General features: G+C 38.9%; 6 protein-coding genes across 9 annotated transcripts; 2 read left to right on the top strand and 4 right to left on the bottom strand.

The window, feature by feature from the left end:
* Window positions 1–2,082: 2,082 nt before the first annotated feature.
* On the bottom strand, window positions 2,083–8,627 carry LOC107832141 (gamma-secretase subunit APH1-like). 2 transcript variants are annotated; one of them, XM_016659947.2, is made up of 7 exons: window positions 8,381–8,627; window positions 7,480–7,635; window positions 5,689–5,774; window positions 4,979–5,104; window positions 4,210–4,337; window positions 3,994–4,071; window positions 2,568–2,695 (listed from the first exon to the last, which is right to left on the bottom strand). In XM_016659947.2, exons 1-6 carry the CDS (start codon window positions 8,491–8,493, stop codon window positions 3,994–3,996), a joined length of 687 nt encoding a protein of 228 aa, XP_016515433.1. In that variant the 5' UTR covers window positions 8,494–8,627; the 3' UTR covers window positions 2,568–2,695. The 2 variants fall into 2 exon arrangements, with proteins under 2 accessions (XP_016515432.1, XP_016515433.1); XM_016659946.2 differs by lacking the exon at window positions 3,994–4,071 and having other exon boundaries at window positions 2,083–2,695; window positions 8,381–8,623.
* A 66,677-nt stretch (window positions 8,628–75,304) lies between these two features.
* On the top strand, window positions 75,305–82,765 carry LOC107814431 (endonuclease III homolog 1, chloroplastic). 2 transcript variants are annotated; one of them, XM_016639844.2, is made up of 11 exons: window positions 75,305–75,523; window positions 75,712–75,833; window positions 76,062–76,125; window positions 77,272–77,331; window positions 78,482–78,600; window positions 79,461–79,527; window positions 80,157–80,248; window positions 80,419–80,556; window positions 80,630–80,734; window positions 81,697–81,780; window positions 82,277–82,765. In XM_016639844.2, exons 1-11 carry the CDS (start codon window positions 75,388–75,390, stop codon window positions 82,397–82,399), a joined length of 1,110 nt encoding a protein of 369 aa, XP_016495330.1. In that variant the 5' UTR covers window positions 75,305–75,387; the 3' UTR covers window positions 82,400–82,765. The 2 variants fall into 2 exon arrangements, with proteins under 2 accessions (XP_016495330.1, XP_016495329.1); XM_016639843.2 differs by having other exon boundaries at window positions 78,452–78,600.
* An 875-nt stretch (window positions 82,766–83,640) lies between these two features.
* LOC107814428 (protein farnesyltransferase/geranylgeranyltransferase type-1 subunit alpha) lies at window positions 83,641–100,404 on the bottom strand. The gene is made up of 5 exons (XM_016639842.2): window positions 100,020–100,404; window positions 99,578–99,687; window positions 98,749–98,869; window positions 85,308–85,403; window positions 83,641–84,559 (listed from the first exon to the last, which is right to left on the bottom strand). Exons 1-5 carry the CDS (start codon window positions 100,254–100,256, stop codon window positions 84,077–84,079), a joined length of 1,047 nt encoding a protein of 348 aa, XP_016495328.1. The 5' UTR covers window positions 100,257–100,404; the 3' UTR covers window positions 83,641–84,076.
* Window positions 100,405–106,550: 6,146 nt separating this feature from the next.
* Window positions 106,551–114,256, top strand: LOC107814427 (uncharacterized). The gene is made up of 8 exons (XM_016639841.2): window positions 106,551–107,079; window positions 108,267–108,442; window positions 108,524–108,586; window positions 109,113–109,179; window positions 109,318–109,418; window positions 110,416–110,460; window positions 113,119–113,589; window positions 113,796–114,256. Exons 2-8 carry the CDS (start codon window positions 108,311–108,313, stop codon window positions 113,964–113,966), a joined length of 1,050 nt encoding a protein of 349 aa, XP_016495327.1. The 5' UTR covers window positions 106,551–107,079; window positions 108,267–108,310; the 3' UTR covers window positions 113,967–114,256.
* An 817-nt stretch (window positions 114,257–115,073) lies between these two features.
* LOC107814426 (small ribosomal subunit protein uS13z/uS13y/uS13x) lies at window positions 115,074–117,303 on the bottom strand. Its single transcript, XM_016639840.2, has 4 exons — window positions 117,175–117,303; window positions 116,939–117,099; window positions 115,527–115,715; window positions 115,074–115,387 (listed from the first exon to the last, which is right to left on the bottom strand). Exons 1-4 carry the CDS (start codon window positions 117,175–117,177, stop codon window positions 115,282–115,284), a joined length of 459 nt encoding a protein of 152 aa, XP_016495326.1. The 5' UTR covers window positions 117,178–117,303; the 3' UTR covers window positions 115,074–115,281.
* A 1,029-nt stretch (window positions 117,304–118,332) lies between these two features.
* LOC107814425 (succinate dehydrogenase subunit 7A, mitochondrial) lies at window positions 118,333–122,639 on the bottom strand. Of its 2 annotated transcripts, XM_016639838.2 has the most exons (5): window positions 122,481–122,639; window positions 122,303–122,371; window positions 120,473–120,493; window positions 120,028–120,130; window positions 118,333–118,859 (listed from the first exon to the last, which is right to left on the bottom strand). In XM_016639838.2, the coding sequence occupies exons 1-5, from the start codon at window positions 122,532–122,534 to the stop codon at window positions 118,786–118,788; spliced, it is 321 nt and encodes a 106-aa protein (XP_016495324.1). In that variant the 5' UTR covers window positions 122,535–122,639; the 3' UTR covers window positions 118,333–118,785. The 2 variants fall into 2 exon arrangements, with proteins under 2 accessions (XP_016495324.1, XP_016495325.1); XM_016639839.2 differs by lacking the exon at window positions 120,473–120,493.
* Window positions 122,640–144,179: the final 21,540 nt, after the last annotated feature.

The raw sequence follows: 144,179 nt of genomic DNA, 5'->3' as shown, positions 1-144,179 counted from the left end.
TACTAGTTATTAATTGTTGTCTCAAGTTACTCGTAAAGCGGTCAAGATCCGAATCTATTGTTTTGATTTGCTTTTTAAGTAAAGGCGTTTGATTTCTTCCATAAATCAAGACGTTGTTACTTTGATCTTGTCAAAGCGATAGAACTTGCTTTCTTGGAAGTTCTTGGAATTCTTTCCTTGAATTTTTCTCATATCCTTTATTTTCATCTCTTTAATTCTAGTTGTTCAATTCCTTGTTGTTATTGCTTCCGCATTTACTTCTCAAAGTCTTATTCTAATTTGGATTCCCGACCTAGTTGTTATCAGAACAAAAAGCACAACTAAGGAAAAAAAATAAAAATACATACGTGATTGAAGAAAAAGGAAATAAACACATTTCTAATGTCTTCGTCAACAACTTATACACTTATTTGCCGATAATATTTGTCGTTTAGCATCGGTCAATTCAAAATAGAACTCATGGGTAATGAAGCACACACCTTAATGCCTTGCCTACACTGAAACACAACTTAAATGAGGTGAAGCGCTTTCTCTAAGCTTTTTTGAGCATCAGTACTTAAGCGTAGATTATTTGAGTCTTTGACAACACTCGAAACATTACAATTTTAAATTGTAAACTCTAAATAATTGAGGTGTCTCTAGAGAGTGATTTGAATAGAATTTGCTTGAGATTGATTAGTAAGTAATTGTACCAGAGTTGAAAATGTCTTTTGTTATGACAAGCAAGTTATATACAAGTGAACAAGAGAAATAAGTAAAAGAGAAATGAAATCAAATTTGGAGAAATATTTGGATAAGTCCACCTTAAGAGGCAAAGTGTGATTTGTTCTTGGTTTTCTTTTCTTCTATATCTTGCTAAGAAACACCAGTAAAAAAGTATGTACCGGGCACTCGTCCTTTCCCAAAGAAAATAAAAAAGAACAAAGAAAAAGTAAAATCCGGAGTGTGTATATATATATGACGCTATTAATATAGTCAGAATTTTCTTCGACAGTGAGTTTCTTGAAACTTTTATAAACATTTTTAACTTTGAAAGACAGTGGTTTAAATTTTAAAATAATATTTAGTGGTAAATAATCCCTTTTAGAAGGAATAGAAATGATATGATAATTCTATAACGTCCAACATCCCATCAGATAAAACCATTTTGCCGTGTCTCAACATTTCAACAAAGAAATTTCAAATAAATAGTAATAAATTATGACAACATCCTCTTTAATATAGAAAATATTTGTGGACACCCTGTAAAAAGTTTGGTTGCCGTTTGTTGTTTTGCATGCATTACAGAAACTGCTTGTTTTCCAGCGAAAGTGGACAAAAAAGTGAAAACTGATGCAATCATATATATGCCACATTTATATAATAACACCTAAATTTATATTAGTGTTCCATCCAATATGGTATAATTTGGGTCCAACAACCTTACTATCTAAAAGAATACTTTGTAATAATATTTATTGAATGAATGAACTGGTGTTTATACATTTATAGGATCCTAGAGGTGATTGTACCAAAAAGGATGTAATTTAGCAACCAATGTGTGAGGCCTTACCCACGGTTTAATCATATGATCGTTAAACTATGATTATAAAAGTTTAAAATAAACAGTTGAAACAAATGTTTAATGTTATTTTCATCAAAATCAAAACAAATTGCAAATCTTATTTTCTACAAGGATGATAATTTGAACCTTCCAACGATTTATTCCCACGCGCCTAAAGTTTTAGTGGACAAAGTTATCAATACTTATACAGTTATACTGATAAGAACATGTATTCAGTAAAATAGCCAGGGTATAGTAAACTAATCCGAACACCATTGTTATTTTGAAAAGAAAAACAGTGTTATGCCTCCAGTAAAAGATTTGAAAGAGTTTTTGATTAAAAATTTGGTAGGACTTGTGGAAAGAGCGTAATGCCACAAAAATAGAAGAGAATGAAACTAAGAAAAATACGTGATAGTAAAAATAGGATTCTTAGTCTAGTTGCAGTTGATGATCAGCTTTTAAAGAGATAGGGTGTTGTTGTTTTTCAACTGAACAGAAGATACCTAAAATTATTGCTAAGATGTATCAGCAGAAAGGAGAAGTGGAAAGGCAGCCACCATTTCTGTATAATAACGGAGTAGATTAATAACTGAAGAGCCAACAACTAAGAAAAGCTGATTAAACACCTGCTGTTTTTTCTCGTACATATATAATTAACAAAATAGCTCAAGGAAGTTGTATTCTTGTTTGCTCTTCAACTTTCCCATTGTCCATCCTTCTATACCAGATTTTCTTTTTTCAACTCAAGGTTCTTGAAATGCAGCAGAGGAGCCTTTCTCAAAAGTTGCAATGACTTTTTTTTGTGGGGGTGGGGGGGGGGGGGTAGGGGGGGTGTTAACGTGCTAAGGGGAGAGATGAGGGGCGGTTCATGACTTCACAGTTGTGTACAAGAATACAGTTCCAGTGACACAATACACTACTAAAATGCTCCGTGCATTAGACAATATACTACTAATCTTTGTCACTCACCAAGCATAAGATAATGGTTATCCTTGCTTAGTGGCCATTGCTAAAGTTTCATTGCCTGCTTCGGCTTTCTATCAATTTCCTCCATGCCATCCTTCCGCAATGTACCAAGGTCACGATTGCTACACAATGGAGAAGTGGAATGCCAATCATGCAGCCTCCAAATGCAAGATTTGTCAGCGTCTGAAAACAAACCAAAGGTCAGCAACAGTGATCCTGAAATCGCCATTTAATCAAAATTCACTCAAATTCGCTTGAGTTTTTCTTCAAAATAGTAAGTCTATGAAGTTCGCTGTAATTACTAAACTTGAACAACAGTCCATTAATGAAATGAGCAACTGGCATTGAATTGTATGGTCAAGTCACTGATCTCAAACCAATAAGGAGAAATGAACCTCTTTTGGCAGATCTTACTGCCTGAGGAATCAGGATATGAAAAGTACGCCAATCAGGGTAGTTCCTTTTAGCTTATCTCTCCTTATCTTGTAGAATCTATTTCGAATTCTGTCTTGCTAAAAGATATGCATGCATGAAAAGTGTAAAAGCTACAACTCTCAGTAACCAAGAAATGTGAGTAACTTGTTATGATGGGACTTGGACATTTTTCTAAGAAAGAATTCAGAAGCTACACTAATTGCTGAAATTATCTGCTTCTATTTTGATCTTATGCTAGAGCCCTCCAAAAATAAGCAGATCCGACTTAGGAAAGTTTTGGTTACCAGATCCTTAATAAATTGAGCTCAGTAGTTGGTTGTCTGAACTAAAGGTTTGGTGTGTCTTTTTCTTGTAATAAAGCATGATGCACTCTTTAAGTATGCATATGAAAATCATGTTGTTCGCGAAGGGTAGCAGAAGTTCACTTTGTTTCATTAGGAAAGCACTAAGCTCCTTTTAAATAGCCCCGAACTTTCTTGGTTTCCTATGCCAGGAAGTTAAAGCTGTTAATCCCTTTAGCTTTACTTGGTTAGCTGTTTCTCTCCATTTCTAGATGGAGGCTACTATCATCTCTCAATTCTGCACCCAATCCATATAATCAGGGCAGACAGCTACTGCTATAGCTGATTCTTAAGCCTGAGTTCCAGCTGCACCTTATATCTGCTGGAGCGAAGGTGGTATTCAAGAATGTTCATAGACATTCGATGTCAGATTTTACTTCAGAGTCAAACTCCAAACAAAGGATATACATGAATTGGACAAATTGTGAGTTGAAAATATTGCACATATCATGCTCAACCTGAAAAAGGTTCTGGTATTTGAACTTCTCTAGTTTTCCTTTTGGGGAGGGTGGGTGCTATGAATTGGCATGGAAGGTTTTCCCACTCTCCAGTGGTTCGTCTAGGTCAAATGCTGTTTTCTAGTTTGTATTGGTCAGCAACTTATTAGATGCTACCTTATGCAAAGAAAAGTAATTCAAAAAGGTTTAAGAAACTCTTTGACTGCACATTATGGTAATTTTCAAGCACAGAGAAAAGATTTTGTACCTAAACATTCCTCTCCAATGTTTGAGTAGATAACTTAGTATGTTTAAATACTGAGTCCTTCTCCCAGAAAAGTAGAAACTAGATTGTCAAAACCAAGAGAACTCTTATTTTGGATACATCAAGTATTATTCACAGTTAACATACAGTACAACTAAGGAAAAAGTATTTCACATACACAAGTGAGACAAGGTGTGAATTCAATCTAGATATACTTACCAACATGCCAGCAATTAAGTGAACAACAGGAGCAAAACACTGGTCCACTTTGTTTCCTTCTTCATATCCACTGAACGCAATAACCATGGAGAAAGTATGGATGGTAGCAAATGCAAGGGCTATAGTTGCTGCAATTTAGAATACAAATAGTGTTTTAAGACTGCATAACCATATAGGTATTAAGCAACACTAAATCAACATGCCCTATTCCCTTCTTCACACTATTTTTTAAGTTAAACAGTATGGCAGCCCCAAGAAAAGGGAGCCGAAAATTATAGGAAAGCTCGTCGTCAGATGCACTTTCTCTCTACTTATTACATCGCTATATGCACTTCTATCTCAACTTAGCCCATCAACAAGCTCTAGGCTTCTCTCTCCGAATACAACCTATTGAGTCAATAGCTTTGCTCCAGGCTGACTCTTCAGCCTATTGAGCTTACTCTCTCTCTACTACAAGTTCCCCTCTTGAATCTTCTTTTAAAAGAAATTAAATAAATATGAAATATAAAAATAAAAAGTGTTCAAGTATTCTAGAACCGAGTTACACGTGTGGATGGGTGTTAAAGAATAAAACCTTATTAGTTGTGTATGGATATCCAAAGAGGTTTCTATAGTCCTAAGTTACTCTATTCACTGTCAATAAAGTTTTGGGTTGGTGCTAAAACGCTTTTACATATAGCAAGATCACTAAAGATCAACAATACAAGGTACTCGGAAGCTGTTTCCAAAAGAATAAAAGAGGAACTCAGAAATAACAGATTTCTCTTACCAGAAACAAGAAAAAAGGGTATCTTTGAGCATTTCTCTACATAATATGTCGCTGGTCCAAACGAAGGTGTCAAAAGGCCAAGGCAAAAAAACACAGCATGAGCCACACCATGTCCCAAACCTCCAGCTGCATGTAAACACATATCAGAAATTAACAGAAGATCAACGGAAAGAATATCAGTAACTACAACAGATATCTAATAGCAGAACGATAATTCACGTTATCAATTACCAGAAATGAAAAGATCAAAACAGTACTAGAAAATTGAAACAAATCGGAGCTGGAAAGTGGTAAAAACAGATAAAATCCCAGATTAAAGTGTTCCCACTAGCAAATAGCAACACTGCAGCAACACTATTTTGACTCAACGTGTCGCGGATTCAGAATCACAATGACCCTTAAAGATGTTTATTATAATTAACAGAATATCTATTGACAGTTTAAACTGTAAAAGAGGTTATTTATATCGAGCTAACTACCGTTAGTTTGTAAAGCAAATCCCTCTATCTTTTTATTTTCACACTCAACACTTGGGACCATCTAGTAGAAGTAGCTCATATAACAATCAATGACCAAACTGATTTTGGCTAGCCTGTAAGGTACTTTATTGAGAAAAGAAAACTATGACCAGTAAATTCTAGGGGAGATGGCAAAAGTATCAAAACCAAATACTAGAAACCAAAAAGACGTGAATATCTTCAGCATTCTACCAAGAGCAATTTGCATCTTGTCCGTTATAAAGAGACGAGGTTTAGAGACCCTGTCAGCAAATGCGTCCAATATATCCTCCAGCTTCCTGACATAACACAACATGGAATACAAAGTTAAGGGTAAATTCAACATATACAGTAGGATAAAGTAGTGGAAGCCATAAAAGCTCTTCCCAACAAATCATAACCAGTCTTTTGAGGTCACAGTTATAACCAAGCAAAAGCAGCAGGAAATTTTCAAATACAACAACACCTCAGTCCCAAAGGAAATTTTCAAATGAAAAAGAAAAACATGTCCCGCAATGATGTTTCGAGCTGAAAGTAGAGAAACATGGGGATGTGACGAAGGGAAAATGCGGATTGGACCACTCTCAGTATGGAATGAAGAAGAAAGCATTGTTTCATGGGGAACAAAGGTAGTACTTTTAGAGTCATTATGACTAGGAGTTCAAAAATTAGCTAAAGCTGGAAGTGTGGGTTAGACACACGTCACAAGTTTGAATCCGGCCACTGACTGAAGCCTAGTATTTAATGGGAGCGGGGTAGAGGGGCCTAGTTTCAGACCTGTGAGCATAATTGGGGTTAGGCCAGCTAACTCACATGAGATTTCTCAGTTACATAAAGAAAATATAGCTAAAGTGGATGTACCTTAGCAAATCATAAAATTGAAAAGACATCTCATGGATTAATATAATCAACCACATGTTTGTTAGGTTTATGGCACCAGAAGATTCTCTGCTTGGAGATAAAATCACAACCTAATTCTCCCAAAAGACCAACTATTACAACCTACGAGGAGATTGGGATAGACAAGCATGAATTTGACCAAAACATTCATGTCCGGCATGACACGACAAGGCTGTAGGATGATTCAAGTAAACAACAACACAACCCAATGGATTCCCACAAGTGGGGTGATGATTCAAGTAAGAAATAAGATATAATAACTTGGTTCAAGTTCTTTAACTTTTGCCAAATTGATTAACAACGACAAATAGAGGAGCTCTGCTGAAGTAAGAAAAGGCAAAACGAAGAGAGGGGATGAGGAGAAGGATAGATAATTTGTTGTGGTCTAGTCCAGTAAAATATAGGCAAAAGGATTTTGTACCAACTTTTTATTCACAAAAATAATTTTCCTGATCACATTTGCTAAATGAATTTAGATTCCTCATATTCGAGTTTCCATAACCACGCACCCATTCAAACATGGAAATCATGGCCACGCATCCTAGATAATTGCGGGCATGGGTATCAAACAAATAGCTATACACCAAGTCTGTTTAGCATAACAAGGAAAACATGGAGCATTCCCTGCTCATGAGAAGTATGCGGACGTCTTAATGAAACTATCTTTATTCCTTTCTGTATTTCATTTACTTTATTGGCTTCAACAAATTCTTTTCTCAAGCAATTCATGTGAAACTATGTAATTGAAATACAAGGATTAGCTCTATAGGTCAAAGGCTACTTCAGATGATTATCAGAGTGTGACATATCACATCTTACCTTGATCCACATAGCGAAACACTAGGTCCTTCACATTTTCATATCAAATCAATGATGCGTATAAAACTCCAAATGTTTTTGGGAAAGCTACAAGTAAATCAAATGGCATTAAGGTCAAGTTTTCTTCCTTCTATTTTGCATTTCTACTACTCTTCAAACAGATTTTCTGAAAAGAAACTAATTTAAGTGTGATCTAAATCACCTATGGCTTTCACTCAGTTACAACTAGTTTGACCAATACAGACAGAAAAGTATACACAAGACATTTGTTATATGCCGACTTACTTGTAAACTTTCCAGAAGAGAATACGAAGCCCTTCTTGAAAACAAACAGAAGTGAGTATGAGGATTGTATACGGCCACCATGCTGCTGTTTTCAGTGGAAGGAAAGCCCTCCAGAGTGCTGACAGTACTATCAGGCTCATAAGCCATACCAATGTACTACCAAAAAAGCGAAAGAAAGAACTAATTATTCACATTGAACAATCAGAAGTGGATAATACTAGCGTATGGAAATCTGCTAACCAGCAACACAGCCACATCACAAAATGACAAAACACAATTCTCTCACGGCTTAAGCTTTTAGATGAGATGGTCATACATGGTACCAAAGCCACCCTTAATCAAAAAGGTTTTCCACGTGCTTGGCCATGAAAAAGAATCAGGTCAGCACTAGAGGGGCATGTTGAAGACATAAAAGCAAATATAAATGTGCTACCTAATGGCTTCAATTTTAGATGAAATTGTCACACACTAAAATAAAAATATCATATATGGTGAAAATGTAACAGCGGCAGTTCATATAGTCATCCTTAGTACATATGAAAAGGAAAATGAAAAAGGGAATGAGCAACAAAGGGATTTGGTATTATAATGAAAAGAAGAAAAAATGACAACTATGTCAGCATTTACCATAAACCAATCACACCCAGTAATCAGGAAAACAATTTTAAGGAATAAACGACAACAATGGGTCTGCATTTACTTTGACCAAATCACACCCATGAAAGAAAAAGACCACCAAAATTTCCACAAAGACATGACAAGTATATGTCTGCATTTACCACACCCAGAAGAAGAAGAAATGGCACCCAATTTCTCAATTATATCATCACTGTAATCATATCATAAGATGAATAAACAAGCAACTCTGAATCAAAAGTGAACAGTAGAGACAAAAGATTACCTAGAAAGAACAGTGAGAATCAAGAAGGGCTTTTTGGAGATAACAGCGATGAAGAGGGAGAGAGAAGGGCCAAGTGCTAATAAAGCGTATCCAATTCCTGCTGCCACTGTCATCGCTGGCTTTCCTCTTCCTTAACGCTTTACGCACAGCTGCGTACTGTGGTGTTGAAATCAATACGAAGAAAATTACTTCCAAAGGGAATGGACACTTCCGAAAAGGAACTTTGGGGAATGAATGTTTCAAGTTTTTCTAAAAGAAGAATGATAGACTTGGTAGTATTAACTGGTAATTTGGTATTACTAATAGTAATTATGTGGAAATATATTACTGAAACTATTTATGCAATAATTAATAATAAAAAAAATATTAAGCGGTGAATAATGAAGAGATTGTTATTCATAAATTACTTACTTTAAAATGATATTTCTGTCTTTAAATAGTTAATTTCGTATTGAATTGTTCTGTATAAATAATATATATTTCACATAACTTAATACATATTTTATTTAATATTACTGACCAAATGTTGCATTGGTGACTAATTTGCTTCAGCGGAGCTTGCGGTCACTGATTCCTCGCCTATTCGGAAGAGTTTTAGATTGAATTCAACACTACATATTCTATTTTATTCTGTCCCTTGCTAGCGTACCAACTTTGCAATAGATATAATGTCAAGTCGTGATGGTAAAATACTCCACATAAGTTTTTCCATAAGCCCTGCATCAATTAAGGCTTCTTTTCTCTTTCTTTTCACCGTATGAGTTTCTTCTATTAGGCTAACCAAACACTTTATTATCTTGAATATGATGAGATTGATTGCTCTAATATCACTTTGTTTCGTCACTTACTAGTTATCTATGGGGTAATTAATAAAGAAAAAAATGTTATGCGATGATTGTTAATGATGCATTTATTGTACATAAATTACTCCACATTGCTAATACCTATATTTTTGTTCTACATTCTATCCTTCATAAACTAATATATAAATTCATGCATTACTTAATAATTTATTATTCTACATTTAACAAAAGAATTACCTATGTACAATTGTTCTTGTTTCATGTGGCTAACCAGGCACAATATTATCTTATGGATTTTATACTAAATTAATTGCTTCAATGTAACATATATAGTTATGCGATGTAATTGTAAATTTGTTACTTATCTGTACGTAATTTTCACAAATCAAATTTCATAATTGTTTTAAAGACTCGGGAATTATAATAAAAGAAATTATAAATAATTTTTTTTAGGAAAAGAATTGATAATCGAAAGAAGCAAAACAAACGAAAAGTCAAAAAAACGAATTTGAAAAGTTATACATGATTCATGTATCTAATATTTCAACCTTCCAGCCTAGAACTCTCTTCATTTTGTAGCCAATAAATCCAAGAGCCCAGTTTGGAACTGAACAATCTACTTTGTCATCATTTGCGTTCAATTACATTATAACATCAATATATATAAACTAGAAACAAAAAAGAAAAAAAATATTTTAATCAATAAGGAATAATTTGAAAAATATAAAATTATGGTGAGGATAGTTTTTGTAGGCAACTAAATTTGATTAAATTAAAATCCGTAAGAAATTTGAATTTAATCTTAAATTAAATATATTTTGGTCCAAGAAAAATATTATGGGCTAATGTAATTGGTTTAATTATTTAAATCCAATAAATATGGATTTAATGAATATGTCCAAATGGGTTGGGCTATGCCATTTAATTGGCCTATAAATTGGCCTATAAATGATGAGCCTACTTTATTTAGCCCAGGAAGTCATATTCTTAAAGGTCCAGTTTGTCGCCTCATGTCAAATGACGTGGCATGCTAAGTCAAACGGAAGAGCCAATAAAAACATGGCACGTGTTGAAATGACATAGCATGCCAAGTCAAATTAAAAGGCCAGTGAAATCGTGCCATATGTTCAAGTAACATGTTCTGGCCAATCAAATGCGCCCTTGTCATGCTTCAATCTGATTGGTCAAAAAGAGTTTGTTCTCATCGCAACTCTTTTATCTCACAACTATAAATAGGAGTCTTCATAACTTAGAAAAGACATATAACAAGAATCAAGAGAGAGCTCGTGGATCAAACGTGGCAGATCTCTCTAAAAGCTACAAACATTCAAGTGTTCTAAGGATTAAAAGATCAAGACGAAGATTCAAGAACAAGTTGTAAGCCCTTGGATTAAAAATATATCAAGATCAAAATCAAACCTCAAACACTTGGATTAAAAATAAAATAAAATTTAAGATTAAGCTCAAAGGCTCTTTTATTTACTATTGAAAAGAAGAATCGGAGAATTTATAGAGATTGTAATACTCATATTGCTTGAAATAAAATACTACAATTGTTGCAATATTTTTTTATCTCGAATATTTTCTTAACGTAATTTATTGTCTACAAATTCTGGCACGCCCAGTGGGCAATCTCTACCTCATTCAATTTTTCAATCACTAAAATTCAAGAACATCGAAATGGCTTCAAAGAAAGTTAACTTCAGATCAACTTCTACCAAGGCTGCTAATATCAGGTTTTATGCTGATGTGGAAAGTATCCTCGATGTTACCTTTGGAAGCTTTGGACCAACTACAAGGAGCAAAGCAAGCCCTTTAGGATAACAAGCACTCCAAGTATCATCCACATCAATCCTTGTTTTCGGATCTTCATCCTCAAAAAGGAGCAAGATCTTCTACAAATGCACCCGAAGGAGGAAGCGATGTTGCTGAAAAGATTAAGAAAACTTTTGCTCTGCTTGACCTCTCCGGATCAAAGAAATCTATTGTGAAGGAAGACGTTGATGCTTCAAGTAATGGATCCTCCGCGCTTACACCGCATAGCGTGAGCCAATCGAGGATCAATCCATGTGACAATACATGCTACTCTTAATGGTCCACAACAATTATGCAAGCAATGGTGACGAACGTTTTATCTGTGGAGGAGCAACTAGCAAACTTGGCAGAAGCAATTACTGGCTTGAACGAGTGCATGCAAAATCAAGATGCTAGAATTGACAAGTTAACAGATAGGGTGAGAATCTTGATGAAAGAAGAATCTATCCATGCACCTGGAAAGCTCCTAGAAGTTTCAAAGAGTGATTCTCCCCCAAGACAAGTAGCATTCACTAAGGCTATCCATGTCTCATCTAAAGGGATGATTCCAATCAATCAACTAAAAGAGTTCCTTGAAGAGACTATAAAAAATAAGTATGAAGTTTCTTCCAAGTCCTCCCTTACATATGCAAAGCCATACACTACAAGGATTGACATGTTGAAGATGCCTGCTGGCTATCAATCTCCAAAGTTCCAACAGTTTGATGATAAAGTAAATCCAAAGCAACATGTGGTGCACTTCGTTGAGACATGCAACAATGCTGGGCTTTATGGAGATTACATCATCAAGCAGTTTGTCCGCTCATTAAAAGAAAATGCTTTTGATTGGTATACGGTCCTCGAGGTGGGATCTATTGATAGCTGAGATCAACTAGAGCAAGAGTTTCTTAATCCCTTTTATAGCACAAGGCACACAATGAGCATGGTGGAACTTACAAGTACTTGTCAACGGAAGGGTGAACTAGTTATTGACTTTATCAATCGTTGGAGGAATGCAAGCCTCAAATGCAAAGACATGCTTAGTGAAACTTCTGGCATAGAGATGTACATCCAAGGCATGCATTGGGGACTGCACGACATCTTGCAAAGTATCAAGCCTAGCACATTTGAAGAACTTTAGACTCGTGCCCATGACATGGAGTTGAGCATGACCTCCGCTGAAAATAAAATGCTGCCCATCTATGAGCCACACAAAGGAAATGACAAGCAAGAAGTTAGAAAATGGACAAGTTGTAGGTGCCACAAAAGAAGCCCACGAAAAGAATCAATAGAACAACCAACAAGGAAAATGATGGTAAAAAGGCTAAGGAAATAGAATCCTGTCAAGCATTTGAAGAAAGCTAGAGTGGAGGTGCACCACCCTCAAAAGCCAAGAGATCCAGTGACTTTTGAGGAATTCTTACCAAGTTGGTTCCGCACAAAGATTTCCTATGATGGTATTAAGGCCTTTTGCTGCAATGCTGATGAAAGGGAAGAAAAGAGTGATGAACTACCACTAGCACCATCTTCGGAAAAGCTCATCGAGTCCATTTATCAAGAAGTTAATGCTTGCGAGGAAAAGGCTACATTCACCAATGATGAGCTTCTACTAGGTGACACTCCTCATAACTGCCCATTGTACCTAGTTGGCTATATGTGTGATAAAAGGGTAAACCGAATTTTGGTTGATGGAGGATCCCCAGTGAATATCTTACCAATTCGCACTGTGAAAGAACTTGGCATTCCTATGAACGAACTCTCGGAAATTCGTTTGATGATTCAAGGATTATACCAATGGGATAAAAGAGCCATAGGCGCGATCAGGTTGAGAATCACCATTGAAGATATGCAACCAAGTGCATGGCTACATGTGATCGATACAAAAACTTCGTACAACGTCTTGCTTGGAAGGCCTTGGATATATGAGAATAAAGTGGTTCCATCTACCTACCATCATTGTTTGAAGTACTATGAGGGTGAAGTTGAGAAGAAGATAGTTACTGATGATAATCCATTCACCGAGGTTGATCCACACTTTGCCGATAAAAAGTTCTACTTGAGGAACTACACTGTGACGAAGCTAAAAGCTGATGATGTCATGAAGAGCAAGAATGACGAGTCCACGACTAAAAAAGCTGAGGTAACTACTGGTAATGCCAAAGCTCTTGCTAAGGAGGTACACCCTAACTCAAATAAATCTTATAGATGGAATATGGTGTCTTACGGCAAGAAAGTGACTTCTACGCTCCACTATGTCCCTAAAAAGGAGAAAGAGAAAGGTGAATCATCCAATCTCCAAATGAACATGTAAAGGGGTTAACTCTTCTGATCTTTGAGGCAATAAAGTTGTCCTCGAAGCTACTTAGAAAGTCTGTGTCTCAAAATTCGCCACAAGATATAGCACTTCCTACGAAGCGTGCGGATGAAGGTTTGATCCTAATGCTTACAAGTTATTTGAAAAGGTTGGATACAATCCCAATGAGCCGTCAATGTTAGGGAAGCTCCCATCAATAGCTACTACGAGGCAACCACGTGAAGGTTTGGGATATAAACAACCCTCACCAGTGTGCATCACCAAAGAAGGGCAAGCAATAATTATATTACTGTAGAAGATGAATCTACCGCTTCTAACAGACCTTCTATCTTTGATCGACTTGGAAAATCAATTGTGAGGACTTACGTATTTGAGAGATTGGGTCCATTAAAGAAGGGGAACAAGTTGTGGAGAAATTATCAAAATACAAGAATACCCATTTTGCCTAGGATCCAGAAGATCTCTAAGGAGTTCCAAAGTCGGGTTCCTGCTAGAATGAAGCGACAAACAAAAGTCATGGTTTCATGTGATGAGGCAATAAAGGTAAAGCCATACACTGTGGTCTACACTAAAGAACGCGATGAAGATGAAGAAAGTGTGGGTTCTTCGTATCATGTTACTGCACAAGGCGAGCATGGTGTTTCATTTTTAATGGTAGATGACAAGAAATCGGAGGATAGTTCACCGTATTATCACATATTCTTCAAAGATGGGGACCCTCAAGAAGATGAAAATGTAAAGGATGCTCCGCCTGAACTTGAAGAAGGAGTTACTCAAGGAGGAACCAAGGCCCACTTATCTAAGTTCTTTACTAGCAGTTGATGAAGAAATCACTTATATTGAGTTACTCAAGGAGTATAGGGATGTCTTTGCTTGGAGTTATAAAGAGATGCCTGGCTTGGATCCCAAAGTAGCAGTCCATCACCTTGCAGTCAGGAATGGTGCTCGTACGGTTAAGCAAGCTCAAAGGCATTTTAGACCGAACTTGGTTCCCCTGATTGAGACTTAATTTAACAAACTCATCTAAGCTGGATTTATTGGTGAAGTTAAATTTCCAACATGGTTCTCAAGTATTGTCCCTGTAAGGAAGAAGAATGGCCAGATTCGTGTGTGTGTCGACTTTAGGGATCTCAACAATGCGTGTCCCAAAGATGAATTCCTATTGCAGAGCTTATGATCGATGCTACAACTAGTTATGAGGCAATGTCTTTCATGGGCAGTTCGTCGAGCTATAACCAAATTCACATGGTACAAAAGAAGAAAAGCTTACCGTATTCCACACTCCAAAGGGTATTTATTATTACAAGGTAATATCTTTTTGCTTGAAGAACTATTAGTTTGTATGAGTCCACCAAACAGTAAAGTACCTGGTCCTTTATGAGGTTGTACTGAGAATGCTAATAAAACAATAAGTAAATAAGACACGGGATTTTTACGTGAAAAAATCTCAACTCAAGGGGACAAAAAATCACGACCTACACTTGTAGGCTTTCAACTTCACTAACTTGTAAACACCTATTACAAGCCACTTTGTAATAACTCCATTACAAAGAATTCAACTCAACTAACTTGTGATACTCTTACCACAAACCACTTTGTCACTCTCTAGTTACAAAGACTTTAACTTATGACTAAACCTAATCAAAACATAAACTTGGAGAGTTTACGGATTTTACAAGAGGGTTCTTAATCAACGCTTCTGGCTAAGTAGTTTAAGAGATACAATAAGAACAATCACAAAGTTACAACTCAACTAAGGACAACAAAATACTAACTTTAGAAACTGGTCCGTAGTAGCGTTTAACTTTGTTCTTCAAGCTCGTGAGAATTACTTTCACAGTTTTGTAAAAGGCTTGAGTGAATATCATAAGTGTTCAAGTGATGTTTTGATATAAACTCCTTGTTAATACACCTTGATGACATTACTTGAATGATGTAAGCACTTTAGTTGGTCAAAAGATAAGTGGCCACTTGAAGCAGTGCAGTGCAGGCAAAAATAGTGCAGGCAGTCACGTCACTTCCAGTTGTGTCCAATTGACTTCGTACTGCTATGAGGGAACCACAAGGGTATCAGGTCCTTGTTTGGTTCTCTATCTCCTGAAGCTATAGCAATTCACATTTAGCTGGAATCCGTTAACTTGCAGTGTAGCCCAAGTGTGTCAGGTTCCCTATCTGGTCCTTGACAGTAAGTTTGTTAGATCATCAAAACATAAGGCAAAGACATTGAAAACCTATCAATTTCCCCCTTTTGATAATGACAAACTTAAGCATTGATAACGTGTATTTAGAGCAAGGAGAACCAGATAAAGTAACAAGAGATCACAAGTTCCCTCTGACTTTATGCCTTCCTTTTTGAATCATTTTATCTCCACTTACACTTATTTATTTATTCCCCCTTTTAGCATCATTAAAAAGACACCAGCAGTCAAACAACATAAAGAAGTCTAGCCGAGCTAACTCATGCCACATATGTGCACACAACATGATGGAGAAGAGATTCATAAAATTCAAGCAATGAGATAACAAAAGAGGATAGATTTTATATTGATAAAAATATATGCCTTTGCTTAAAAAGCAGAGGCAAAATTGGACTGTTAAAAACGGGAGTAGTACTGTTTCATCCCAACCACATCAAAAAAAAGAAAACAAAACATATTCCAGAAAAAACTTAAAAGAACATTCCAGAAACTGGTCACTGAAGGGGTACTCAGGGGGCACTAGAAGTAGAGGGCTTGGAGGCTGCAGCAAGTGTTTGGAGAACTAGGTCTATTCGGGCATTGGCCGACTTTTGCTCATTGAGTAGTTCTGCTTTCAGGTTATCTACTTGCACCCTGAGATCAACATTCTCTTTTGTCAAACGAGCTACTTCATCATTTGACGTCGGAACCCCTTGGGCTTGCTGACTTTCCAGGATAGCATTCCTAGACTTCAACCGGCGAATCTCCTCAGTTGCACTATTTTGAGCATTAATGAGCTGTGAGAAGGTTGATGTACTTCCTACCCCCCCTCCCCATTCTTTTCTATGCACTCGCATTCTTTCAATGTTGTCTATGAGAAAGTCTGCTTCTTAGTTCCTACCTTGCCTTGCCCCAGCGGCACCTTGAAGAACTTAAACACTCGCGTAAGTAGAAACCCGTAAGGAAGGGCATGATTACCATCCTTGAAGGTTGATACTTTTTGCATGTGTTCAATCATAATAGCAAGCAGGCTTACAGGAGTAAATCTATCCAGTTGCTCTATCAAAAATAGGTCAGACTTAGAAGTCATGGACCTCCTCTCATCACGAGGCAATAGAACTTTGTTTACCAATTCGAAAAGCAATTGATAAACAGGGAGTAATGCCTTCTTGTGGATCTGGTCCCCCTTTTGTTTTGCATTGTCCTTTACCATGGCATTTTGGAAATTATACTGACACACATCCTTCACACTGGACACATCAACTGTAGGGACTTTAAGAATTTCCCCAAGCAACTTTACATCGAACACGATATCTACTCCATTCACCAAAACACAAATGTGGTCGGTCTCAATGGGAAAGAGGCTAGCAAAGAAGCTTTGAACCTCATCCTCATATACCTTAGGTGCATCTATTTGGAATAGATGCCCCCATCGTTGAAACTCAACCATGCCTTCTTTACTGAAGCAGGCTTCTTCTTCTTTTGGGACCGTCTCACCAATGAACCAGGTTCCTCTGTTGTTTCCTCTTCCACTTCTACCATAGGAACCGCTTTATCACATATATGCACATTATCTTTTACCAACCTCGTCATTTGCTTCTTACTACCTTTTCTGCTCTTTTGAAGGGCAAAGTCGTAGTCCACCTTAGCTTGCAACCTGGTAGTAGGTCACTTGGTGGAAGACTCAGGAGTGGACACCACCATTCGCTTAATTATGAACGCATCAAGAGTGAGGTTGTCTAAATCCTCCTTATCGCTGGACCTCATCTTAGGAGCTTGAATGTCTAGAGGCACAACAGCAAATGCAGGAGCAGAACTGTCCTGGGAATGAGAACCCTGACCTGGGTCCTCCGGAGAGGGATCAGGTGCCTCATGTGAGGGCCCAGTAGTTTCTGCTAGTGCAACGTCCTCAATAGTCACTATGGCTCCTTCTTCCCCCATACCCTGCACCTCATTTCTCTGAGAAATTACCTCATAAAGGACACCGTCAGCAGATACCACAAAGATAGTTACAACATTTTCTTCCTCAATCGGCACCACTGCCACCACGAAATCTACAGCAACAATAGTGGAACCCTCTACAACCTCATGGCTTTGACCTTGTTCTCCACTTGTTCTTTGATTAGTGGGAACCTCAGAAGATAGAGAGAACGAATCAACAATTTTAGGGGTTTCTGAAATGAAGAGAGATGGGGAATCTAGGTGAGGGGTGATTTCAGTAGGGAGAGTAGGAGTGGTTATAAAAGACTCAGAGGGAACGGAGGACTCCATAGATTTTTCAGTACCAGGGATGACTGAGGCAGGGATATCGGAGTTTGTATCGGCCATTGAAAAGATGGAGTGAAAGTACTCTAGGAAGTTCTAATGGAAGACTTATGGTTTGTGGAGAAAAAAGAGGGTTTTATTAAGGATGGATAATTATGAAGAGAGAGATAGGGACCGGTTTTGAAACGACGGTTGTGCGTGGAGAAGTGCAACGTTTCAGAGGGAGATGGAATGATTTGAAGTGAAGAGACGTGACAACATGATCTGAAAAGGTAGATGACATAGCAGTTGTGTTTTGTACCTTTTTAAGACATGTATTAAAGAATGCACAGAACTACTCACCTTTGGTACAAGAACCAGGTTCTTGACCTGTTATTTGAAAGTATCAATCCTCTTTTCTCGTCCATGTACTGCATTTACAACTTCTATACTCATTATGTGTGTTTACCTGCGGTATTGAAGTGAGTTAGACTTGGCCAGAAAATATTTTAGCTAGTTTTATCTGAAGGTGAGTTTCATAGCCAAATGATAAGGAATCAGGTTCTCAATTGGGCTTTAGCATCCCAACTTCACTCTGTTTCTTTCAAAATGTTCCCTACTTAATGCTTTGGTGAAGATATCTACAATTTGGTTTTCTGTGCTATAGAACTTCATACAGATCAACCCTTTCTCCACATTGTCCCTCAGAAAGTGATGCCTTACATCAATATGCTTGGTCCTTTTGTGTTGAACTGGATTCTTGGCCATGTTGAGTGCACTGGTGTTGTCATATAGAAGGGGAACACTCTCAGTGAGTACTCCAAAATCTTCCAATTGCTGCTTAATCCATAGAAGTTGAGCATAGCAGGATGCTGCAGATACATATTCTGCTTCAACTGTTGAAAGAGCCACTGAATTTTGCTTCCTTGTTTCTCAGGAGATGAGACATGATCCTAGAAAGTGAGCCATTTTATAAGTGCTTTTCCTGTCCACAAGATAACCTGCATAGTCTGCATCAGCATATCCAATGAGATTAAAACTATCACCTGAGAGATAATAAAGAACCAGGTCCTGTGTTCCTTTAAGGTATCTCAGAATTCTTTTGGCAGCCTTCAAATTAGATTCCTTGGGATTTAATTGAAACCTTGCACATAGCCCCACACTGAAGACAATATCAGGTCTACTGGTAGTGAGATAGAGAAGAGACCCAATGATGCCTCTATACATGGTTTGATTCATAGGAGATCCAGTTTTATCCATGTCCAGTCGAGTGGCCGTCGCAATAGGATTATCTATCACCTTTGATGCTTCCATGTCAAACCTCTTCAAGAGCTCCCTGATGTATTTTTGCTGACAAATGAATGTACCCTTTGAGGACTGCTTTACTTGAAGACCCAAGAAGAAGTTTAGTTCCCCCATCATGCTTATTTAAAACTTACTTCCCATGAGTTTTGCAAATTCTTCACACAGAGACTCAGTTGTTGCCCCAAAAATGATATCATCAACATAGACCTGAACAATGAGCAGATTCCTTCCCCGTTTCTTTAGGAACAAGGTGTTGTCAATTTTCCCTCTTTTAAAACCATTTTCCAAGAGGAACTTTGACAGCCTTTCATACCAAGCTCGAGGAGCCTGCTTCAACCCCTACAATGTTTTGTCCAGTTTAAACACATAATTAGGGTGTTCATGACATTCAAATCCTGGAGGTTGCTTCATATAGACTTATTCCTTAAGAAGTTCATTCAGAAAAGCACTTTTGACATCCATTTGGAACAAGGTGAATTCCATATGAGATGCAAAAGCGATTAGAATTCTAATATCTTCTATGTTAGCGACCGAAACAACGTTTCATCATAATCAATCCCTTCGTCCTGATTGTAGCCTTGAACCACTAGCCTAGACTTGTTCCTTGTGGTATTTCCATGTTCGTCAAGCTTGTTCCTGAATACCCATCTGGTTCCTATAATGGTTCGATCTAAGGGTCTAGGTACCAGGTGCCAGATATTGTTCATTTCTAACTGATGTAACTCATCTTGCATGGCTATAATCCAATCTGCATCTTTCAAGGCTTCCTTGAAGTTCTTGGGTTCTATTTGGGAGAGAAAGGCTGAGAAGGCAAGTGAATTTCTGACTTTTGACCTGGTTTGTACTCCGGAATCTAGAGGGGTAATTATGTTATCAAGAGGACGAGAGCTTTTGTGTCTCCAGTTAGACGTTTGAGGTTCATTTGTAGAGAATGTGGGTACATTTGACTGGTTTTCCTGTGTTCTTCTCTCAAGTGCTAGTGGAGTATCCTGAACTACATCAACCACTCTTTCTTCAGCTTTAGTGGTTGTAATTGAAGTACCTGGTTCCATTGAAGATGAGGCAGTATTGTCTTCACTCAACTCTTTTACTTGGCTCATCATATCTACCTAGCCATTTGTCATGTCAATGACTTCACCAGGGACTAGTAAGGGTTCTCCATCTTGATCTTCTTCAGCACTCTTCTCAGAGGATGGATAAGACTCATCAAAAATAATATGAACACTTTCCTCAACACATTGAGTCCGCTTATTGTATATCTTGTACGCTTTGCTTTGAGAAGAGTAGCCCAAAAATATTCCTTCATCACTCTTGGCATCAAATTTACCAAGCTGATCATTTCCATTATTGAGAACATAACATTTGCACCCAAATTTTCTTAGGTGAGTCAGCTTGGGTTTCCTTCTATTCAGCAACTCATATGGGGTTTTGTTCAGGAGTGATGTGATCATGCACCTGTTCACCAAGTAGCAGGCAGTGTTGACCGCTTCAGCCCAGAAGTTCTTCGCAATTCCACTGTCGATTAGCATTGTTGTTGCCATCTTTTCAAGAGTTCTGTTCTTCCTTTCCACTACTCCATTTTGCTGGGGAGTTCTGGGAGCTGAGAAGTTGTGAGTGATGCCATTTTCATTGCAGAACTCATCAAATTTGGCATTGTCAAATTCTGTTCCATGATCTGATCTAATGCATGCGAATCTAGATTCCATCTTCACCTGGATTTTCTTCACAAAGGCCACAAACACCTCAAAGGTTTCATCTTTAGTTCTAAGAAACAGAGTCCATATGAATCTGGAGTAGTCATCTACTATCACAAAGATGTATCTTTTTCATCCCCTACTTTGCACTCTCATAGGACCACATAGGTCCATATGCAGAAGCTCGAGTGGCTTTGAGGTGCTCACATTCCTTTTAGACTTAAAAGAGGAGTTCACATATTTTCCTCTAACACAGGCATCACACACTTTTTGTACCTTGAACTTTGACATGGGCAGACCATGGACCAGGTCCTTCTGAATTAGTTTGTTCAGAAGAGAGAAGCTTATGTGCCCCAATCTTCTGTGCCAGAGTTCAGCATCATCATCAACAGCTTTCAGACAACTCAGATCACCACTTTGTAAGGACTCAAAATCAGCAACATAGATGTTCTTGTATCTCTTGGCCACAAGTACCACTTCACCAGTTATCAGATAAGTAAATGTACATATCTTGGACAAGAATTCCACCTTGTTTACTTTATCATATATCTGAGAGACACTCAGGAGACTGTACTTAAGACCATTGACATAGTACATATTTTCAATAGAATGAGTGAGTGACTTCCCGACTTTTCCAACTCCAAAAATGTACGCCTTTTTCCCATTGCCAAAGGATACACTCCCTCCTTGCAGGGCTTTTAGTGAAAGAAAGTCCATGGTGTTCCTAGTCATGTGCTTTGAACACCCACTATTCATGAACCATTGTGTTACATCTCGCGTTTTCGTACGTTAAAATTTCGTTTTTAGTTAACCGATGTAGACTCGGGAATGAGATCATCTTGACGTTAACGTACTTACGCTATTTATAACAAGTGATAAATAAGTGTTATGAAGGATAAAGGGGTACACGGATTAAAGAAAACAAGTTTCGTTGAAAGTGGTCAATTTGGAATAAAATATGGGTCGAGCGATAATACCTGATAATTATAAACTAGTACCATGCAAGGTACCATATGACCGCGGTAGTATAATATATAAAGTATATATAAAGTATTTTTAAAAAAATAAATAGAATTTTAAGTAATTTGTGGTAAATTTTAAATTATACGGGTAATTGATTAATTATCGGGTAATGGGACATTACCCCATTAACTAATAAGTGGATAAAATTAATTAATTATAAGACACATGGCAGCCTTCCCTACATATGCCACGATGTACTCAATGTGTTAAGCAGCATACCGGGCAGTGCCATATGAGATTAGGTGTTTGTTATACTTGTGGTTATCCGGGCCACGTTATGAGGGGTTGTCCGATGAGATGTGATGCAAGCATAGCTCAGCCAGCGGGATCTGTAGTTGGATCGTCATCATCAGTATGCCCCCTGGGCAAGGTCCCTAAGCACCAATGAGTCGTGGTAGAGGTAGAGGCGGAGCATCTAGCTCGAGCAGCCCTCAGAACCGCATTTATGTGTTGGCAGGATGACAGGACCAAGAGTCATCGCCTGATGTTGTTACAGGTATATTATTAGTCTCCTCCTATGATGTATATGTACTGATTGATCGAGGTTCCACCTTATCATACGTTACTCCGTTGGTTGCTAGTAAGTTTGAAATAAAACCTGAATTGGTTAAACCTTTTGAGGTGTCTACACCTGTTGGGGATTCAGTGATAGCTAAGCAGGTATATAGGGGTTGTATAATAATAGTTCATGGTCGACCTACCGTAGAAGACTTAATCAAGTTAGATATGGTAGAATTTGATGTTATAATGGGTATGGATTGGTTGGCTTCTTGTCATGCCAACGTTGATTATAGATCAAAGATAGTTCGATTTCAATTTCCAGGGGAACCTATTTTGGAGTGGAAAGGTAACACGACATCGTCGAGAGGTAGATTTATTTCCTATCTCAAGGCAAGGAAGATGATCAGAAAGGGCTGTATTTATCACTTGGTTCGGGTTCAGGATGTAGAAGTAGAGTCACCAACCATTCAGTCCATCCCTGTGGTAAATGAGTATCCAGATATCTTCCCTGATGAACTTCTGGGTCTCCCGCCAGAGCGAGAAATTGAGTTTTCTATTGACCTACTACCAGATACTCACCCAATATCTATTCCTCCCTATAGAAAGGCCCCTGCGGAGCTGAAATAGTCAAAAGAACAACTAAAGGACTTGCTTGAAAAAGGTTTTATCAGACCTATTACATCACCGTGGGGAGCACCTATGTTGTTTGTAAGGAAGAAAGATGGTTCCTTACGAATGTATATTGATTATAGGCAACTGAATAAGGTGACGATCAAGAATAAGTACCTGCTCCCGAGAAATGACAATTTATTTGATCAGTTGCAAGGTGCCAAGTGTTTTTCAAAGATAGACTTGAGGTTCGGGTACCATCAAGTAAGGGTTAAGGATGAAGATATTCCAAAGACAACATTCAGGACTAGATATGGACACTTTGAGTTCTGGGTTATGTCGTTCGGTCTGACCAATGCCCTAGCAGTATTCATGGATTTGATGAACCGTGTGTTCAGGCCTTTCTTAAATCTGTTTGTTTTGTATTTATTGATGATATATTGGTATATTCTCGTTCAGAGGATGAGCATGCTGGTCATCTGCGTACTGTGCTTAGAGTTCTACAAGAAAGGAAGTTGTATGCAAAATTTTCTAAGGTGAATTCTGGTTGAACTCTGTAACTTTCCTTAGGCATATCATTTCGGGTGAAGGCATCTGGGTGGATACACAAAAGATTGAGGCAGTAAAGACTTGGCCTAGGATCACAACACCGACGGAGGATCGTAGCTTTCTTGGTTTGGCAGGTTATAATAGGAGATTTGTGGAAGGATTTTCTTCCCTTTCAGCACCTTTAACAAAGCTGACTCAGAAGGGAGCAAAGTTTCAATGGACTGATACTTGTGAACGGAGTTTCCAGGCATTAAAGGACATGTTAACTTCAACACCGGTTCTAACGCTCCCAGAAGGGACCGATGGTTATGTTATCTATTGCGACGCTTCAGGCGTTGGATTGGGTTGTGTGCTAATGTAGCATAGTAAGGTTGTGTCTTATGCTTCTAGACAACTAAGAAAGTACGAGAAGAACTACCCGACCCATGATTTAGAGTTAGCTGCGATGATTCATGCACTAAAGATGTGGAGGCACTACTTGTATGGCATTCATACTGATATCTATACAGATCATAAGAGCCTCCAGTACATCTTCAAGCAAAAGGAATTGAATCTTCGTCAAAGGAGATGGTTGGAGCTACTTAAAGACTATGATGTTGATATTTTATACCATCCGGGGAAGGCGAACATAGTAGCTGACGCCCTCAGCCGTAGATATATGGGTAACCTGTTGTATTTACAGTCAGAAAAGAGGGGAATAGCCCATGAGGTTCATCAGCTATCTAGTCTTGGACTCAGGTGATATTGGAATTACTCTTCAGGATACGACAACATCCTCTTTAGTAACTGAAGTAAATGAACGCCAGTACAAGGATCCTGTGTTAGCTCATTATAGGGATACCACCCTTCAGAAGGAGAAGACGCCATTTGAAATTACAGAAGATGAGGTCCTCAGATATCGAGGACGATTATGTGTACCTAATGTTGCAGGGTTGCTGATAGCATCCTAGGAAGATCAAATCTATTCAAGGACAAGGATGAAGCTTTGGAATCTCAAAGAGGGCCTTTAACAAGATCTCAAGCTAAAAAGATGCAAAACAAGGTCATTGGACTTCAGGAGCGATCAAAGAAGTTGTTAGTTGAGAGGAAGAGCTTAAGGATAAAGTATATGAGTTATCTAGGTATTATAATTATTTTGTGGCCCAAGTTCATATCCAAGAAGAGGTGGATTAGATCCCAAGAAACATCCTCTGAAGAAAGTCCAAATCAGGCCACTGTTGGACAATTTTGGCATCTAAAATGTGTCCAAACTTGTAGCCCATGAAGTTCTACATAAAATCACGTTTTTAATAGAATAAAAAGGACTTACTTGATGTCCAAGAAGGGTAAAATAGGCGTGCTATATGTTGAGTGCAAGTTGGTGCCAAGTTGCTTGCAAATTTCCTTCAAGATTTCCAAGATTCTATCCAAGATTGGTTTGAGAGTTATTCTCATATATTTTAGGACTATATTTATTGTTTTCCTAGTTAGTTAAGGTTATGTTTCCTTTTCCTAAGATTTTTGGAATTACTTTCCGAGAATGACTTGGTTTTTGCTTCCTAGTATTTTTTTTCCTAAGGTAGTTGGACTTGTTGTCCAAAGTAGTTTAGGACTTTATTTCCTTGTTTTTTTAGCCTTAATTTCGTGACCCCCTACTACCTATATAAGGGGTATCTTCTTTATTTTTAGACTCAGATTATTCAGATTATTATCAATAAAAATTATGAGATTTTTCTTACACTCTTGTGTGTGGCTACTCTTGGATTTATTCTTCAACCTTTAAGATTCAACTTAAGGTGGTAAGATTAAACTCTTTCGAAATCTTAGATCACTTCTAGGTATTCAAAAAAGATGATAAGTTTAGGCTTATTGTTGTTCTTGTTATTCTAAAGGGTCGGGTTTCACAATCTATCTCTTGTTTTTAATTCTCTACCAAAGGCGATTAGTTCTTTGTTAGCTAATTATTGTTGTTAGGATTCAATTTCAAGAATAGACTTCTTGAATTCAATCTATCTTTAATTTTCCGTCCTTTTTCGTTTCTTTATTTTCTTTTAACTTCCGCATGTTTCTTGACTTTCTTGTTTTTTTTTTAGTAATTCTTGAATCCCCTATCGTGTTGTTATTAGCTGCGTCGGCAGGTTATGGGAGAAACTCACTATTCCCGTTATTCTATCCATCCAGGAGCGACAAAGATGTATCATGACATTAGGAAAATATATTGGTGGGACAGAATTTAAAGAAAATAGCAGAATTTGTTGCTCAGCGCTCTAACTATCAGCAGGTTAAGATTGAGCATCAAAAAGCCGGTGGATTATTGCAGGCTATGGAGATTCCGACTTGGAAATGGGAAATAATCAATATGGACTTCATCGTAGGCTTACCTTGTACCCAGCGTAAGTTCGATTCGATATGGGTGATTGTTGATAGGCTCACAAAGTCAGCCCATTTTTTGCCCGTTAGAACTACATATTCCTCAGAAGATTATGTGAGGCTTTATATCAAGGAGATAGTACGACTTCATGGTGTCCCTGTATCTATTATCTCGGATAGAGGAGCTCAATTTATAGCTAACTTTTAGAGGTCCTTACAAAAGGGATTGGGGACTCAAGTAAGTCTTAGTACAACAATTCATCCCCAGACAAACGGACAGGCTGAGCGTACTATTCAAACACTGGAGGATATGTTACGAGCTTGTGTAATAGACTTCAAAGGTAGCTGGGATGATCATCTGCCGCTTGTTGAGTTCGCATATAATAATAGCTATCATTCCAGCATTCAGATGGCTCCATACGAAGCTCTTTACGGACGAAAGTGTAGGTCGCCTATAGGGTGGTTCGACATTGGAGAATCTGGATTACACGGGCAAGACCTGGTTCAGCAAGCCATAGAAAAATTAAAGCTTATCTGGGATCGATTATTGACAGCTCAGAGTCGTCAGAAGTCATATTCTGACGTGAGACGTCAAGATTTAGAGTTCGGGGTTGATGACTGGATATTCTTAAAAGTGTCGCCTATGAAGGTTGTGATGAGATTTCATAAGAAAGGCAAACTTAGCCCACAGTATATTGGGTCTTATAGGATCATTCAAAGAGTGGGCCGAGTAGCTTATGAGTTAGAATTGCCCTCGGAATTGGAGTCTGTCCATCCAGTTTTTTACGTATCTATGTTACGAAAGTGCATTGACGATCCTACCCGAGTGGTGCCCACGAATGATGTACAGATTATAGAGGACTTGTCATACGAGGAAATTTCGATTGTCATTCTAGATCGACAAATCCGCAAGCTGCGGAATAAGGAGGTAGCCTCCATGAAAGTACTTTGGAGAAATAACAATATGGAAGAAATGACTTGGGAGGCCGAGGAAAACATGATGTCTAGATATCCCTACCTTTCCTCCTCCAGAGAAGGGTCCGACTGAGACGTCATAATCATAAGGTACGTGTATAAATTCTTGTGTTGGTTATTGTCGTCGGTTGTGGGGCCATGGTCGTTATTCATAATTGTGGTCCTGTGTAGCGTTGGGTTATTAAGCTTCTACGAGGAGAATTGGTAGTGGTGTTGTTACAAAGGCGACCCTGCCATTTATGCAAATTATAGAGAGTTGAACATTCGAGGACGAATGTTTCTACGGGGGAAAGGATGTTACATCATGCGTTTTCGTGCGTTAAAATTTCGTTTTTAGTTAACCGACGTAGACTCGGGGATGATATCATCTTGACGTTAACGTACTTACGCTATTTATAACAAGCGATAAATAAGTGTTATGAAAGATAAAGTGGTACACGGATTAAAGAAAACGAGTTTCGTTGAAAGTGGTCAATTTGGAATAAAATATGGGTCGAGCGATAATACCCGATAATTATGAACTAGTACCATGCAAGGTACCATATGACCACAGTAGTATAATATATAAAGTATTTAAAAAAAATAATAGAATTTTAAGTAATTTGTGGTAATTTTTAAATTATACGGGTAAGTGATTAATTATCAGGTAATGGGACATTACCCCATTAACTAATAACTGGATAAAATTAATTAATTATAAGACACATGGCAACCCTCCCTAACCAAGATAATGAATTTTAAAAAATATTTGAGAGGTGGCAGCCTTATGCCTTGTATGGAAGACACCTCTTATAATATAATAATTGAAATGACCAAGACAATTATCACTCAAAAATATATTCTGAAACTAGAGAAAACCTTCCAACCTTTGACGTTAAAAGTTCTATCAAGAAATGGAAATGGCAAAAGTTAGTGATATGACTTTTCTTGTTTAAAACTCACGAACAGAAGCAATTTCAAAGCCTTGATTCAAAAGCAATTTCATTCATATGATTTAAAGAAGCTTGAAACAACAATCTGCTTGTGGCTTGAAACCAAGTACATAAGATCAAAAACCAATTTCGTTCCAATTTCAAATCCAAGTATAAATTTTGTTCAAGAATTTCGCAGAAACAGGTATGTTAAGGTCATTCCTTCTTTCTTTTGGCATGGTCCAAATTATATCGAAGAAAGGAGAAAATACACAGTTTTCATAAATTACTCTATTCATAGAGTTATTAGGGGTGTCTATATTCTTGATTCCCCATGAAAAATATTATTATTTCCTGTTCATGGATCTCAAAATAATACACAGTTGAAAAGGGTTATCCGGAAGGAATATTAAGATTATTATGTAATTTTCATGCATTTCATCCATTTATACATGTACATTGACACATGACAAAATGGCGTTATATACGCGTATATATGTATATTATATTATATGGGATACCGGAAAAAGGTTGCGGCGTTATATACGCATCACCACCTGATCAGTTGGTATATGATGATGATGTTGCCTATAGTGGCTGAAATATGATTCAAACCGCGTTATATACGCGTATATATGTATGTATATATATATATGGGATATGGGAAAATGTTATGGCGTTATATACGTATCACCACCTGATCAACTGGTATATATTGATGATGTTGCCCATAGTGGTCGAGACAATATGATGGGATGCCCTCAGTGGCTTGATGATATTATGTACACCCATACTATGCATGGCACGATATTTATACGCATGTGCATGATATTATAAACGTTTCAAAATTTACAGAGTTATTCAGATTTAAAGGTATTTCTGTATTCTATGTTTCATCTATGTCTTTTACGTACTTATTTTCATGCCTTACATACTCAGTACATTTTTCGTACTGACGCCCTATTTCACGGGGCCTGCGTATTATGTGTCACACCTCCTTTTTCCGGCACCGCGAGGGGTGAAGGAGTTTTTCCAATTAAAGGACAATCGAAACGAGATTTGTTTATTTATTTCAGAGTCGCCACTTGGGAGATTTAGGGTGTCCCAAGTCACCATTTTAATCCCGAATCGAGGAAAAGAATGACTCTATTTAACAGTCCGTGAACCAGAAATCCGGATAAGGAATTCTGTTAACCCGGGAGAAGGTGTTAGGCATTCCCGAGTTCCGTGGTTCTAGCACGGTCGCTCAACTGTTATATTCGGCTTGATTATCTGATATAATACATATTATAAACTTATGTGCAAATTTTATCCTTTAGCCGCTTTTATTATTTTTATTTATTGTTATTATTTTACGCTTTACCGCTTTCATTATTATTATTATTATTATTATTATTTTACAGGGAATTGCAACGTTGTGAAAATGTATTTCGAACCGCGTCACAATCAATGTACCCGTGATCGTCGACACACTTTGACTCCGTTGAGATTTGGATTTGGGTCACATAAATGTGCACCCGAGTTTAAGAAGATTAAATTATTAAAGGCGCGTCTAAAGTGACTAGCGTATCATTTACTTTGGGTAGGGCCGTGAAATTTTGCTAAACGGTCCATCCCGAAGTCTAAGTAATTTTAAAGCAAATATTTACTGAGGGCCCCGCAAATTTGTATTTTTATTTCGGCGAGGCTCATCTCATTCTTATTTTTTTAAAAGGAATTTGCAACGTCATGGACACGCATCTCGAACCACGTCACAATTAATGTACCCGTGATTAGAGACACATTTTGACTCCGCTGAGATTTGGATTTGGGTCACATAAATGTGCATCCGAGTTTAGGAAAGTAAGATTAATTAAGACGCGTCCTAAAGAAACTAGCGTGTTGTTATTTTGGGTAAGGCCGTGGAGTTCGCTAAACGGCCTATCCCGAGTTCTAAGTAATTAACACATACATTTTGTGAGGGCCCCGCAATTTGCATTTTTATTTGGCGAGGCTCGTCTCATTATTTTTTTTTTATTTTTTTAAAAGATAATCTTAGAATTACTACATTTTTTCTATTAAGTTTAGTCTCTAAAATAAAGAAAGAAAATCCTAATTAATTAGGAGTTAGAAAAATTAAGAACATGTAACATACTAATTGCTAGATTAGGACCAATATTAAATGAAAGAATTTTAAAGAAAAAAAATTCGAAATTATAAATAAAATAAGAAATTCGAAAACTAATATTCAAAAGAAATCAAATATGGCTAGATTGAAGCTCGCATTGTTATATAAAAAAAACAACTATTGGAATTAATTATTCATAAACATTTGAAACTAGATTTAATCACGATTACTAAAGCTTATTAGAAAGATTATTAAACTTAAACATTATCTAGTCTTGTTTGGCTTTAACTAAATTTAACTATCCATTCATGATTGACCTACTGTTGACCATATTAAAACTTTCATAGCTAGTGAATTAACCCATTTTGCCAAGCTGATTCACTAAAGACCAACTTATGTTATTTTTCTCTTATTCCAATTATTAAATAGTAATACATGAAATAGCCTAAATACAATCAGTAAAAGAAACGAAGAAAAAGCGAAATTAAAACTTCAAAGTTTCATTCTTCATGTATTCATGCTTTCACATTTTTCAGCTTGCAATAGCTAGTATTATAGTCGTGTACCTGGTATTTGAATACAAGGAAAGGAAGAATAGGATCAGCAGCAGTAGAAACAGCGCAGCAACAACAAACAACCAGCAGTCAGAAAACCCAGCAGTAGACTTGAAAATCAAACAGAAATTCCAGCAACCACTCAATAAAGCAATAACAAAGGACCAACAGTTAACTCAAGAAGCCAATTGAAAATCCCGGAAGCAAACAGTAGGCAGAGATCACACTCAGGAATACACGAAAATGGTATTCGGATATTTTAGAAATCCTCTTCTTCAAGATTAAAAGTATGTTCTTATCTCCTCTTTAGTTCTGAATTTTTTTATCTCTCCCAAAATTCTCCTTTCCAAAAAATTCCCCTCAAAATTCTCTCCCTTCTTTTTCTTAAGTGTCAAATGAGTCTCTTATATACCCAAAGCAAGACCCAATCTTCTTCCACTATGTGCACCCTTTAACTTTTATTATTACCCACACTTTTACTTTAGTAAAAGTAGTCAACGTGGGCCCCCGTGTTCCCTCTTTTTGAAAAGTAGTCAAAATGGGCCCCCATGTTCCCTCTTTTTGAAAAGAAGATATCATTACCCACCTTTTCCTTTTTGCTTTTATCATTATGTCGGGTCCCCACCATAATTAAATAATCTGTAATTGGTTAATTCCCGTTTTACCCCTAAAACTACTGTTACGCCCCGATTCAAAAATCGGTTCCACTTCAAAATTATCTAAGAACCTAAAATTAAATTACCAGCTATAACCAATCCTTAATCCAGTTCAATCAACAAATTCAAACTTAAACTGTGAACAACAAATCAACAATCGGAATTATTTTGACTGAACAATATTTTTAACAACACATATATTTGCAGATTCAACAATATTAACAAATTCAACATAACCGACAAATAGATTTGAGTTTCTAAATTCAATAGCCAATTGATCTTTAAACTAAATCTAACAACATTACAACCAAGATGAATATTCAAATTATATCAAGCATTTAAAACATAAATTCACATTAAGTCACCGGATTAAGAACGAACTTCAACCAAAAGATGAACACGAATTTAATCTAAACTAATCAATAAAAATGGATGATTCGAGCGATTAAACTAAATCTAACAATATTAAAATTAAACTAACAATTCCTTTTTTACAAAAATAAATAAAATTAACATGAAACAAACCAAAATAAGTAATTAAATTTCAATTTGATTCTAACAACATAAAAATTAAACTAACAATTTCTTTTACAAAAACAAATAAAACACATGAAATAAACTGAAAAATGATTAATTAAATTTCAATTCGAATCTAACAACATTAAAATTAAGCCAACAGTTTCTTTTACAAATTAAACTAAAATTAAACTAACAATTTCTTTTACATTAAAATTAAACTAACAATTTCAATTTGACTCTAACAATATTAAAATTAAGCTAACAATAAAATTAACATGAAACAAACTGAAAAATAATTAATTAAATTTCAATTTGATTCTAACAACATTAAAAATTAAACTAACAATTTCTTTTACAAAAACAAATAAAATAAACTGAAAAACAATTAATTAAATTTCAATTCGAATCTAACAATGTTAAAATTAAACTAACAATTTGTTTTACAAATTAAACTAACAATTTCCATTTGAATCTAACAACATTAAAATTAAACTACAATTTCTTTTACAAAAATAAAATAAAAACACATGAAATAAACTGGAAAACTAATTAATTAAGCGATAAACAAGAACAAAACAAGAATCAAACAATTATCGATTTTTAAATCCGAGAATATCAAAATAAAAATACGGACAAAATGAAACTCAAACCACTAACCGGATCGAAGCGACGACGAACTCGAATGGAAAGTAGTTTGGTCGCTTGGACGAGGACGAAGAAGGAGACGCAACAGTAGCAGCTCGACGAATCCGACGAAGAAGGAGCAACGGGCAGCAGCCACAACAGTGAAGAAACGCAGCAGCAGCAGCGACGAGCAGCTGCAGCCATGGACGATGACGAAGCTGGAAGAAACAAAAGCATCGGGCAACTGCAACACGGACGCAGCCATGGCAGCAACGAAGGCAGCGACATTGAAGAAGAAGCACGGGCTGGAGTTTGCGATCGCAGCCATGGCGAAGTGGTCGTCCATGGTAGCAACTGATCGTTTGGAACAAGACGACGATGGTCGTTTGGAGCTGGGTGTTCATGGTGCGACGAAGAAGATGATGGTGGTTCAGGCAGTGGTGAGCGGAGGAGAAAACGAAGCTGAAGGGGTGGTCGTGGTGGTGTGAACGACGTGAAGACGTCGAAGAATAAGAAGACGCAGCAGTAGAGTGGTCGACTGACCTTCAATGGCGGACGAGAGAGGGAGGTCGACGAGCTGTGTGTGTATGCGTTGTGTATGTGTGCGTATATGTTGATGTGTGTGTGTGTGAGTGTGACGAGGTGAAGGGCTGCCATGGGAGGAGATTTGGAGAAGAAGGAGAGAAAGAGAGCAAGAAGAAGAGGGGGGGGGGGCGGGTAGTCTTAGGTTTTTTGGTTTATTTTTTTTGTTTTTTTTTATGAAAAATGAAAGAAAAGGGGGTTTGGGGTCTTTTGGGTTATGGACTGGGTCGACCTAGTTCGAAATGGACTGGGTCGTTTGGGAAGATTGGGTCTCTTTGGGCTTGTGACTTAAAATTGAAGAAAATGCTCAATCCGATCTCTTCCTTTTCTATTTATTCAATTTCCTAAATAATAATAAATCTAGAATGCTAAGATTAAATTATAAAACCCAAAATTATCTGGAAGTACTAATTAACTCTTAATAACAGTTAACACACAATTAAATAGCGACTAACGAGAAAATCACACAATTTGGACATTAAGTGCTAAAAATGCAACGTACATTATTTTTATAATTTTTTCATTTTGTAAACAAACTTAATTAAATATTAAACGCAAATGCGACATATTTTTATATTTTTTATTAATCTAACAAATAAACATGCATAGACAAAAATGCAAATAATTACACAGAAATGCCACGAAGAACACAAAAATTGCACACAAAGGAAAATTGTTTTGTTTTGAAATTTTGGGAGTAATTCTCTCATAGGGAAAAAATCACGTGCTTTCATGCCCGCAGGTGCAGGTAGGCAAGCTGACGGTCCCCCTTCTTAGGATTCTTGATCAGCGAGAGTTGGCATGCTCCACTTGATCCGGAGCTGCTTTTCGTTTTTGTACGATACGTTTATATATATATGGGTATGACGTGACTCAGTCCCGTCTTTGTAAAGTTATGTTTCTATTAGAGGTCTGTAGATAGTATGTCTAGTTGGGTTGTATGTGGCCTTGTCGGCTTTCAATTTTGGATGTATAATTGTCTATAGAAGCCTTGCCAGCTTGCCCACTATATCCTGCATGTATACATACATATGCCTTGATGGCAGGTTTCCTTCACGTATGTTATTTTCGTAATGCAACAAATATACAGGTTCATATGTTAGACGCATACTTAGGGGTGTTTGACAGATAGGACTGAGGCACCCGTCGCGACCCATCGGTTTGGGTCGTGACACATTGTTGACCGCTTCCTTTCACTGTTCCCTGTACAAGAAGATCAAGAGTTAGTTTTAGGAACTCAAGCAAGTTTGGGTCCCTTGTAGTAGGCAAGAGGATGAATAAGAGCTCTCTTAGTCCATGCAGGTAATATGCGTTTTTTGTGAGTGGAACTTGGTCCCTTTTTAGTAGTTACATTTTCAGCAACCATTCTGTTTTTCTGAGTGAATTGGACCCTGGTTTGACAATTTTCCATGAAATGTCCATTGTTCCCATAGTGGGTACTCAGCCAGGGTATAATCACATATTTGCTAAGTGGGTTGTAAGGGGTTTTCTCCCTTTGGAACCCAATTCCTTGCCTGTTTCCACCATTATTAGTGTTCATGGCAGTGATAGCTTCGGAGGACCAGGTCCACTTTAGGAATATTTCAAGATCATTTTTTACTCTTTCCAGTTTAGTTTGGAGGTGCTTGTTTTTATCAATTTCAACACACATCCTAGTTCTCACAGCTTTCAACTCATTTTCAAACCTAATGTGTTCCTCACTAGCTATCTCTTTTCCTTTTCTAGTATTTCCAGGTTTAGACTTAGTTCTTAGTCCCTTCATTGTTTCCCTCAGGTCTGCAATTTCTACCAAGAGATCATCTCTTTCTTCCTCAATTTCAGTCACTCTTCTTGCTAGGGCCTCCTTTTCTTCACTAAAGTTCTCAATAGTTTCCTTATGGTCAAGAACTACTACCACTAAGTCATCTCTTTCATGCTCTAAGTTGGCAATCCTTTTGGTCAAAACATCATTTTCTCTCTTCAACTCACAAATGGTTTCCTTCAGATCCACTACACACGCTACCAGATCATCTCTGGTTTTATCAGCTTCCCTTAGTTCTAAGATCAAATTATCCTTATCCTCCACAAGGTTATGATAGGCATAAATCAATACATTAGCTAAAGACATAAGTTTCTTAGGAGTGTAGGATTTCAGATTTCTCTGAACATCCTTGAAAGTTACCTCTTTGTTGTCATTGTCTTCATCATTATCTGATTGGGCCATCAAAGCGAAAGTTGAGTCGTATTCATTTTCCTCGCTTTCAACTGCCATCATGGAACTATCGCCGGCATCAGTTTCATATTCAGACTCACTAGAGGAATCCCCCATGCTGCAAGAGCCTGCTTCACCACATTGTCAGCAGATCTCTTTCTTTTGAAGTCCTTGAGAGGAGCCGGGTTCCTCTTAGCTGCTTTCTTAGGGTTGTACTTGGAGAATTCTTGCTTCAAGAGAGGACAGTCTTTGATGAAGTGTCCAGGCTTTCCACACTTATGACAGAGATCATAGTTTTTTGATTTGCTAGAGCTGCCCCTTTTTAGCATTTCTCCATTTCTTCTGACCATCTTCTGAAATCTTTTGGTTAAGTAAGCCATGTCACTGTCTTTCTCACTTGAGTCATTGATATCAGCTTTGAGTACCAGGTTCTTTTCTTTCTTTCTTTGGTTCTCTTCTTTTACTGTCTATCTTCCTCTTCATCTCGTAGGTCTTCAGATTTCCAACCAGCTCTTCTATGGTAAGCTCCTGCAAGTCCTTTGATTCAGTAATAACATTCACCTTGCTTTTCCAAGGTCTAGGTAGAACACTGAGGATTTTCCTCACTAGCTTGTTCCTAGGAATGGTTTCATCAAGTGAGTGTAACTCATTTATGTTGAAAGTGAATCTCGTGTGCATATCTTGAATAGATTCATCGTCCTTCATCCTGAAGAGTTCATACTCGGTAGTGAGCATATCGATCTTAGATTGTTTTACTTGGGTGGTTCCCTCATGAGCTGTTTGCAAACCTTCCCATATCTCCTTAGTAGTGTCACAAGCGGAGATTCTATTGTATTCTTCAGGTCCTATTCCACATACCAAAATCTTCTTGGCACGATAATTCTTCTCCACCGCTTTCCTGCCTGCGTCGATGTATTCTTTACTGGTTTTTGGCATTGTGAATGAAAGTTCTTCCAGTACCTTTGTTGGAACATAAGGACCGTCACATATGACATCCCATAACTCAGAATCCTTAGCCATGATAAAATCATGCATTCTTGTCTTCCACCACCCATAGTATTGTCCATTGAACCTGGGTGGTCTGTATGTAGATTGACCTTCTTCAAAATTTGGTAGAGCAGCCATAAGGATCCTTCCTAGGTGTTAGCCTGATAGGAGGAACCTGCTCTGATACTAATTGTTAGTTTGTATGAGTCCACCAAATAGTAGAGTACCTGGTCCTCTATGAGGTTGTACTAAGAATGCTAATAAAATAGTAAGTAAATAATACATGAGATTTTTACGTGGAAAAATCCCAACTCAAGGGGACAAAAAACCACAACCTACACCTGTAGGCTTTCAACTTCACTAACTTGTAAGCACCTATTACAAGCCACTTTGTAATGACTCCATTACTGAGAATTCAACTCAACTAACTTTTGATACTCTTACCACAAGTCACTTTGTCACTCTCTAGTTACAAAGACTTTAACTTATAACTAAACCTAGTCACAACATAAACTCAGAGAGTTTACGGATTTCACAAGAAGGTTCCTAATCAACGCTTTTGGCTAAGCAATTTAGGAGATATAATAAGAACAATCACAAAGTTACAACTCAACTAAGGACAACAAAATACTAACTTTAGGAACTGGTCTGTAGTAATGTTTAACTTTGTTCTTCAAGCTCGTGAGAATTATTTTCACAGTTTTGTAAAAGGCTTGAGTGAACATCACAAGTGTTCAAGTGATGTTTTGATATAAACTCCTTGTTGATACACCTTGATGACATCACTTGAATGATGTAAGCACTTTAGTTAGTCAAAAGATAAATGGCCACTGGAAACAGTGCAGTGCGGGCAGTCACGTAACTTCCAGCTGTGTCCAATTGACTTCGTATTGCTATGAGGGAATCACAAGGGTATCAGGTCCTTGTTTGGTTCTCTATCTCCTGAAGCTATAGTAATTCATATTTAGATGGAATCCGTTAACTTGCAGTGTAGCCCAAGTGTGTCAGGTTCCCTATCTGGTCCTTGACAGTAAGTTTGTTAGATCATCACAACATAAGGCAAAGACATTGAAAACCTATCAAGAACGCTCATGGTAATTACCAAAGGGCTATGTAGAATATTTTTAATGACCTGATCCATAAGAATGTTGAATTCTATGTTGACGACTTGGTGGTAAAATCAAGAAAGAGGAGCGACCACTTGAAAGACTTGAGTGGTATTTGAGTTGCTCTGAAGGTACCGACTTAGGATGAATCCATTGAAATGTTCCTTTGGAGTTACTTCTGGAAAGTTCCTTGGTTTCATTGTCTGGAATCGAGGATCACAATTGGTCAAGCCAAATTTAATGCAATTTTGAAAATGCCTGAGCCGCGAGATATTCATGAGTTGAAAAGTTTGCAAGGAAAGCTAGCTTATCTTAGGAGATTCATCTCGAATATATCCGGGAGATGTCAACTATTCAGTCACCTTATTAAGAAAGGTGTCCCTTTCAAATGGGATCGAGCGTGTAGCAATGCCTTTCAGAGCATTAAATCCTACTTGATGAAGCCTCCCATTTTAGTAGCCTCTATACCTGGAAAGTCATTAATACTATACATTGTGGTGCAAGAAAGATCTGTCGGAGCACTATTTGCCCAAGAAAATAGTCAGGGGAAAGAAAACTCTCTTTACTACTTGAGCAGGATGATGACACCAAACGAGCTGAATTATTCGCCAAATGAAAAGTTATATTTGGAGCTAGTCTTCTTAATTCAAAAGTTGAAGCACTACTTTCAAGCTCATGTTGTCTGTCTTGTTTATAAAGCAAATCCTATCAAGTTCATGATGTCAAAACCTGTCCTTAGTGATCGACTAGCAAGATGGTACCTCTAATTTTAACAATTTGAGATTATGTACGTTCCTCAAAAGGCTGTAAAAGGGCAGGCATTGGCAGACTTCTTGGCAGGTCATCCAATATCTGATGGCTGGGAACTAACTGATGAACTACCTAATGAAGACACAATGGTCTTTGAAGTGCAACCTCCATAGGAGATGTACTTTGATGGTGATACACATCGTGGAGGAGCTGGTGCTAGCGTAGTATTTGTCACTTCTCAAGGGGAGGTTCTACCCTACTCCTTTACGTTAGCACGACTCTGCTCCAACAACGTTGTTGATAATCAAGCATAAATACTAGGGATTGAAATGGTAATCAATATGAAGCAGTTGCAATTGCAAGCCTTTGGTGACCCCCAATTAGTGATCAGTCAACTTTTAGGTAGTTACAAGGTCAAGGAACCTGAACTATGCCTATATCACGATTATACTGAAAAATTGATGGAATGGGCTGGTGACGACTATTCAATATGTGCCTAGGAAAGAAAACAAGAAGGTTGATGTTTTAGCTGCCCTAGCTTCATCGCTAACCCTGCCTGATCAAGTGCAAGTTACTATCTCCCAAAAATGGGTAGTACCACTACCAAATGAGAGTGAAAGTGAAGAAAATGAACTCGAGCATCTTGTCGTTTTTTCTGAAGCTGAGAAGGAAGAATGGCGACAACCCATTATCAACTATTTGAGCTATGGGATACTTCCAGGAAATCCTAAGAGAATGACTGAAATCTGCTGTCGTGTACCTCTCTTCCTTTACTACAAAGATACTCTACAGAAGATCATTTGAGGAAGTAATCTTGAGATATTTAAGGAAATATGAAGCACCCCAAGATTTGCAAAAAGCACATTCTAGGGTATGTGGGTCACACCAGTCTGGACCAAACCTCCACTTCCACATAAAAAAGATGGGATACTATTGGCCAACGATGGTAAAAGATTGCTTAGACTACGCTTAAAGATGCAAGGCTTGTCAATTGATAACTAGGGATTTTAACGCATTTTATACTCCTTCTTGCTTATGCTTTGATTAGAAATTCATACAAAATAGTCCCAAAAGGCTCACAAGTTGTGATTGATTGCAGGTTTGATCAACAAAATGACAAAATGTCAAAGATCAACTAAAAAAGGAGTGAAACTTGCACAAGTCCCAAGACAAGACAAGCTCAGGCAAAACAGGCCAGTGCGGCCGCACACCACTCTGTGTGGTCCGCACTAGGGGATTCAGAGAGATTGACATTCAGGCACAAAGGCAATGTAGCCACACTATGTTTTGTGCAGTCCGCACTGAAGTTAATGCGTCCGCAGACCCAAGAATCAGAGAGATGCTAGTTTTGAAGTCTCAAGCCAATGCGGTCTGCAGTCCATTCTGTGCGGACCATACTAGAAGCCTCCGCGGCTGCAGTCCGTTCTGTGCGGTCCGCATTGCCTGAGTTCATAGAGTTGGATTTTGAAGTCAAGAGCCCTAGTGTGGCCGCACTTTATTTTGTTCAGTCCGCACTAACCCCATAGGGGTATTTTTGTCCAGTTTTTTAGCTTAGTATAAATAGCTTCTTTTTTCATTTTTAGGGTATCAGATAGTTTTGTAACATAGCTGCACTCGTGGGTTCGACTTTCTTAGCCATTTTGGGCAATTTTATCTACTTTTCATCATTGAATCTTGTTATTTACCTTAGTGATCAATTAATATGAGTTGTTCTTCATCTATTTCTTGTTTTTCTTCTTTAATTATGAGTAGCTAGACCCATAAGCTAGGGTTGTGGCTCAACCCTAGTGTGGGTAATTGATGGGTCTTGTATTTTAGAGCTAAATTGACTATGGGTGTTTGATATTTGGGCCTATTTCATGGTTAATTTCTTAATTAGTGGTTGCAAACACTAGGTTGTGTTTAGTTGACTTGGGTTCTTCTTGAGAAAGAGAGCCTAAGTCTCCGAAATTGGTCCAACAAGGAATTGGGGCATACTCAAGAGATTGATAGCCACAATTAAAGGGTTAAACCTCGAGAGAGTAATGCCCGACTTGAACCCTAGTTGCTTGTGCAAATTTGCATACCCAATTGGTCTTGAGAAAGTCAATTTGGGCAAAATCACTCGAGCCACCAAGAGGTATAGAGTGGGTAAAATAGTGCAACGATACTCCCCAATTATGTCAATCGTGTCTTAGATTCAATTACCTGTCAATTAACCACCTAGGTGAAAGTCATTACCCTAGTGCCTTTTAAACCATTTGAACAACCCTTTTTAGATTAACTCCTAGCTTAATCTAGTTGCATTTACCATTTGTAGTTGATAATAGTAGAAGTAAAACGAAAACCCCAAAAATGATTAGAAGTGTAATTTGGAACACATATGCAATCCTAAACTAGATAGATACTCGATTCCAAATTCTAGCTCTTTGTGAAAATCGATCCCGACCCAAAATTGGGTAAAAACTGCTCCAACCCTCTCTTGATACTCAATAGTAGTACGGAGTAGGCTGCGATCACCCTTTTTTCCGCCGTTGTCGGGGAGATAACGGTTTTGGCTATCTATTTAGTTAGTTTTGTGTATTGTTCTTCTTTCCTTATTTGTTACTAACTTGTTTGAACTCAGGTACCAAATGGTAGCGAACAACGCTAATGACCCTCTTGGAAATGTGATTGCGGAGGAGGAGGTAGATGATGTCGGAGATGATTAGGTGTCTCTTGTACCTCAAGGACAACGTAGAGTCCGCAATGCTAATGCTAATCCCAATGACAATGTTCCAGACCCTCCTCTGCCACCTCCAAGAGTGGCTCCTAGAATACTTCCGAACCAGGGCTATACGAGTGGTATTGTCCCACCCCGAATCCGGGCGGGCAATTTTCAGATAACCAATGTGATGTTGACCTTACTTGAGCAGCGTGGGTATTTCACGGGTGCTGCAAATCAAAATGCCTATAAAAACATCTCAAGGGGTTCATGGATATATTTTGGGGGAGCAAGCAGATGAATGTGTCCGAGGATGCTCTTAGGTTGAGACTCTTCCCATTCTCACTTCGGGGGAAGGCATTAGATTGGCTCGAGAGACTTCCCAACCATTCCATCACAACTTGGGATGAGTTGGCGGATAAATTCATTGCTAAATTTTTCTCGCCGGGGCATATAACGGCATTGCGTGATGAGATATTGGCTTTCAAGCAAGAGCCCACGGAACCTTTGCATGAGATTTGGGAGCGTTATAGAACAATGGTGAAAGAATTCCCCAACAATGATATGATCGAGGCTATGATACAACAAACCTTCTACCGGGGCATCAATACAACAAATCAATGCATAGTGAACCAACTTGCTGGGGGCAACTTTATGAAGCTGTCGTATGATGAGGCATGTGATATACTTGACGAGATGGCTGGCACTTCTTCTGCATGGCAAAGTAGAGCCAATGTGCCTCAAGGTGACCCCACGGTTATTCATTTGCACAAGGAACTACATGATCACGGGCAAGCTATAGCTGAGCTTACAACTAGTATGAACCAATTGGCAAAGGCACAGTTGCAACAAGTTCAAAATCCTCGCCAAGTGAATGCCATGGAGGGTGTTAATATGCTTGTCAACAAAAGAAGGCAAAGAAGGCAACAAAACCAAGGGAATTCTGAGCAATTTGATGATGACTGTGATGGATTTCAAAATGATGGTTATGATGACCAAAGTGAAGAGGTTCAATATGTAAACAACTATCAAGGCCAACGAGGCAACTCTTCCAACCAACAATAGTGGAGACCTCAAGGCAATTGGGGCAACCAACAACAAAACCGTGGTAATTGGGGGAATAGCAACCAAAACAACAACTGGGGCAATCAGAACAACAATCAAGGAAACCAAGGGAATTTAATGCTCATAACCACAATTGGGGTGGCAATAACAGTCAAGGTAGATGGAACAATGTAAACCAAGGAAATCGGGGCAAGGCTTTCAAAGGCCCCCAATGTACCAACAACCAAACAATCCACCCCCATTTCCATCTCAAGGTCCTAGTTCTTTTGGCAATGATATAAGTAGAATTGAAATGATGTTCGAACAAATGATGAAGAAGAATGCGGATACTGATGCACAGTTAGCTTCCCACAATACCTCTATCAGAAACTTGGAAGTACAATTGGGCCAAATCTCTTAGTCTTTAAATACTCACCCTAAGGGTGCTCTACCAAGTGATATGGTAGTGAACCCGAAGGGTGGGAACAATCATGTTATGGCGGTTACAACGAGAAGTGGGAGAGGCAACGATTTGAATGCCTCCAACCAAAAGCAAATCTTGGATGATGATGTTGAATTGCAAGAAAATGAAGTCCCTTTGGTAGTTGAAGATGTGGTTGATGAAAATGTGAACAACGAAGTAAGGATTGATATTCAAGATGTCGAGGTGTAAACTCAAAATGATGTGAACCCATCTAGGGAACACATAATTGATATGCCGGAGCCGGTTGTGCCTAAAGCCAAGGCACCTTTGCCAAGGCCAGCTCCACCTTATCCTCAAAGGCTCGCGAAGAAAAAGAATGATAATCAGTTTAAAAAGTTCATTGACATGATGAAGAGCTTATCTATTAATGTGCCTTTGGTGGAGGCACTTGAACAAATGCCGGGCTATGCAAAATTTATGAAAGACTTGGTCACAAAGAAGCGTTCTATGGATTGTGAAACTATAAAGGTGACTCACCAAGTTAGTGATATAATGATTCAATGACCCCAAAGCTTGAAGATCCAGGTGCTTTCACCATTCCTTACACCATTGGGAGTGCAGATTTTGTCAAGGCTTTATATGATTTAGGAGCTAGTATCAATTTGATGCCCTACTTAGTTTTCAAAACTTCGGGTATTGGGCAACCTAGGCCGACTTCCATGAGGTTGCAAATGGCGGATAGATCGATGAAGAGACCCTTGGGTATTATTGATGATATGCTTGTCCGGGTGGACAAATTTATCTTGCCAGCTGATTTTGTGATCTTGGACTGCGAGGTGGACTACGAAGTTCCTATCATACTGGGCAGACCTTTCCTAGCTACGGGGAAGGCATTGGTAGATGTGGAAGCAGGGGAATTCACCTTCCGAGTGGGTGATGAAAAGGTAGTCTTTCATCTATGAAAAAGCCCAACAGTACCAAGGTGTGATCTTTTGTTGACCTCATTACAACAGTGATAATTGATGACACTAGTGCAATGATCAATATGGAGGACCCATTAGAGGCCGTATTGTTGAATCTTGATGTCAACGAGGATGCAAGCCGAGTGGAGTGCGTGAATGTTTTACATGGAATGTGCTCTTATTCTTATGAGCCTAGGAAATTGTCTTTGGATATCGAGAATAGAGAGACTCCACCAACTAAACCTTCAATTGAGGAGCCTCCGGTGTTGGAGTTGAAACCACTTCCTCCACACCTCAAGTATGAGTTCCTAGGCTCAAATTCTACTTCGCCAGTTATTCTTTCTTCTTGCCTTACTAACATGCAGGTTGATGCCACATTGACGGTGCTTCAAAAGCGGAAAAAGGCAATTGGATGGACACTAGCTGATATTCGGGGAATAAGCCCCACATTATGTATGCACAAAATTATCTTGGAGGATGATGCAAAGCCTTCCTTGGAGCATCAAAGAAAATTGAACGAAGCAATGCAAGAAGTTGTGAAAAAAGAGATGATCAAGTGGTTAGAGGTCGGGGTTGTGTACCCCATCTCTAATAGCTCTTGGACTTCGCTGGTGCAATGTTTACCGAAGAAGGGTGGCATGACTGTGGTTACAAATTCTCAAAATGAGTTGATTCCTACAAGAAAAGTCACTGGTTGGAGGGTATGCATGGACTACCGCAAGTTGAATAAAGTGACCCGCAAGGATCACTTCCCTTTGCCTTTCCTTGACCAGATGCTAGACCGACTTGCTGGGCGTGCCTTCTATTGCTTCTTAGATGGGTATTCTGGGTACAACCAAATCTTGATTGCTCTGGAAGATCAGGAGAAGACCTCATTTACTTGTCCATATGGCACTTTTGCCTTTTCTAGGATGCATTTTGGGTTGTGTAATGCACCGGCTACATTTTAGCGGTGTATGATGGCCATTTTCACCGATATGGTGGAAGACATTTTGGAGGTGTTTATGGACGATTTTAGTGTTGTGGGGGACTCATTTGATGAATGCTTGAAGAATCTTGATAGGGTGTTGGCCCGTTGTGAAGAAACCAATCTTGTTCTCAATTGGGAGAAATGCCACTTTATGGTGGAAGAAAGAATTGTTCTTGGGCATAAAATTTTGAAGCATGATATTGAGGTAGATAAAGCAAAGATCGATGTGATTTCAAGGCTCCCTCCCCTACATCCGTCAAGGGAGTTCAAAGTTATCTTGGTCATGCGGGGTTCTACCGGAGATTTATCAAAGACTTTTCGAAGGTAATGAACCCCTTGTGCAAGTTGTTGGAAAAAGATGCTAAGTTCGTGTTTGATGTGAAATGTATGCAAGCCTTTGAACTTCTCAAGCATAAGTTGACCACCACTCCTATCATTATTGCGCCTAATTGGAGCTTGCCCTTTGAGCTCATGTGTGATGCGAGCGATATTGCGGTTGGGGCAGTTTTGGGTCAAAGAGTAAACAAAATGTTTCATCCGGTGTACTATGCGAGCAAGACAATGAATGATGCTCAAGTGAACTACATGGTGACCGAAAAAGAACTTTTGGATATTGCGTTTGCTATGGAAAAATTTCGGCCGTATCTTATGGGTGCTAAGGTTATTATTCATACCGACCATGCCGCACTCCGGTACTTGATGACGAAGAAGGACTCCAAAGCTAAACTGATGCAATGGGTCTTGTTACTTCAAGAGTTTGATTTGGAGATTGTGGACCGGAAAAGTAGTGAGAACCAAGTGGCGGACCACTTGTCCCGCTTGGAGGAGGAGGGGAGGCCTCGTGATGGCCTAGAGATCAATGATTCATTTCCTGACGAACAACTCCTTTCGGTGTCGATGAATGATATGTCATGGTTTGTCGATGTTGCTAATTTCCTTGTGACCGGTATAATCCCGTGTGAGCTCTCTTCTAACCAAAGGAAGAAGCTCAAGCGGGATAGTTTGGACTTCTATTGGGATGAGCCGTACTTGTTCAAGATTTGCACGGATGGTGTGATCTGAAGGTGTGTCCCGGAGGAGGAGCAATTGAGTATCTTGGAGGCTTGTCATTCCTCTCCCTATGGTGGCCATCATGGCGGGGCGAGGATAGCTTCTAAAGTTCTTAGTTATGGGTTTTATTGGCCAACTTTGTTCAAAGATGCGGGTGATTTGGTGAAGAGATGCAACAAATGTCAAAAAGCGGGTGGAATTTCGAAGAAAGATGAGATGCCTCTCAATACCATCCTTGAGGTTGATATTTTTTATGTTTGGGGCATTGATTTCATGGGCCCATTTGCTAACTCTTGTGGGAACACTTACATTCTTGTGGCGGTGGACTATGTTTCAAAGTGGGTTAAAGCCGTGACTTTGCTCAACAATGAGGCCCGGAGTGTTGTTGCATTTCTCAAAAAGAGCATTTTTACAAGGTTTGGTACTTCTCGTGCAATCATCAGTGATGGGGGGTCTCATTTTTGCAATAGAGCTTTCGACACCTTGCTTTCAAAGTATGGTGTCAATCACAAAGTTTCTACTCCCGATCATCCTCAAGCAAGTGGTCAAGTTGAAGTCTCCAACAAGGAAATCAAAAGCATATTGTCAAAGACGGTCAATGCAAATAGGACCGATTGGTCAAAGAAGTTGGATGACGCTCTATGGGCTTATAGGACTGCTTACAAGACTCTGATTGGTATGTCTCCGTATTGGTTAGTGTTTGGGAAAGCTTGCCATCTACCAGTTGAGTTAGAGCACAAGGCCATGTGGGCTTTGAGGCAGCTTAATCTTGAGTGGGATGTTGCAGCCAATCTTCGTGTGGAGCAGCTTAATGAACTTGATGAATTCAGATTCCATGCCTACTCCAGTTCGTCCTTGTATAAGAACAAGATGAAGTACCTTCATGATAAATATGCTCGTGGAAAGGAGTTCAAAGTAGGTGATTTGGTTCTCTTGTTCAACTACCGGTTACGTCTATTTTCGGGAAAGCTCAAATCAAAATGGAGTGAACCTTTTGAAGTGGTATGTGTGACCCCGTTTGGTGCTCTTGATTTAAAGAACAAAAATAGTGAAGTTTTCAGAGTTCATGGGCACTGGGTCAAGCATTATCTTGGAAAAATTGATGACAGCCATGTGGTGGCACTTCTCCATTTCAAATGATGTGATGGTAACTTGCGTCGTGTCACGACGTTAAATCAGGCGCTTCTTGGAAGGCAACCCATGTGTTTTTCTTCTTGTTTTTCTTTGATTTTCATTGTAGGATAGGATTTATTTTTGGGCTAACTGGTTGTGAGATGTTACAGGATTGTGTTGGTGCAGTGCAGGACATAGTGGAAAAAAGTGCCAGGTCTCTGAAGTTGTTAGTGCGGACGCACTACATTTAGTGCGGACCGCACTAGTGAAGGGTGAAATGATGACCTCTCTGAAGTTTGCCACTACGGCCGCACTACATTTTGTGCGGTCCGCAGTGGACCACTGCGGCAGCTGTCCATTTTGTGCGGACCGCAGTGAGTTACTTGGTCAAACTTGGAAAAAGCTGTGTAGTGCGGACCGTGGTCGATTTTGTGTGGTCCGCACTAGTTGGTGAGACTGGGCCCCAGGTCCTTTTCTATAAATAGGGCCCGAAGCCCTCCTTTTACCCCTTTCGAACCCTGACTCTTAAAACTTATACAAGCACTGTTCATCACCGTCTTTGTTCGTAATTAACTGCTTGGACTTGTTACTCTTCATTAACTCTCACATCTTGTACCATTGCTTGCCTTTTAATTGTTCAATTTTGTTAATTTCTTTTGATTTTAGTTTTTCTTGTTTCCCGTAGTTTTTCTTCAATTGATTAGGTTAGGGTTGTAAATTCCTTAATTAGAGTAGGCTCCTGTAGTTAAAAACAATGGGAAATCACTTAGGGGCATTGTTTAGGTATTAATTATGCTTAAAATCAAAAATCCGTTAAACCCTAACTTAGTACCACAACTGGACACTCAGTGCAGACCGCAGTCATTTCTGTGTGATCCGTAGTGCCCCGATGTGGTCCGCAATACCATTTTATGCGGACCGCATTGATGAAACTTCTGAAAGCTGAACTTTGGGCAGTTCCGCCGCACCACATTTTATGCAGTCCACACTGCCTAGATACAGAGGGTGGGTAGTTTGAATCCCACCCCTGTGCGGACCGCATGGCCATTTTGTGCGGTCCGCATTGGCCCCTATGCGGTCGCACACCACTTTGTGCGGTCCGCACTGGGTACCTTTTGCAACATGTCTGCAACTCTTTTCTTCTGTCTACAATTCTGTTTCTTGCCTGCTGCTATTGATACTAACAAAGTCATTTGAATTGTGTTTGTAGACAATGGTACAACAACGAGGCAAAGGATCTAAACAACCTGGCAGAGGTAAATCTTCCCGGGAGGGAAGCAGAAAATGATAAGACTTACTCCCCAAGCTAGGCAAAACATCAAGAACATGAGGAAAGCGATAAAAGTTACTGACAAAGCCATTGACATGTCGGGGAGTGAGTACGAGCCTTCCCGGGAGATCTCTTCGGACTCTGTGCCAGAATATATCCCTGACTGGTCAAAGAGGCATAGACTGAGAGAAACACTTCCAGCATCCCCCACTGCCCAAGCATCAGTGAACATCTCTTCTGGGTCGTCTGAGGGCTCATGTGATGTTAGTGGGGAATACTCCACCTCTCCCACAGCTTCATTATCTGGAGAGGGTGCAGTAGGTGATGAGGAGGAAGTAGGGGGAGACGAAAAAGTAGGAGAAGGAGGTGAACCACAAGTGGGGGGTATTGCCCGAACTAGGAAGTCAGAGGTGTGGCAGGACCGGTTTGTTAGTGAGGTAGCATACCACAAGTTTCGGGAATGGTGACCGGTGAGGAAGTTAATCCCGGAGAGGAGTTTTATTGATAGAGACTTGCTACCTCATAACCCCAACGTGAGGAGACAGCTTAGGACAAGAGTGGGCTGGGAACATTTTCTAGATGAGTGTGTGGATGCCAACGAACACTTGGTCAAGGAATTTTACAACAACATAGCCCACATCAAAAAGGGCTCCAAAGTGATCAAGGTTCAAAATCTGAAGGTGTTGTTCGACGGGAAGACAATCAATGACTATCTTAGGTTTAATGAGGAAGATGAGACCCTGTACATGGCAAATATGGAAATGGGCGAGGAGGTTCGTCCCTGGCTAGCACAATACCTAGCAATCCCAGGTACCACCCCCGACTGGTTGACTGTTGGAGTCAAGATCTTGAGATGGAGTTTGAACTTTGAGGCACGGGGTGGGAGACCTTTGTATATAGCAGGTTGGACCCCACGACACATGACAACTCCCTCCCTCTCCACCAGGTTGTGTTAGTGGCTTCGATCATGGTGGGGTACCCAATCAATGTGGGGAATGTGATGTCACGGATTATTACTATTATGGGTGTCGAGCATGATAGAAACTACCCGTTCCCCAGTTTCCTCACTATGTACTTTTGGGACCTAAAAGTGGAAAAGAGGCCCGTCAACATCAAAGTCAAAGTGAAGGCCCCTTTCTCCTGGTACAACATGCAGGGGGATGATAACCCCAAGAGCAAGAACTTCAAGAGCACAGTTACTGCTCCAACTGGCCAGTCTGAAGAGCCATTTATGGTAGTGACTCCAACTGAGCCTGCATCTACTTCCACTATTGCCCCTCCTGGTCCATCCACCTCAGCGGACCCGGAGATTTCATCTTCCCGGGCCCATCCTATTACTGCCCACCGACTGAGCCAGGCACTTCTGAGTATCAACAACTGGATGCAGACTGCCTCATCCAAGTTGTCCATCCTGACTACCACGGTAGAGGCTCAGTCGGCACCTCCAGTCCCACAGGTTTCCCAGTCGATAGAGGATGCTTTGAAAGAGATTTTAGACAACCAAAAGAAAATCCTCGACACTCAGAAGGTACTGACTGAGGCAGTTGATTCACATAGCAAGGCTCTCAAGGAGCTTGCTCGGGAGCACAAGAAGCTGAGGAAGACACGGGCATCCAAGGAGTCTATGAAGGTGTTGCAAGCTGATGCTGACAGACTGAAGGCGGATCAGCTGCCTTTAGACTTACTGCTCTAGGACCCAGTACTCGCAGCTCATTCCCAGCCAGAGCAGTCACAGAGGCCTCCCAAGAGGAAGAGGATGATTCCTAGAGCGGATGATGCATTCATCCAGTTGGCCGACCCATCGGAGGCTTCCTCTAGTCAGCCTCAGGATGCACTTCAGGAGCCTGTCCAGGTCCAGGCCCAAGTCCCAATAGTAGTAGAGCAGCAGGCCACCGGGAACCAGTTTGAAGTTCCCGAGCACAGTGAGGACCCTGGGACCACTCAGGAGCCTATGCAGACAAACAGCCCATAGGGAGTCCCTATATCCTTTTTCCTATCTCGTTTTGATGCTTTATTTGGTTTAGTTGGCATTGGGGACAATGCCAGCTTTCATTTGAGGGGGTAGGCCCTACTTTTTATTCATTCGGATGATTGTACATATATTTGATACTTTTTTATGCTTTCTTGATTTTTCACCTTTGGGTTGTATATAATTTTAACATTTCGTACATTTATCGCACTTTTATTTTACTTTGGATCTGTATATAAAGTTATGTTACATTGTACATATTCATCCCATCTATTGTATATTCAAATCCCCTCTTGTATATTCTCATTCTACTTTCCGCAAATTTTTCGTTCTTAGCTTCTTATTTGTGATTCGTAGCTTCTTGTTTCTCAAGTTTGCAATAAGCCTTTGGTTTCTTAATGCCACGGTTCTTTTCAAAGGTGGAGTGTTGTGTGAACCGGGTGGCTCTTCCCAATGATGGATGGCGTGACGACCTTCTTAAGGGTTTGAGTCCGTTTTTCTTTTCATTTTTAGTAGTTAGTAGTTAAGGGTGCCTCACTTTGGCCTAGCACATTTGCCTTTGATCTTATGGTCAAAAATAAATTGTTGTGTTTAGGATGGTGAAAGTAGTGACCTTGAGACTCTTGTGTTGACCGATAATCATCAAGGGGTTTTTCGGCACCATTGTGTGCTCAAATCTTATCTAACGTCGTTGTGGGTCCCCAACTCTGCATCTTTAGCAATCACATAGCTTGTATGGTGAGTAATCGCATTGCAAGTCCAAATCCCGAGCCATTGGTCTAGAACTTGCCCTGAATGTTTGTTGAGGCGAAATCCTAAGTGAATTCTGACTTGAGACATAATTATAGGTTCTCCTTGGTCCAATTGATAGTTAAACACACCCATAACCTACCAATGATAAGATTCCTAGTCAACCCTTTTGAGCCTTAGACCTTTTTCCTTCAAAAATCATAATACAAGCCTATACTCGTTCTAAAAGATACCCGCTCTTGGCACCCGATCTTTCCTTTAGCTCGTGGCAAAAGTATAAGTTTGGGGGGAGAGACGAGGAGTGCAACAAAGTGGTAAAAAGGCACAAAAAAGAAAGGCAATGAAAAAGAAAGGTAATGAAAAAGAAAGAAAAGCAAAATGACAAATAGAATGTTTAATATGAAAAAGAACAAAAGGGATTCAAGAAAAGCAAAGAAAGAAAGGTGTGGAAAGTTCAAAAAGGAGAAAAGGTTTGAAATGCATAAGAAAGAGTGACAGTGTGTCTCTCTAACCCCTTAGAAAGAAGTAAAATGACTCAAACAGTCAAGTGAATGGATGTCAAATGAATCAAAAGAAGTGCTTAAGGGAAGATGGAACCTACTTAGACCAAAACATTTCCTACCCTGAACCAAACGCCTTCACAATGTCCCCACAAAAGCCCTATATGATCTTAAGTTGAATGAAGCTTACATTAGTGGATACTCACATAAGGGGCAAGCATATGGTACCTAGAGCCTGACTTGTGACTTTTCTTGAGAGAGATGAGTGAACTTCCATTAACCTCGTTTTGAGTGCCACTATTCTAAAGGTGAGGTTTGCTTAGGGAGAGTTAAGGATGTGTAAGTTTGGGTTCCACAATGACCGAAGTAATAGAAAAGAGTTCTTTGATGTATTGAGTCAATTAGTGATGATCTTGTGTCGCACTTAATCCATGGTGTTTTAAGGAGTAAAAGTTGTTAATGATTCATTTGTATTGAGGGCAATTGTTAGTCCCAACTGATGATAGATGAGGTTACTTTAGGTCAACTGAAAATTTCTTGTATTTTCCCTTAAGGGGTAGGTCTTATTTTTTTTTCTTGAGGATAAGCAAAAGCTTAAGTTTGGGGGAGTTGATAACTAGGGATTTTAACGCATTATACACTTTTTCTTGCTTATGCTTTGATTAGAAATTCATACAAAATAATCCCAACAGGCTCACAAGTTGTGCTTGATTATAGGTTTGATCAACAAAGTGACAAAATGTCAAAGATCAGCTCAAAAAGGAGTGAAACTTGCATAAGTCCCAAGACAAGACAAAGCTCAAGCAAAACAGGCCAGTGCGGCTGCACACCATTTTGTGCGGTCCGCACTAAGGGATTCAGAGAGATTGACATTCAGGCACAAAGGCAATGCGGCCGCACTACGTTTTGTACGGTCCGCACTGAAGTTAATGCGGCCGCACTCGACTTAGTGCGGTCCGCAGACCCAAGAATCAGAGAGATGCCAGTTTTGAAGTTTCAAGCCAATGCGGTCCGCAGTCCATTCTGTGCGGACCGCACTAGAAGCCTCCGCGGCCGCAGTCCATTCTGTGCGGTCCGCATTGACTGAGTTCAGAGATTTGGATTTTGAAGTGAAGATCCCTAGTGCGGCCGCACTCCATTTTGTGCGGTCCGCACTAACCCCGCAGGGGTATTTTTGTCCAGAATTTTCAACTTAGTATAAATAGCTTTTTTCCCCATTTTTAGGGTATCAGATAGTTTTGTAACGTAGTTGCACTCGTGGGTTTGACTTTCTTAGCCATTTTTGGGCAACTTTATCTATTTTTCATCTTTGAATCTTGTTATTTACCTTAGTGATCAATTAATATGAGTTGTTCTTCATCTATTTCTTGCTTTTCTTCTTTAATTATGAGTAGCAAGACCCATAATCTAGGGTTGTGGCTCAACCCTAGTATGGGTAATTGATGGGTCTTGTATTTTAGAGCTAGATTGACTATGGGTGTTTGATATTTGGGCCTATTTCATGGTTAATTTCTGAATTAGTGGTTGCAAACTAGTAGGTTGTGTTTAGTTGACTTGGGTTCTTCTTGAGAAAGAGAGCCTAAGTCTCCGAAATTGGTCCAACAAGGAATTGGGGCGTACTCAGAGATTGATAGCCCCAATTAAAGGGTTAAACCTCGAGAGAGTAATACCGAACTTGAACCCTAGTTGCTTGTGCAAATTTGCATACCCAATTGGTCTTGAGAAAGTCAATTTGGGAAAAATCACCCGAACCACCGAGAGGTGTAGAGTGGGTAAAATAGTGCAACGGTTATATCATACTCCCCAATTATGTTAATCATGTCTTAGATTCAATTATCCGTCAATTAACCGCCTAGGTGAAAGTCATTACCCTAGTGCCTTTTAAACCATTGGAACAACCCTTTTTAGTTTAACTCCTAGTTTAATCTAATTACATTTACCATTTGCAGTTGATAATAGTAGAAGTAAACCGAAAACCCCAAAAATGATTAGAAGTGTAATTTGGAACACATATGCAATCGTAAACTAGATAGATACTCGATTCCAAATTCTAGCTCTCTGTGGAAATCGATCCCGACCCAAAATCGGGTAAAAGCTACTCCGACCCTCTCTCGCTACTCAATAGCAGTGCGGAGTAGGTCGCGATCATCAATTCCATACAAATTTTATTTATCAGCCTCCTGAAGTGTTGTACCCGACTATTGCATACTGGTCGTTTGACGCTTGGGGATTGGATGTTATTGGATCACTACCAAAATCCTCTAGTGGGCACTTATACATCTTGGATTCCACTGACTACTTCTTGAAATGTGCTGGAGTTGTTGCTCTTAAGAAAGTAAAGAAGGAAAATGTTGCAAGTTTCATCTGAGTAAACATAATCTATTACTTTGGCATTTCTCGTTATATAATAATGGATAATGGCCAGTCATTCGATAATAGGTTGATGCACAAGATCTGTGATCTCTTTGGCTTCAAGCAAATAACTCTTCTATGTACAATGATGCCGCCAATGGTCTAGTTGAGGCATTCAAGACTCTATGCAACTTGTTAAAGAAAGTCGTCTCCAAATCCAAATAAGATTGGCATGACTGTATGGAAGAAGCTCTATGGGCATATAGGATGTCTCACCGCACGCCAACACAAGCGACCCCTTATTCACTCGTCTATGGAGTCGAAACCGTTTTGCCACTCGAGTGTCAAATACATTCACTACGATTAGCTATTCAAGAAGGGATCACTGATGAAGAAAATGCACGAGTTTGATTAGCAACGTTGGAGGCTCTTTATGAGAAGATGTTGGAAGCTCACCAAAGTCTTGAATGTTATCAAGATCGATTGTCTCGTGCCTTCAATAAAAGCGTTTGCCCAAGATCCTTTCAAGTAGGAGATCGAGTCCTTGCCATACGAAGACCCATTATTACTTCCCATAAACCTGTAGGGAAGTTCACTTCAAAATGGGATGGGCCATATATCGTGCAAGAAGCTTATTCAAGTGGGGCTTACAAGCTAGTTAATGTAGATGGCATGAGAATCGGTCCTATCAGTGGCAAGTTTTTGAAGAAGTATTATTCTTGAAGTTGCAACGCTCTTAGACGCATGAGCCTAAACTACATGTCATGAAGCTCTTCAAATTTGAGCAAAATCTTCAAGTTACAAAGCTCCTCATATTTTGAGCTTAAATTACAAATCGCTATGCTTCTTAATGCAAGAGCATAAATTGCATGTTGCTCCTGGATTGCAAGAGTATAAACTCTCTATGGTAAAAAAAAAAGGCCTGCTGGGTTAAAAACCTCGAAAAAGGCGGCCAAGGCAAAAGTTAGGACATAAAAAATAAAAATAAAAATTCACCCATTCTGAAATACGATATGACTTGATCATCTTCACAAAGGTACGTAGGCAGCTTGGAGTTTCATCATAAGTTTAGTCGCATGAGTTAAAAAATATATATCACCCCAAACACTGTTTAAGTAAGGCATGACAGAATAAAATCTATTTGTCGGAACCTAAACATGGGACTTACATGTATATTTTACCTTATCAAAAAGTTGATGGCTCATGTGGGCAAGTCTATAGGCTCCATAGTAGATTAGTATCTCAGAGGGGATGGTTATAGTCTGTAGTTTTCGAGTGGAAGTCTTCAAAAGATCGCCAAGTACAGAAGTCAAATCTGTAAAATCCATCAACTCTCCAATTAAAATGGTTCTTGATAAAGGTGCTTCTATGTCAAGGTATTACCTTTTGGGGCGAAAGCGCTCAAAGCTAAAAATCCCAACGTGGCTAAATGCGAAGGTAAAACATAAAGTATTACCTAGAACTATCTTGGAGGAATTCGATTTTAATTTTTGATATGTCTTGAATGTTGAATTATAGTTTCTGATAAATCAGACGGTTTTTAATTTCAACATTTCTGCACCAAGATATGAATTTTTTGGTGAAGTTGCGCAAATCTGAAACTGTCAACACATCGGAATCTATAGTTGATTTCAAAATATTATCTGAGAAGATTCTATAGGTGTTGATTGGGGAATTTTGGATATGTTATATACTTTAAAGTCTAGTTTCCAATAAATCAGACGGTTCTTAATTTCGACATTTCTACACCAGGATATGATTTTTTTGGTGAACAAGTCAAAATCTAAAGTTGATTTCAAAATATTATCTAGGATGATTCTGAAGGTGTTTGATTGGGAATTTTGGATATGTTCAAGATTTTGAAGTCTAGTTTTCAAAAAATTAAATGGTTCATAATTTCAAAATATTACCTGGGGCAATTCTGAAGGCGTTTGATTCCAAATTTTGGATATGTCTTAGATTTTAAAGTTTAGTTTCTAAGAAATCAAATGGCTCATATTTTTGACGTTCTCACATTGAAATATATACTTCCTACTACAAAGGTGATGTACAATATTATCTTCAAAGAAAAAGGAGGATGTATATTCAAATACAGAGAACTTCGAGACATGAACGACAATGATGTTAAAATAAAGCCAAGTTCTATTTTGTGGATGTCAATACATCATGCCAAGCAAGAAAATATTAATATTGAACTGCAAGAGAAAAAAAGGGAAACATCAATGAAAACGCGCAATATAAAGTAAAACAAATTGAGTTTTCATTTCCAAAAATAGTCTCTATTTAACCAAATGTAAGGAAAAAATAAGAGGCAGATAAAATTCTCTATAAGCTAATCTAAACATAACTTATAATTGACCAAGTCTTTAAGGGTGGCCTTTAAGTGTTGTTTCTTCATCTCCATGTCGGCCAAGTCATCAGCAATCGCTAAGGAAATATCAAAACATCTACGGTACTACTTTTCAGCAGATGAGGCCCTAGATTCAATCTCTTCAACCTCTTTCTTGGCAGCATCTCGGAGAGCTCTCAACTGTTTCACCTTCTCCTTGGCCTCTTTGAAAGATTGAATGGTGGCAAACAGTTTCTTGACCTTCTCCCCTTTTCAGTCAAGACAAAATCAAGATGTTCCTTGGCTTTTAAAAATGACTTCTGATTTTTTAACATCCACAACCTTATCAAAAAGAGTTGATTGCGCCGGGTCATATGAAGTGGCAAGCTCAAAGAAATATGTCAATAGGTCTTTTAGAGAGAAATATCCACACCCTTACTATCCATCTCCTCGAGAATCACTTAGATCTTGAATTAAAGAGAAGAAGCATTATCTACGGTAAGGTCGGAGAGTTTGGCATGAATTTTAGCTAGGCCTTCAAGATGAAATTCTTACAAAGAGTCAAGACAACCTTTCTTCCGTCAAAGATGGACATTGTGGTGTTGATCATTGGTGAAAATTAGGCCCCGGTTTTACTCCACGATTAGGAATGGAAGTTTCCTCTAGTCTGACTTAGATGTTGGAAGTGATTTATTCGAGTTTGGCTCTGCCACAGATTCAATACCACCTTGTGGCTTGCTTTGGTGTGACGCTATCGAAATATTAACACCGTTTGGCTGCATAGAAAAATATAGACGGTTAGTGAAGTTACTTAGATATTATAAGTAATATGAAAGTTTTAATCATTACCTCTTAAATAGCTGTCAACGTTCTTGAAGCACTAGCAATGTTGCCAGTAATATCGACTACACCCAAATTAGTATCTCCTTGTTTGTTTGAATATGACTTCACCCGCTTGAAGTTTTGATTGCTATGACTACTATCACTCTCATTTTGGGGTGGGCGTTTGTTGCAGGTAGGAACAATGGTGCCTAATAGAAAGGGACCCTTATTGACTTGATGAACCTGAGAAGGTCCCTTATTTTTTTGAACTTCTTTATATGAAGGTCCCTTGATGTCGCGTGGTACAACCACTTTAGATTTTAAAGTAGGAGGTTTGTCCTCCTTTTTATGCTCTTGAGGCGTGACCTTTAAAGGCGTAGCAGTAACCGGCCTAGTGGTATTCACTAGAGATTGTAAGTGGTTCTCAAGGAAGTTTACATGCACTCTTTCTCACCTAGACGTATAATTGGACGAGACATGCTTCTTCATTTTGGGAATAACTGGGGAAAATGTGGCCTTTGGCCTACTTTTATACAACACACAAATTCGTAAAAGTTCCAATCCTTCTTCTAAAGAGGCCTCACAAAAATCTTGACCTAAGCAACCGGGGATGTCTACTGAAGCGATGAGGGCTATATGGCTCCACGAAGAAGGTTGATCCATTCCTCAAAAGAAGGTAATTCAAGCGAATACTCATAAAATAATTTGACTCGGACTCTTCATCATTTCCATCATCAAAATAATAATACGGTTGAGAATTACTTGGTATTGTGGAAGTTCATGCGACACTTTCTCCTCCATATATATGTTTTCTCGCGTCTTCATTCCCATAGTATCTTGTTGTTCCTTCACCTGAATATACGGCCATCAAAGGAGTATCTAGCCTATTTGTTAGAGAAAAATGATCTTGAAGTAACAAGCCAACCAACCATACATATAATGAATCGCGAAATAAACTCTAGAAGCATCAAAGCGTGAGCCGTTTGAAATTGTGTTTAAGCCCATGTAGATGCTACCTAAGACTGAAACAACAAGGTTAATTCTTTGCCCACATGCTAGAAAACATGCAATCTTGAAATTCTTAAGACGAATACAATCGCCTTCTTTTGTAGGAAGCACAAAGACACATAACCGGCATGATAGAAAGGCAGCCAAGTATACCTCATCTTTCTTGTCGCTTTTAACGCCAAGCTTAATAAATAATGCATCTTCAACTTCCGACCAATTGACCATTTTATCTATGGCTCTGGTAGGATTGTGTGTTGATTTGGGATGATCTGACTTCTTTTCTTTTCTCGCTGAAGGTTGTTCATACTTTGCAATCTTTTTGCACCAAAACTCTATCCATCTTCTCACAAGGACATCAAAACTTTTAGTGTTTCCCTCTCAAAGTTGGTGATATGCACTAACAATTGCTGACAAGCTTGTGGAAGGGAACTTTCTATTCTTGTAGTAAGAACCTGTAAGTTCTCGAGTATTTGGAATAACTTCCTTATAAGGATACCCTACTAAAGGCAGACTCCCAATAGTGCATAAGTCCCAAAGGGATATGGATAACTCACAAATAGAGGTTAGCAATGTATTTTTAAGAGGACACCAAGCCTCACAAAAAACTTGCATGATACTTGTAGAATGATCATAAGTAAACAATGAAGCATTGATAGCATCGTAATTACTGGTGGCCCTCAATGTCTGATGGCTCCTACTAAGGATATCTTCGGTCCACTCCCAATAGCCATGAACACAATGAAATTCACCATCAAACATTAAGGAATTACTCCAGTGTACTTCTCCTTTGAGGATTCGGCGTCCTAAGCATGGGAGAGAGCTTGCTACATTTTTAACTTTGTGATTATGGGAACAAAGAGTCCATGTCTTGAATTTACGTTTGGTGTTTTCAAAAGTCCAATCTACCAAAGGAAATGGATTTTGCAAGGGTGGCCACGAAGCTGCATATAAGCCAGTTAGTGGTGTATTGATCGCAGCGGACTCAACCTAAGGAAGAGTGGGCGCTAATACTTTTAACCAATAGCGGTATCGGGGTCAATTTTCCATAGGGAGCTTCAATTTGGAGTTGAGTGTTTGTATGGTCTAGGACTATGTTTTAGCTCCTAATTGATCTTCTAACATTTTTGGTTTTCTTTTGACTATCAAATACAATATAGCAACTACAAATTTAAAGCTAAGTTATGCTAAGATCTAAGTTATATGCAATATAGAGAAAGGCACTAGGGTCGTGGCATGCATCTAGGTGGTCAACTAACTAGTAGAGATTCCTAATGCAACAATGATGAATATGGGACTTATGCTATAACTCTTGCACTTTTGCACCCACTCTCACACCTCTAGGTAGAGAGAGTGATTTTGCCCAATTGACTCTCTCGAGACCAATTGGGTAGGCCAATTTGCCCAAGCAACTCATGGTTCAAGTTGGGTAATTACTCTCTCGAGGTTTAACCCGTTAATTGGGGCTACCATTCTCATGGGTCCATACCAATTCCTTGTTGGAATTAATCTTGGTGTCATAGACTCTTTCTCAAGAAGAGTCAAGACTCACTAAGCTAGACTTAGTGTTTGCAACTACCAAATCTTAATGAAAACATAAGATTAATCCAAATAACAAATACCCAACATCATTCATGCACTAAACAATCACACCCATTAATTACCCACACTAGGGTTGAGCCACAACCCTAGCTAATGGGTTTAGCTAGCCATAATAGAAACAAAAATTAAAGAAATAGTAGATAAAATTGACATAATAATTAATTACAATGTTAATCTACTCAAATCCACGTTAATACTAGAAGAAATTGCCCAAAATAGGCTAAAACCATGTAGTCACGAGTTTAGCTCCTATCTGATAAAAAACCAAAACTAAAAAAAACTGCTCCTAAAAAGTAAAATGTTCTATTTATAATACATAGGAAAAACCTGACAAAAATACCCCTGAGGGTCTGCCGCGGACCGCGCACAAATGACGCGCGGCTGCGGAGGGTTTTGGGTCTTCATATCTTGCTTCTAGCACTGAGGACACGGACCGCACAAAAGTGATGCGCGGCCGCATGAACTTCATCCACGCGGACCGCACTGATTAGGTGTGCGGCCGCGTGGGCTTTTGAATTGAATGATTGAGTTTCTGACACTCTTAGGCGCGGACCGCAAGAAAAAGGGCGCGGACCGCGTGAAAAGGAGCGCGAACCGCGCAGCTTGACTTAAAATGGCATGGCCTCTGAACTTTTCTGTGCGGCCGCGTGGCAAAACAGTGCGGACCGCGCAGGTTGACCTTGAAAATGCCCAGCCTTTGAACTCTTCTGTGCGGCCGCGTGACAAAACAGTGCGGACCGCAAAGGTCATTTTGTTCCCCCCTTTTGTTGTTTTTTGACACTTGGCAGATTTCACTCCTTTTTGAGCCGATCTTTAGTATTTGTCATCTTGTCGCTCAAACCTACAATCAAGCGCAACTTGTAAGCATTTTGGGACTAATTTATGGCAGTTAATGCACAAAGCTTAGGTAAGAATGGGTATAAAACATGTAGAAATCACAGTTATCAACTCCCCCAAACTTAAACCTTTGCTTGTCCTCAAGCAAATAAAATGAGACCTACCCCTCAATGGAAAACACCCAAGTAATTCCTGTTTATCCTAAAGTAACCTCAACAAGCATCAATTGGGACTAACAATTGCCCTCAATGCGAATGCATCATTAACACATTTAAACTTTGAAAACTTGTGGATCAAGTGCGACACAAGAGCATCAAGAGTTGACACATTTCATCAAGGAACCTTTCTCAATTTCTTTGGTCATTGTGGAACCCAAACTCACACATCCTCGACTTTCCCTGAGTGAACCTCACTTTTTAGAGTATTTGCACACAAATCGAGGTGAATGGACTTCTCTCTCATCTCTCACAAAGAAGGCCCTAAGTCCGGCTCTAAGCACCATATGCTTGCCCCTTATGTAAGTATCCACTAATGTAGGCTTCCCTCAACTCAAGATCATATAGGGCTTTTGAGGAGTTATTGTGAAGGCTTTGGGTAAAAGTAGGACGTGTTTTTGTTCAAATAGGTTCAATCTTCCCTCAAACACTTCTTTTGATTTATTTTGGCACACTTTCTTGACCCAATTGAGTAATTCAGTTCTTTCAAGGGGTTAGAGAGACACATTATCACTCTTTATTTTGCAATTCAAACTCTTTCTCCTTTTTACCACTTTTCCACTCCTTTTTCACTTTTTTGTTGTCCTTGGATTCCCTTTTTGGTTCTTATTCATTTTTGTCTTTCTTTTTGTCTTTTTCTCTTTTTCATCGCCTTGCTTTTCTTTTGCTTTTGTGCCTTTTTGCCACATTGATGCCTTTCTTGTCTCTCCCCCAAAACTTAGACATTTGCCATTTACTCAAGGGAAGATTTGGGTGCCAAGAGAGGGTCTCGTTAAGAACGGGTATAGGCTTTGTAGCTTGGTTCATGAATGAAAAAGGTTTAATGCTCAAAAGGGTTGAACTAGGGATTATTTCATTGGTAGGTTATGGAAATTGTTCAAATTTTTGCGTTTTGGATCAAGGAGAGCCTATAATCACGTCTCAAGTCAAGTTCTACCTATGATTTCGCCTCAACAGACATTCAGGGCAAGTTTTAGACCATCAGCTCGGTACTTGGGCTCTCGATTTGAATTCTCACTACACACACTCAAGGATTTCCTAAGACAGAGTCGAGGGCCCACAACGACCTTAGATATGATTCAAGCGCACAATAGCCCAAAATGACCACATGATGATTGTTTGGTCAACACAAGAGTCTCAAGGCCACAACTTTCACCATCCTACACACAACATAATGTCTTTGACCATAGGATCAAAGGCAAATGTGCTAGGCCCAAGTGAAGCTTTGTCTGAGGTACCCTTAACTACAAAAACTTGGAAATCAAAAACAGACTCAAACCCTTAAGAAGGTTGTCACGCCATCTATCATTGGGAAGAGCCACCCGGTTCGCACAACACTCTACCCTTGGAAAGAACCGTGGCATTAAGAAAACCAAGGGCTTATTGCAGACGCCAAAATAAAACAAAAAGGCTACGAGCCTAACTTTGCAACTAAAACAAAAAAGTATAACGAAAAATAGAAAACCAAAATGAAAACCGAATGAATATGTACAAAAAGGGAGTAGAATATACAACTAGGGGGAATGAATATATACATAGAGTTTGAGAGCATCTGGAATGAACAGTTATATACAAGCCAACTACAACTACGAATGTGCAGAAAGTAAAAGAATATATACAGTAATCCAACAGTCAATCCAAATAGTAGGGCCACACCCCCACGAATAAAAGCTAGCATTGTCCCTAATGCTAACTATCAAGATAAGCACAAAAATGAAAGAAAGGATATAGAAAGGCCCCTCAAGCCTCATCTGTCACCCTGTGCTGGTCAGTGGCTCCTAAGTCCTCTGTACTAGTGGGGACCTCAGACTGGTCTCCGACCTGCTGCTGCTGTGCTGCTGGGACAGATGCCTGCTCAAGAACTGACTTATCAACTAGTGGGGCAGTGGAGGGACTCTCCTGAACTGGTGCTACCTCAATCACAACTCCCTTAGTGCTAGGGAGTTTCCTATTCTTCCTCGGCCTCTGCTCCTCCTCCTATACCTGTCCAGCTGCTGGCTCTACAGCCGAGTCCCCAAATAGTAAATCAAGTGGCAACTGATCCTCCATGAGCTTGTCCACATCCACTCTCAACTGTGTCACTGACTCCTTGGAAGCCTTCTGCTTCCTCAGCTTCTTGTGCTCCCGAGCCAATTTCTCCAATGCTTTGCCATGTGCCCCAACCGCCTTAGTCAAGGCATCTTGCGTCGCCATCATCTTTTCCTGGTTAGCCAGGATCTTCTTCAATGCATCCTCAATGGAGGAAGGAATCTCAACAGTAGTTGGCGCTCCATGTGCCTGTACAACAGTGGTCAATGTAGACAACTTGGATGTCGCAACTGACATCCAGTTGTTCAAACTAGCAAAGGAATGGGTGAGCTGGTTTGCGGTGAACCGGTGAGTCTTTGATGAAGGAACTATCAGTTCAGCTGCAATAGAAGGACCAGCTGCTGACGATGGACCTGGAGGCAATGCCTCATCCGTAGCAGGAATGGTGGAAGGCTCACTGGGCTGCTCAATGACCACTGGCTCCTCAGACTGGCCAGGTGCGGTGGAAGTGGATGCCACATTTTTCTTGCCCCTCTTCGGGTTGTCCGGACCCAACTGACTATACCATGAGTACGGGGCCACCGGAGGTACCTTGACATCATATTTCTTTTTCTTCACCTTCAATTCTCTGAAGTACAAAGAGAGTGTATTCGGGAAGGGGTAGTTTGTTTGTGTCTCATTACCCACTGTAGAAATCACTCTCGACATAATATTACCCACATTCAGAGGGAAGCCCGCCATGATAGATGCTACCAAGACAGCACGATGGAGTGGAATGAAGTGATCATGTGTAGACGGGTCAAGTCGACTACACACGAAAGTTAACCACCCTTTGGCTTCGAAGTTCAGGGTGTTCTGAAAGATCTTTTCTTGTGCTTTCAACCAGACTGGGACTGTACCCGGGGCTGCCAAGTGCTCGGCCAACCAAGGACGAACCTCCTCTTTCATTGCTAGCTTTTCTAAATATTGCGATTCATCCTCTTCTACGAACCCCAGGAATTCATTCAACGATTTGCCATCAAACATCACTATCTTGTCCCTCACTTTAGTTACTTTTGAGTCCCGAACTATATGGTGAACATTGCTATAGAACTCTTTCACCATATGCTCATTTGCCATTTCAACACGTTCTTTGAAGAAGCCCCAACCCTCTCTAGTGTGGAATTGTACTTGCACATGAGGGTTGAGAGGGACAAGATCGGCATCTATGAACTTCCTCTCCGGAATCGGTTTCCTTTTTGGCCACCACTCCCGGAATCTGTGGAAAGCAACCTCACTAACAAACCTGTCTGCCCATGCCTCCGGTTTTCTAGTGCGCTCAATCCCCCCGACCTGTGGCTCACCTCCCTCAGCATATCCTCCACTCTCCCCTGATAATGAAGCTATGGGAGATGTGGAGTATTGCTCTTCTTCTCTTGCTACAGACTCATCAGACGAGTCCGAGATGACATTAACCGGCTTCTTGGAGGAGGCTACATTATCATGATCCGGGGAAGGAGAATCACGGAGCTGAATGAAGTGGACATGTGGGTGGAGGCAGACTCCGAGGTAATGCTCCGTGAAGGTGCATACTTACTCCCTGTGGAATGAGATGCAGCTCTATCAGCTTCCCGGATTATCTTCCGGGTTTTCTTTATCAGTTCCCTGGTTTGAGGAGTGAGTTTCACAATCCGCCTGCTTTTCCTTCCTCGGGAGGAACCACCTCTCCCGGGTTGTATTTCTTTGCCCACTTGTTTTTTAGCCACTCATTTTTGAACCATTGTCTGCAAGGAATACATGTCTAACATTGTTAGTAGAAGCACATAAGGTGAAGTAGACAGTTCAGTTAAATGAAAAGAGTGCAGACAAAGTTACACAGGCAGAGGGGCGCGGACCGCACCAAAAGGCACGCGGTCCGTGCAGTATACTGACACCAACACATACCTCTCTGAATAAACCGACGCGGTCCGCACAGAAATGGTACGCGGTCGCGTTGGTTCAGCACAGACCGCACAGAAATGGTACGCGGTCCGCGCAAGTGAAATACCAAAATGTTGACCTCTCTGAACTCTTCACATGCGGTCCGTACTGTTTTGGACCGCGGTCGCGCTGGGCTCATGCGGACCGCACAAAGGTGGTACGCGGTCCGCGTAGAGAGGTTCATCATCTCTTTACTAGAGTCACGCGGACCGCGCACAAATGTTGCGCGACCGTGTAGGGCTAATTTAACTGAGCCGGGTGTTTGTTCAAATCAATCCAATTTTTGTTCACCTTCTTTGGTCCTAAGTGTCCCTACTCAGTTATTTAACAAGATTTCATGCCCATGATTAAACAAAAACACACAAAAAATCTAATCTAACAGTTAAACTAAGAAGAAAAAGACGAAAGTAAGAAGTTACACTAGTGGAGAGCAATTAAACAAGACAAAAATTAGACTATGATTAAAATGAATGAGAGTTATTACCAGGGATTAATGAGATTTCAACGATGTGCACACTTAATGTTGATGAACAGTGAAAATTATATCTCAGGTGTAAAATTGGCGAAAAGGTTAAAATGAGGCCCAAGGCCTCTATTTATAGAAAAACCCTGGGACCCAGTACCTACCTACCAGCGCGGCCGCACAGAAATGGATGCAGACCGCGCTGGATTTTGCATCTTTCACTTTAGTTGTTCAATCCACGCGGACCGCACTGTTTTGGTGTGCGGCCGCGTGGGACTTTGTCAGAGACTTGATACTTCTTGGTCCTCCAGCGCGGACCGCACAAAAATGTCATGCGGCCGCGCTGGGTCTTCTGGGTCTCAGCCTTTCAGTTGCTTACACCTACGCGGATCGCACTATTTTGTTGCACGGCCGCGTAGGCTATATTCAGAGACTGGCCATTTTTTTTTGCACATTTGCCCTGCACTGGTTCAACATTATCCCTGCAACACTTCACAAATTATCAGCTCAAAAATCCTACTCTTCAATAGAAAAACAAAGAAAAAGAAAAAGACATGGGTTGCCTCCCAAGAAGCGCCTGATTTTACGTCGCGGCACGACGCGTGTTACTATCACAGTCATTTCAAATGAATGAGTGCCACCACGTGGTTGTCGTCAACCTTTCCCAAATAGTGCTTGACACGATGCCCATTGACTCGGAAAACTTCACCATTCTTATTTTTGAGATCAATGGCACCAAAGGGAGTTACACCAACCACTTCAAATGGGCCGCTCCACTTAGACTTCAGCTTGCCCGGAAATAACCTCAACCGGGAGTTGAAAAGAAGAACCATGTCACCAACTTTGAATTCCTTCCCTCGGGCATACTTGTCGTGAAGGTACTTCATCTTGCCCTTATACAAGGACGAGCTGTAGTAAGCATGAAACCTAAATTCATCAAGTTCATTCAATTGCTCAACCTGGAGATTTGTCGCGACATCCCATTCTAAGTTCAACTTTTTCAGGGCCCACATATCCTTATATTCCAATTCTACCGGAAGATGACAAGCCTTCCCAAACACCAACCGATACGGAGACATACCAATCGGAGTCTTGAAAGCTATACGATAAGCCCAAAAAGCATCATCCAATTTCTTCGACCAGTCAGTCCTATTTGCATTGACAGTCTTGGACAAAATACTCTTGATCTCACGGTTGGACACCTCAACTTGACCACTCGCTTGAGGATGATAAGGAGTGGTCACCTTGTGATTTACCCCATACTTGGCTAGCAAAGAGTCAAAAACCCGGTTGCAAAAATGAGAACCCCCGTCACTGATGATAGCACGTGGAGTGCCAAACCTCGTGAAGATACTCTTTTTCAAGAACGCCACCACACTTCGAGCTTCATTATTTGGCAAAGCTATGGCCTCAACCCATTTCGACACATAATCAATTACTACCAAGATGTAGGTGTTGCCACAAGAACTTACGAATGGTCCCATAAAGTCTATCCCCCAAACATAAAAAATGTCAACCTCTAGAATCGTGTTAAGGGGCATCTCATCTTTCTTCAAAATCCCTCCGGCACGTTGGCATTCATCACATCTTTTCACAAAGTCACCGGCATCCTTGAACAAAGAAGGCCAATAGAAACCACAACTCAACACTTTAGACGTCGTCCTCGTCCCGCCATGATGTCCACCATAGGGCGAAGAGTGACAAGCTTCCACAATACTCAATTGCTCTTCTTCGGGAACACACAGGCGAATTACGCCATCGGTGCAAATTTTGAAAAGATACGGCTCATCTCAATAGTAGTCCAAACAATCCCGCTTGAGTTTCTTCCTTTGGTTAGAAGAGAGCTCATACGGAATCACACCGGTAACAAGATAATTGGCAATATCGGCAAACCATGGCATGTCTAGCATTGAGACCGAGAGGAGTTGTTCGTCCGGAAAAGCATCATTTATCTCAAGGTCGTCCAAAGGCCTCCCTTCCTCCTCCAATCGAGACAAGTGGTCCGCCACTTGATTTTCACTACCCTTTCTATCAACAATCTCCAAATCAAATTCTTGAAGAAGAAGCACCCATCTCATTAACCTCGCTTTTGAGTCTTTCTTCGTCATCAAGTACCTAAGGGCGGTGTGATCGGTATGAATAATCACTTTGGCCCCCATAAGGTATGGGCGAAACTTCTCTATGGCAAAAACAATGGCAAGCAATTCCTTCTCGTGACCATGTAGTTCCTTTGAGCTTCATTCATTGTCTTACTTGCGTAGTACACCGGATGGAACATTCTGTTGATTCTTTGGCCCAAGACCGCCCCCACCGCAACATCACTAGCGTCGCACATGAGCTCAAAGGGTAAGCTCCAATTTGGTGCGGTAATGATTGGGGTAATCGTCAAATTTTGCTTTAGAAGCTCGAAAGCCTCCATACATTTCTCATCAAACACATATTTTGCATCTTTCTCTAGCAATTTACACAACGGGTTAACTACCTTAGAGAAGTCTTTGATGAATCTTCGGTAAAAACCCGCGTGTCCAAGAAAACTCCTCACCCCTTTGACAGAAGTAGGGGGAGGGAGCCTTGAGATAACCTCAATTTCGCCTTATCAACCTCAATCCCTCTTTTTGAAATTTTGTGACCCAACACAATTCCTTCTTCTACCATAAAATGGCATTTCTCCCAATTGAGAACCAAGTTTGTGTCTTCGCATCGGGCCAACACACGGTCCATGTTTTGCAAGCAATCATCAAATGAGTCCCCAACCACACTAAAATCATCCATGAAGGCCTCCAATATGTCCTCGACCATGTCGGTGAAGATTGCCATCATACATCGTTGGAAGGTCGTCGGTGCATTACATAATCCAAATGGCATTCGAGAGAAGGCGAATGTTCCATAAGGACATGTGAAGGTTGTCTTTTCTTGGTCTTCCGAGGCAATGAGAATTTGGTTATAGCCTGAATACCCATCCAAAAACCAATAGAAAGCCCGGTCTGCAAGACGATCAAGCATTTGGTCCAAGAACGGCAATGGGAAATGATCCTTTCTAGTCACCTTGTTCAACTTCCGGTATGCATACCCTCCAACCCGTCACAGTACGAGTCGGAATAAGTTCATTGTTGTCATTGGTCACCACCGTCATTCCTCCATTCTTTGGCACACATTGTACCGGAGAAGTCCACGAACTGTCAGAAATTGGATACACCACACCGGCGTCAAGCCACTTGATGACTGCCTTTTTGACCACCTCTTGCATGGCCTCATTGAGTCTCCTTTGATGTTCAAGAGACGGCCTAACATCCTCCTCCAATATTATATTGTGCATGCAAAACGCGGGGCTAATACCCCGAATATCCGCCAAGGTCCATCCAATCGCCCTCTTGCGCTTTTGAAGAACCACCAAAGTGGAGTCAACCTGCACGTTAGTCAAGAAAGAAGAAAGAATAACCGGCAAAGTGAAATTAGGACCAAGAAATTCATACCTGAGGTGAGGAGGGAGTGGTTTCAACTCCAACACTGGTGGCTCCTCAATAGATGGCTTGGTGGGTGGAGTCTTGCTGTTTTCAAGATCAAGAGATAACTTTCTCGATTCATAAGAATACGAGCCCATGCCATGTAATGCCTTCACACACTCCACCTTTTTAGCATCAAATCAACATCCATGTTCAATAGCACGACCTCAAGTGGGTCCTCAACATTTGTCATTGCGTTTGTGTCATCCACTATCACCGCCGTGACAATGTCAACAAACGAGCACACATCTGTGCTATTTGGTTGCCTCATTGATTTGTATACGTGGAACACCACCTTTTCATCACCAACACGGAAGGTCAATTCTCCCGCTTCCACATCAACCAAGGCATTCCCCGTAGCTAGGAAGGGCCTCCCAAGAATGATAGGCACCTCGAAATCCACTTCGCAATCCAAGATCACGAAATCGGCCGGCAATATGAACTTATCAACACGAACAAGGACATCATCAATAATTCCCAAAGGCCACTTCATTGACCGGTCCGCCATTTGAAGTCTCATAGAAGTTGGACGAGGTTGTCTGATACCCAAGGTCTTGAAGGCCGAATATGACATTAAATTGATACTTGCTCCCAAGTCACAAAGGGCTTTTGCAAAGTTGGCACTTCCAATGGTACATGGGATAGTGAATGCACCGGGATCCTCAAGTTTCGGAGCCATAGAATGCACAATTGCACTCACTTGATGGGTCATCTTGATTGTCTCACACTCCATTGATCTCCTTTTTGTGACTAAATCTTTCATGAACTTTGCGTATCCCGGCATTTGCTCGAGTGCCTCCACCAAAGGCACGTTGATAGTCAAACTCTTCATCATTTCAATGAATTTCTTAAATTGTTTGTCACCCTTTTGCTTGGCCAACCGTTGAGCATAGAGCGGAGGAGGTCTAGGCAAGGGTGCCTTGGCTTTTGGCACCACCTGTTCGGGCATATCAATGACGTGTTCCCTAGACGGGTTCACGGCCTCTTGAGTCTCCTCCTCACCCTCATCAATTTCAATTCTCACATCATTATTTGCACTTGGTTCAACAACATCCTCAACTACCAACGAGATCTCATCATTTTGCAACTCATCTTCATCTACCGGAACTTGGTTTCCTCTTGAGGCATGCACATCACCGCCTTTTCCACTTCGCGTTGTCACTGCCATCACATGATTATTGTGCCCACCCTTGGGGTTTCCTACCGTAACACTTGGTAGAGCACCCTTTGGGAGAGTATTTAAAGACTGAGAGATTTGGCCTAATTGCACTTCCAAGTTCCGGATAGATGTGTTATGCGAAGCTAATTGGGCCTCGGAATCTTGGCTCTTTTTCATCATTTGCTCGAACATGCTCTCTATTCGACCCATGTCATTGCCCGACGAACTCGACCCTTGATATTGAAACGGAGGCGGGTTATTGGGTTGTTGATACATTAGGGGCCTTTGAAAGCCTTGCCCCCTATTACCTTGTCCACCATTGTTATTCCAACCACCTTGACCACCATTGTTGTTGTTCCAATTGTTGTTACCGTTCCAATTACCTTGATTCCCCGAATTATTGTTCCCCCAATTGCATCCTTGATTGTTGTTGTAATTCCAATTTCCACCTTGTTGATTGCCCCAATTACCTTGGGGTCTCCATTGTTAATTCCCTTGATTACCTCTATTCCCTTGGTAGTTGTTGACATATTGGACTTCCTCACTTTGGTCATCAAAACCTTCATTCGAATATCCACTACCATCATTGTTGTTGTCATATTGTTCACAATTACCTTGAGGTTGTTGTCCTCTTTGCCTCCTTTTCAACATAGAAACACATTCCATTGCGTTGACTTGGCGCGGGTTTTGGACTTGTTGCAATTGCGGCTTTGCCAATTGATTCATAGTTGTGGTAAGCTCGGCTATAGCTTGGCCATGATCGTGCAATTCCTTGTGTAAATGGATGATTGTGGGGTCACCTTGGGGCACGTTTGCTCGGCTTTGCCATGCCGAAGAGGTGTCGGCCATTTCATCAAGTACATCACATGCCTCTTGGTAAGAAAGTTTCATAAAATTCCCTCCGGCCAATTGGTTCACAATGCATTGATTTGTGGTGTTGATGCCCCGATAAAAGGTTTGTTGAATCATAGCCTCAGTCATGTCATTATTAGGGCACTCTTTCACCATTGTTCTATATCTTTCCCATATCTCATGCAAAGGTTCCGTTGGCTCTTGTTTGAAAGTTAGAATTTCATCCCGAAGAGCTGACATATAACTTGGAGAGAAGAACTTGGCAATAAATTTGTCCGCCAGTTCATCCCATGTTGTAATAGAATGATTGGGGAGCCTTTCTAACCAATCCAATGCTTTACCTCGAAGAGAAAACGGGAAAAGCCTCAATCTCAACGCATCCTCGGACACGTTTGTCTGCTTGCTACCCTAACATGTATCCACGAACCCCTTCAAGTGCTTGTAGGCGTTTTGATCGGAGGCACTCGTGAAATAACCTCTTTGCTCGAGCAAGGTCAGCATAACATTTGTGATTTGAAAGTTCCCCGGTCGATTTTCCACAGGGAGCTTCAATTTGGAGTTGAGTGTTTGTATGGTCTAGGACTATGTTTTAGCTCCTAATTAATCTTCTAACATTTTTGGTTTTCTTTTGACTATCAAATACAATATAACAACTACAAATTTAAAGCTAAGTTATGCTAAGATATTAATTCTAAGTTATATGCAATATAGAGAAAGACACTAGGGTCGTGGCATGCATCTAGGTGGTCAACTAACGGGTAGAGATTCCTAATGCAAGAATGATGAATATGAGACTTATACTATAACTGTTGCACTTTTGCACCCACTCTCACACCTCTCGGTAGAGAGAGTGATTTTGCTCAATTGACTCTCTCGAGACCAATTGGGTAGGCCAATTTTCCCAAGCAACTCATGGTTCAAGTTGGGTAATTACTCTCTCGAGGTTTAACCCGTTAATTGGGGCTACCATTCTCATGGGTCCATCCCAATTCCTTGTTGGAATTAATCTTGGGGTCATAGACTCTCTTTCTCAAGAAGAGTCAAGACTCACTAAGCTAGACTTAGTGTTTGCAACCACCAAATCTTAATGAAAACATAAGATTAATCCAAATAACAAATACCCAACATCATTCATGCACTAAACAATCACACCCATTAATTATCCACACTAGGGTTGAGCCACAACCCTAGCTAATGGGTTTAGCTAGCCATAATAGAAACAGAAATTGAAGAAATAGTAGATGAAATTGACATAATAATTAATTACAATATTAATCTACTCAAATCCGCGTTAATACTAGAAGATATTGCCCAAAATAGGCTAAAACCATGTAGTCACGAGTTCAGCTCCTATCTGATAAAAAACCAAAACTAAAAAAACTGCTCCTAAAAAGTAAAATGTTCTATTTATACTACACAGGAAAAACCGGACAAAAATACCCCTGAGGGTCTGGCGCGGACCGCGCACAAATGACGCACGACCGCGGAGGGTTTTGGGTCTTCATATCTTGCTTCTGGCACTGAGGACGCGGACCGCACAAAAGTGACGCGCGACCGCATGAACTTCATCCACGCGGACCGCACTGATTAGGTGTGCGGCCGCGTGGGCTTTTGCCTTGAATGATTGAGTCTCTGACACTCTTAGGCGCGGACCGCAAGAAAAGGGGCGCAGACCGCGTGAAAAGGAGCGCGAACTGCGCAGCTTGACTTAAAAATGGCATGGCCTCTGAACTTTTCTGTGTGGCCGCGTGGCAAAACAGTGCGGACCGCACAGGTTGACCTTGAAAATGCCCAGCCTCTGAACTCTCTTGTGCGGCCGCGTGACAAAACAGTGCGGACCGCACAGGTCATTTTGTTCCCCCCTTTTGTTGTTTTTTGACACTTGGCAGATTTCACTCCTTTTTGAGCCGATCTTTAGTATTTGTCATCTTGTTGCTCAAACCTGCAATCAAACGCAACTTGTAAGCATATTGGGACTAATTTATGGTAGTTAATGCACAAAGCTTAGGTAAGAATTGGTATAAAACATGTAGAAATCACAGTTATCATGTATCAACTAGCAATCTGGTCTCCATTATACTATCTCTGTGCTCTGAAATTACAAGATACTTGGACGTGGAGGAAGAGGATGCGAAGTCTCTTAAGTAAACCATGTTCAAGCTGCATGAAAAAAAAATTTAGTACCTAAGTCCAAAGTGCAGAGTAACAATAATGATCTTTAAAGAGCATGTATAAGTTTGCCTCATACGTAAAAAAAAAAGTATGTTCGTGTCAAACTTTTTTTTTAGATTTTCGTTGCGAAATTTTAAAGGTGTTCGTCTCGAACTTTTAAAGGCATTTGAATTTTTAAGATTTTCATTTCGAACTTTTAAAAGTCGTATGTTTCGAACTTTTAAAGGTGCTCGCCTTGAACTTTTCAAGGTGCTCGTTGTGAACTTTAAAGGGTCATCATTGCCGACTTTTAAAGATTTCTACCACGAGCTTTTAATGGTCTTCGCAATAAGTTTTTAAAGGTCTTCATCACGTGCTTTTAAAAGTCTTCACCATGAACTTCTAAAGGTCTTCAGTGTGAACCTTTAAAGATCTTGACTACGAGATTTTAAGGATCTTTGCGCCAATTTTTATGGGTCTTCGCCATAAATTTTAAAGGTCTTCGTCGCAAACTTATCTTCATCTCGAACTCTTAAAGTACTTCATAGTTTGACGAAGTTACTTACATTGTCTAAAAAAAAGAGACAACTTAATAAAAAAAACACGAGAAATAAAGAAGAAATTACCTTCAATTCTTTCAAGCGCCAAAGGCCTACTCGAACAACTTGCAAACACCATAAATTGATGTTCAATAAAGGAAGAGCGTACATCTATTTATAGATTGTCAAAGAGACTATCGAGAATAAATTCTCGATGTGGGACTGTGCAGTTATCTCCTAAGTAGAGTCAAAGTACATTTACCATTCCCAGTGAAATTGGGCTAGCAAAGCGGTTGTTAGTCAAATTCTGTAATCCAGCTAAAATTGGGGAAGTTTATCACGTTTTGCGGGATTTTCGTTCTGTCTTTTCGTCCAAAGTCCCCAATGGACTCACGTATACACACTATTAGCATGTGACACATGCAACAAATAACTTTTATCCCTTCACAATTTTATGGTGTGCATATTTAAAGATTCTTAATTTACTGGACTCACGTGAGAAGAATTGGAAAGATCCAACACTTTGACTTTAGAAATATTTTATATGACAAGTGCTTTAATACTTCAAGTAAGCATATTATCCCTCGAAGGTCAACAGTGTTGTGGGGTTTATTAACTTTGCAAATGTATAAGCTCTTATACGAGTATTCAAGCATGAGTACTTCAAGTCTTATCTTCGAAATCCGGTAAGGCTACACCTCAACAAGCCTTGAAGTAGGGGCATTTGTAGGCAATTAAAATTTGATTAAATTTAAATCCATAAGAAATTTGAATTTAATCTTAAATTAAATATATTTTGGTCCAAGAAAAATTCTATGGACTAATATAATTAGAGTAATTATTTAAATTCAATAAATATGGATTTAATGAATATGTCCAAATGGGTTGGGCTAGCCTATTTAATTGGGTTATAAATGATGGCCCACTTTATTTAGTACAGGAAGTCATATTATCTTAGAGGCCCAGCTTGTCGCTACGTGTCAAATGACAGGGCATGCCAAGCCAAATGGAAAAGAGCCAATAAGATCATGCCACATGTCGAAATGACAAAGCATGCCAAGTCGAATTAAAAGGCCAGTGAAATCGTGCCATATGTGCAAGTGACATGTTTTGGCCAATCAAATGCGGTTTTGTCACGCTTCAATTTGATTGGTCGAAAAGAGTTTGTTCTCATCGCAACTCTTCTCTCCCACAGTTATAAATAGGGGTCTTCATAACTCAGAAAAGACACCGAAAGTTATAACAAAAATCAAAAGAGAGCTTGTGGATCAAACGTTGCATATCTCTCTAAAAGCTACAAGCATTCAAGTGTTCTAAGGATTAAAAGATCAATACGAAGATTCAAGAACAAGCTGCAAGCCCTTTGATTAAAAATACGTCAAGATTAAGATCAAAACTCAAGCACTTGGACTAAAAATAAAATAAAATTCAAGATTAAGTTCAAATGCTCTTTTATTTACTATTGGAAAGAAGAATCGGAGGATTCATAGAGATTGTAACACTCATCTTGTTTGAAATAAAATACTACAATTGTTGCAATATTTTTTAATCTCGAATATTTTCTTGACGCAGTTTATTGTCTACAGTTTTTCTTGAACAAATTAATTTCTGCTTCTGCTTCTTGGAAGAAGCTAGAATTTTCTTCTTCTTTCCAAAATCAGAAAAAAAACTACTTCGGCTGCTGGCCAAAAGTACTTCTCCTACTTGGCCAAACAACTTAAATTTCTAAAAAAAAATTGGAGGAAAAAAAGTATTTTTAGCCTTCCAAAAGCTTGGCCAAACGGACTCTTAAAAGTAGTACATAGTATAATTTTTGGTTGAAAGTTAAACTCACATTAAGAGCCTGTTTGAAAAGCCACCTAGGAATTGGATTTGGGTGTAATTGCACAGTTTGACATGTTTGTCTGGCCAATTAATTACTTGGTCAGCATGGAATTGGGTGTAATTGGAGGAGTCAATTACACTCTCCAATTCTCAAGAGGGAGGTGGGAATTAATGGTAATTACACTGTGTAATTACAAGGTTACTTTTTAATTTCTTTCCTTTTTGTTTTTATTTTAATTTATTTTCTTTATAACTTTTTATTTCTATTATTATAATTTTTTCTTTTTAATTTCTTTTGAAATTTTAATTTTTTTTGTTCATTATTTATTTTTTATTTCTCAATCTTTACTTCTTTGTGATTCCATGTAATTGCTTATATTTTATTTCTTATTTGTTTTATTATTCTAGTTTTTAAAACTACACCTCCTAATATTAGAAATAATGAGTCATTAACAAACTTGGTATATAATGAGTGATGCAATTAAAGTAGAATTTCGTTGTTGAATGTGGTTATAGACTTATTATGTTTCCTAATCATAAGTTATGTTGGAATTTGACATATGTTAAACTATTTTTTTTGAAGGATTTTGAAATTGTATTATATTCTTGGTTCTAATTTACTTGTTTTAGTAGCATTGACCCACATTGTATGTTGTTCATTTATTAGTTAGAATTGATAGATTAGTTTTGTTAAAAATTTGAATAATGTTATGATATTATATTTATAAATATTAATTTATTTTATCAAACATGCATTTCATGATATTCTTCCAAAATATATGTTTTTGTTTTTGTAAGTAACTAAACCAATATTATTAATTTGAAAAATATATAAATTATTTTTGCAATATTAGTTATAAATATATGATTATTAATTAATATATATTCACGAAAAAATATACATCTTAAATACCAAAAATATTCTCTTTTTTATACTTATAAAAAATCATTTATAGGCATATATTTATTATATTAACTTTTAAGTTTTGATAATTACTTCATTTAAAATTTAATCTAATTGTGTAATTACACTTGTGCAACCAAACAATAAACTTATAATTATACTATGACAAACAAATAGGTCCTTATAATTATAATACTTTGTAGTTACTAGGTTATGTAATTACTACAGTAGTAATTATACCAATTCCAATTAAGGCTTTACAAAGAGACCCTAAATCTTCTACTAAATAATAATCAAGGGACTGGAATTGGAACAACAACAATTATGCTTCTGCTACCTTATTTTCACTTTTGGAGAAGGGTCCGAAAACCAAGAAGCACCCCCATAGTTTGGTTTTAGTCAAAATGCCTCTCTGTCTTCTGAGAAACACTGCACTTCTTCCCTTATTTGTCCCTCTTCGGATTCAAACCATTTCCTCCGCCAAAATGCCACGAAACCGAAGCTCCTTCAAGCGAGAAACCCCCTTTGATAAAAATCCAGGTCAGTCAAAAAATAAAAAGAAATACTCGACTTTTCAAAGCATTCCCAGTATTAATAACTTTACTTTTGAAAAGATAGACGTTCACATTGAAATATACAAATAATAGGAGTAAATTGATTGAGGGGTGGGGGAGATTTCAACCATAGTTGGAAATTTAAGTAATACTATTATTAAGTTTTATGTGCAGGTTCTGAAGGCTCAGGTGGTAGCTCCGTTCCTGAATTTCGTGTTTTCGTACGGAAAAAGAGAGTGAAAAAGACTCTGGAAGTTATGGACAAAGAGGTCAAGGAAGAATCTTCTGGTAAAAAAGTATGTTACTCCTATATCTTTATTATGTTACTCCTATATCTTTATTATGTTACTCCTATATCTTTATTACTTTTGGCTTGAAATAGTTGTAATTAAGTGCATCAATAGAGGGAATAGACTTTTCAAAACTCAATTACTTATGAGCTTTTGAAGGTAATTTGATCATTTAGTTTTCAGTGACATAAAGGAAAAAGAACAACTTTCTAATTTTCTTTTTGAATTTTGCAGTTTGTTAAACTGCCTGATATAGAGGATTTTTCCTACGTTAAGGACGATATGTATTCTCAGTCAAGTAAGTCTCGAGTCTTTATTTTGACTCCATAGTTATTCTTATCAATTATATAGTTTTTGATGAAATAAATGAATGCAATTGGATAAAAATTTTGCATGATTAGACAATGAAGTTTCTTATCATAAGATTAAACAATGAAGTTTGAACATGATTTTGTATAAGTTTTTATTCGAGTACAAGAACACTAAAAAGATACAACTTTAGAAATACTGTTAATTAGATAGAGTGATTGTTGAAAAGAAAAGGAAAAAATACAGAATATCCAAGTTATGTAGTTAGCTAGTGCTAAATAGAAAAGTGAGAGGGTGTACTTGTTTATTGACTCGAGGAGCAAATTTCTTTCAAGTTTGAGTTAGTGAGACCAAAAAGATCGCATGAATTGACATGAACTAACTCTTGGAAGTTAAAAAAGAAGGATAAGTTAGAAAAGATATCAATGGAAAAGCAACAAAAGTGATAGGAGATGACTAATTGAAGTAATTAATGCGATGGAATCTTTATGACCCGTTGGATATCTTTTCTTTTTTACATAGACATATTAATAGTGAGGAACTGACTTAGCACTTTGACTTCCAAGGTGATCTGAAATGAAAGGAAAAGCATTTTAAGGCATGTAAAAATTAAGTTGTATAGAAGAGCGAGTTGAAATTGCATTGTGCAAAGAATTAGAGTGTTGAAGAGAGATAAGAGAGGAAGTACACGACCTAGTGTTTGCAAGTCATGTTATCAAAAGCTTATTAGTAATAGAAGATCTGTAGATGTGGCTTTTCAATGGCACATATGACAGCCTTTAAAACACCGATCATTTCCTGACTAATAATTACCTAGTTTCTAAGATAGAAAGTATGTGCTTGCTCACTCATAAAGAAAAAATAAAGGATGAAAGTATAAGCACGTGTTTTGTGAGCTAGTGAAAAGGGCCATTTTTTGGATTTGATAGGGGGATAAAATTTTGAAGGTTGAATTTCGATGTTATTGCCATTTCTCTTTTTCATGTTTGTATAAAGTTTCAATGTGTAGAACTCTGTCACTGTTACAAGCTTTCAGTCACCTCTGCATCTCTGCTTTTGCTTTCCTATCGGCATTTGGGCTTCCCAATTTCCTCGTTTATCATCTGTTTTGCCAATCATTCTTTACGTTGTGCAGCACCTGCCGAAACTGTGCATTTGACTGGAGAAAAAGCTCTATCCCAGTTGACACAAAAAGGTAAATGAGGTAATCCAGAGGTTTCCATTATTGTTTCTGAAGCAGGAATAAATTTAGAGACGTCTTTAGCCTTGTCTCTTCGGATATGCATCATTGGTTATGCTGATGAGCTTTGGATGACGGTCGAAAGAGATGATAGATTATAACTGTCAAGAATTGTGAAAAATGAGGTTTAGGAGGTAATACAAATATGCACTTAAAGAAAAGGAACGAACCTGCCAGCTAAGGGGGATAAGTGTTAAATCTACAAGAAATCCTTCTCCTACTTAGCTAAAGGTTCAAAAGATCGTACAACTCAATCTCAAATCTGAAATGGAGAACCTCCTCTAATCTCCGTTCCTTCATGTCACTGCAAAGTGGTATTTTTGGATGTAACAGACCTCCATCTCTAGGATCAAAATTTTAAACAGATCTTACCTCTAACCTAATATCACATTCACAACTATAAGCCTGAAGATAATCTACTTTTGTTGAAACAAAACTCACAAATCTATAAAACTTTGAAAACCCAACTAAACATGAATTATATATCGTCCAAATGGCTGTTTGGTTGGTCAAAAGCTCAAGTCTGTATAGTTAAAACCGCGGAACTATTTCTCCGCGAACTAGCTTGTCAAATCAGATGGTGAATGGCTTTAACTTCTAGTAGAAGAGTCCAATTTAAGGGATAAGCAATATTATGTCATTCATTGGTTTCATTACTTTTAATATTCAGAACTGACGACCTCAATTGACACGTAGAATAGAAATTTGTAATATGAAGATGTTTTTTTCTTTTTTGGATAAGGTATGAAGATGTAATACTTGTACTACCAAAGTGAATAAAGAAGAAAAGGGAAGAGTTCTTAGCTCCAATTCATTTTTCTAGACACGAAAAAATAGAATTGGCCTCAGTCTAGAATTAATGAGATTTATTTTGATGCTTTAATAGAATTCTGTTTATTATGTCTTGTCGCGGTTTGCTAATAGCAAGAGTTTTTTTGGTTTATAACTTACACTAGTTCGTTTGAAATAAAAAGGACTTAAAAGCATCCTTATTCGCAACTGTACATTGTGTTGAGCCAATGGGCACTTTGTCTTGTTTAACCATATCATTTAGCTAAGGTCTTTTGAAGGACAGAAATCAAAAGCGTCAGTTTCTCTGATTCAGTACGACCGCCTCTGAACTGGGAAAAAGTTCTTGAAGGAATCCGCAAGATGAGATCCTCTGAGGATGCACCTGTAGACTCCATGGGTTGTGAGAAAGCTGGGAGTTCTCTTCCTGCCAAGGTGATACTTATTGTGCACTAATTGAACTCAAAAGCATATTGTGATGGTGTAAAGAAAGAAAGTTCTAGAATGACTCCTAGACCCTTGAACGACTCACTACAGATTACTACAGATCAAATGATAACTCAGGCAAAGAAACAATGTGTTCTCCGAAAGATAATTCTTCCTTTTATATATATGTATAGCAGCACGCAGTAGCAGCTGAAATGGCTTTACAAAAGAAGATAACACCTATAATGAGGATAGAAACAATGTTATTCTGTAGAGGTAAGAATGAAAAGGACAAGGAAAAGAGTAGAAGTTACACTAAAAAGGGTGTAGTGGTACCTTTTTCATGTGAAATTAGCAATCTCTAGCCTCCTTTTGACTAACTAATGTCAGAACTTTAGGTGACACGTGTGCCATGGAATTAAATTCCTGAGCAGGAGAAGAGGTGCATGATTTCGGCAATGTAGAAGAGTATCCATGTATTTTACCTCAAAAAGGAACTATTTTACTCTGGAAAAGGGCGAAGGCAAAACATTTTTGGTGAAAGAAGTTCATCAAAACATACAATTATTGGATGTTATCCTTTTATCTTGTTATGTGAATTTAGGTGTTCAACTAATATCCTGCTGATTCAGTGTTTTGCCTTCTTTAGGAAGCTATTATTAATAAACTGTTTTTCAGCAACAGGCTCTTAGATGCGTTTAACAATAAACTCTTCTAGTTGTTGACTGAGAATTGGCTTTACGTCCATTCAAGTTTCGGAGATTGTATCCGTTGCTGACTCTTTGGTGGAGAATTTTTGAATTATTGATGACTTCTGGATGCCCGATCTTGACTTTGTTGCTAATTTTGTCACTTAATGTTTTCATCAGGAAAGAAGATTTGCGGTCCTAGTATCATCACTCTTGTCAAGCCAGACCAAAGATCAAGTTAATCATGGCAAGTTCTAAAGTTTCTAATCTTTTATTTGAAAGCTCTCTTACTGATGCTGTACTCAACTCTGATGTTGCCAATCCTAGTTATATTGTGCCTGATGTTTGAATTTGATTGTCTAAGATATTTGGTTTTCTACTGATTATTACATCTTAAAATCAAAAAATTTGTCATTGTCTTTGTCCTTGTCTTCGTCATCTTACCCCATTTTGCTCCAGCAGTCTTAAAAAAGCGTCTTCCCCTAAATTTCAGCATTCCTGCCTTTCCTTTTTATGTTTCTTTATTTTATTTCAAGAGTCTTGTTTTCTCTGTTGATTATGGCAAAAAAGATCTTTGCTGATATCCCGCAACCATGTATAGTGAACTTTTCTGTCAAATCTCCATTTGTAACTTGAAAATTCCTAAAACCTGTGCAAATAGAGGCCTTTCTATAAGTTCAGGTTTGAAATAAGTATTAAATATAGGATGGAAAAACAGTTGCTATGAATGAGATACATGATTTTTGAGTTGAAGTGCTAAATTATCATGTGGTGTCATTACTAAATTACATAGTTTTCGTTAGACCTAGGTCTGGTTCAAATAATCTGTAATTATGTTATTTTTTTTGCATTCATTAAGGCCTTATTATCATACAGGAGCTATCCAGCGTCTCCTGCAAAATGGCTTGCTTGCTCCAGATGCCATTGACACAGCAAATGAAGAAACCATCAAGAGTTTGATATATCCGGTAGGCCTCCTTTTACACCAATTACTTGCATACTGTATTGCTTTTGCTAGACCTGGATTAGCTGAAATGCTAGAAAAAATTAAGAAAACATTCAGCATTGTCCTTTATATCAACATGTTCGAGAGTTTTCTGAACATTGATTGGTAATGTATGCACTTTTTCCCTTTCAGGTGGGCTTTTACACGAGAAAGGCTAGCAACCTGAAAAAGATAGCAAAAATTTGTCTTTCAAAGTATGACGGGGACGTTCCTAGTTCTCTGGAGGAATTGCTTCTACTCCCAGGAATTGGTCCCAAGATGGCTCATCTAGTAAGGAAGTTATGTTTTTCCCTATTCCCTTGTCATCCTCACTTGTAAACCAGTTGGATGTATTTCCCTTTAGGTTATGAATGTTGCATGGAACAACGTTCAAGGGATATGTGTAGATACTCATGTGCATCGAATTTGCAATCGGCTTGGATGGGTATCACGTCCCGGAACAAAGCAGGTACTCTTGATTTACATCTGACAAAGAGTACATCTAATGTCTCAGGTCTCTGTGATTCTCACTTTATGGACGCTACTTTTTTCCAACTTTGACTAAAAATTCATATGGGTTGAGGAAAGCATAAAATATATGGAAGTCCCAATTAAAAAAGAAAAGTAGAAGAACCTTTAAACTTTTGCCTTGCTTTAGCTTTCCATAATTATGGATTACCTTTAAATAGCAGACTTATGGTGTGGGGTTTGAGCACTGGTTTAACCATTCTGGGATATAATAATTGTGGCCAACTACATTTTAGGCCTGGTATAAGAATTAAATCTTGTTGAGAAACAGTTGAATTTCTCTTAATGTTCAACAAAGCATACTCCAAGCAAGATGGATAAGTTTAGTTCCTCCAACACGACCATTGAACGAAAGTTATTCAACAAATTTGATCGATAACAGCATAAAGCATAAAAGATTTGATTGGTTTGACTTGCAATTGCTTCACCTAATGCAGAATATGAAAAGTGACCTAATTCAAGGGATGATCTTGCAATTAAAGGAAAAGTGTAAAATTGAATGGTTAGATTCAGATTCATGAAAACAGGACGTAGAAACATGCGGAGCCTGTTGTAAGAAATAATGATAGCAATGAATTTGACGTGACCAGTAAGTGGAGAGATAAAGAAATTGTTGCAGAGACTTCATTCTCCCTTGTTGTACGCCCTACAAGGATCACATGCTCTGGCTGGACAAATTTAGTCTTTTTCCCCTTAGTTCTTTTCTTTACTTTTACTTGGCCGTCCTCTATTAGACCAGTACAACTAGGACAAAAAAAACTGAATGTCTATGGCGAGTCTGAAAGAGGGGATCCAAAACTTAAGTTGCCTTCCAAAATGGTATTAAAGGATCTATCAATTATTTAATCATATCATAATTCATTGCATGAATGTTTAATTTCCTACTTGTTTTCTCTTCGTTAGGAAACTAGAACCCCTGAGGAGACTAGGGAGTCCTTGCAGCTTTGGCTTCCGAAGGAAGAATGGGTGCCTATCAATCCTCTCTTGGTATGTACACGATCTATCTTCATTGCTGGCATAAATTATAGCTACTTATATAAATTCTCCATCGTTGTAATGCAAAGCTACCAAACTGGTGGAGATTCTTGCATGGTTCTTTTTCATCTTATCTCAACGTAAGTGGATGCACAGTATTTGGTGAAAGTTTCTTCGAAGCAGCACGTATAGACATTAACAAGAGTGCTGCTCATAGAACATAGAACAAGGTGTCTGACTAGGGAATGTATCTTGATAGCTCAAAAAGCTCAACATATTTGCTTGAATTGATTCCACAAAAGTGGGAAGTTGAGGAACTAACAATCTCAAGACTCTACATCTCTTCTTTGTTGAAACTTTTCAGCATCTGAATCCAGAAGACTATTGCTATAGTTACACCAAAGTAGACGATTAGCTTTTATATATTAAACTATTTCTGTTTTTAGGTTCCCCTGCAAATCACTTTTTTTTGGCCCAGTTAACATAGTTCTATTGATCTTAAAAACAGGTAGGGTTTGGACAGACCATATGTACTCCTTTAAGACCACGTTGTGCAATCTGTGCGGTAAGTGATCTCTGCCCATCCGCATTCAAAGAGGCGTCAAGCCCATCTTCCACTGCCAAAAAGTGACATGATGGATTTTAACAAGTTTAGCGGTGAGGATACAGTTTTTTGAGTCATTTCTCCCAAAACATTTTCACTTGGGATTTAACGATAGAAAATCCTTTGTGCTTTTAGCTCATATTTTGTACCTGCCATATAAACGTCTATGCTTTTTTCTTCCTTCTTGGTGGAATGGGAAGGAAAGTTATTGGTTTTGTTTTGATGGGAGACTGTGAAGAAGTTGACAAACTGGCAAAGTACACATTGTAGCATTTAGATCATTTTGTACAGTTCAGTTCACTATCCTACACTCCACAACGGGTGTAAGAACAGATACTCATATGAGATTAAGGGAAAGTTATTCCATGATATCAGTATTTTGGATTGATACTATTTGCCTCTTCAAAATGTGGAGGAGCAATGTATTCCAAACGTATATCCTTCTACCAGCATTTCATTCAATTTCTTTTCTTTCTATTGTGTGGAGGGTAAGAATCGAATGGTTATTCTGGAGATGTTGATGAAGATTATCTCAGTTTGGCACATTGGGACAAGGATTATCATGGAGGTTAAAAGTCATATTAGCATGCACCATATTCACCATATCACGTCCCTTATCATAGTTTTGATAAAACTTGTAGGAGAATTTATTTTTTGGAAGACAATATTTCTCAACTTACTCTGTTAATCAGCTGACTAATAACTACGTGGATGCGAACTAGCTGAAACGACTATACTTTTATTTTCATCGCTTAAACAAACTACTATAATGAAGCAGAGGTGGATCCAGGATTTCAAGAGGACGGGTGCATTATTGTGAAAAGGTGGATCTAGAATTTATATTTGACGTGTTTAGCTTTAGTCTCTTACCATGAACCTACTATACTTTTGAAATTAAAGGTTCAAAATTATATTCTTTTTAAAAAATTTGTGATTTTAATGAATATATTTATACTCCGTGCTGAAATGTGAGATTTGAACCGCCAATTTCACTCGTAGAGGTGCACTCAATAATTATTGCACCATAGGAGTCTTTGAGCATAGGTGCTTGCAGATATATTTAAGTAATTTTGAAGTGATGTAACATTGTTGTACATGGTTTAGAGAGGAGTATGGGTTCGCGTGAACCCATATCCTAAGACATAGTCAATTGAAAATTATTTTTGCATCCACGATGTAATTTGTCAACGTGATTCTAGATACTGCCCATACACATGTCAAAGGATCAGAAAGAAAATTGAAGTGAGCTGATCTGTGGCTGTCTTATAGCATTAAAGTGATAATGAGCTGTATTCTCCAACTTTTCAGGCTCAGGTTGTCACATTTTCGTTCCGTTTGATAAATTACAAAAATGAAATCCAAGTCTGAGTACAACACTACCCCCACAGGAATATATCCTCATTAAAGTAGAACTACTAAACTTTTAAACTAACTCAAGAAGTTGCTAAAATTGCACATGTTACCAGCCTTCCTCTGGTATATTGGAAGTCACCCACACCATAAATAAGCAATGCATCCAAACTTGAGGAATAGACCAGGCCCAAACTTAAGACAGTAACACAAAACTGGCAATAAGAAATCGGGCGCAGTTTTTCCAGTTCTTCGTGTCATTCAGTTATTTCCCAGCAGATGTGTCCGACGTGACTTCTTCAGTGAATTAGATAACGGGAATCTGTATATTCGTACAACATCATTGCAATATTACTACAAGTTATCCTGCATGCTTAAATCAGCCAACCTATCAGTATTCTGGCATTTAGCTGATTGAACAGGAATAGTGCTTTTGCGCCAATTCCAATAGTTTATTCTCATTGGATCAGCATGTTCCAAGATGGAACAAATTCTCTTCGCCAAGGGTAAATCCGGAGAGCATGACTGTGGAGTAAGAACATCTACTGCACTTTTTAATTCTTCCCTTGGTTCAAAACCATGACTGAGAAGATCCAACAGCAAGCTCAGAGCATGCACATGATTATTTTTGGAGGTTAAAACATCCAAAAGCACCGATGCTACTTGAGAATCCTCAACTAGAGATTGTGTATCATTCTTGTAAAGACCACGAAGATACCTCCAAGGACTTTCATTCTCCGGACTAGCTCTGAGGGCTTGAACTGTGTAATTCACTTCTAATTCCCTCATTGCCGCTAGGCCCCCTAATAGAGGTGATCGTGTCACAACAAAGTATCTCTACAAGAAACAAAGTAAAGTGAGAAGCTACACTACCTTCACAAAGGAATTTTTACCCTTTTAACTTTTTAAAGTTAATAGTCATAAAACATTTGTTAGAGATGAGCTCCTTTTGAAAATGTCAGGGGGTACTGATATCAGTTAGGAGTTTTAGAATAACTAAAGCAAAAAAGGAATGGAACTTTTACAGCTAATTGTTGCTTGAGAGTCGAGACTAAAATGAGTGAACACCGTCAAATAGAAGCAGCACTACTCGGTTGCTGTGCATTTCTCCTAGCTGCTATATAATAAGTAAACATGGTAATGAGTCTCATGCACACTTCTTTATGCATCCTTTAGCAAATGAACTTGACGGAGGTTATTTGCAAATATGGAGACTTATATGTCAACCCTAGAAGTCCTTTCTCATTAAAATTTCATGGGTTTGGGACAATGAAGAAGTAGAAGCTTTATGGAAGAGTATTATGCTTGTTCTGTGCTGTATTTTGGGTACCACTAGAGGATTCCAGCACAGACTCCGCGTCCAGCTTTAGATTGAGAAAAATCCATTTCTTGCCATCTTATCGTTTTCAGGCATACTTTTAACAAAGCTCCCAAGGGAGTGGTATATGCTTCTTGTTTGGAGATTTTTTTGTTTATACCTTCTGATTCTGTCAGTTGAGGACATCTTGTTCCTCTCAGTCCTTTTCTTTTACTATCAAAGAATTATTTATTCTCATAAAAAACGGAAAAGAAGTTCAATCATTACCTGATTCCAAGCAGAATTGTTGTAAATATCATCTTCGAGGAGTTGTTGACAATAGGCAAGCTCATTTTCCCATCCGCCAAGAGCTTGAAGGACCCACTTCATAAATAGGAAAAAAGAAGATCAGTATTCTGGTTTGCTAACGAGAAACAACAACAACAACAACAACAACAACCCAGTAAAATCCCACAAGTGGGGTCTGGGGAGGGTAGAGTGTACGCAGACTAAAAAGTAGGATAGAGAGGCTGTTTCCGAAAGACCCTCGGCTCGAGAAGAAGAAAAATAAACAATAGACAATACTAAAAAGTAGGATCCAAACTCATTTTTCGCAGGTTCCAGGTTAGATCACAGAACTGTAAGATTATCCCAAGAATAGATAAAACTAATTAATCCCTTTGTCTGTGCTTTTATCATCTTGATTTGACTGGAAATCGACTTTAAAGGTATAGTTGAAATTGTATAGGTAAGCAGCACAAAGTTTTGGAGTGTATATCCCTATTGTTTATGCTTTTATAGGTAGTGTGTTGTTAAAGGCTCATGTAAAGCGCTGAAACAATGACTATGTACAGTGCAAGTTGACGTTTCGTCTCTGACGCTATAATGCAGCACCAAGGCGCTAAGGCAGCCACCTCTGGCTCTTGAAGATAGCGACACTACTCAATATACATAGCTGCCAAGTGAGATATTAATTGTCAAAGAAATGAACTGAATAATTTGCGATGTAACTCGGAAAAGGAAACAAGGAATTCTTTCTTTTTCTGATAAAAGTAGTGATATTCAGGCTAGCTTGTGCATACTTCGACTATTCCACCAGATACCTACTATCTCCCACCAGCAAAAGTACTGAGTAACTCTATCCCCAAGGCATAGACAGATAGGAAGAGTCATCTAGAGGGACTTAAACCCTGGTCTCCAAGATTTAGAGCCACTTCATTGACCACTAGGTCACTCTTAGGTAAAGAAAATAAGGAACTTAACACAAGAAAACCAGTTCTATTGCCAAATCAAAAACTTTAAATTTTCTTCTTTGCATATGAATTAGAAATTCAAAAAGATTATTGAACTTGATTTACTGTTACTTCATATATTTTAAATTGTATCATTCATAAGATTATATCTAAGGTGCTTTCCAATAGACTAAAGTACGTATTGGATGTGACAGTATCTACTTCACAGAATGCTTTTGTGGATGGAAGACATATTCTAGATGCAGCACTAGTGGTTGAAGTGGTTGACTCGAGAAGGAAGCTAGGAGAAACGGGGATATTGTGTAAACTGGACCTTAAGAAGGCCTACAATTATGTTAATTGAGAGTTCCTTGATTTCAATATGTTGAGGATGGGATTTGGTGCAAGATGGAGGAAATGGATCGAGATTTGCATTTCAACAACCAGGTTCTCTGTTCTTATGAATGGTAATCCATGTGGTTTCTTTGGTAGCTCGAGAAGGATGAGACATGGCGACTCGTTATCCCCTATGTTGTTCATTTTAGTGATGGAAGTGTTGAGAAGGATGATGGTCAGGGCTGGGACTGGGTTACTTAGGCTTTTTTTTTTTTTTTTTTGCAGTGATTGGTGGTCAAAGTATTGTGAGGGTGTCTCATCTTTTGTTTGTGGATGATACTTTAGTGTTTGTGATGCTGACAAAGCACAATTGTTCATCTGAGACAAGTGTTGACTTGGTTTCAGGTAGTGTAAGGGGTAGAGATCAACCTCAAAAAATGCGAAATTATCCCAGTGAGCAAGGTTGAGAATATAGAGGTCCTAGCGCAAGTGATGAATTGTAAGATTGGGGATCTTCCTTCAACTTATCTGGGACTACCGCTGGGAGCATCTAATAACGACCTAGCAGTTTGGAACCCGGTGACAGAGAGGGTAGAAAAGAGGCTTGCAAGTTGGCAAAGGAGATATTTATCTAAAGGGGGGAAGGAAGTGTTAATTAAGAGTGCTCTGCCGAGCATCTCCACTTATTTTATGTCTTCGTTACACGCTCCACCTAGCGTAATACGAAAGTTGGAAAAACCTCAGAGGGACTTCTAAGGCATAGCTCAAGTGGGGAGATGAAGTTTCACTTAGGTAATTGGGAGTCTGTTACTAAGTGTTGGGGTGAGCTGGAGACAAAAGATCTAAGTTTTCAACAAGGAGTTACTAGCAAAGTGGTTATGGAGATTCCGGGTACAGGTGGATGCTCTTTGAAAGGGGTGATTGTGGAGAAGTACGGGGTTTTGGAAGGGGGTGGAGCACTAAAAATGCTTCACTTCCCTATGGGTGCGGTTTATGGAGGATATTATAAAGGGATAGGAAGAGTTTGATGAGAACATTTCATCAGAGTGGGGGATGGGAGAATAAGCTTTTGGGAGCATAGGTGGTGCAGGGACAACATTTGAGAATCACATAACCGAACCTGTACAATATTCCTGTAACACTCCCCAAATTTATAAAAGATTCGAGACACGCTAACTATAGAACTAATTTATTACTATTGTTATTATTTTTATCTTGCCTATAGTGATATATATATATATATATATATATAATTGGTTATACAATTAAGAAAATGTTAATAGTTTTAATATTATTAAATTTAAAAAAAAAAGGTATCATTAGTTATTAGTAATTAAAAAAAAAAAGGAAAAAAGGCTTAAAAGCCCATAAGAAGGGATGTTGGAAACAAAAGCCTCCAAACCTTAAAAGAGAGGCAGAACGTTATCAGAATGACGGAAAGCAAAAGCTAAAAAAAAAAAAAAAAATAGAATCGTTCGCTCACGAAACAGAGACTTCGTTTATCACACAGGCAACGGAAAAATCTAGGGTTTCTTACAAATCACTAATTCTTGAACTCAGGTATGTAAAATCCCCTGTTGTCAATTACTCTACAATAGTAATAGGTAAGAATAGAATAGTTAATTCTCTTCTCCCTCTATATCAACAATAGATTTCATATTTAGGTGTAGTACTTTAAAATTGATTAAAATACACTGATTGTTGTAGAAACGATTGTTTGACGGGTATAAATTGGACTGGAGTCTACGTATTGGCCCAAGGAGTATTGAGGTGAGTTGATATAACCCTTTACTAAAGTGGTTTAACTCACAAAAGCACGCATACAAGGTGTTTGATGAATTGCTTAAAAGAGTTTATCTTTATTTAATTAGAGCGAGTGAGTACCCATTAATTTAGAATTGTTCTAGCAAAAGTTTAGATGATCTATTATGCTATATGTGCTTAAATTTTCAGATTTTTGTGTTATTCTTATATGCTATTTTCATGTTGAAGATTATGAAGAAGAAAGAGTCTTTAGAAATATTTTTATATGTTTATTTCATTCTTATGTCATGCTTTACATTTAAGGGCACCAATATGAGCATGTACATAATGTTCTATAAAGAAAAGATTTAGACTTGAAAAAGTCACAAGGAAGAAGTTTTAGAAAGAAAAAAATTTTGGGGAGTATCCGTTATTCTGAGAAGGGGTCATCGTCCAGGCCGAGGGTCCTGACCAAGGCGTTGACTTCCTGAAACTACTTGTGCCAAAGTAGGGAGCACACGAGCCGAGGGTCTCGTTGCTGAGAATTTACTTAGTCATGCTAAGGTATGATACATGAGCGCTGAGAACCATGAAGCGAGTGGCACCTCGTGGATTGGACCTATTCGATCAGGTTGGGATCGAACCCGTGCCGATCACACGGTGACTGAGACAGAATTAAGTCAGGATAGTTGGAACTCCCAAAGTATAAAGTGAAGTATTTTTTTTTAAAGAAAGAAAAAGAAAAGAATTTCTTTTAGAATATTCATAAATTGCTATTATGCAATTATTTTAGAATTATTCTTATAAACTTTATGTTTTACATGCATTTAGAACCTTTGCTCGTAATGTATATGTTATTAAAGTTTCTCCCCCTGTTGTTGAGACTCACTGAGTACAGTGGATGGTACTGACGTTCTCTTTTGGGAACCTACGTTGGTCTGCGGTACAACGTAGGAACCAGATTTGCAGGCGAGCAGGTTACGAGTTAGGACTTCCTTCCCTTCCAGTGATATTGGTGAGCTCCGCTTTTGTTCGTGGAGTATTCTTAGAGTCATTTTCATTTAGCTATTTCTTTGTTTATCTAGAGAACTGACCAGGAAATCTCATGTCCTGAGCAGTGCGTCAGTTTATCAGTAGAGACTTCATAGACATAGTCATTGGGTTGAGATTCATATGTTATTTTATAATAACTTAGCAATAATTCAGTAGTTACTATGAATAAAGTTTTGGAGTTGATTTATTTAAATATTTGAATTAATCAAGAGTATTTGGTTAGAGTATTGCTTTGTTGCATATAAAGTGTGGAGCTATAATAGATTGAATAAGCAGAGATGGTTCGCTCGATCAGGTTTAGTGATCGAGTGCCGGTCTCGGCTTGTTTAGAAAATGGGTCGTGACAAACTTGGTATCAGAGCCTCAGGTTTATGGAGTCCTAGGGGTCTATGAAGCCGTGTTAGTAGAGTCTTGTTTATGTGTATGAAGCGCGTCATACTTATAAACAGGAGGCTACAAGCATTTAGGAAAAATCTTTTTTTTTCATACTTTAGATCGTGCAGTAGAGCCTACCTCTAAGAAATTATCTAATGTATTCTTTTCTCCAAAACTCGCAGAAATGGCTCGTACTCGCAACTCTGACACCGACACTCAGGATGCTGCTCAAGAAACTATTGCTACTATTGTGGCTCAAGGCATAACTAAAAAGGCTCGAACTCAGAGAAGGAAGGGTAAATCCACAAGGGGGGTTCAAGTACCCCAAGTTGAACATGAAGAAGGGGTGGAGCATGATGAGCAAGTACCTCAGGATCCAACGCCAACCCCAACAGCAGCTCCGACTCAAACAACTATATCCCCAAAGGTGGGTCAGATGTTCAATGCAGTCAACAGTGCTATGGAGATGTTTAAGGCCTTTATGGCTAACCAGAACGAGAAAAGAGATAAGATTCCACCTCAAACAAATAGGCAGAATAATTCTGAGTCCTCAAGAGTGAATGAATTTCTGAAGTTGAGTCCTCAAGTGTTCCATGGTTCTATAGTTGATGAAGATCCAATGTTATGGATGGAGGGTGTTAAGAAAGCCCTCCGAGTGATGAAAGTATTTGATGACAAAGTTGTGGAGCTGGCTGCTTACCAGCTTAGAGATGTGGCTGGCGCTTGGTTTGAGATGTGGGAAAAGGAAAGAGATGAAGATGATGGTCCGCCTACTTGGGAAGAATTTGAAGAGGCCTTCATGGCTAACTTTATCCCAGAAGAGGATAGGGAAGCTAAGGCTACAGAGTTCGAACAGCTCAAGCAAGGGAATAAAAGTGTGCAAGAGTACTACATGGAATTCATAAGGTTAGCTAAGCATGCTCCTCACATGGTTAAGACTGAAAAAGTAAAGATTCGTAGGTTTGTGGGCGGTTTAGCTTACCACATTAAGGATACGACATCAGCTGCAGCAGTAGGGATGGAAGCCTTCTCCTCTGTTGTGGGATTTGCCAAGCACTTAGAGAAAGACAGACAACTAAGGAGAGAAGAAAAAGAGCATAACAAGAAAGCCCGTACAACGGGCAGGTTTAATGGTACATCCAGCGGAGGTGGAAGGGATTCCTCTAATAAGGAGTCATTAGCACCAGCTCAGTCCAGTCATCAGTCAGGTGGTGGGTCTTCTTTCAGACGTACTCAGAGTTATGGAAATCAGTCTCGCCAGAACCAGAATTTTAGGACATCATCCTCACATAGCCAGAGTCATACTGAGCAACATTCACACCAGTAAGGTATTTGTGGAACATATAACCGGCAACATTCAGGTCAGTGCAAGCTCGGGTTTCATGGTTGCTACCATTGTGGAGACATTGGTCATATAAAGACCAACTGCCCAAAGTTGCGACGTAATTTCAGTGGTGGATCAACTCGTCCTTCTAGTTCCTCAGCTACCGCAGTTGCACCATTTCAGGCTCGTGGTCCTCATAATCAGACCGGGCAGGGGGCAAGCAGAGGTGCAGATCGAGTTACTCAGGGAGGGGGACAACCCCGTTTGTTTGCTACACTTGATCGTCAGAGTGCAGAGGCATCTGCCGAAGTTATTATAGGTATACTTTTAGTCTGCTCACATAATGTTTATGCCATAATGGATCCAGGTTCAACGTTTTCATATATGACTCCATACTTTGCAATTAACCTCGGACTAGAACCTGAACAACTTAGTGAGCAATTCCTAGTATCTACTCCAGTTGGCGAGTCAGTGAAAGTCACCAGAGTCTATAGAGGTTGTATAGTTTCAATCCAAGGTCGCAACACCAAAGCCGATCTCATAGAGTTAGAAATGGTGGATTTTGATGTGATCATGGGTATGGATTGGTTGTCTTCCTGCTATGCCATGTTAGATTGTCATGCTAAGATAGTCAGGTTCCAATTTTCAAATGAAGAAGTCTTAGAGTGGAAGGGTAGTTCAGCATCGCTTGTAGGTAAGTTTATTTCTTACCTTAAGGCACAACGAATGATCGGTAAGGGGTGTCTCGCCTATTTGGCTCACATTATTAATCCACAGAATCAGAACCATCGGCTCTTCAGTCAGTGCCAATTGTTAGAGAATTTCCAGAAGTTTTCCCAGATGACCTTCCCGGACTTCCTCCCGAAAGAATCATAGACTTCGGCATTGATCTCATGCCAGGCACTCAGCCCATATCTATACCTCCTTATAGGATGGCTCCAGCAGAACTTAATGAGTTGAGAGAACAGTTGAAAGACCTTCTTGACAAGGGTTTCATCAGACCGAGTGTTTCGCCGTGGGGTGCCCCGGTCCTGTTTGTAAAGAAGAAAGATGGGTCTCTCAGAATGTGTGTCGACTATCGGCAGTTGAATAAAGTTACCATTAAGAACAAGTACCCACTGCCAAGAATTGATGATTTATTTGATCAACTCCAGGGTGCAAAGTACTTTTCAAAAATAGACTTGAGGTCGGGGTACCATCAGTTGAGAATCAGAAAAGAGGATATATCTAAAACAGCCTTTAGAACTCGCTACGGGCACTATGAATTTCTAGTGATGTCCTTCGGGTTGACAAATGCTCCAACTGCATTCATGGACCTCATGAATAGAGTTTTCAAGTCATTCCTAGATACCTGTATTATTGTGTTTATAGATGATATTTTGGTGTACTCTAAGAGCAAGGAAGATCATGCAGAACACCCCAGAATGGCCTTGCAGACCTTGAAGGAGAATGAGCTTTATGCCAAGTTTTCAAAATGTGAGTTCTGGTTGCAGTCAGTGGCGTTCTTAGGCCACGTGGTATCTAGTGAAGGAATAAAAGTAGACCCTCAGAAGACAGAAGCAGTCAAGAACTGGCCTAGGCCGACAACGCCAACCGAAATCAGGAGTTTCTTGGGGTTAGCTGGCTACTATAGAAGGTTTGTGGAGGGGTTTTCCTTACTTGCAGCTCCATTAACTAAGTTGACTCAGAAAGCAGTCAAGTTCCAATGGTCAGACGCTTGTGAGCAGAGTTTTCAAGAGTTAAAGAAGAGGTTGACCACTGCACCTGTGTTAACCTTGCCGACAGGTTCGGGTGGTTTCACAGTGTATTGTGATGCCTCCAGAGTGGGTCTTGGTTGTGTTCTTATGCAAAATGGAAAAGTTATTGCTTATGCTTCCAGGCAGTTAAAGAATCATGAAAAGAACTACCCCACACACGACTTGGAGCTTGCAGCAGTGGTGTTTGCATTAAAGATATGGCGACATTACCTTTATGGCGAGCATTCTGAAGTGTTTACAGACCACAAAAGCCTCCAGTACATTTTCAAGCAAAAAGAACTAAATTTGAGACAGAAGGTGGCTCGAGCTATTGAAAGATTATGACATCAATATCCTTTATCACTCGGGCAAAGCTAATGTGGTAGCAGATGCACTTAGTAGGAAGTCAATGGGCGTTTTGGCCCATCTTGCAGAACAAAGGCGATCTTTGGGTCGAGAAATTCAAAAACTAGCAAATGATGGAATAAGATTGAATGAGACCGAAGAAGGAGATATAACTCCTTATGCCTTAGCGCAATCCTCCCTTGTTGCGCATGTTAAGGCTAAGCAAGACGAAGATTCGTACTTAGTGAAATTAAAAGAAGGAGTCAGGAACAAAGAAATCACTGCCTTCACTCTAGGAAGTGATGGAGTTTTGAAGTTGAATGATCGGTTATGTGTGCCTGATGTAGGTGGTCTTAGGAAGGCCATAATGGAGGAAGCTCACAGTTCGAGATACTCTATCCACCCAGGTGCTACCAAAATGTATCTAGATTTGAAAGAGTTGTATTGGTAGAAAGGCATGAAGAAACAAGTAGCAGATCATGTGGCTAAATGTTTAAATTGTCAGCAAGTGAAAGCCGAGCATCAGAGGCCTGGTGGCCTAGCTCAAGACATAGAGATACCACAGTGGAAGTGGGAGATGATTAATATGGATTTCGTAGTAGGTCTACCTCGCACATACCGTAAGCATGATTCAATCTGGGTTATTGTAGATCGACTGACAAAGTCCGCACATTTCCTACCAGTAAAGACGACAGATTCTGCAGAGCAGTATGCGCAGTTGTACATCAAGGAAATAGTCCGATTGCATGGTACTCCAGTTTCAATCATATCTGACAGAGGCCCTCAGTTCACGGCGCATTTTTGGCAGAAAAGATTAGGTACCAAGTTATATTTAAGCACTGCTTTCCATCCACAGACCGATGGCCAGGCAGAAAGGACCATTCAAACTCTCGAAGATATGTTGCGTGCGTGTGTTATAGATTTTGGAGGAAATTGGGATGATCACTTGCCACTTATAGAATTTGCTTACAATAACAGCTATCAAGCCAGCATTAATATGGCTCCTTATGAAGCATTGTATGGGCGAAGATGTAGGTCTCCGGTGGGTTGGTTTGAACCAACAGAGGTGCCGTTGATTGGTTCAGAGTTTGTTTGTGAGGCCTTGGAGAAAGTTCAGCTAATTAGAGAAAGACTTAAAGCGGCTCAGAGTCGTCAAAAGTCTTATTCTGACAAGAGGCATCGTGAGTTAGAGTTCATGGTTGGTGATAAGGTGTTGTTGAAAGTTTCACCAATGAAAGGAGTTATGAGATTTGGTAAGAAAGGGAAACTTAGCCCTAGATTTATCGGACCTTATGAAATTCTAGAAAAGAAGGGAAACGTGGCTTATAAGCTAGCGCTACCCGTTGAGTTGTCCTCTGTTCATCCTGTCTTTCATGTGTCTATGATTAGAAAGTACATTCATGATGAGTCGCATATAATACCTGTCGATACCATAGAAATTAAAGAAGACTTGACTTATGAAGAGGTACCTATAGAAATTCTCGATAGGCAAGTAAGAAAGTTAAGAACAAAAGATTTAGCGTCGGTAAAAGTTTTGTAGAGTAATCATGATTCAAAAGAAGCTACGTGGGAGGTCGAGGAAGATATGAGGAAGAAGTATCCTTATTTATTTGAGTAACAAGGTATGTGAACCTAGGTTTGACTTGACATTTATATTTCATTTATTAATACAAGTTAGCAAGTGTTTATGTCCTTCTTAGGTTATACTTAGTTGTTGTAGTAATTTAGTTTATGCCATAGTATATTTAATTCATTAAAGTGATTTACTTGTGCTAGAGTTGTTGTGCTTTAGATTCTTGTTAGTTATCGTGGTACCTCCTTGCCGGAGTGTGAGTAATTAATTTATGAGCTGCGTATGGTGCCTATGAATGGCCTGTTATGGTATATTTGGTTGTTGTTGATGTAGTAGTGGTATTTGTGACAGGGATTTGTTTTGGATAGTCCAAGTTACAAAGGAAACTCTGCCGAAATTTTTGAAAATTTAGGGAGTTAGCCAAATTTTTGAGTCCCTTGGAAGAGTGGGTAGTGCTAAGAAAAATTAAGAGGTTCAAGGACCTAAGGAATGATTGTTAACTTAAGAATAAGGCCCTAGCAACATTCGAGGACGAATGTTTTTAAGGAGGGAAGATTGTAACACACCCCAAATTTATAAAAGATTCGAGACACGCTAACTATAGAACTAATTTATTACTATTGTTATTATTTTTATCTTGCCTATAGTGATATATATATATATATATATATATATATATATATATATATATATATATAATTGGTTATACAATTAAGAAAATGTTAATAGTTTTAATATTATTAAATTTCAAAAAAAAAAGGTATCATTAGTTATTAGTAATTAAAAAAAAAGGAAAAAAAGGCTTAAAAGCCCATAAGAAGGGTTGTTGGAAACAAAAGCCTCCAAACCTTAAAAGAGAGGCAGCAGAACGACGGAAAGCAAAAGCTAAAAAAAAAAAAATAGAATTGTTCGCTCACGAAACAGAGACTTCGTTTATCACACAGGCAACGGAAAAATCTAGGGTTTCTTACAAATCACTAATTCTTGAACTCAGGTATGTAAAATCCCCTGTTGTCAATTACTCTACAGTAGTAATAGGTAAAAATAGAATAGTTAATTCCCTTCTCCCTCTATATCAACAATAGATTTCATATTTAGGTGTAGTACTTTAAAATTGATTAAAATACACTGATTGTTGTAGAAACGATTGTTTGACAGGTATAAATTGGACTGGAGTCTACATATTGGCCCAAGGAGTATTGAGGTGAGTTGATATAACCCTTTACTAAAGTGGTTTAACTCACAAAAGCACGCATACAAGGTGTTTGATGAATTGCTTAAAAGAGTTTATCTTTATTTAATTAGAGCGAGTGAGTACCCATTAATTAAGAATTGTTCTAGCAAAAGTTTAGATGATCTATTATGCTATATGTGCTTAAATTTTCAGATTTTTGTGTTATTCTTATATGCTATTTTCATGTTGAAGATTATGAAGAAGAAAGAGTCTTTAGAAATATTTTTATATGTTTATTTCATTCTTATGTCATGCTTTACATTTAAGGGCACCAATATGAGCATGTACATAATGTTCTATAAAGAAAAGATTTAGACTTGAAAAAGTCACAAGGAAGAAGTTTTAGAAAGAAAAGATTTTTGGGGAGTATCCGTTATTCTGAGAAGGGGTCATCGTCCAGGCCGAGGGTCCTGACCAAGGCGTTGACTTCCTGAAACTACCTGTGCCAAAGTAGGGAGCACACGAGCCGAGGGTCTCGTTGCTGAGAATTTACTTAGCCATGCTAAGGTATGATACATGAGCGCTGAGAACCATGAAGCGAGTGGCACCTCGTGGATTGGACCTATTCGATCAGGTTGGGATCGAACCCGTGCCGATCACACGGTGACTGAGACAGAATTAAGTCAGGATAGTTGGAACTCCCAAAGTATAAAGTGAAGTATTTTTTTTTAAAGAAAGAAAAAGAAAAGAATTTCTTTTAGAATATTCATAAATTGCTATTATGCAATTATTTTAGAATTATTCTTATAAACTTTATGTTTTACATGCATTTAGAACCTTTGCTCGTAATGTATATGTTATTAAAGTTTCTCCCCCTGTTGTTGAGACTCACTGAGTACAGTGGATGGTACTGACGTTCTCTTTTGGGAACCTACGTTGGTCTGCGGTACAACGTAGGAACCAGATTTGCAGGTGAGCAGGTTACGAGTTAGGACTTCCTTCCCTTCCAGTGATATTGGTGAGCTCCGCTTTTGTTCGTGGAGTATTCTTAGAGTCATTTTCATTTAGCTATTTCTTTGTTTATCTAGAGAACTGACCAGGAAATCTCATGTCCTGAGCAGTGCGTCAGTTTATCAGTAGAGGCTTCATAGACATAGTCATTGGGTTGAGATTCATATGTTATTTTATAATAACTTAGCAATAATTCAGTAGTTACTATGAATAAAGTTTTGGAGTTGATTTATTTAAATATTTGAATTAATCAAGAGTATTTGGTTAGAGTATTGCTTTGTTGCATATAAAGTGTGGAGCTATAATAGATTGAATAAGCAGAGATGGTTCGCTCGATCAGGTTTAGTGATCGAGTGCCGGTCTCGGCTTGTTTAGAAAATGGGTCGTGACAATTCCAAGCCAAAAGAAGATGTTGGTCCATCGATTATGGAGCCTCCAAGCGGAAGAAGTGCAGTGGTACTTGAGGTTTAGGAGGTACTTGCAAGACTGGGAGGTAGAAGAATATCAAAATTTGCTTGGATTATTTCATAATCAAAAATATTCACAAGATAAATATGATGCATGGAGATAGGGTGTCGGGGATAATGGCGTTTTTTCCGTTAAGTCCTATTATGAGAAGCTCTTAATTGGGGAGGAGCTAGTCTTTCCACATTATTCAATATGGATCCCGAGGGTACAGAGAAAGGTGTGTTTCTTCACTTAGCTAGCTACAAGAGGTGTGATTTTGACGACGAAAAATTTGAGGAAGAGGAAGATTACTTGTGTAAGTTGGTGCTTTATGTCTAAAGACTCGGGAGAAGATATGAATCGCCTTCTTCTGCACTGAATAGCATCTTTTTGTGGTGGGAAATTTTGAGATGGTTTGAGATGGAGTGGGTAATGTCGGGCACCCTGAAAGACACAATGTTTAGTTGGGCTTTCGGGAGTCGGAATAGAAGACGCAGCTGCACAGAGCATGGGATGTTGCTCCTCTACACTTATGTGGACCATATGGAGAGAGAAAGAAATAGGAGAGCTTTTGATGGAGTCGAGAAAAATATTATTTATTTGGGGAATAGACCCTTTTCACTTATTGTTTTTTGGAGCACCCATGAGGTTCCCTTATGTATAGATGATTGGGTGGCATTCATAGAAAATATGTCTTTTTGTAAGGTTTCCTATTTTTTTGGTATACTTCTTTTGTACGGGCATCTTTTGTCCTTTGCTTTTAATGAAATTTATTACATTAATTACACTTACTTGTGAAGTCAAAGAAGAATTTGGGGCTTTTTAAAGTTTTTCGACATTTGACAACACTATTAGAGGGAGAGATATAATTGGGATTGATTACATGTTTTACGCAATAATGAAGCAAAACCCCAAAAATAATGTAATGAGTTGTCATGAGATCCTAAGATGTAATAAGATCATATGTCACCCTACTGTGACCTTACTATCTTTTTTTTTCTTTTTTGGATGACGAAGAAATTTGTCTGAGGCCGATCCTTGGGACCAACCACAACCTTCAAAACTCGAGGATAATGGGTATGTCCCTCTATCCTTCTCCGTTTAAATTCTACGCTTAATTTGCATGGCTTTGGGCTTGAACCTGTGACCTAAGTCACAAGTCTCAACCCTTGCCAATTGAACTAAGCCTGGGGACTTTTCCAATTGACTTTAGCATCTTGTCAATTCCATGAACTTGTCAGTTCTATCTAGGATCTGGATCAATTCCATGAACCTGAATAATCTAGATCATGATTTTAGTAACATGAAATACACTCATGCGAAAGAGCTTCTTTTAAACAGGTAAAGGTATTATAAAGAGAAAAGGGATGGAAAGACAACCTGCCGATGGGACCAAGCATGATAATTTTTTGCATCCTGAGAAAATATTTTCTTGGTGAATTCTAGCTCATTTGTCACAGCATCAGTTCGCAGCTTCTCAGCAAGCCATCGTCTATGATGCCTGTAAGTTTCTATTATGAAGAACTTCGACCATTGTGCACATATTTATAATTAGATAAAAATAAAGAATTCAACAGAACAAGAATAACTTGTGTGGAGGAACAAACTTCCCCACTTCCCTTTTCTGTGAAGGAAAACATGGAGTCAAGTATAATATGCAGATACATAGATACTGAAAAGGGTAAAAGACAATCATTCCCCCCTCACCAATGAATATTTATTATAAACACTATATATTCCAAGAACATAAATACAATACATTTTATAAAGTTCTGCAATTTCTTTGAAACATGCACATCTCATAGAAAAGCTGCATGTCTCACCTTATCTCTCAGCCCAATGAAGCCTGTTCATCCTTGTGCTAGAGTCATTACTTTTAATTTCTAATAGATTGGAATTCTATGGCACTAACTAACTAACTAAAAATGACCAATTCACCACTAATTCATGATTTCCCTCCTTCTACCACACGATGGGCATTCAGAACTCAATAATCGAGTGTCTCTACTTATCGTTTTTTCGTCTTATATGTTATAATGGAGTATCTGGTAGTTGAAAGCTCGTGTACTGTCTAATCCCATCAACTTGAAGCAGTTTCATCACGTTATCTCTGTTAACCTTGATTCATGATATAAATCACTTGTCAACAAAGTATTCACTTTCCATCACCTTTACTTTAGAAGGGACCTGTGTGGAGTTTTCAACTTACCATATTTGATAATTTTTTGTGTTCTCCCCAGCAATGCGATCAACAAACTTCAATTCTTCATGTAAATCAACACCCAGTGCCTCCAGCACAACTCGCCTGAATTGCCATACCTAAACATGAAATTACCCATTAATTAACAACCCTACAACTTTGTGCCCACAATATTCAAAAGTCTTTTTACATTCTTAAACTTTGTAGACAGTCAAATTAAGGCACACAAAATGAAACAGAGGGACTATACAAACTCCGACGCAATTATCTCACAAAACTCCATTAACATTTAAGTTCAGATTCCAATTCTACGCCAAAGATGCAACTTTACCTTTTTTATACACGAAAAATTCCAATTAATACAAAAATAATCCCACTTAAATTCACAAAATACTGCATTATAAAAACCAAAAGGAAAGAACTGAAAGAGAAATTGCAGTTAGAGACTCACAGTGTAATTTCCAGGGTTTAACGGAATAGCTTCAGCAGTAAGCTGAAGGGCGCGTGGAGACCGCTCGTCGTCTAAGTAGATTGCCCGGAAATAATCCATGGTTTCCGAGAAGTCTTCGGTGTAGGCTATTGGAACCACCGGGCAGGGCCCGTCGTCTTGCGGAACGGGCTTCACATCGGCCCATTCAGGCCTTTCCTTGAACGGGATTCGCGTTCGCTTATCTTCGCCAGTATCCATTTTTCTACTCGGATCGATCTCCGGGATCTGATCGGACCTTTAATTAGTGATTCCCGGCGGTGTAGTTCAATGCGCCGGAGTTTCGCAGAAAGAAAAGAAAGGTTCAAATAGCCTGTTTGGCCAGGCCGGAGAAATAAGATTAGAAGTGCATTTGGCTAATCAGAAATAATTTATATTTGGCCAAGTTTTTTAGAAAGGGCTTTTAAGTGTTAAATTATGAATAAAGACATGAATAAATTTACTTAATAATTAATATTATAAGTAAATAAATAATCTCAAAAAAATTTTATTACATGTAATAATTAAAATAAACATTTTATTTAAATAAAATTAAAAAAATACTTAATTCTTTTAATATAAGTTAAATATATTTAAAAAAAATCAACAAATATAAAAGCATTCATCCCTAAAGTCACTATATATTAGAAAGTTTTCTAAAAAATAAGAAGAAATATTTATAAATTAATTCTAAGTATTAGGTTCAAGGGTTATTTTGGTATATATTATATTTTGTTAAGGGTATTTTAGGTAATAAGAAAAGCCAAAATTACTTCTGCTTTTGCTTTTGGAAAGAAACTACTTTTTTCTGCTTCTCTAAAACTTTTTTCCCAAAAATATTTTTTTTTCCTAAATAAACTTGGCCAAACACCTCAAGTTAGGGAGGAAAAATGCTTTTGGAAAAAGAAAAAAAACACTTTTCGCCTCCCGAGAAGCTTGGCCAAATAGGCTATATAAGTCCAGTAGAAGCTGATTCGACAAACTTTTGTAAATGATGGGCAAAGGCGAGAAAATGACACAAATGGTTCCTTATCTTTGGAGTAGGTTTAAAGTAGTCCTTAAATATATCATTGATCCGTTTTGGTCCCTTAAGTGTAAGTTTCTGGAAAGTTAATATTTTTTCTCTCCATTAAAAAGTTAACAAACTCTAATTTGTTAATTTTAACGAGAACGGCAAGTATAGCCACTTCCAAGTTCCAAGTTGTCTCCCATTCTCTTTATTTCTCGAGTACCTCTATACTCTTACGTATTAGGTTTAGTTGACCTAATAATTTTGACATGGAGCATAAATTAAATCAAAGTTAAAATTTAAATTTAAATTTTTATGTTACATCATGTATTTTCATTTAATATATGTACGACTAAGTTGAGGTTGATGAATAACGTGAGAATTGAAATTTTGAGCAAATAAAAACGAGTTGCCCGCTTACCCAAACCAAGCTGCTTGCTTGCCCGTCCTACTTGCTTGAACTATTTATCACGTGTCGTGATCATTAAATGAGAACGAGACACGTAATTAAGTTAACTAGGGATAGCATGTGACACAAATTAAGTAAGTAAGTGTTCTACACTTCTAGCTTAAATGAAAGGACCAAATAAGTCCCTCAAAATGGGCTAATTGAGTCGGGCATAAAGACCCTTTTAAGGGATGATTTTATTCATTATTTCATTCATTTTTAGAGCATAAAATCATAAAATAAACCCCTACAAACTTCTCTAAAAAAATTCACACAAATCCTAAGTGATTTCAAGGGATTCAAGGCGAATCTAGTGACGAAGAAACCCGAAGTACTTGCTAGTTTCTTTTCCTCTTCCTTGTGGTTGCATTGAAGGATTATTCGAGGTGGGATGAACCTAAGTTTCGGCTGATTCTAAGTGGTGTGAGGCGAGTTTATGCTTCTCCTTCCTTTATCTAAGATTTTATGAATTGTAGCTTGATTGTAAAGACTAGAATTTGTAAGTTCTGAAAGAGTTAGCATGTTGTTGTTGTGCCACTATTGGGCTATTGTAAGCTTATTTTTTTAAGTGAATTCATGGCTGGTTTAGACAAGAAGAAGCTTATTTATGTATTGTTGGTTGTGTTATGCGATTCGAAAGAAAAGAGAATTGTTGGAAATATGTTTTTAGTAATTTGAAAATTGTAGTTATGTTGTTGTCGATTGTTGAACTATTTGGGAGGCGTTATTGCAGCATTTTATGGCTGGAAAATTGATGGAATAACCTAAGTATGTTGTGTTATTATTATCAATATTTTCCTATTAAAAAAAGAAAGGAAAAAGGGTTTGACAATATAGTTTTATTAGACATTAACCAAGCTTGACGTTCAACGTACTATTGTGTTGGTTGTATTCCGTATATCTATTGATTGTTTGGATTGTTGCTGCAATATAGGGCATGAGAAATGTAACAAAAATAGGGGAGATGATACTCGTTTTAATATAAAATAGGCTTGTCGTTCGTTGTATGATAGTTGTATCTTTCGTAGCTTAACGATAGCATTATTATAGTTGTTGTAAATTAAGGTGCGACGAGACGAGCTCAATGTGGTTATTGGACAGATTGTGATAAAGTATGTAATGGCTATCCCTTTCCTTTCATTGGCATGAATCCGTAGTAAGTACGAGTTGGATGAATGTTATACGGAAAAACGAATATTATAGAGATCGTATCTCAATAGGTGTTACATCTTTCTGTATGCTTCCATCGTATCTTATTGAGAGGGATCCCCATCCGCTTTATGTTGTTCCATGATGTTGGACAAAGATAGAGAGTTACATACATACCTTCATACATTCTACTATTTAGTATATCTTTGGGCAAAGTATATATATATATATTTTGTAGTAGGCCACTTAGTCAATGAGATATTGCTATTGCCTATATGGTCGGTGAGAGATATTATTTCTTGGCCACTTGGTCAGTGAGAGATACTATTATCTGGCCTTATATCAGTGAGAGTTTATATTTGCATGGCCTTATGTTCACTGAGAGTTTATTGTTTCCTGGCTACTTGATTAGTAAGAGATACACGGAGCCTTATATGTGGCTGACTAACTATGATACTACTATATTGCATTGTGTCGAGTCAGGACAAGTGAGTATATCTCAGAGCATTCTTTGGCGTCTAGTTTACTATGCATTTTAGTTCAATTTCAGCTGTCAGTTATTCTATTGTCTTACATACTTGGTACATTATTTCGTACTGATGCTCCTCTTGTTGGAGGCACTGCATTTCATGTCTGTATGTTCAGATAGACAGACGGATAGACCTTCCCAGTAGATAGAGCGAGACATCAGCTTGATTGGTAAGCTTCACTCTCCCAGAGTTATTAGGTATAGACTTTGGAGTCCATTTTGTATATACAGACTTGATGAAAAGTTCGGGTCCCTGTTTCGACTATGATATAATTATGTATGTTTTGTATGTCAGTATTGTAACCTTGTCGGCCCTATGTACATGTTCAGTTTAGTATTGTTGGTTGTAGACATTCATGGTGACCTTGTCGGTCTACATAGTTATGTATATATGTTTGGATGTGTTTACTCTTCAGGTGAGTTAGATATTATCTTCAGATGATTTCAGTGTACGACTTTGTCACCCTTGGTTGGTATTGTCTGCTTGCAAGTAGGCCTTATCGGACTAAGTTGAGGGTTATCTCTCCATGATTCATAGTTATAGGGTGGTATGTTCGGGCCAAGTATGGCACCAAGTGCCGACCACGCCTCCCTAGGTTTAGGGCGTGACATTTCAAAAGTAAAACAAATGTAATTGTATAAACTTAAACGTCAAAAGGAAACTTAAATATTTATAGAGATAAATTTGCTCGTTGTTCCAAAAAGAAATTAAAAAATTCTCAAGGTCAAAGAATATGATTTTCGCTTTAATTTAGCCATCAAATATTTAATTATAGTGAAATTATGCATCTAAAAACTACATAAGAGTAGTTATTATATATTAACAGTGTCAGATTTTTGTTACACTACCAAGTTACTTAAAAGCACATAAAAAAGAAGTTATATTGGAAGACCTACAATATTTAAGGATCATTGTAGACTTAGTTAAAGATATGGTGCAATAAAAAATAAAATCAATGTCGTAATAACTAATAGTTCGGAATAGGTTTAATCGGAATAGGTTTAACTTGTTCGTACATGGAATTTAAACCTATTACTTTTTAATAAATATTTTTATTTTATCAAAAGTTTATATGCCAGCAAAAATATACAGAACTGTTAATTTTAATTATTATTAATATTACTATTACATTATATCCCAGTAAATTTCTTTTTTACTTTTATTTTTATTTTAAATAATAAACATATTAGTTGAGCTTAAATAGTGAAATATGATTTGTGAGGATTGGTACAAAATTGCCCATCTTCCACCAATTGAGCCAAACTGGCACCTAATATTAGTTTTTTGGTTCATTCCTACCTTTAAAACTAACAATCCAAAATAAATTAAAAAATATTGTAAATATCTATTACGTATCACTTTTCTATTGGTTTAACTTAACCCCACCCATTTAAACTCACTCGTATAACCTGTTATTTGCACCAACCTGACCCAATTCGAAAACTAGAGCTTGTAGGTACCTTCACTTTGAGAACAAAAGCAATTGACCTTTTACAGTCCACTTTTTTAAATAAAATAGGTTGTTATAAGAGCGTAGGATGACTGAAGCATTACATTTCTAATACATATAGGAACTCCGGCGAACACTCACAACGAACCACATTGAGATTTGAGAATATTGCATAAATGAAAAGTAATGTTCCACACTGTCATTTAATCTCTTTATTAGGTCTTATACACATGATACAATATGTTAAATTTAAGATTATTATGCATCCAGATACTATGCCAAAAGATGGAGTGATTCTTGATGAGCCTATTCCAAGAAATTATGACAGCGCAACCTGAAATACAAACAATATTATCCATTTCAACACAAAGAGCTAGGCCTAACATAATATTAACAGAAAGCAAAGCTCAATATTGACACACCACTCAGATATCTATTATTAACCTTATTTTCATACGGAAGGAATAAACGGAAATCACATTAGAACTTCCAAATAAATCGCACGGAATTTGAATTTGCAAATTGCAATTGCAGTGAAGCAAGTTATGTTCAAAAGTCTCTGCCGAAGTAGCACCTTGCTTAGTTGAATTTGCACCAACCCGAACCAATTGCAAAATTACAGGTTATACGGGTAGGCACACATATTTTGTGATATTCCCCCATTTTAATTTATCTGAATCTATTTGACTAGACACAATTTTTTTTTTAAAAAAAGAAGATTTTTGAACTTGTAGTGTAAAATGAGGCACACATATTTTTGTGTGACTATAAATCATTGCATAAATGTAAATTGTTTTCAAATATGAAAATGATTCATTCTTTTTGGCACGAACTAAAAAGAAAATAAGTTCACATAAATTAAAACGGAGGGAGTATATAGGCGATTTTTGGATAATACATAGGCAATCTATGATTTTATCAGGATCTCTCACTTTATAAAAAAGAATTCTGGTAATAACTAATAAGCGATGACACTGAAAGTACGACCATAACTTTTATAAATTTTGCTCAATAAGTGGACGAAAAATAATTTTGTACTAATTTTGATAGTTCATTTAGCCATTTTACATAAATTCAATTACAAGTAGCTTTTTGTAGGAACCCTCCAAAAGATGACAAGTGACTGTTATAATTGGTAAGAGTTTACTTAGTGATAAAATAGGGGGAAAAAAAAATATAAAAAAAATGAGTGGGCAGCGTGCCATCCACGTGATCAAATGGATGCCTTGTTGTAGACGGACAGTCGCGGTCGTCGGCTACTTTCTCACGGGTAGCGAGAAATTCAAACCTTTTGTTTTTTTCTCGTCGAGAAATTAAAACTCTTTTTCCCCTTTTCCCACGTATCTACTAGGGTTGTTCACGGTTTGACAGAAAATCGATTCAAATCGAAAATCGAATCAAATCGATTAAGTGAACCGATATTTTTCTTGATTTGGATTGGTTTTAGTTTTAAATTTTAAAAACCGATAATATTTGATTTGATTTTGGTTCTATTATAAAAAAATCGAAATAACCGAACCGAACCGATTAGTTATATAAAAATATGAATAATTATTGATATATGATATAATATCTTTTCGTAAATAATTTTAAATACTTTATGCATTTTAATTATTATTTTGAATTTTGATTTATCCTACTTATATCTTAAAAGATTGCCTAGGCCCAAAAGAATAGGAATCGACCAAATTTCTTTTCCTTAAGAGAATCTAATTCTCTAACCTACACACATACTTTTCCTAATAAAAGAGTTAGAAAAAAAAATCTACGACAAGAGTAAAGAAAGCAAACTCAAATTGTAAAACTATAGTAGCTAAAGCTTGAGAAAGTAAACTTTTAGTTTGGTTTTTGTTCATTTTTCGCATAATCAGGCAAATAAACTTTCGGTTCCGAAATAAATATATAAAAAATATATTATTTTCAGATTGTCGTGTAGTGTTGTTTTACTATTATCGACTTATCATTAGCTTACTAAGAACCGAAAAATCGAACCAAACCAACAACAACCAAATCGATGGTTTGTATGTAATTTGGTTTGGTTTTGGTTTTAAAATTTTAAAAATGGATTAAATTGGTTTGGTTTTGGTTTTAATCAAACACCAACCAAACCGAACCCCTAATATCTACCAAAACGCCATTCTAACAAACTGGAACCAATCAGGTCACATCCGTAATAGTGATATGAAGAAGGGTCAAATTAGTATATTCTACTTTCACTGACCCTTCAGTCTGAAAATCGAAGCTTCTTTTCTTTCAGTATTTTTCTCCTATTTTGACTTGGAAAATTGTTTATGCCTTTATGGTATATTTCCTGAAATTGCCGTATTTTTTCTTTATTTGATAATATTTTAACAGTGTTGTGATCTTTGATTTCACCGTAAAGGAAGGGTCTTTGCCTAAGCAGTCAAATTCAGATTTTTCGTTCAGATCATTCTTGAATTGGCCTTTTCTTCACTGTGGTATGTTCAATTTGTCTCAATTCTTGCTCTTATTGCCATTTACCTTTTTGTATTTTGATTTAGTATTGAATTCTGGGTCTTGTGTTTCTTGCTTTTATTTGTTTTCTATTACTGTAATTTGCTGGAACTAATATCTAAGAACTTTACTTGATGATAATAATAGTAATAGTTTCACCTAAATTGGCTTTAAACAATAATAATAATAATAATTAATAGGAGTAGTATTGGAATTAGAAAGTGAAAAAAAATGGACTCACACTTTATTTTGGTTTTGAACTTTGAACTTGTTGTTATGTTCTTCCAGTAGTTGCTTGTTTTTACAGCTTAGTGTTGGATAACTAAGGATTTGTATGTTGGAAAATTTTGTCTTATTTGCCCTGTTAATCAACTTTACCTCTGGATCTTTGGAATCCAAGAGAACGGCTGAATTTAATTTGTTTATCAGGTTTCCTTAAATATCTGCTTATGTACAATTATTGCGGAAGCGTCCTCATTCCCAACCCTTTCTCCTATTACATCTACGTCTTTGTTTCTCTCTTATTGTTATGATGAGTTTGGAACGGGTATTTTTCTGATTGAATACAGTATGGCTCATCCGGATACAAGTAATTTGCACATAAGTACACACAAATTGCAACTATCATTGTTAGTCTCTGAGCATTTCCTCGATAAGTTTAAACTAATTTTTGATAATTTTATTGGTGATCCTTCAATTTGAGTGCCATTTGAAATCCATACTATTGAAGTCATACGAAACCATACGTGGATCTCAATTCCTAATGGTCAAGTTTATAAACAAGAACAACATAGTTTCCAGTTAAAAAATTTTAATCATCAACAGACCAAAGTTTTTTTTGACCTTGATTTTATAACATTGTATCCTCAGCAGAATCAAAAACCTATTTCATCTTTCACATTAAGATAGTGTTATTTCTTTTTTAAGGTAGGTATTATTGGCTAAGAAATTCCCTAGGAAATTACAAACATTCCGATACTTGTACAGAGTCCTATAGAAGTTTTATGATACAATGTACTAGTTTCACTCCGCACTTTGTCATCCATGCATGGATTCAAGAAGAATTCTACCACAGGCTAGCAAATCCAAATTGAATGCTCTTCAGTTGGAAAAGAAAAAAGAATCTATGTTTGGAACTGTTCTTTATTATTTCTGATGGTGCCATTTACAGGTTCTTTCTTCAGTGAGCTTGATATACCTTGAGTATAGGATATAATGCGTACAAAAGCACTTCTTGCTCAATGCTTGCCTGGTTTCATATCTCAAGACCGAGGGTGTCACATGTCAGTGATATCCGACAGAGATGTCCATCTTCCCTCACCAGCTGTAGAAATAGTTCCATCAAAGGTATGCCTTCTTTAGCTGTTTTAAAAAAATTTCCTTTGTTTTTCAGTTTTCTTGTTCCCAAATGTGCATTAAATTGTGCAGGCTGCTCATCCCTACAAATATGCTGGTGAGGCTGTAGATTTACAAGGAATCAATTTCTTCAAGGTACAAATAATTCACTTACTATGTTATTGGTATGAATTGTTTTGAGTGAAGTTGCTATATTAATGTCTTGAGGATGGGTGGCTACTCATAACTCATTCCATTTTTGAATTCGGGGAGCTGTACTTGGTCTCTGAGGAGGTGGCTGACATAGCTGGAAGTCACCTAGAACCGAGATTTCTGGCTCTAAAGATTGTTATCTTCTTTTGGGAAGTCATTGTATACCTGTACGTGTCCTAAATATATAAAATCTTGTTATAAAGAATTAACAATGTCCAAGAATCCTAAAAGTAGTCAATTTGACCCTAATAAGAGAACATGGCCATCTTTTTTCAAATTGAGAGAGTATGTTTTTTAGTCAGATCTGTGTTTTTCACTATGCTCTACTGCAGTATCCTGAGCTTGAATAGATATGCATAAAATCTTCTCCTTTTTTTTTCCTTTCTTCTTTTTTCTTTCTTTCTGAGTGTTTAGCTGCTTGATGATTTTAATATTAAACTTGAATTGCACTTGTTTCTATATAATGCAGGGTAGAGTCAGTGTCGCTGATATAATTGGGTTCACTGGTTCAGAAGCAATATCCTCAAAGTCAGATGGTAGGTACACTTGCTGGTTTCTGCATAGGCCAAATGTAATAACTAATAAATAATTCCTAAGAGGTCTTGGTGTGAGAAATTGTAAAAGGGCGTTCAATAATGAATTTTAACTTCGAAAGTTGATCTGTTGCACTACAGGACATCTTAAATCTTGGGACAGCTCAATTGATCTTGTTAATGTTCTCAAGCATGAGATTCGGGATGGACAACTGAGCTTAAGAGGCAAAAGGGTACTTGAGGTACTTCATTTCAAACTGTTCGTTTGATTTACATGCATTTACCTATTTATTACCTCATCTTCACTATTGTTGGATTAACGTGGCATCTTTAGAAGAATCTACATCAATCTACGTACAAAATTTCTACAATGATCTGCTCAAATGCCATGTAGCTTTTTTGCTAAGTAAAGCCCAATAGACTTAGAGCGCTTTTTAGAGTTTTTTGCCTTTGACAACACTGACAGATTCTAAGAAGCATGTGTTAGAGGGTAGAAGCGGATTATCTTTATGGTTCCTTTTGGACACTACCAACTTGACTGTAGCACAAAAATTCATCAAAATGGACCACTAATGGACCTTTTGGGACTTGGTATAAACGTTTTAAATTACCTTAGAAGACCTTGATGATGGGCTGGCCTGAGAGTAAGTAGAAGTTCATACAGAAATCACAAACCTTGGTTCAAGAGTAACCTTTTTGTGCCAATGGACCTCAGCATAGTCTTTTTTGAAAGTTAACTATTTGCCTCCAAGATAATAGGGCCCCTGAGATGCATCATTAGTTGGCGCCTTTTGAATTGTAGCTTATTTGATCAAAAGATTTATGCACATGATATACTGCATATACTCACAATGTGACTTGCCAGTGCATAAGATTTTTTTGTGAAATCTTTCCATAAAGCCATAAAGCATGTTGAAATAACTTGTGATTATTGTTGGTTAGTACGGATAATGCTAGCATTGAATAGGGTCTTAGTCCATCGTATATTTTGCTACTGTTATTGATGTTGCTTGAAAGCTTTATCTTTGACCTTTTAATACATTTCTTGGTGATTTGATGCTTAAATGACATGTTTGTGCTTATAGCTCATGCTTAGATTGCAGCTTTGCTTGTCATTTAGTCTATCATCTCTCTCATAGCTGTTGGAGTTGAAGTAACCATACCAAATTGTATTCCCATGTACCTCTCTTTCAACTCTGGAAGTTAATTCTGTTTTCTTTTTTTACTTTTTGCTTTCAGCTTGGTTGCAGTCATGGGCTTCCTGGAATTTTCGCTTTTTTGAAGGTAACGGCTTTAATGTAGTTTTTGTGCAGAAATCTAGGACAAATATAATTTTGAAATTTGCAATTTCATTGGTGTGAAATGTTTAGGAAGTATTTCTAAAACTCAATCTGGGCACACAAAGGGTATCAACCGCAGAAAGTAAATCAGTTGATTTCTGAGAAGTCGTGTCATGATTATCGTATTTGTTACTAATCATCACCGAGCTATGTGCATTGTTTCGAACCAGGACTTTCAGAAAGAATTCCTTTAATCCCAAAATTGTCAGTATCCCGGGACTCTGTCTTAACATTCCTTTTCTGTTCCTTTATAAACCCCTCTCTTCTTGCCGAAATTTGGCTATACATTTAAAACTAGCATATCGTACGTCTCAATCTCAAGCTTGTTGAAGTCGTCTATATGAATCTTCACTATCCATCATACTTCATTTGTGCCCTCGTTTCATTCTAATATTCAATATTTTAGGCTCTCTTGACACTACAATGTTTTTGATATTTTCTACAGAGATACAAATCTCTAACAAGATTAAAAGACTCATAACAACTAATGGACCTAATTTAGGCAAACCAAATGGCTAACTCTCAAGTCGGTATGGATTCTAAGAGATGGTAGGTCGTTTGAGACAATTTCCTTGCATCTGATTTTAGGTCTATCTCGTTCGCATCATCATCGTTACGCTTAACACCTGTAGACCGGTGCATTTGGAGGTTGACTTGACCAAACCATTTCAGCGATGTTCTCACGTATTATCCTCTACTACTTGCACCTCTGCAGAATGTGTTTATTTCTGATCTTGAATAATTCAGTATGAACACACATTCATCTTAACATTCGCATTTCTGAAACACCCATCTCGTGGATATGGTGGACCTTAGAGGATATTTACCCCATATAACATTATTGGCCTAACAACCATTTTATAGAACTTACCTTTCACTTTGGTAGATATCCTTCTACGACGTAACACCCGATAGCATTTTTCTATTTCAACCTTCCTATTTTATGGGCCTAACAACCATTTTATAAAACTTACTTTTCACTTTGGCAGGTATTCTTTTACAGCGTGACACCCGATAACATTTTTCTATTTCAACCATCCTATTTTAACTCTATGTGTCACATTTTTATCTGTCGTATCATTCCTGGAGCATCGAGTTAGGTAATCTGAACTTTATGCTTTTTTAACTTTTAAGTTGTAACGGCACAAATTTACAAATCCAACTTGTAGATAACGAACGCTGTATTTGGGAATCCTATGATTTTCAAGAGATTTGCAAAGTTCAAAATTTGTGTGACAAGAAAGTGCCACCCTTACTAAAAGGAAAGTTTTATAGAGCAGTGGTTAGGCCTGCCATGTTGTATGGAACTGAATGTTGGCCGGTAAAGAACTCACACACCCATAAGATGAAAGTAGCAGAGATGAGGATGTTGAGGTGGATGTGCGGGCATACAAGGATGGATAAGATTAGGAATGAAGATATTCGAGAGAAGGTGGGTGTGGCCCCCATGGAGGACAAGATGCGGGAAGTGAGACTCAGATGGTTCGGGCACATTCAGAGGAGGAGCACTGATGCACCGGTGAGGAGGTGTGAGCGACTGGCTGTAGTGGGCACGCGGAGAGGTAGAGGGAGACCTAAGAAGTATTGGGGAGAGGTGATCAGACATGACATGTCACGACTTAGGATTACTGAGGACATGGCCCTTGATAGGGATTTATGGAGGTCGAGCATTAGGGTTGTAGGTTAGGGGAGAGTGTGAATATTTCTACAGCACAATAGAGGGAGACTATCCAGTTAGGAGTTAGACTAGGAATGTCATTAGGCGTCTATTGATGCAGGGCTTTACCTTCTAGTTGTACTATACCAGCCATCTATTTCGTATTTTCGTTGTCGTATCCTGTATTTCATATTTCATATCTCTTATATATTGTTGCTGTTTTATTACGCATTTTTACATAACTAATGTATCATCTCCTATTGCTTCTTTTGAGCCGAGGGTCTCCTGGAAACAGCCTCTCTACCCTTCGGAGTAGGGGTAAGGTCTGCGTACATACTACCCTCCCCAGACCCCACTTGTGGGATTATACTGGGTCGTTGTTGTTGTTGTTGCGCAGAAGTATATCCTGGTCCAAATAGATATAACCCTGTTAATGGAGCACCTTTTGGATCTTGCCAGACTCTATATTTAGTGACAAGTTCTCCCTAAGCAATGATCACTAACGAGCAGTTTGAAAGGGTTCCTCGTGATTAGGCTGTGAACATGAAGACCTACTTGACCTGCAATGGAAACAACGGTTTTTGTGTAAGGTCCCAAAGCATAGAATCTTTTAAAACCTCATCGGGTCCTGTTTTGATCATTAAATTAGTTTTAAGAGCCTAAATGGTTCAGCTCCACAATTTGCATTCTTTGAGGATCTCACTGTAATTATCTTATTATCATCACTAGGGGGACTCGAATGATGCAGGAGGTGGATGTTAAGTTGAAATTTCAACTCATGTCACAACTCACAAGTGTGTGAATTCAAATGCCGGAATTACAAATTTATAGGAGTAGGACATGGTAGCTGAAGTCCAACTTGTAGTGAACTTAATGGGTATAGTTGCACGGGGCTCTTGGATTCAAGTTACTCAAATAAACTGATTTAAAATAACTTCTTTGCAGGGAGCTTCGACAGTACATTTTCAAGACCTCAGTGCAGAAACTATAAGATGCACCACCATCCCTAATGTTTTAGCAAACCTTGAGCAGGCCCGTGATAGACAGAGCCGCCAACCTGAGAGCCCTTTGACTCCTTCAAGACAGATTCTTGCTCCGGTGGTCCACTTTTATGCTGGAGAGTGGGAGGAACTCCCTACAGTCTTATCTGTGGTGAGGAATGATATATCCGAGGTACCAACAGGGATGAGCCTTAGCTTGTCAGAGGAGGATTTCATGGATGGCTGTAGTAGCCAAGAAGGTAGCATATTGGCGCAGGAGTCTTCCTTGAGGAGATCTAGGAAGCTCTCTGGAAGCAGAGCATGGGAGAGGGCTAATGATGCAGACAATGGCGAAGGTGGATATGATGTAATTTTAATGACTGAACTTCCCTACTCAGTGCCCTCCCTCAAGAAGCTACATGGGCTGATAAAGAAGGTAATACGTTACTATTTAACCATGCTGATGAGTTTCCCTTTTTAGCTCTTTAACTGATTTTATGCAACATCTATCTTTTTCTAATCTATATTGGAGTATCTGACTATATGTTACTGCAATTTTCTATTTGCAAGTGCTTCTTTCTGTATGTTGCTGATTTAATTTGAATAGTGCTGTAACAATTTTTCACCTTCTTAAACCACCAGTGTCTGAGGCCTCCCTATGGAGTAATATACCTGGCTGCTAAAAGGAATTACGTGAGCTTTAACAGTGCAGCACGGCATCTGAGAAGCGTGGTAGACGAGGAAGGTGTTTTTGGCGCCCATTTAGTGAAAGAGCTAACAGACAGAGAGATCTGGAAATTCTTTTTCAAATAAAAGGCATTTCTTCAACAGCCGAAATTTTATTCATCTAACATTGTTCTTACTTTTATGCTTCTATATTTATTTATCTTACATGCGTTATGTGATGATAGATTGACATTATACGTGGCTTTGAGTCCTGTTAGTCTACTTATGTAGTTATTTTTGCTTGTGGACCTTTTCTTCCTTATCTTGAAGGTGTAAATTAAATGTATATTTTCTTGATTTATACATGATGTAATGATTCTCCACTTGGGCTAGATTGAAATGTCACATTAATCATAATTCCTTTGATTGGTTTGAAAGAACTCTTGCAATTTTTGTTGTTTCATGGTCAAATATGCATGTCTAGTTTCCCATGAGTTTTCTTGCTGTTGAGATAAATGAGTCGATGTCTAGCTCCTACTATGTGACAATAGTGTGTACAAGACCTGGAGCGTGAGAGGGATTCGATTATTACCAAAATGAAAAAATTGCATTATTGTGGGCTTCTTCTTCTATCCAGTAAAGCCTCTACCGACCCTTTTACTTTTACTTTTGGGCATAATGTCTTGATTACTTAACTCAGAAGCATAAAGATAAAAATTATGTTGTGATAATAAATTAAAGGGATCCCTAACTAAATAAACTACCTTGATAAGAAATCTAATTTGGTTGCGTTGCTTAAAAATCAAGATCGGAATCCTTTTTTTTATAGATAATCAGTCATCTCATCAAAAGACATTTCACCATTCCAGGACGTTAGAAGTTAAAACCAACGGAGAATAGCTTTTAGGTTTACCTTGCTGATGCTATTTCCATTGTCCACTCTTTTTAACCTCTTTTTGAAGCAACATTGTACACCTTTTGTTCATATTTTGTTAGCTGGTAATGGTTCGTGAATGACACACTAGCCAGCAAAACAAAATCACACATACTTGTGACTTGGTTTTTGATTGAGGGCAATTGAAAAACTTTCTAATATCCTATAGTAGGACCTCCCTCTGCAACCTGTTGACTGAAAGTACAAAAGATATTGAAAATTCCCCCTTGGTATTCTTTCATGTAAGACACCATGTCATGCAGATTAAAGTACTAAAAACATTGAAAATTTTCCATGAGACAACGAACACAAAATGCATATCAAACAAAAACCATCAACGGCATCAAAAATTGAACTTCATCACAAACGAGGACAAGTAGATAACACATCCTTCAAAAGCAATGCTGCTCTATAGAACTCAACCCGATACATTCAACAAAATCATAAACCTAAGTTCATTCAAACCCTCTTGTTGCATATGAAAATGATATAGCATAAAACATGCAAAATTGGCTCCGGAGAAGGTGACTATCGTTTCTTGGAGACACCAACAGTCTTCCCCCGGCGACCAGTGGTCTTTGTGTGCTGACCACGCACTCGAAGACCCCAGTAGTGACGCAAACCGCGATGATTCCTGCCACCATCAGATATTTAGATAAAGGATAAGCACAGACAAGAAAGGTTTTCCTACAACTTGTACCAATAGTAGTTGGTTGAGAATTTCCAATAAAACATGACATGTTAACAACAAAGTAGAGAAGTAAAAGACCAACCTGATCTTCTTCAGTCGTTCCAGATCATCCCTAAGCTTCATGTCCAGAGCATTAGATGTAACTTGTGAAAACTTACCATCCTTGTAATCCTTTTGCCTATTCAAAAACCAGTCAGGGATTTTGAATTGACGAGGATTTGCCACAACAACCATCAAGCTATCGAGTTCAGCAGCAGAAAGCTCACCCGCCCTATAGAAAAGAGTAGCAGAAATTTAGATAAATTTGCAAGAACTAAAATACCAAAGCAGGAAAACTTAGCGCAGCACAAAAGTTTAGAACAGTCGGCACGGAAATGTTGCGTGGTAAAAAGGCCCCTTTGACAACTACTAATTAAACATATTGGTAAAAGATATCGGTTCGGGCTCGGTTTGGCAATTCTGTTATTGGGTAAAACCGATAAGCCAACAAGGGTTAACTAATTTACTAGTTTATCCTTAAGTATATACATACTAGGGTTTCATATACATAGTTCTCACTTCTCAGTTTCTCCGCCTCACACCCTGTCACCCTCGTCACCCTCACCAGTTCTCCACCAGATGGATTGCCTTTGCTTGCAAATTCAACCACTGATTTTTAAATCAAAGTTTTTCTTGGAAGACTCAAGTCAAGTTTCACTAAGATGGAACTTTAACTAGTCGTCCTGTTACTCAATCAGATGATGTGGGTACTTTTGGCAGCAAGAAAATCTTACAATTAGAAGAAACATTTTCTATCAAAAGAATATTGATCAATTGAAAAGGAGAACGAATGCCAATATATCTAAGCAACATTAAACAGAATTGTTCTCATTTGCAGAATCTGTTTTAGTTTTATCTTATCGGGTAAACCGATAACCGAACCGATAATGATCAATAACCAATTAACTGATAACCGATAATCAATATCTTATCGGTTTGGTTATCAGTTTATCATATTTATAAACTGATAACCGATAGGCAAAACCAATAATATTCAAAACCGAACCGACCGATGCCCACCCCTAGCTCACCTCGACTAAAGATAGCAGGTACCTTTTTGATGAAGAAACGAAAAGTCACGTACCTAAAGATAGCAGGTACCTTTGCAAATCATATGCTAACTTCCTCACCCAACTATTAGTTATTTCTCAGAAAAATAACAGCAAGGCGTAGAATACAAACCAAATATAGTTGCGGAACGAATCATTAGGTATCCATTTCAATTTTATTTTCGCGATGGAGCATTCTCTATAATGAAAATATAAATCCAAAACTCGAGGTAAAATGGGGGATCTAAATCCAAAATTGGAGACAAAAATAACAGTACATAATACTCCAATAACACATAAGCATACCGAAAAGGTTTAACAGGCTTAGTTGCAACAAAAACAATGATGAAATCAAAATTAGAGCTTCATTACGTATTAGTAGGAAGAGAAAAAGAAAAGGGAGTACCTCTTGCTCATATCGATATCGGCTTTCTTACAGGCAATATTAGCGAAACGACGGCCGATACCTTTGATAGATGTCATTGCGAACATTATCTTCTGTTTCCCATCAACGTTCGTGTTTTGCACACGAAGTATGTGCTGAAATTCTTCATTTGCAACCAGCGACTGCACCCCAAAACCAAAATCACTAACAATTCTAAAGACCAAACACATACATACATATGCATATATATATCTTACCATGGCTACGGTTTCGAATCCGACTCTGCGGTGCGGCTGCTTCGTTTACTCCTGAAGAGATACAGAACTACCAAAACCCTAACGCTGGTCGAATAGTATCAGCTTATGTATATATGCGAAAAGGACAATATAGTAATTGACCATCTAGTGAAGCTATTTTGTAATTTGCACTTGTAGTGCAGAGGGTTTGGTATAGTGACAGTTGACTCTCTTAAGTTTTACAGGATTTTAAGAAAATATTGTTTGCTTAAGAAAAAGTTTAAGTTACATCCTAAAGATCTCAATAAGTAAAGATTAGTTTTGCAACGATAATAGTCAACAACAACAATATACCTAGTGTAGTCTTACGAGTGGGTCTGGGAGGATAGAGTATACGTAGACCATACCCCTGCCTTTAAAAAGGCAAAGAAGTTGTTTCCGGAAGACTCTAGACTTAGGATGAGAAAATGTTAAACCATTAAAAACTCAAAATCAGAATAATAATAATGATAATTAATGAACAAATACATCAAAAAGTAATTGCATAGCACATTGAATAATTTTTGCTTCACCTTCAAATTTTAGAAAAGACAATTGTGCAAAATAAAATACCCTAGTAATCTTTAACACTGTTAATTGACTTTTATTACCCATCTTTCTCTAAGATGTTTACTCTATCATGTCATTTAAATTGAGCTCAAAAATGTATATTTTTATAAATTCTTTCTTGGAAGACGTATGATTTTTAAGAGTTAAGTATGTTTCCATCCTTCTCTCCCTAAAGCCTATTGTTTCACGTTCAGTATTTCTTCTCATGTGATACGTATACATTTATGGTGTTTTTCAAATTTACATTGCTTCTCGACGTATAATCAATTCTCTTCACTTTTTTTTTTTTTTTTTTTTTTCATATTGAATATCCCACAAGAGACTTCTTAACATATGTTCATCGAAAAATATCTACATTTCATTCCGTTATTTTTCTCATTTTCTGACTCATTCTAGTTTCCTTACAGGAAATAACCCCATTGTAGATAAGATTAAAAAAGAAAGAGGTTGTATTTTACTTGATTGGGGACCAATCTCATTTAACAATCAGATAATCTCTCCCCAAAGAACTATAGAGCATGGATGATCACTAGCAAAGATGTGATTGACAATACAAATAGCAGAATAGACTAGTCTCTTGCAAGAGAAATAAATTATGTAGATAAACAAATGCAAGTCCTTCACCCTACATTATTTTCCATCCCCTTATACATGAGGCAGTTTGCCTTGGTGCACACAAAAACCAAAATTACTTCCAAGATCTGAAGATCCATCTTGTGTTAGTCACAGTAGAAGTGAAAGCACCATATAATTGAAGGTGAGAAAATCTCACCAGGCATCACGTGCATTTTAGAGCATTCAAACATAAAGTTAAAAAAAAAACCAAAATTTGCATGCAAAGTTCTAGGCGTTGGGATGCAACCTCAACTGTTTGAAACCACTTTATTTTCATACCACCAACCCAAACAAAAGTTAAAACACGAGTTTCATGTACTTAGATATACCCATCCTTCATTATCCCATTTTCCCCATGTTTCGAAGAACAAAGGCAGTGAAAATATGCAAAAACAGAATGATCTGCCATTATGCGCTTCCTTCTGTGTTCTTCCTTGCTTCTTCCCGCATAACAGCTCTCACATATATCTCATAACAACATCCTGTAAATATAAGTTAGATAGATCAGAAGACGGCTTCAGAAGTATTAGACAATCGGACGAAAATACTGAAATTTTACAAAAAGATTAATATCAATTGTAAATTGCACGCAAAATATCCAGCACGGTATAAGGATCAGAAGGCCTCCCCTCAGATCCGGGAGTTACCTAGCTCCAAAGATGCTATTCAGTAGAAAAGCAAGTAGAACTGCTTTTGCAGGATTTCAGAGTTAGTGCAAAAACAGCAGCACAATAAGCAGTAAAAAGATGCTGTAAGGAACGTAACTGATGGTATCTGAATAACAGCAGCTGGACATAAATAAACAGAGCAGAAGCTTCTTAAACTCTTTAAACAGCTTCGGATATGAATGAGAAGCCAATGCTTATGAAGGCTGGAAATTGATTGTTGCAAATTATATTAAGAGCAACATAGAGATCATGTAGCCATAGAGATCATGTAGCCATAGAGATCATGTAGCCTAACAGCAGCAAAAGGCGGCTGATAGCATATATTGCACCGACTATACAGAGCCTCTGAACAAGATCTGGATACAACTCAACATAACAGAAGGCTTTAAATTTTTTTCTTTTCTTTTTTGGGGGTAAATAGATAATAAAAGAAGGTTTTAAAATATTTTCCTTGGCTTTGAAGAAAATGAATGAGAAACCAATGAAATTAAAATTGGAATCTAATTATCGTTGCAAACTAAAACTAAATACGAATGCAGAGTCTTAACACCAGTAGTAACAGGCTGTTGCTACACTCTGATCAAAATTGTTTGGAGACTCTGATACCTATTAAAAGCCACGAATCAATAATAAGCAAGAACCACAGTGTTTGCCCAATGAGTCTTAAGATTATTTTTTATAAGGTAAGATTTTTATTGATAAGCAAGAAGCACTAAAAAGGTACTGTGGGGACTCTTCTGATTGTTCTTATTTCAATATCTATAAGTTGGAGAAAAAGAGGGGCATAAAGAAACCTTATTTCATTAGAAATGTAGAGGGAGATTCACAATCTTATTGAAAAGAAACATAGTCAGCTGACTTGATAAAGTAATTACTTCGCAATTCCAGATTGCATATCCTCACTCCCTTAGGATAGTTATATCTACATTCAACAAAAAAATAAATAAAGCAAATCCAGTATATGGTGAAGAGATTAGCAAACCTGCTACAACAACAATAGTTAGAACATCTCCCACCCTTTTAAGGTTCCGCACACTCTGTTTATGCGACTTAAAGCGTTTCAAGGAGGGATCCGCTGCCAAGAGCTGCCAATAACATAAAAATTTGACAAGGATAAAGCAGATGAAAAAAAATACTAGAATAAGTTATGGAAACAACTGAGTAAGTACAGAAGGGAATCCAATTTATGGAATTAATAGCTGACAAACATTTTGCCAAGGGAAATGTAATAATTTAACAATTAAGAAGCATGCACAAAGAAACATCAAAACTCATGCTCATTCAGGCACACATATAATCATATATGTTGGGAACAAAATCGGATTGACAAATAAACCCATCCCAAGCAACACATACTCGAGTTAGATAAAATATAGATATCCCAAGAAGAGTTTATTTATCAAAAAAGCCCAAGCAATAGGAAATACCTTTGGTACTTCTTGAACATCCTGTAACATGGAAGACACTCTGTGTAAAGTCATTTTGCACAAATTTTGTCATTGTTTAGCTTACTATTACACAGAGAAAGAATGTAACAGTATTTTTCTCATTGCTACCAGTGGAAAACCACCATCTCATGTCAAAGCAAAAAAAGAAAAGCACCTGATAAAGACTCTTGTGACCTACACAACCCTATTTGGTACACATTTCTCCAGGTTGAAGTATATAACCACATAACCAATGAAGCTAAGCTAATTTGAAGTTAGACCGCTATCGATACGTGTGAAAGTGGAAGTCGATATGTAAATACAAGTGTCAATAACACGATTAACATGGTTTCCGACTTAATCAATAAATCAAAAGTCATATATCTTCACTTTTCCAAAAGCTGCATCAGGTGTTCTAATTTTGTTAATTTTTTTAAATAAAGGTACGGAATGAACATATGATTAACCGAAAACCCACTTTGTATCATTTGAGAAGGCGCTTATTGGAAAAAAGAAGAGAGAAACCTCACAATGCAATTTCTTGAAGCATTTCCAGATGTTAATTATCAATGAGCCCGTTTATAATTTTGACTGTACAATATCATCGAATGAGGCAAACAACATCATATGCCACTCAACTATATAAAGGACCAGCCCTAAGCCTTTGGAGAGCTAAAGCTCTTTAGAAGAAGATGCTCTCTTCTGAAACAATGCACAACATGGATCACATAACTAAACTACTTCATGAAAATACATTGACTTTCTATTAGTTTATCTAGCTTTAAGGTATCTGGAAGATATATGGAACAAAGGGCCTATTCCTACACATCTCCCAATACACCAACATCAGAGCAATATTACATAAAAGGAGTTGCTCCCTCCTTAATCGTGCGGAGCAGTGTTGTCAAAAGCGAAAAACTCTTCTAAAAAGCGCTCCAGTTCGATTGGGGCTTTAAGCGCAAAGCGCAAGTAAAGTGTGGGCTTTTAGTTTAAGAAAAGCGCAACTAAGGAAAAAAAATATATACATATGTAATTCAAGAAAAAAGAAACAGACCCATTCCTAATGTCTTTGTCAACAACTAATATACTCATTTGCTGATAATATTTGTCGTTTAGCACCGCTGGATTCAAGATAGAACTCATGGGCAATGAGGCACACACCTTAGTGCTTTGCCTACATTGAAGCGCAACTTAAGCAAGGTGAAACGCCCTCCCTGGGTTTTTCTGAGCTTCAGGGCTTAAGCGCGCTAAAATGAGCCTTTGACAACATTGGTGCGGAGAAGCTTAACACCCACATTTACAATGTCACACTTGAAAGAGATACATCTTCATTTTCCCAAACTCAAAATTTTAGTAACTGCAGTTAAACAAAATCAAAGCTGGAAAAGGAAAAAGTTGAATCCAGACAAGTATTCTCTAAAGATAATGTAATTGAGCAAAATTCTACAAGTAAAGAATCACTTGTGTGTGTTCCCTTGATAAAATAGACAAACAGCACTTATATCTTAAAAATGATAGTAACAAATTTGAAAATCAATAGCATCATGCCCAGTTAGCAAACGATGCACGTAGAAGTTGACATCCAGCTTCTTCCATTGGCAACCTCGAGCTAATAGTTTTTTTTTTCTTTTCGATTAAGTTATAATCACTCAATAGCTAACAGAAATCTCATGGGTACACCAAAAGCTCACTAAAAACAAAAATTTCCCTTATCTAAGCCATCCCAAGTAAAGCTTCAAATCTAAATGTACTGCAGAATCGGATCTTTGAAGTGAAAAAGAAAAAAAAGCAATCCGAGAAACAAAAAGAGGGGAAAGTGCAAGTACTCACAGCCTTCTCGCGAGCCCCGGGTTCGATATGGATTCCACGTCGTGATCGCATCAAAGTTTCATCAGCTTTCTACAGTATGATTAAAAGAGAGATTTCTTAGAATCAAATCGTCAAACATTTGGTATTACCCATCAATAAATGCAAAAAGGGTAAACCCAAATGAAAAGTAAGAAAAAACCTGAGGATTGTGTCGAAGCTTAGACAAGGCTGTTTTGTTGAGCAAAAACGCCATTCTTTCACGAATCAAGACAGAGGCAGAGAGCAAACGCAGAAGAAGAAAATGATGATTCGAGTCTCCCGAGACAGCACCAAACAGGAAATTGCTAGTGTATATTTTTTGTGAAATGGGGTTTTGGAGGAGATGTGATTTACAGAGAACTCCCTAATTTCCATAAGAGGGTAAATAAACCCCTTAAAGTTTCAATTTGTACAGACAAATCCTGAATAAGATATAATGAAACGTATAATTATCTAAGATAATATTTATACTTGTTTGACCAAAAAATATAAGTCTTGGTTCAAATAATTAAATTTATATAAATAAGGGTTAATCTTAGCTAGCAATAATATCCTTAGATGTGGTTTTCAAAGAAGCAATAAATACTGGGCAAGTACGGTCGGACAGTGGCAGTGATATGTAGTGAATATTCCCCAAATCAGAAATAACAATGTAGCATTTAATAACAATAAACAATAATAAATGACATTTAAGTAAATAAAATAAATGTGTCACCCAAGAAAAGATAGAACGAGGGGATGTTCTTTCTGATGAATGATAGACAATCCCTTGAATATTTGAGTTATTCTCGATCTAGTGAAAAAGTGTAGACAAGAATCTCAGTGAAAAGGTGATGTTTGTATCTTAGCAATTGAGATCTGATTCTCTTTCTCAAGTCAAAGTGTGTTTTTTACGAATGAATATCACCTCTCATGTATCATTGTCTCTTTTTCTATTTATATGGGACATGTTCCTAAGAAACCTTAATAGTACAAGTGCAGAGAATATCCACTAGAATATCCTCTTTAATATCCTATCTTGAGAACTAGCCATTAAAGCTCTGTCGACGGTATTCAACCTCGACCTCGACCCTTGTTGACACCTTGACTACGACTCTCGTTGACTCTTCGACCACAGACTTCGCTGCTCCTCAGGCCATTTCGACAAATGACGACTTGGGAAATCTTCCCTTAGTACTATCTTGGCTTAAATATTCTAAAGACAGATTTTAACCCATACAGTTAGTCCCTCCGCTTATTGAGGTAAGTTTCTGTGATGACCTTAGGTCATCACTTGTTTTAGAAATAAATTCTGTGTTCTGAGGCTTTAAAAACCTCTTCATGTCTCACCTCGATTTGTGTGCATAGTGTGGGCGCATATCCGGAAAGCCATTATGTGAAAATCTGTGAAAAATGATGAATTTTGCATTTAGAATAAATATAGGTTGACTTCGATCAATAGTTTGGGTAAACGGACCCGGACCCGTGATCTGACGGTCCTGGAGGGTCCGTGGGAAAATATGAAACTTGGGCGTATGCCCAGAATCGAATTCCGAGATCCCAAGCCCAAGAAATGAATTTTTAAAGAAAATTATTTTCTGGAATATATATGAGTTTTTGGAAATGGAATGTGTTTGGAATTTGATGGTATCGGGCCCGTATTTTGGTTCCGGAGCCCAGTACAGGTCTTATATGTGATTTAAGTCGAGCCTGTAAAATTTGGTAAGAAACGGAGGTCATATGACGTGATTCGGAACCTTAGTTGTAAAATTTGAAACTTTAAAAGTTCTTGAGATTTTCTTTGATTTTGATGCTAAATTCATAGTTGTTGATGTTATTTTTGTGATTTGATTGCACGAGTAAGTTCGTATAATATTTTTGGGTTAATGTGCATGTTTAGTTTGAGCCTCGAGGGCTCGGGTGAGTTTTGGATAGGCCACAGAGTGAAAATTTGGACTTAGAAATTTCTGGTGTCTTACAGGCTTGCAGGCTTCGCAATTGCGAAGCCTAGCTCGCAAATGCGAACAATGTGTTGCAAATTTTGGCCTGGGCTGGCTTGGTCGCAAATGCGATGTATTTATCGCAAATGCGACAGCAGCATCGCAAATGCAAAGAGGACTGGAATCCTCAGGGTTCGCAAATGCGAGGTTAGCAGGTTCTGAAGGGTTTCTTAATTGCAAACCCTGGTTGCAATTGCGACATCTGCGACCTGCAAATTCATGACTTAGCCGAAAATCTTTCATTTTTCAAACTCTTTCAAAACATAAACTCTCTCGGGCGATTTTCCAAAGAAAAGTTCTTCTCCAAATCGATTGTAAGTCATTTATAACTCGTTTTCTTCAATCTTTAACATCTTTTCGCATGATTTCAACTCAAAATCAAGCGTTTTCATGGAAAAAATTGGGTGTTTTAGGTAGAACTTAGGTTTTTCAAATTTTGGGGATTTGGACCTCGATTGGAGGTTCAATTTCAAAACAAATTATATATTTGGGTTCGTGGGGGAATGAGTAACGGGTTTTGGTTCGAATCTCGGGTTTTGACCATGTAGGCCCGGGGTCGATATTTGACTTTTTGGGAAAAACTTTAGAAAACCTATTTTCATGCATTGGAATGGATTCATTTATCATTTATTGATACAGTTAAGTAACTTGTGGCTAGATACAAGCAAACTGGTGGTGGAATAAAGAGGTAAAGCGATAGTTGAGGCTTGAATTGTGTTCGTGGCATCGAGGTAAATGTTTGGTCTAACATTAGCTTGAGGGATTATGAGTTGTGTCCTATTTGCTATGTGCTAGTTGTTGAGTACGACGTATAGGCATGGTGACGAGTATCTATACGTTGGTGTCAAGCATGCCCGTGAGTCTTATATTATGATTGATGTGACTCTGTTTGTATTGTTCATGCTTTATGTGATGATTTCTATTGTTGAGCAAGGCTTGCGCAAGTGATATTTGTATTTGAACAATGAAGAGTGTTGGCTCAAGTTGTAAAGTGATTTGTGGAAGTATAATCGGCAATTGAACATTATAAAGCAGTGGCTCAAATTGTGAATTGAGTTGTGAAGTAAAGGTGGAAAAAAAAGAAAAGAGGATCATGATAATGTCTCCCTTGCCGGGATGTTGTTGTTTAATGTTGTCTCCCTTGCCGGGATGTTATCGTTGATATTGTTTTCCCTTGCCGGGATATGACTGTTGTACCATTGTTCCCTTGCTGGGATTTAATTGTATATTTGTTGATTTCCTTGCCCTTATTGCTTTGGGATTGTTGTTTGGGTGAGGAAGAATGTTAAAGCACGAAGGGTGATGCCGTGTATGATTTTGTGAGGAAGAGTGTAAAAGCACGAAGGGTGATGTCATGCCGCACGATGTATAATTTCGTGCCGATTATATTGATTCTTATGGTGAGGACGAGAGTAGAAACACGAAGGGTGATGCTGTGCACTTGTCTTGATTTTTTCGATTCTTGCTGATAATTGAGTTATGGTATTTTTTTTATGTTTATTTACTGATTCTCTGTCGTTGCTTGATTTTATTTTGATATTATTGATTCCCTTGCCCAAGTTGCTTTGTGATTGTTTCTTGGGTGAGGAAGAGTATAAAACACGAAGGGTGATGCCGTGTATTGTTTTGGTGAGAGAGTGTTAAAGCACGAAGGGTGATGCCATGCATGTTATTGTGAGAGAGTGTTAAAGTACGAAGGGTGATGTCGTGCACTTGTCTTTGGTTTTCTGATTTTTATTAATAACTGAGTTATAGTTTCTCTACATTTAACTGTTGGCTTTCTGTTGATACTTGTTGTACCCCGCAACATGACTCCCCCTTCCTATCTTCAATTGAACTTTGGTGATCCTTATATTTATCTGTTATTCTTTTGTTATTACTCGATGCTCCTCGCAGCATGTTTCCCCCTCCTATCCTTAACTGTATATTCTTGCTTTTATTTTTCGCCGTATATGATTCAACTGCATAGGTTTATTTGGTAGTCTGGTCCTAGCCTCGTCACTACTTCGCTGAGGTTAGGCTAGGCACTTACCAGCACATGGGGTCGGTTGTGCTGATATTACACTCTACACTGTGTGCAGATACTGGTACTGGAGCGTTTGGACATAATGAGGTTGCTGCCTTCAGTCCAACAGGCGATCCGAGGTAGTCCTGCAGGCGTCCGCGGGCCTTGGCGTCTCCTTCTATCATTTCTTATATCTTTTTACTTATTCAGAGACAAATTCGTCTATTTTTATTCAAACTTTATTTGTAGTAGTCTTAGACAGTCCATGAATTTGTGACGCCAAATTCTGGGTAGAGTTGTATTTAGCCTTCCACAGTTTGTGTTAAGTTAAATTTTCAGATTTTGTCTTCTGCTTTATTATTTCCGCTATTCGTATGATATCTACTCATCACTATTAATGGTTTAAAACTGGAAAAGGTTAAGTAATTAGAATAATTTGGCTTGCCTAGCTTTCACCAATAGGTGCCATCACGACTCCCGAGGGTGGAAAATCTGGGTCGTGACAAGTTGGTATCAGAGCTCTAGGTTACATAGGTCTCACAATTTACGGACAAACTTAGTAGAGTCTGAGGGATCCGTACGGAGACGTCTATATTTATCCCCCAGAGGCTATAGAGTTAGGAAAAGTTTCACTTCTATTCTTCTCTGTCATGTGATTTGTTCACTCACTCCTTTCACGAATGGCGAGGTCACGTACTGATTCTTCAACCGAACGACAGCACAGACTGGTGATAGATCAGCTATGTCTTCGGAGGCTGTGTAGAGGTTGGATAAGTTTCACCAAGTTCTTCACTACCAGTGCATCTTATGAGGATCCCCAGGATTATTAAGACAGTTGACATGAGGTTCACAGGAACATAGGGATAGGGGAGACCAATGGGGTCGACTTTGCTGCTTTTCATTTGTCTGGATCTGCCAAGACTTGGTGGAGAGATTATTGTTTGGCTAGACTAGCTGGATCACCAACTTCGACTTGGGATCAATTTTCTCAGCTATTTTTGGAGAAGTTTCTTCCTATCACTTAGAGGGAGAGATATTAGAGGTAGTTTGAGCATCTCTAGCAGGGTTCTATGATTGTTACTCACTACGAGACCAGGTTTATTGACTTGGCCCGTCATGCTCTTATCATACTTCCCACTAAGAGAGAGAGAGAGTGAGGAGGTGCATTGAGGGACTCGTTCAGCCCGCTCATCCAGCCAGAGGTGGAGGTAGAGGTGCTAGAGGTGGAGGTAGAGGTAGAGGTGCTAGAGGTGGAGGTAGAGGTATTAGAGGTGGAGGTAGAGGTATTAGAGGTGGAGGTCAGGCCGCTAGAGGTGGAGGCCAGCCAGCAGTAGGTCGTCCCAGAGATGTAATTCAGAGTGGTGAGGCCCAACCCCGATGTTATGCTCTTCCAGCCAGGCCTGAGGCTGAGGCTTCCGATGCAGTTATCACAGGTACTGTTCTGGTTTGTAGTAGAGATGCTTCAGTTCTATTTGATCCAGGATCTACGTACTCCTATGTGTCATCTTATTTTGCATCGTATCTGGTCATGCCTAGTGATTCCTTGAGTGCTCCTGTATATGTGTTTACACTGGTAAGTGATTCTATTATGGTAGATCGTGTCCATCATTCATGTATAGTTGTGATCGGGGTTTTTGAGATTCATGTAGATTTGTTACTTTTTGGATATGGTTGATTTTAATGTCATATTGGGGATGGACTGGTTATCACCTTACCACGCTATCTTGGACTGTCATGCCAAGACTGTGACCCTAGCCTTGTTAGAGTTGCCTCGTTTAGAGTGGAGAGGGACTCCTGGTCATTCTACCCCGTAGTGTTATTTCATATATGAAGGCTCGGCGTATGGTCGAGAAGGGGTGTTTGGCTTATTTGGTATATGTTTGTGATTCTAGTGTCGGGGTTCCTTTTATTGATTTTATGCCTGTAGTTCATGATTTTCCTGAGGTATTTCCTTCAGACCTGTCGGGTATGCCACCCGATAGGGATATTGACTTCTACAATAAATTGGCTCCGAGCACTCAACCCATTTCTATTCCACCGTATAGTATGGCCCCGCTTGAGTTGAAAGAGTTGAAGGAGCAGTTGCACTTGCTTGATAAAGGCTTCATTAGACCTAGTGTCTCGCCTTGGGGTGCGCCGGTGTTGTTTGTTAAGAAGAAGGACGGATCAATGAGGATGTGTATAAATTACCTATGGTTGAACACGGTTACAATCAAGAATAAGTATCCATTGCCAAGGATTGATGATTTGTTTGATCAGCTTTAGGGTGCCAAGGTATTCTCGAAGATTGACTTGAGATCTGGCTACCATCAGTTGAGGATTAGGGCATCCGATGTACCTAAGACAACTTTCTGCACTCGGTATGGGCATTATGAGTTCTTGGTGATATCATTCGGGTTGACAAATGTCCCAATAGCTTTTATGGATTTGATGAACCGAGTATTCAAGCCTTACTTGGATTCATTTGTGATAGTCTTCATTGATGATATTTTAATCTATTCCCGCAGCCGGGAGGAGCATGTGCAGCATCTGAGAGTGGTTCTTCAGACTTTGAGGGATAGTCAGTTGTATGCTAAGTTCTCGAAGTGTGAGTTCTAGTTGAATTCGGTTACATTCTTGGGCCATATTGTATCAGCAAAGGGTATTCAGGTAGATCCGAAGAAGATAGAGGCAGTCAAGAACTGGCCTAGACCCGTATCAACTATAGAGATCCAGAGTTTCTTGGGTTTGACAGGCTATTATCGTCAGTTTGTGGAGGGGTTTTCGTCTATTACAGCCCCGATGACCAGGTTGACCCATAAGGGTGCCCAGTTCAGGTGGTCGGACGAGTGTGAGGCGAGCTTTCAGAAGCTCAAGACAGTTTGACTACGGTGCTGGTGTTGGTTTTGCCCACAGGTTCAGGGCCATATACAATTTATTATGATGCATCTCGTATTGGACTTGGTGCGGTGTTGATGCAGGATGGCAAGGTCATTGCTTATGCTTCGCGGTAGTTGAAGATTCATAAGAAGAATTATCCAGTTCATGATTTGGAGTTAGCAGCCATTTTTCACGCGTTGAAGATTTGGAGGCATTATCTATATGGCGTGTCATGTGAGGTGTTCACGGATCACAAGAGTGTACAGTATTTGTTCAGGCAGAAGGAGATAAATTTGAGGCAGAGAAGGTGGTTGGAGCTATTGAAAGACTATGATATCACCATCTTATATCATCCGGGGAAGGCCAACGTGGTGGCCGATGCTTTGAGTAGGAAGTCAGCCAGTATGGGCAGTCTTGCGTATATTCCAGTTAGTGAGAGACTACTTTCTTTGGATGTTCAGGCTTTGGCCAATCAGTTCGTGATGTTGGATGTTTTTGAGCCTAGCCGTGTGTTAGCTTGCACAGTCGCTCGTTCTTCTTTATTGGAGCGTATCCGAGATCGGCAGTATGATGATCCTTATTTGTGTGTCCTTAGGGACACGATGCAGCATGGAGGTGCCAAGCATGTTACATTAGGAGATGATGGAGTTTTGAGGCTGCAAGGTCGAGTTTGTGTGCCTAATGTGGATGGACTCCGAGAGTTGATTTTAGAGGAGGCCTGATAACTGCGATTTCTGCATGTTTTTATACCCATTCTTACCTGAGCTTTGTGCATTTATTGCCATATAATAGTCCCAAAATGCTTACAAATGACACTTGATTGTAGGTTTGAGCGACAAGATGACAATTACTAAAGATCGGCTAAAAAAAGGAGTGAAATCTGCCGAGTGTCAAGAGACAACTGAAAGGGGGGATCAAAAGGCCCTGCGCGGTCCGCACTGTTCTGTCACGCGGCCGCGCAGGAGAGTTCAGAAGCTGGGCATATCCAAGTTCAACCTGTGCGGACCGCACTGTTTTTTCACGCGGCCGCGCAGGAAAGTTCAGAGGCCATGATATTTTTAAGATAAGTTGCGCGGTCCGCGCCTCTTCTCGCGCGGTCCGCACCCAGTTCCAACGCGGTCCGCGTCCCTTTTTGTGCGGTCCGCACCTAAGAGAATCAGAGAAGCAATCACTCGAGACAAAAGCTCATGCGACCGTGCACCTAATCAGTGCGGTCCGCGTGGATGAAGTTCATGCGGCCGCACATCACTTTTGTGCGGTCCGCGCCCCCCAGTACCAGATGCAAGTAATGAAGACCCAGAGCCCTACGCGGCCGGGCGTCATTTGTGCGCGGTCTGCGCCAGACCCTCAGGGGTATTTTTGTCCGGTTTTTCCTGTGAAGTATAAATAGAACATTTTACTTTTTAGCACGGAGTTTTTTGAGGAGGGCGGTTCGAGAGTAGAGAGCAGCTGAACTCGTGTTACCCTATTATCAGCCTATTTTGGGCCATTTCTTCTAGTTTTAAAGGGGAATCAAGTAGATTAACATTGTAGTTAACTATTATGTCAATTTCATCTATTATTTCTTTGATTTTTGTTACTACTATGTCTAGCTAAACCCATTAGCTAGGGTTGTGGCTCAACCCTAGTGTGGGAAATTGATGGGTGTGATTGTTTAGTGCATGAATGATGTGGGTGTTTGCTATTTGGATTAATCTTAAGTTTTCACTAAGATTTGGTGGTTGCAAACACAAAGTCTAGCTTAGTGGGTCTTGACTCTCCTTGAGAAAGAGAGTCTATGACCACAAGATTAACTCCAACAAGGAATCGGGATGGACCCATGAGAATGGTAGTCCCAATTAACGGGTTAGACCTCGAGAGAGTAATTACCCAACTTGAACCATAAGTTGCTTAGGCAAATTAGCCTACCCGATTGGTCTCGAGAGAGTCAATTGGGCAAAATCACTCTCTCTACCGAGAGGTGTGAGAGTGGGTGTGAAAGGTGCAACGGTTATAGCATAAGCCCCATATTTCTCATTCTGGCATTAGGAATTTCTACTCGTTAGTGGACCACCTAGGTAAATGTTGCATCCCTAGTGCTTTTATCTATCTTGCATACAATTTAGAATCGTAATTTTAGCATAACCTAGTTTTAAAACTGTAGTTGATAAATTGTAGCTCTTAAACAAAAGAAAACCAAAAATGTTAGAAGATCAATTATGAGCTAAAACACTATCCTAGACCATACAAATACTCGACTCCAATTTGAAGTTCCCAGTGGAAAATCGACCCCGATATCGCTATTGGGTAAAGGTATTAGCGCCCACTCATACTTAGGTTGAGTCTGCTGTGATCACTTTTTGGAGCCGTTGCCGGGGAACTTTACGGTGTTGACTATCTGTGTAGCTAGTATTGTGTTTTGCTTCTCTTTCCTTCTTATTCACTAATTTTGTGTGTTGATCAATCAGGTACCATGGCTCTTAATGCAAATGACCCTCTCGGCAATGTGATAGCGGGGGAGGAGGTAGAAGATCTAGAACAAGATGAGGTCTTACCTCAACTTCCACGGAGAGGCCGGAATGTCAATATAAATGCAAATGAGAACAACAACATTCCAGACCCTCCTCCGCAACCGCCGAGAGTGGCTCCCAGAGTTCTACCAAATCAAGGATACGCCAGCGCTATTGTTCCTCCCGAATCCGGGCGGGGAACTTTCAAATCACAAATGTTATGCTGACCTTGCTCGAGCAACGAGGTTATTTCACGGGTGCCTCCGATCAAAATGCCTACAAGCACTTGAAGGGGTTCGTAGATACTTGTTGGGGTAGCAAGCAGACAAACATGTCCGAGGACGCGTTGAGATTGAGGCTTTTCCCGTTCTCTCTTCGGGGTAAAGCATTGGATTGGTTAGAAAGGCTCCCCAATCATTCTATCACAACATGTGATGAATTGGCGGACAAATTTATTGCCAAGTTCTTCTCTCCAAGTCATATGGCGGCTCTTCGGGGTGAAATTCTAGCTTTCAAGCAGGAGCCAACAGAACCTTTGCATGAAATATGGGAAAGATATAGAACAATGGTGAAGGAGTGCCCTAATAACGACATGACCGAGGCTATGATTCAACAAACTTTTTATCGGGGCATCAACACCACAAATCAATGCATTGTGAACCAATTGGCCGGAGGGAATTTTATGAAACTTTCTTACCAAGAGGCATGTGATGTACTTGATGAAATGGCCGACACCTCTTCGGCATGGCAAAGCCGAGCAAACGTGCCACAAGGTGACCCCACGGTCATCCATTTGCACAAGGAATTGCACGATCATGGCCAAGCGATAGCCGAACTTACAACAACTATGAATCAATTAGCAAAGGCGCAATTGCAACAAGTCCAAAACCCGCGCCAAGTCTGTTACAACCCATATCCACATGTGTTAGTTCATGCCATATATTAGTTAACATAAATCCAAGAAGGAATTATCTTTGAGATGATAAGAAGTCAATCCTATTGGTCTTAAGTGATACAAGAGTGTATAAGGGTGATTAACCAGTATTAGAAGTTAAACGAATCAAGGATGTTGTAACTCGTATTTTCAGGTAATCTAGCGGTGCTTAATACACTCAAGAGGTCATTTATTAAGGTATTTTAATCATATAATATCTGTATCATAAGTCTTGAAGTCAAACGAGTTATGAAACAAAAGTCGACAAAAGTTGTCGCAACTTAGGTTCATAATTTTACTTAAACATTAGGTCAAATGTTTCTAATCTTTTCTCAAAATTTACAAGGAATTACGGGGTGATCTACCCACCAAATTAAATATCTATGAGTCTAGTTTCCAACGCATTAAACCGTTCATCGATACGATCTCGGAGTAGAGAGATATTCGCGTTTTCACAATTGCATAGCTTGAGATTGGGGCAGTATATACAAGGTATGTGAGGCTATCCCTTTCCTTCTTTTGCACGACTCCGATTGTACATAATGTAATGAACGAGCTTCCAAAGATACTCTACTCTTAGAAGCTAGCAGTACTTACATTGTTTTCCCTCTTATGGAACGATTGATACATGTTGCTTCTCTTATTCTTATGTTATCAATGTTGTTCATACTTCCTGAATCTTATAAGGTTCATAGTGAAGACTTAGTCCTAATAACGTGTACAGAGGATACCGACCTTACGTCACTCCGAAAGGTTTAGAATGTGATTCCATGAGTCGAGCATGCATTATATATATGTATCTATTTTACTCTACCGAGCCACGCTATAGTTGGCCGGGTACGGCACCTATTGTGCAACCACTGATCAGTTGGGTTTTACCGAGCTCCACGTGGCCGGGTACGATTCTACCGAGCCTATTATGGCCGGGTACGATTTGATGATAATGATGCCCACAGAGGCGAATGCTTTAAAGGTTTATGTATTTATACATATGTATCATGCATAAGCCCTCAGAGGTACTAAGATGTTACAGGTTGTATATTCTCTATCATTGCTTACATTACTGATCGTATTTATGGTTCCTTGCCTTACATACTCAGTACTTTATTCGTACTGACGTCCTTTTATTTGTGGACGCTGCATGTCGTGCTGCAGGTCCTGATAGACAGGCAGGTGCAGCTCCCCCACCACAGTAGACTGTCTAGTTCAGCGGTGATTGGCGAGATCCCTTCTCCGGACTTGCCTTGGTCTTGGTATGCAATTTTTGTTATAGACATTATGGGTATGTCGGGGCCCTGTTCCGGCTATGTTGCAACACTTATGTTCTTTTAGAGGCTCATAGACAGGTGTCGGCTCATGTATAGCTTGGTATGCCTTGTCGGCTAGTTTTTGTTGTATAGTCTTTCATAGTAGCGTGGTAGCTCATACCTTATACGTAGTTTCTTGATTGTCTGGTCATCCCCTGCTATGTATGTTCATGCCGTCATATTTTATTGATGGTTGTCCATGATCTAGGTCTACCATTTATATTGATCTCGTCAGCCTTAAAAGATAATAATGAAGGTTAGATAAAATGTACGTTGGTGCTCGGCAAGTGTGGTCGGGTGCTAGTCATGGCCCTTCAGTTTGGGTCGTGACAAACTTGGTATCAGAGCAAGTTTGTCCTAGGGGTTGTCTATGAGCCGTGTCTAGTAGAGTCTTGATTATGGATGTGTAGCGCGCCACATTTATAATCAGGAGGCTACATGACATCTAGGGTTGTTACCTTCTTCCTGAATCTAGATCGTGCGTAGAGTTGAGTCGTAAGTGTTTGTCTCTAATATTCACCTTGTTTTTTTCCAGTGATGCCTTCGACTAGGAAGCAAACGATTAGTAGACGGCTTGATACAGCAGCGGGAGAGGGTACCAGTCAGGTGCCCCAAGTCAGAGCAGGACAAAGTGAGGCTCAAAGTGAGATGCCCTCTCATACCTTATCTACTCCATCTCCTCCAGAGGGTATTAGAAGGCACCCAGCGCCTCCAGTTCCTCCGTCTGGCACTCCAGACCAGGATATGCAGAGTGCTTTGCAGTTATTGACTAGCTTGGTAGCTGCTCAGGCTCAGAGGCAGAATACAGGTGCTGCTGAGAAACCAGTTAGTACAAGAGTTCGTGATTTTATTAATTTAGACCCTCCAGTGTTTACCGGATCAGACCCCAAGGAGGACCCACAGACTTTTATTGACCAGGTTCATCGTACACTTCGGGTTATGCATGTTAGTGATACAGAGGCAGTAGATTTGGCTTCTTATCGGCTACGGGATTTAGCGGTTCTCTGGTATGATAGTTGGGAGAGATCCAGGGGTCCGAACCCTCCTCCAGCTGTGTGGAAGGAATTTTCTGAGGCCTTTCTTCGTCACTACTTGCCAGTTGAGATACGACGAGCTAGAGCTGATAAGTTCTTGAACCTTAGACAAGGTAATATGAGTGTGCGAGAGTACAGTATGCAGTTTGATTCTTTGGCAAGGTATGCTCCCCATATGGTGGCCGAGATGAGTGATAGGGTGCATATGTTCGTGAATGGGTTGGGACCACATCTAATAAATGAGTGTACGACAGCCTCCTTGGTGGAGGGCATGGATATTTCCCGTATTCAAGCTTATGCCCAGACCCTAGAGGATCGTAAGCGCCAGCAGAGGGCAGTTAGGGAGCAGGATAGAGGCCAGCATAAGAGGGCGAGATTTGCAGGGTATTCTGATGACTTCAGAGGCCGCATCAGGCCACAATTTTCGAGGAGTTCGGCGCCACCTGTAGCTAGTGCTCCTCCACAGTTTCAGAGGCCTCGATATGATCGATCCTATTCTGGTCCAGGTCAGAGTTCGCGGGCATCTGGCTCGCAACATCACAGGGATACTAGTTAGATGAGACCCCCAACACCATATTGTGATCAGTGCGGCAAGGCCCACTTTGGACTGTGTCGTCGAGGTTATGATGCATGCTATTCGTGCGGGCAGCCTGGCCATATGATGCGGGATTGTCCTAATAGAGGAGGTAATGGTATGGCTCAGCCGACTGGATCTATGTCTGGTTCTTCCTCATCAGTTCAACCTCCAGCACAGGGTTTTCAGCAGTCGACAGGTCGTGGTAGGGGTAGAGGTGCAGTGCCGAGTTCGAGTGGTGCTCAAAATCGAACCTATGCTCTAGTAGGTCGACAGGATCTCGAGTCATCTCCAGATGTTATTACAGGTATTATATCTGTGTTTTCTTATGATGTATATGCGTTGATTGATCCGGGATCTACATTATCATATGTTACACCCTTTGTGTCTAATAAGTTTGGCATTGAACCTGAATTGATAAGTAAACCTCTCGCGGTATCTACTCCGATAGGAGATTCTGTGATTGCTAGAAGGGTATATAGAGGTTGCACTGTGATGATTTGTAGTCGTCAAACCTCGGCAAATTTATTTGAGTTAGAAATGGTTGATTTTGATGTGATAATGGGAATGGACTGGTTGGCCTCATGCTATGCAAATGTTGACTGTCGTACGAAGATGGTTAGGTTCCAATTTCTGGGTGAACCCGTCATTGAATGGAAAGGGAACATTGATACACCGAAAGGTAGGTTTATTTCCTATTTTAAGGCAAGGAAAATGATCTCAAAAGGTTACATTTATCATCTCATTCGCGTTAGGGATGCGGAGGCGAAACCGCCTACTTTACAATCAATCCCTGTGGTCAACGAATTCCCAGATGTTTTCCCAGATGAACTCCCAGGCCTTCCTCCTGAAAGGGAGATTGAGTTTAGCATTGATGTGTTGCCTGACACTCAACCGATCTCTATTCCTCCATACAGAATGGCCCCGGCAGAGTTGCAAGAGTCGAAGGTGCAGTTGAAGGACTTGCTAGATAAGGGCTTTATTAGGCCTAGCACTTCACCTTGGGGTGCACCAGTCCTATTCGTGCGGAAGAAAGACGGGTCGTTACGGATGTGTATCGACTATCGACAGTTGAATAAGTCTACTATAAAGAACAAGTATCCACTTCCAAGAATTGATGACCTGTTTGACCAACTCCAGGGTGCCAAGTATTTCTCTAAGATTGATTTACGTTCAGGGTATCATCAGGTGAGGGTTAGGGAGAAGGATATTCCAAAGACGGCCTTCCGGACAAGATATGGGCACTTTGAGTTCTTGGTGATGTCGTTCGGGCTAACAAATGCCCCAACAGCTTTTATGGATCTCATGAATACTATATTCAGGCCCTATCTTGATGTGTTCGTGATTGTATTCATTGATGACATTCTAGTGTATTCTCGTTCGGAGGCGGAACACGCGGGCCACTTGCGGATAGTATTACAGACGCTTCAGGATCGTAAGTTATATGCTAAGCTCTCCAAATGTGAATTTTGGCTGAACTCAGTAGCATTCCTTGGCCATGTGATATCTGATGAGGGTATTAGTGTCGACACTCAGAAGATCGATGCAGTGAAGAATTGGCCGAGACCTACAACACCATCAGAAGTCCGTAGCTTCCTAGGGCTAGCAGGATATTATAGGCGGTTTGTAGAAGGATTTTCCTCTATATCATCACCATTGACTAAGTTAACACAAAACGTTACCAAATTCCAGTGGTCTGACACTTGTGAACGTAGTTTTCAGGAGTTGAAGAATCGATTGACATCTGCACCAGTGCTCACTCTTCCTGAAGGAACAGAAGGTTATGTGGTATATTGTGATGCCTCAGGTATAGGTTTGGGGTGCGTATTGATGCAGCATGGGAATGTGATTGCTTATGCATCAAGACAATTGAAGAAGCATGAAAAGAATTATCCAACCCATGATTTGGAATTGGCTGCAGTAATATATGCTTTGAAGATATGGCGGCACTACTTATACGGCGTCCATGTTGACATCTACACAGATCACAAGAGTTTACAATACATCTTCAAGCAGAAAGAGTTGAATTTGAGGCAGCGTAGGTGGCTTGAATTATTGAAAGACTACGACGTCGAGATATTGTATCATCCCGGTAAAGCCAATGTTGTGGCAGACGCTCTCAGCCGTAAATCAATGGGAAGCTTAGTACATATTGAGGCAGGTAGATAGGGGTTGATTAAAGAGCTTCATCATCTAGCCAATATGAGAATCAGATTGTTAGACTCTGATGACGGAGGTGTTACTGTACAGAATACATCAGAATCATCTTTGGTAGCTGAGGTAAAAGCACGACAATATGAAGATCCTATCTTAGTACGATTAAGAGAAAGCATTCAACAGTGTAAAAGTATGGCTTTTGGGATCGGAAAAGATGGGGCACTGAGATACCAGAGCCGATTGTGTGTGCCTAATGTGGCAGGGTTACGAGAGAAGATTATGAATGAGATTCATCAATCCCGATATTCCATCCATCCCGGCTCGACAAAGATGTATCATGATGTCAAGGAGCAATATTGGTGGGATAATATGAAGAAGTATATTGCAGAATTTGTAGCCCAGTGTCCCAATTGTCAACAAGTAAAGATAGAACATCAGAAACCCGGTGGATTGCTTCAAAATATAGAGATTCCGACCTGGAAGTGGGAGGTGATTAATATGGACTTCATTATTGGATTACCTCGCTCTTATCATAAGTTTGACTCCATCTGGGTGATAATTGATTGACTTACAAAATGTGCCCATTTTCTGCCAGTAAAGACAACTTACACGGCTGAAGATTATGCGAAGTTGTATATCAAGGAGATTGTTAGGCTTCATGGTGTGCCCATATCTATTATATCAGACCGAGGAGCTCTATTTACGGCTAACTTTTGGAGGTCTTTCCAGAAGGGTTTAGGCACACAGGTAAATCTCAGCACTGCATTTCATCCGCAGACTGACGGACAGGCTGAACGTACCATTCAGACACTGGAAGATATGCTACGAGCATGTGTTCTAGATTTTAAGGGGAATTGGGATGATCATCTTCCACTCATAGAATTCGCCTATAACAATAGCTACCATTCCAGTATTAAAATGGCCCCATATGAGGCACTATACGGGAGGAGATGTAGATCACTAGTTGGATGGTTCGAAGTCGGTGAAACAGAATTATATGGGCCAGATTTGATTCACCAAGCTATTGAGAAGGTGAAAGTGATACAGGAGCGATTGAGGACGGCACAAAGCAGGCAAAAATCTTATTCTGATGTCCGACGTCGTGATCTAGAGTTTGAGGTTGGTGATTGGGTTTTCCTGAGGATCTCACCAATGAAGGGTATTATGCATTTTGGGAAGAAAGGTAAGCTGAGTCCAAGGTATATCGGGCCGTATAAAATTCTTTGACGGATTGGACAGGTTGCTTATGAGTTAGAATTGCCATCCGAATTGGAATTTGTCCACCCGGTATTCCATGTATCTATGTTGAGAAAATGTATTGGAGACCCTTCTCGAGTCATCCCTATCAAAGATGTACAAGTTAAAGAGGACCTATCATATGAATAAGTGCCAATGGCGATATTAGATCGGCAAGTCCGCAAGTTGAGAACAAAAGATGTAGCTTCCGTCAAAGTATTGTGGAGGAACAAAAATATGGAAGAAATGACATGGGAAGCAGAAGAGGAGATGAAGTCTAAATACCCTTACTTATTCCAGAATAAAGATAACAAGGATGCTGGTGGAAGACAGAATACATTGGAAGGTGAAACGGCTCTATGAGGTAAGCAATAATTTGAGAATACTCCTCCTTAATACAAAATGGTGATATGTAGATAATGTAAATACGCATAATGCTTTGTGTAGCCTTGTGAAACCATATGTTGGGCTTAATTACTTGCAAGTTTTGCTAGTGACCATTTTATAGGGGAAAATTGATCGGAAATTTCCATTGGAATCCACGATGATTTAAACTCCCCATAAACCCTTACATTCGAGGACGAATGTTCCTAAGGGGGAGGGTGTTACAACCCATATCCACATGTGTTAGTTCATGCCATATATTAGTTAACATAAATCCAATAAGGAATTATCTTTGAGATGATAAGAAGTCAATCCTATTGGTCTTAAGTGATACAAGAGTGTATAAGGGTGATTAACCAGTATTAGAAGTTAAACGAATCAAGGATGTTGTAACTCGTATTTTCAGGTAATCTAGCGGTGCTTAATACACTCAAGAGGTCATTTATTAAGGTATTTTAATCATATAATATCTGTATCATAAGTCTTGAAGTCAAACGAGTTATGAAACAAAAGTCGACAAAAGTTGTCGCAACTTAGGTTCATAATTTTACTTAAACATTAGGTCAAATGTTTCTAATCTTTTCTCAAAATTTACAAGGAATTACGGGGTGATCTACCCACCAAATTAAATATCTATGAGTCTAGTTTCCAACGCATTAAACCGTTCATCGATACGATCTTGGAGTAGAGAGATATTCGCGTTTTCGCGAGACTGCGCCAAGCACCTCTCTATGGGGCCCACTAAGTCGGTTTAAGATATTTGGACCTATATAGGATGACTCCAACCCGTTTTAAGTCATTTCTTTTCACTATTTTCAGACCTTAGAACCCTAGGAACATCCTCTCAAGGTTCTCTCAAGATTCAAGACCCAAAAAAGGGCAAACAACACAAATCAAGTGTCGGGAATTCCGTGGTGCTAGTAAGTCTCTTGTTCTTCTTGTTGTTGCTCATTTTTGTGTCGTTCCAGCTCGTGTGGAAGGTGGTTTTAAAGGGTTTATGTTCTGTAAATACTCCCTCATGTTCTTAATATCAATCCTAGGTGATTTCAGGCCTTCTAAAGTGATTCTAGTGCCGAAAAACACTAATTGATCGCTAGTTTCGCTTTGTTGTTGTTGTGGCAGCATTGGAGGGATATTTCATGGAAATTTAAGGTCAAATTGGAGTTGTTATTTCTGTATAAAGGTAAGGAACCTCTTACTCTATATGTATTTAAGATTATCCAAGTTGCGGCTAAGCCATTGAAGCTAGAACTTGTGAGATATATATCGAAAGGCTTGGTAGTAATGTTATTGTTTTGTGGACTGTTTTGCGTTATTGTTGGGCTGCGTATTTTACTACTATCTTGTGGAGTTTTGGAGGAGGAAGGGTGTGGAGAAACACCATATATATGTAGGTTTATGGGCTGATAGTTATTCGTAATATTTCCAGGTTGTTTGACATGACTACGGTGGTCGTCGTATGTATGAAGTGATTAGGCTGTGTGTGAACTATTTTGGGAGGCTCAATATGTTTATTATTGATGTTGTTTGGGCTGTTTGGTGACTGTTTTGAATGGTGTGAGGTCATATATATAGGGGATGTGCTGTCCGTTTCATCGTATAATAGGTTGTGGTCGATACATAATAGTTATGACGCTTAAATGATAACGATAGTATCGTTTCTCTTATTGTAGACTAAGGAGTTTTGACAATTGCATAGCTTGAGATTGGGGCAGTATATACAAGGTATGTGAGGCTATCCCTTTCCTTCTTTTTCACGACTCCGATTGTACATAATGTAATGAACGAGCTTCCAAAGATACTCTACTCTTAGAAGCTAGCAGTACTTACATTGTTTTCCCTCTTATGGAACGATTGATACATGTTGCTTCTCTTATTCTTATGTTATCAATGTTGTTCATACTTCCTGAATCTTATAAGGTTCATAGTGAAGACTTAGTCCTAATAACGTGTATAGAGGATACCGACCTTACGTCACTCCGAAAGGTTTAGAATGTGATTCCATGAGTCGAGCATGCATTATATATATGTATCTATTTTACTCTACCGAGCCACGCTATAGTTGGCCGGGTACGGCACCTATTGTGCAACCACTGATCAGTTGGGTTTTACCGAGCTCCACGTGGCCGGGTACGATTCTACCGAGCCTATTATGGCCGGGTACGATTTGATGATAATGATGCCCACAGAGGCGAATGCTTTAAAGGTTTATGTATTTATACATATGTATCATGCATTTCATGTAAGTAGCCCTCAGAGGTACTAAGATGTTACAGGTTGTATATTCTCTATCATTGCTTACATTACTGATCGTATTTATGGTTCCTTGCCTTACATACTCAGTACTTTATTCGTACTGACGTCCTTTTATTTGTGGACGCTGCATGTCGTGCTGTAGGTCCTGATAGACAGGCAGGTGCAGCTCCCCCACCACAGTAGACTGTCTAGTTCAGCGGTGATTGGCGAGATCCCTTCTCCGGACTTGCCTTGGTCTTGGTATGCAATTTTTGTTATAGACATTATGGGTATGTCGGGGCCCTGTTCCGGCTATGTTGCAACACTTATGTTCTTTTAGAGGCTCATAGACAGGTGTCGGCTCATGTATAGCTTGGTATGCCTTGTCGGCTAGTTTTTGTTGTATAGTCTTTCATAGTAGCGTGGTAGCTCATACCTTATACGTAGTTTCTTGATTGTCTGGTCATCCCCTGCTATGTATGTTCATGCCGTCATATTTTATTACTGGTTGTCCATGATCTAGGTCTACCATTTATATTGATCTCGTCAGCCTTAAAAGATAATAATGAAGGTTAGATAAAATGTACGTTGGTGCTCGGCAAGTGTGGTCGGGTGCTAGTCATGGCCCTTCAGTTTGGGTCGTGACAAAGTCAATGCAATGGAAGGTGTTTCTATGTTGAAAAGGAGGCAAAGAGGACAACGACCTCAAGGTAATTGTGAACAATATGACAACAACAATGATGGTGGTGGGTATTCGAATGAAGGTTTTGATGACCAAAGTGAGGAAGTCCAATATGTCAACAACTACCAAGGGAATAGAGGCAACCAAGGGAATCAGCAATGGAGACCCCAAGGTAATTGGGGCAATCAACAAGGCGGCAATTGGAATTACAACAACAATCAAGGAGGCAATTGGGGGAACAATTTCTGGGAATCAAGGATTTTGGAGCGGGAACAACAATTGGAACAACAACAATGGTGGTCAAGGTAATAGGGGCAAGGCTATCAAAGGTCCCCAATGTATCAACAACCCAATAACCCGCCTCCGTTCCAATCTCAAGGGTCGAGTTCATCGGGCAATGACATGAGTCGAATAGAGAGCATGTTCGAACAAATGATGAAAAAAAATCAAGATTCTGAGGCCCAATTAGCTTCGCATAACACATCTATCAGGAACTTGGAAGTGCAATTAGGCCAAATCTCTCAATCTTTAAATACTCGCCCAAAGGGTACTTTACCAAGTGACACGGTAGTAAACCCCAAGGGAGGGCACAACAATCATGTGATGGCAGTGACAACACGAAGTGGAAGAGGCGGTGATGTGCATGCCTCAAGAGATAACCGAGTTCCGGTAGATGAAGATGAGTTGCAAAATGATGAGATTCCGTTGGTAGTTGAGGATGTTGTCGAACCAAGTGCAAATGATGATGGGAGAATTGCAATTGATGAGGGTGAGGAGGAGACTCAAGAGGCCGTGAACCCGTCTAGGGAACACGTCATTGATATGCCCGAACCGGTGGTGCCAAAAGCCAAGGCACCCTTGCCTAGACCTCCTCCGCCCTACCCTCAACGGTTGGCCAAGCAAAAGGTGACAACCAATTTAAGAAATTTATTGAAATGATGAAGAGTTTGACTATCAATGTGCCGTTGGTGGAGGCACTCGAGCAAATGCCGGGATACGCAAAGTTCATGAAAGATTTGGTTACAAAAAAGAGATAAATGGAGTGTGAGACAATCAAGATAACCCATCAAGTGAGCGCAATTGTGCATTATATGGCTCCAAAACTTGAGGATCCCGGCGCATTCACTATCCCATGTACCAAGAGTTGCAGAACAGGAAGGAAAAGTTGCAGACAGTTTTTAGAAGTCACATAGTGCGGACCGCACAAAATGGTGTGCGACCGCACAGGGGTCAATGCGGACCGCAAAAAAAAGCCATGCGGTCCGCACAGAGGTGGGGTTCAGACTACCCACTCTTTGTATCCAGGTAGTGCGGACCGCACAAAATGTAGTGCGGCCGCATAGGGACCAATGCGGACCGCACAAAATGTAGTGCGGCCGCGTTCCCCAAGGTTCAGCTTTCAGGACGTTCATCAATGCGGTCCGCACAAAATTTTACTGTGAACTACACAAGGGCACTGCGGACCGCACAGAAACAATCGCGGTCCGCACTGAGTGCCCAGCTGTGGCACTAAGTTAGGGTTTCACGAGTTTTGATTTTAAGCCCAATTTTTCACCTAAGTAGGGCCCCTAAGTGATTTCCCAGTGCTTTTAACTATCTAATTCTACTCTAATCAAGAATTTAACAACCCTAATGCAGAAACTATGGGAGGAACAAAATGAAAGACAAGAAAAACAAAAAAATAAAGGAAAATAACAAAACTAAAGCAATTAAAATGAAGTTAAGTTACTAGATGTGAGATGAAATGAAGCTTAACAAGTCCAAACAATGAATTACGAGCAATATGGAGGATGAACAGTGTTTTTATAATGTTTGAGAGCAAAGAGATCGAAAAGTGTAACCGTTGGGCCTCAGGTACTATTTATAGAAAAAGTCCTTGGGCCCAGCTTACCTACCCTAGTGCGGACCGCACAAAATGGACCGCGGTCCGCACTACACAACCTTTTCAAGTTTTACACAGGCAACCCACTGTGGTCCGCACAAA

The sequence above is a fragment of the Nicotiana tabacum genome, chromosome 8, assembly GCF_000715075.1.
Source record: "Nicotiana tabacum cultivar K326 chromosome 8, ASM71507v2, whole genome shotgun sequence".
NCBI lineage: Eukaryota > Viridiplantae > Streptophyta > Magnoliopsida > Solanales > Solanaceae > Nicotiana > Nicotiana tabacum.
This window is presented reverse-complemented; position numbering and strand designations above follow the sequence as displayed.

Coding starts and splice junctions, on each gene's coding strand:
- LOC107832141 (XM_016659946.2), bottom strand. CDS start 8,493: ATGACAGTGGCAGCAGGAATTGGATACGCTTTATTAGCACTTGGCCCT. Junction 7,636..8,380: donor ATTCTCACTGTTCTTTCTAG/GTAATCTTTTGT, acceptor CTTTTTTGGTAG/TACATTGGTATGGCTTATGA. Junction 2,696..4,209: donor ACTTAATTGCTGGCATGTTG/GTAAGTATATCT, acceptor GTTTGTTTTCAG/ACGCTGACAAATCTTGCATT.
- LOC107814431 (XM_016639843.2), top strand. CDS start 75,388: ATGCCTCTCTGTCTTCTGAGAAACACTGCACTTCTTCCCTTATTTGTC. Junction 76,126..77,271: donor CGATATGTATTCTCAGTCAA/GTAAGTCTCGAG, acceptor TACGTTGTGCAG/CACCTGCCGAAACTGTGCAT. Junction 79,528..80,156: donor CAAAGATCAAGTTAATCATG/GCAAGTTCTAAA, acceptor ATTATCATACAG/GAGCTATCCAGCGTCTCCTG.
- LOC107814428 (XM_016639842.2), bottom strand. CDS start 100,256: ATGGATACTGGCGAAGATAAGCGAACGCGAATCCCGTTCAAGGAAAGG. Junction 98,870..99,577: donor ACAAAAAATTATCAAATATG/GTAAGTTGAAAA, acceptor AGAAACTTACAG/GCATCATAGACGATGGCTTG. Junction 84,560..85,307: donor ACAATTCTGCTTGGAATCAG/GTAATGATTGAA, acceptor TGTTTCTTGTAG/AGATACTTTGTTGTGACACG.
- LOC107814427 (XM_016639841.2), top strand. CDS start 108,311: ATGCGTACAAAAGCACTTCTTGCTCAATGCTTGCCTGGTTTCATATCT. Junction 108,587..109,112: donor AAGGAATCAATTTCTTCAAG/GTACAAATAATT, acceptor TATATAATGCAG/GGTAGAGTCAGTGTCGCTGA. Junction 109,180..109,317: donor AATATCCTCAAAGTCAGATG/GTAGGTACACTT, acceptor GTTGCACTACAG/GACATCTTAAATCTTGGGAC.
- LOC107814426 (XM_016639840.2), bottom strand. Junction 115,716..116,938: donor GATATCGATATGAGCAAGAG/GTACTCCCTTTT, acceptor TCTTTTCTATAG/GGCGGGTGAGCTTTCTGCTG. Junction 115,388..115,526: donor GAACGACTGAAGAAGATCAG/GTTGGTCTTTTA, acceptor TGATGGTGGCAG/GAATCATCGCGGTTTGCGTC.
- LOC107814425 (XM_016639838.2), bottom strand. CDS start 122,534: ATGGCGTTTTTGCTCAACAAAACAGCCTTGTCTAAGCTTCGACACAAT. Junction 122,372..122,480: donor AGCTTCGACACAATCCTCAG/GTTTTTTCTTAC, acceptor ATCATACTGTAG/AAAGCTGATGAAACTTTGAT. Junction 118,860..120,027: donor AACTATTGTTGTTGTAGCAG/GTTTGCTAATCT, acceptor TTATATTTACAG/GATGTTGTTATGAGATATAT.